Here is a 144179-nt window from a genome sequence, read left to right as displayed (position 1 = left end):
AGTTGTTTTCCCACAAATTTCCTGTTTTGTCTCACCACCCAAGATTCAATTCTGCAGCATATGTGCACTGTAAGCTTGTCTAAAAACATTTGAGGTGTTTTTGTCATGCTATTCTCCTAAAACCTGCATTATTTACTTCAACTTTTTGTACATTATAAGGATTCAGAAAGCCTTAGCACCATAGGCAATAACATATTACTTCTTACAGAATATTATAACAGAAAATCTGGTCATCCCATAGCCCTGAATTTAAAAGGCTCCTGACCCAGATTTTAAAAACCACTGACTGGCTATTCACTCACAGCATCACATTGTATTATTGCTGACACCTGTGCTGACACCATACCTGTGCACAGAACTACAGTTCAGCTGTCATACTGTTCAGCTCTAACAGTACAGGATCATTTTTGCCTCACCATGCATTTGCTAGATAACAGTGACCATCTAATTACAGCTGAGACTTATGAATTAAACACAACAACAAAATGACCTTTCCACATCCTGTTTGAATGAGCTGAAGGCTGATCCCATCAAAAGCGGCCTCCCCCTATGACATCGAGCCAGCTATCCTGCCACCCCACCTCAGCCCTTAGACACCACAGAGTCGAGCGGAGCTCGGTCCAGCTTGGCTGCCATGGTGATAAGAAGAGGGTCGGAGAACCGAGACTGAAAATAGCCGGAGATCGGATGCCGACAGTGGGCAAGGAGATGGACTACAAAACACCACACAGCAAGAGAAGCACGGTGCCCTCAATACCTCGGGGAGCATTCTCGGGTCACAAGTGCTGACTAACAAAACAGACAGCTGAATCTTTCATGAACATTGATAGCACATTTCACAACAAGGAGGAAGGATTAGAGGTAACAGCAAATAAATAGAGGAAATGTTTATAACTATCCGGTTCATTCTCACATCACAGAAAGCTGTTTCCAGCTAAAAAAAAAAAAGGTCACATTACCTGCCCACCACCCACACACCACACAGACAAACATAGATAGATAGAAAGACACAGATATTACCTAGGCATATCAAAATAGAGAGTGAATATTGGACTCACATTCATTCTCGGCCAGAAACACGTCTAAATGAATGCAAAGTTTGCTCCATACCTGCTAGATGTGTAAATAAGCAACCGTTTGCTAACATGTTAGCCATATTAACTTTACAAGGTGATAATATATCAATGTTTTGGTTACAGCTTGCTGTGCTGCCCCCAGGCGGCCAAAAAAAGCTGCACGTTAGTTGCTAAAAAGTAGAATTGCAACATAAATTATTAATCTTGGGTGGTTAAATTATTACAAAAAACATTTAGTATTTAGTAATGGGTATATGCTGGCTAACACATAGATAATTAATGCTGTTCATTTCATTCAACTACAGCAGTCCATTAACTGTAATGCTGCCTTAAAGACTTAGGAAACAAATTTAATCTAAATCTAAAGATTTGGTTGGTTTATGTTTGTAAATAACATCATGCAAAATATGAGTGTCCAGTAAAGTGAGATGTCCTCAGGTTGAACAAGCATGGCTCACTGCACATAATGCCAGGTAGTGAGGTGTCGCACATTTCTCTAATGAGAGTCTGTTGGTTTTCTCCTGCAGGCTGTGTTGTTTTGATGTGTGCGTGTGTGTCCTCAGACAGGGGAAGAGGGCTCAGCACCGGCGTAGCGGCCTGTGGGTTTAATTTTAGACTCTTGCCTAATGAGAGGCAGAGTGTGTCTGCAGAGGATACCGCTCTCCCGATGAAGCATCATTACCGCCAAAGAGGGGAGAAATAATTAGAGCCGGAACATACTCTCCCCCCTATGGTGAATGTACACCATGAAACACAGCTCGAGATATGATATATACAGAGATATGCTCAAATGCTGTTACACTGAAGACAAGCTGACATACAGACTGTGTCTTATCTGTGTGAGGATATTTCTTGCAGTGTGGTATAATTTAATCAGCGCACACTTTTTGCAGTGAGATGTCCATAAGAGCTTGTTTCCTCTGACAATTAACATTTTCATAGATATTTTTTTTTTTTTTTTTTTTACTTTCCAGCACTTTTTCCAGCACTCCAACTCATTCTAACTGTTGAGTTGTTATTAAACATTTTGGGAATCATCTGCAAATGGCGATTATATTCCTTATCGTTTCATTGTTTGGTGTATAAAATGTCAACAAAATAGTGAAAAAAGGCTGTAATACTTGTCCTAGACCCAAGCTCACATCTTCAAAATGTCTTGTTTTGTCCAACCATGGATGTATCATAATATCACACCAACAGCTTATAACCCAAAGAGATTCAATGCACATCAGACAAAAAAAAGCAGAAAATACTATGGAACAGTATTTTTGTTTGAAAAATTACTGATTAATCAAGTATCAAATTAGTTGCTGAATAAATGTTCTGTCAATCAACTAATTGTTTCAGCTCTAATCAATGTATTGTGTAGCCCATGATGAACAGTGAAAAATAGTTTAAAAAAAATTCCCATCACAACTTCTGAAAGCTCAAGCTAACATTGTCAAATGTTTTGTTTTGTTTGACCAACAGTCAAAAACCCCCAAATGTTAATTTTACAATGATATAAAGGAAAGAAGAGCAGTAACTCCTCGCTTGAGAAACCTGCACCATTAAATATTAGTATGTTACCTTGATACATAACTTGTTGATGATTAGATTGGTTAATTGTTTCCTCACGATAATCATCATAGAGGTTTCATTAGTTCAGGAGTGCTGAAACATCTTCAAGACTTAAATAATAAATCCAGTTCATTTGGACTATCACTTGCCGAACAAGAGCATCATAAGCTGCACTTTCTAAATAAGTTAGGACTATATGGCATAAAATACCCATTAACAAAAGAAAGAATACATCACCTTTATCTCTGTATTTGTCAATAAGAATAAATCCCCTCAGTGTTTGCATCCGCTGTGTGAGAGCATCGTTCAGTTGTCATAATCCCAGTGGCTGTGTATTCCTCGATGTGTCTGCTATGACTGAGTGACAGTGAAGAGAGTTGAGCTGATTCCCTCACAAAAATCACCCACCTACCACTCCAACACACCGACTACCCCTTCTCCCCTCCTCCCATGTCCCTCCCCTGAGCCTCCCTCCCCCCTCCCTCCCCTCTCACAGTGGGATTAAAACGACCTTTTGTCTCTCTACAATAGAGGTTAAACATTTCCTGGTATCACATGAACAGCTACCAGAATCTACAAAGTTGCCGGGTGGGTTTTAAAAACACATTTGTACAGACACATTAAATATTCAACAAGTTATCTGTTTTGTATCAGACACAACTGTAAGCAGGATGAGGAGATGACAGAGCATAACATCCTGCGATATGAATTTGGCAGAGCATAAAAGCAACATTGACACTATAATTGCATGTTAAATCAAATAGCACCCGGTTAACACTGGAATAACTGTCAGCTGCACTGATTGTGCTTGAGTCAATGCAGCTTTTTGGATGTTCAATAGAGGGCGGAGGTGGAGTAGAACCAGCAAAGCTACGCAAAGAAAAGGAAAAAGCCTGTAGGCACATCCTCTGGACTTCCTTTCCCATGAAGTGAGAAGCCAGAGAAAGTGCTCACCTACACTCAACAGATGTCCCCATGCAATCTAATCTAGTTGACTCAGTGAGGGGAAGCTTATTTACTGCAGACTCCTCACCTGCAACCCGTTTTAAAATAATAGAAGGAATAGAAAGAAGTGAAAAGGGTCTTTTGACGTAAGTTAGCTATGGTTGCAGAGGGCAACAATGGTGGGAGCTATTCCTTTGAAAGAGTCACTATTCTCTGGGCCCGGCCCTAAATAGTGCTCCTCTCATTACAAAAGCACAGAAAATGTAACATTATCTGCCCAAAAGCACATTGTCCATCAACGTGAACAATGATTTAGACTAGTTTTTTTTTTTTATACTTTTTATTCCACTAGGCCTACTTTTATTTGAAAGATATAGCTACTAGTTACTTTTCAGATAAAGATTTTAAATACAAAAATATATGGAGGTTATAAAATACAATATATTGGTAAATATTAAATCAGTGGTCTGGCTAGTGTTTAGCTTGTGACAGTGTGCAGTTGGGGCTCTTTGTCACATTTCAGATGTCTATGAGTTGTTAGCAGTTCCAAAAAAAGAGTAATTTTCCATATAACAATAATATTATTCTCAGATGGTTTCGTTAAAAAAAAAAGAGAAAGACAAACAAAAAAAGCAAAAACGAGAGAAAAGTCTATACATGCAAATTTGTGCAGAACCTTTTGTTTTTTCTTCTTTCCTCTCCCATGCATCATTCAGATTTATCTGGTGACCCTTTGGAGGGGGCTGACCCTTACATTGGAAGCCACTGGACTAAACTAGCTAACTGTATATAAGGTAGTTCAAAGTAGCTCCACCTCGACCAGCTACAACGGTAAAATGCTGTTTAGATGTTTATGCAGTGTAAGCAGCAGTGATCAGTCACAGAGGACATTTTGAAATGATTCTGAATGCAGGACCTTTACTTGAGTATTTTTGCTTTTACTTAAAAGGTTCCCAGTGGGTTTTTTTTACCTTCAGTAGCGCTATGGAGCTGTTTTTTTTCTATGAATGGGTCCCCTGTTTTGTTTATCTCGCATGGCAAAACTAAACACATTTCTTCTTCTTTTTTTTTCTTTTTTTTAAATCGTTTTTCTTGGGCATTTTTAGGCTTTTATCTTTGATAGGACAGCCTTAGACATGAAAGGAGGGGGAATGACATGCAGTTTCACACTATTACACTGATCTACAGGTGGTAACACGCCAAGATATGCACCAATACGCCAGTTAAGGCAGGGACGAAGAACATTGCAAGCAAGTAAACATTGATGTGTTGGATTTTGCTAATGTTTAATGAGGAAAGAAATGCATTTACACATTTGTTGCTTAAGGATACATACATTGCCTTTTGTTGCGTGACAATGAATGTAAAACATAACTTTTATTTGTTTACAAGAAACCCCACAGGGCACCTTTAATTTAAAGATATGAGCATTTCCTAAACCACTGCTCAATTGTTTCCACTGGTGTCGTGTTCCTTTTTGGGAACAGCCACTTAATAATCCTACAAAGGCATATGAATTCTGTCTGCACCAGTGGGACATACACAATGGGTTCCCAACATGTTCATTGTTGCATGCCACTGCAAGTATATCATTTCCACCCACTTACCATGATGAAACCGTCAGCCTACAGACCATCAGAGCTTCATAGGTGGTCAAGAGACCTGAAACCTCTGTGCTGAAATTCCACCTTTAATTTACTAATGAACGGCTTCAGTTGTTTTCTATGTACACATAACTCATCACGTTAAGCTTTCTCAGCATCTAACGCCACTGTATGAGAAGCCATTCATTTAAAAAATGTATCATAAATAAAAGCATTCATAGTGCCAGACATCTTTCGTAGAGATGATGGATAGCGGTGAGGTGTATGCATTATGGTATGAAATGAGTGAAAGGGCCATATTTCATTGAGCGAGGGGCGTGATTGACCAAGTCTAATGGGCATTATTTCTGCACACTGACTCTGTTGAGCAGAGACACTGGGCGTACCCTGCCGGCCCATTGCTACTTCAGACACACACTGAGATAGGACCGGCGCCCTCCCTGCTCTTTGTCACAACACCAATGGAATAACAATATTTCAATGGCAAATGCATATTTCAATGGCAACTTTTAACAGAACAAAGTTCATGCTGCGGTCTAGACCAAGCCTTCCTAACTAGAGCTGCAGCCTAAGCAGACGTTTTTTGTGTGTGTGTGTGTGTGTATGTGTGTGTGTGTGTGTGTGTGTGTGTGTGTGTGTGTGTGTGTGTGTGTGTGTGTGTCAGTGGGTGTTCGTGGGGAGGACTTCTTTCAAATTTCCTATTCAGAAATGTGAATGGGAGTGAATTATGATTGGCTCAGGGAGAGAATGAGGGGCTGGGTTCACAAGGCTATCGAGGCAGGATGGGTGGGACACTTGTAAAATGCTTCAGACAAGTATAGATGATTTAGCTCTTTTAAGTTTGCTCCTAATGCATTCCTATTCCTACAAGTCATTTTCAACGCTTGGTTGTTTGAGCACTCCAAACACATTTTTTGGGTCACTTCGAATCAGCTATTGTTTAAATGTGATTCTCCATCAAGCAATAAACAGAAACAATAACCCTGATAACACAGAACAGCACTGTCCTCTGGCAATCGCTTTGTTTTGTCCCTGTCCATGTCTGTATCAATTTTGGCCTTGTTAACTCTGGCTGAACTCATTACAACACAATAACGCTGAGGACTGTGGTGTCAGAGGTATCACATAGCGAGACTATTACGATAACTTCAGGTATCTGGTTAACTACCAAAGGAGCTAGGCGAAGGAATTTTACATTTAGGAAAAAAAACCTTCAAGCTGCACTAATGACACAGGCATCTGATATGACAATGAGGAAAACAAAGCGACTGAGGTCTTAAGGGAATTTACATGAATTACAGCAAGAGGCCCGTAGGGATGGCCGCGACCTCTCCTCAGCTATTTGAAACTAAACAAGACCCCGATCCCGCCCATCATCACAAAACACACACACACACACACATAGTCAGTCTCTGCTACAAACACACAGATGCACAAAGACCCACTGGTAGAGAATGGTGTGACTGGTTACCATGGAGCCATGAGGCTCACTGACAGGGCTGGAGTGTTAACATGCTCACAGACAACAGAGAGGATGATGGAGAGAAAAAAGAAAGCAACAGAGGGAGAGAGAGAGGCAGAGAGAGCGCAGTAAAAAAAACAAAGAAAGTGTAGAATAGGAGAGATTTACCACACACAGGCAGCAGACCGTCCCTGAGGTTAAGGACCTGTAGTGTTGTGTACCGTATTTCTTTTTAACCGAAAGGCCCTTACTGACACAACTCACAACTAAAGCCAGAGCAGTCTCTTTTTTCTTTCCCCTATTTACAGCATCAATTCTGTTTCTGTGATGTACATTATTGAGGGATTATTACATTTTATTTCAATTTGTGTCTGATTTTTGAAGTTTTGGCCATCATTCCTATCATTATTAATAACTCTGGAAATACAGCAACATTGGAAAGAAGAAGTCCGACAGGGGAACGACACAAGAGCAGTCAGACGATACAGGTCTGACGAAACAAACCCTCAGGTTAGCCAAACATATTTGTAAGACAAAACAAAGGCACATGGGGAAGTTATAACCCTAATTTTGGCTACTGAGTACAGTAGTTTCTTGCAACTTTGGTTTTATTTTTGTACCTTGAGCCATTGGGTCTTACCCTGATAATCAGACTAAATTGCCATTAGTTTCACTTTATTGATTTAGCCTGACATTGTGTCCATGTAAGCAGATTTGTTGTTGGGAGAAAGGGGGGTATTTTATTTCGCCCTAAACAATCCATAGCAAGTGGCATCGGTCGAACGTAATATTTTTCACACTAACCAAAGAAATATGTCAATTTCTGTCCGTGCACTTACAGCACCTTGTACAGCTACATCGATCTAATCCACGTCACCATTTTCTGTTGCTTTTTTCATTGATATAGATAGGTAGCTAGCTAGCTAGCTATGAAGGAAGATGACGTCCCTAGTCTTAATACCTTCTGCTGATCTCTAAATGGTCCGCTGTTCTTCCAACACCAGACCTAATTGAATCGCTCAACAAACCTGAGATGTCAGAGGTAATTCAGAGGTCTGGAAAGAGGCTAATCAGTTTTATCAGTTACTCTATTATAGCAAAGTTGTTACTGAGATCTTGGAACAGGGCAACATCGTTTACAGTAGGTCCAACAAACACAAAGTAAGTGCTCTCTTAATGTCGCTAATAATCCATCATCCCTCATAAACCAGAAATCAATCTGTAAACTGTGATTATGTTGACAATGAATAGTTTGGCAAATAACTTCACTGTTTCCCTTCATTATCTCTTTCAAATAAGTTACTGGGGATTTGTTTACAACTTGTATGATCAACTGAATCGTGTTTCAGACGTTCGTGTTTGTTTCCAGGTTGTACGTATTTGTTGCTGTGTCTCAGTAATTACTATGGTGAGTACTTTACAATGATGTTATCTTAACAGGTAGAAACTAATGGCCTAAAATAAAAAAATAAAAAATAAAATAAATCTTATTCGACGACATCACAAACATTGTATCTCAGAAGAACTAAAAAGCAAATCCACTTGTTATCTACATTGTTTATGTTTAGCTGTACTGTTCCCAAAAGGCCTCTTTAGGTTTGTTTGTACTGTCTGCTGCCCTCGTTTGTTACGTCGCACAGCTTCCCTGTGCAATGAAGAATTATCACTGATATGTCCAGTTAAGTTTTAACTATGAAGGAATTTAGATCGTTTACAACCCATCTGATTATCAATGGTGTTCTATTTCCAGATTTCAACAATGAAGTTTGTGGAGGCTAAGCCCAAGCTTTAAGCCCCTGAGGTACTTTTCCACGGGTAGAGTAATTTTACCTTTTTGATCAATGAAAGTCAAAGTCATATTGGCAGTTAAAACCATTGGTTCCATTTATTTCCATCTCATCTTCTTTGGTTTTCCAGACAAATCACTGCATGTATGTGTGCCTGTGTAGTGGTGTGTGTGTGTGTGTGTGTGTGTGCGTGCGTGGTCAAAAACTGTATGTGCTTCCGGGTTGCACCTCAGGAACCAAAGATTGGTTCCTATTTATACCAAGGGCACTAATTGGCTCTTAGCTGTTAGCATTAATGATTAAAAAATAATGGCCAAAACTGAGAAAAAAGGTTTGCTTTAAGGATAGACCACCATTACTGCTTTGTTGCCAATGGAAACAGGAACCCTTCCTCCCTTAGCTATTGTTAGCTCACCATGTTTGAGCCAATGACTTTGAGTGACTTGCCAACAATAGCCATACAGTATATGGCAATATGGCAACCATTCATGTGGTAAGAAAGCTCTACAGCCTGGTTTGAAACACACAGCCAGGCTTTGTGTGTGTGTGTGTGTGTGTGTGTGTGTGTGTGTGTGTGTGTGTGTGTGTGTGTGTGTGTGTGTGTGTGTGTGTGTGAGAGAGCACCAGCTGAGGACAGGAGGCGAGGTGGAAGAGATCCAGGTTTTTTTATGCAGCCAAGAAAGAGAAAGGCCCGCTGAGCAGGTCTCTTCCTCTATATGCTCCATACTGTCACCAATAAGAAGATCATCCTCGGTCCAGTGAGCATTTACGGACGTCAATAAACACACACTACCCCACACACATGCACAACACACACTCTCTCAGTATGTACATGTGTGCTGATCTCTGCATCCATATGTGTCCACAGAAGGTGCAGGCATGTGTGCGCCTCCTTTGCTTCCCCACCAGGACCAATTTCCATCCGCCGTCTGTGCAAGAGTGTGCGATCGATGCTGCACGGGGCGCGTCATCCAGGCTGTTCATTACTGTAGGCAACACTGCAGCCATAAGCACAAACAACCTGCCCCACTGACGCATAACACACCAGCCATGGCCGGATGAATGGACATCAGTTTCATTTAACGCCATGTTAAAGCCCATACCCGTTACTAAAGAAAGAAGAAGAACTTGAGTTTGCTGCTTGACTGTCATTTCATTAGTTTTAATCAGTTTCATTAGCTGATAGAGCTTTCTTCCCTTTATTACAGAGTGACAGTGTATAGACAGGAAAGGTGGGAGAGAAATGGGGGGTGACATGCAGCAAAGAGCCACAGATCGGATTCGAACCGGCACCGCTGAAGGACTCAGCCAACATGGGGCGAATGCTCTTACTCAGTGAGCTAGAGGCCGCCCCCTGGTGTCACCTCTTCTTCCCTCCTTCTTCTCCTCTTGTTCATCCTCACCCACATTGGCCCTCATTTATGAAACGTGTGTACGACCAAAAAGAGGCGTAGGACGGGCGTACGCCGATTCCTACGCAAAGCAAGGGATTTATCAATTTGAACGTGAGCGTAGACTGCGATAAAATCTCACGTCTGGTCTGAACTCGTGTACGCAAGTTTTCGAGTCAGTGTGGACTTGCGGTGCAGCATATAAAAAGTTTAACAGGAGAAGGAGTCATCAGTTGATCACTTATCAACAATGGCAGATCTGGCTCTTTTAAAAGACCTCTATTCGCCGGTACAACAGTGCACACGTACGCGCACGGGCCACGGTGGAGCGCTCCATCGGATTGATTAAGGGCAGATGGCTCATGGTCTTGCATCAGCGGGGGGGACCTTACTATACACGGCAGAAAAATTCTGCAACATTGTTTTAGCCTGTGGGGTTCTGGAGCCAGATGACCCGATGCCCAGAGAGCAGTGTCCAGCACAGCCCTAACTGGGGCTATACGAATGAGACAGGATATTATTCCTCGCTTTTAAAAGGTATATTGCTATGTTTGGCAATGATATTCAATACAGGAAACATGACGGTGCACAACATTTGTATTTATTCTTCAGGTTTTCGTTTCTCTTTTAAAGTGTCGTTAATGGCCACAAGTGAACGATTTATTTCTTCCATTGACCGAGTTATTTCGGCTTGTTTTTCCAGCCCCTCTGCTGTCAGGAGACAGGGTTGGGGTGGTGGTCCAGCACGGGGGGCAGAGAACACGTGCTCTCCCTCACAGCTGTTGCCTGGCTCTGACTCATGAAAAAAACACGAGAAAAATAAAAGACGCTGCATAAACTCTGCTACTGTGTGTTTATTTAAATATACGTAAACCATGTAGGCCTAAGAGATTGCAATATAAGCCTGTATATTACTATGGGGACTATAGCATACATATGTCAAGGATGTATAAATTAAATAAACTTCAGCTGGAGTCCGATTTACCACGGCAACACTGTTCACTGCATCAGTGATCTCTTGCCATTCAACATTCTTTCTACAGCCTTTCATACCACTTTTCAGGCTGCCAAATCTACAAACGTAAGTACAAATGAACCTGAGATATCAGGGTTTCAATCTCCACCTCTGAAAAGTTCCGCTTCTCAGCCGGATTACGTCTCGCCATGTCATAAATTGTAGGGGCGAGGCCTCAAAACCCAGAATGATATATTGGGGCGTGATATTTAAATTAAAGTATCCACACAAACACAGTCTAACACAGTAGTGTTGTCAGGTATCCAGTGCAAAATAAGACTAAGAGCCTATAGCCATACAAGTAGCTCTGTAGGCACTTAAGCACAGCAATGTTTTGAGCTAAATGCTGACGTCACCATGCTAACATGCTCTAGCATGTGTACTAGCATGTTCATGTTTAGCAGGTACAATGTTCACCATCTTAGTTAAGCGTGTTTTCATTAAACACAAAGTACAGCTGAAGCTGATGGAAATGCCATTTTTTGCAGAAATAAACTAATGAACTGAAGTGTTAGAGAAACAGAAATGTAGACCTGATAGATGAACATTTCACTCTAAGGGCAATTGATCCAATAGTTTTCAGGACATTTCCCTTAAAAGCCACAAATGTCAACCTCATGGTTGGGCTAGATGAAAAGTCAGGGGATCCCCAATGCCAGCAGGAGTAATTCTCTGGGAACCATGAATGTCTGTAAAAACATTCATAATAATCCATATGATAGAAGCAGAGATATTTCAGTCTGGAAGTGGTGGACCAACCAACAACAGTCTGGAAACCAAGCATCTGAGAAAGAAAACCAATAGGTACAAAAGGAGACAAAGAATGTGTATGAAATATGCAGCCTTTGGCCTTGGGATTGCATCAGCAGCATTTCAACCTGCAGTGTTGACAAGGTGACAAAGACTACACATCTACACAAGCTAGAACTACTGAAAAAAAAACAGATGGCAAAGCAAAAGCAAGGAGAAACACCTTGAAGCACCTGCATCACAGCACATGCTTGCATTTCCCTTTTTTCAGAGGCAAAATTATTTGCTTTTCAGTGAGTCCAAAAACTGACGATCTGATCTTTTGCTCTGATGTGAAATCCATATTGTGCTCAATGAGTCAAGAGCACACAAAAAACCAAAGGCTGAGTAAAAATAATTTCTGTTCACTCCTTTAACACACATATTAATATTGACAAATATTCAGGGCACCCTGGTAGCTCACCTGGTTGAGCGTGCGCCCCATGTACTAAAGGCTCAGTCCTTACTGCAGCGTCCCAGGTTCTATTCCGACCCGCGGCCCTTTGCTGCATGTCATCCCCCTCTCTCTCCCCCCTTTCCTGTCTTCAGCTGTCCTGTCCAATAAAGGCCAAAAAAAAGCCAAAAAAATAATCTGTAAAACAAATTACTGACAGATTTTCTTATAAAAATACATAACTGTGATAGAAGTGAAACAAGCCGCAGACAGCTGGCGTGGTGGGAGTGTCAGTGACGTTGATGTGTGCTAAACCAGTGGTGAAGGAGACAGCGCTGAAGGGTTTAATCAGCCCGTCTACTGCAAACTGATGCGTACACACTAACAAACACACACACACACACACACACACACACACACACACACACACGTTTCTGCAGGTGCTGAGATAAAAATGCAGAGGCAGGGAGACATGATGAAATATAGGAAAGAAAGAAGGTATGCCAAAGGCAGGAGCAGACCAGAAGTGAAGGCCAGTGAAGGCTTTGGCTCATTAGTTGCAATGTGTGCGGACTGAAATATATATATATATATACACACAGATATACACACACACACACATACACACAAACTATATAAAAATAGCCTATAACCATTTTTTTTTACAATTAACACTTGAAATGATAAAGGCACTTGCAGATTACAAAGTACTACATAACGTAAGTCATACCATTGGGGTTTCATTTTTACCTCTGTTTCTTAATAAAATAAACCAAAACACTGTAAAAATGTGTGTGTTTGTGTGTGTGTGTGTGTGTGTGTGTGTGTGTGTGTGTGTGTGTGTGTGTGTGTGTGTGTATGTGTGTGTTAATCTGCAAATGTTTGTGTTTGTACGCCTGCAAGAGTGAAATTTTGTGTTTGTTTGGCATACGAGTACATCACTGAAACATGAATCCCCTGTGTGAGTGTGTATTAGTGTGCATGTTTGTGTGTGCGCTCTGTAAATTCTCAAATAACAGCCAGGTAAATGACCGGGACATTTTTTACCACAGGATGGGTAAAAGACATTGAGGGGACAGGGGGAAAAGTTTTTTTTTTTTATTAGAAAATAGAAAAACAGGCCTATATCAATCAATCAAACTTTATTTATATAGCACTTTACAGCAACCAGCAGGTATCCAAAGTGCTTAACATCAGAAACCAAGAGTAAAAACACATATCATACAATAGAAAGAAAGAACATAGAAAACTGTAAAATCTGAAATAGTTACAAAGAAACAGAAGAATGAAATTGTCACGCCACTGCTACATATTAAAAGCCAGACTAAACAGATACGTTTTAAGTTTGGACCTAAAAAGAGCTACATCTGTAATAGTGCAAATATCAGGGGGTAACTTGTTCCAGAGTCTCAGGGCAGCAACTGCAAAAGCCTGATCACCCCACCGTTTATATATCTAGACCTTGGCACTTCGAAAACTCGCTGATTTGAATAACGCAATGACCGTATATATGTTTCAAATAAAGGTAAAAACAGACGGTGACCCTAATGTTACAGAAATGATTAGTGCTTGGCCTTCTCTTTTGCCCCAAAAGTCTTTGCAGTTTCTACTGGTGAAGTGGAGGAAGACCACACAGTCCTCCATCCCTCTCAAGACTCACCACCCTCCCTCACCCTATGCCTCTTTTCCCATACTGCCTTCTCTTTCCACCTATCTTTCCCTCCCTTCTTTTACCGGACTCCATGCTCTCTGGTGCAGGTGACAGCACAGGGACAATGGGATGATATCACTGGTTCAGCTCCTAGCAGCTTGTCTGCATGCTGCACAATAACAGACTGTTGCAGCTCGAGTCTGGCACATTGTGAAGTTTGTGGGAGAGAGAGCGAGAGAGACAGAGGGTAAGAGAAGGAGGGAGAGAAATGGAAAAACACACTGTACTGCACAACTGAGGCTGAAGGGAGGGGAAGGGAGGGACTCAGTTTTTTCTGTAGCATCAGTGTGTGTGTGTGTGTGTGTGTGTGTGTGTGTGTGTGTGTGTGTGTGTGTGTGTGTGTGTGTGTGTGTGTGTGTGTGTGTGTGTGTGTACACACTGGTGGTCATGTGTGTATGCAAACAACACTGAGCCTGTGTTCCTGTAGCTAAAACTGTGTGGACAGGACTGCAGATTGTGCTACCTTTTAATTACAGCACTGCTCCTTCCTCTGACAATGTCTCACACACATACATAAACACACACACACACACACACACACACACACACAGCAAACAGCACACGGCGCACCTGCCTTGAGGCAGATTGGATTTACACTGCATCAATAATTTACCCTCACATATATCCCCAAACACACACACACACACACACACACACACACACACACACGACGCAGGTTGTCTTTCAGTACCCGATAGCATTTAGAGGAGGCAGTTGTCACAAACACACGATACTGAGAGAAGCAGGGAATAACTGTGGTTAGAGGCTAACACATGTCCCACTGACTGATCCTGCATCATTACAGCATAAATTACCTCAGATATTAAGCCAATTATGAGCTGTGTAAACACAGACAGTGAAGAGACTTTTTTTGGAATCAAGCTGTCCTATTCTTAGAAACACCTGAAATAAAAACAACATCCCTGGGCTTCCTATTCTCCAGATCCGTCACTACACTTCAGCTGAGACAGGCTGAGTAGCAGACACCCTGCTGGAGAGAGGCTTTCATCTCCTCCACTATGTTGTGCATTAGGCAGAATTTCAGCTGCCCTTGTTTTTTTTAAGTGCAGGATGTAAATGAGCTTCTGTTACTGTTGTTAAGGTTTGTTGTTTTTTCCACAGTCAGCCAATACCTATCTCATATCTCGTTATATCTCAACTGTGTGCTTAGATGTGGCCAGGTGTCGTACCTGAAGCATCTGTCCTGAATTTAGATGGAGTTTCGATATGTTCTCTTTGACTATTAGGAATACTAACAACTATTTAATTATCTGTCAATTTTATCAAAATTTTTTAACACGATTTCTCAGGGCCTAAGCTGAAGTTTTCAAATAGCTTATTTTGTTCAGCTAACAGTCCAACACCCAAATATATCAATTTACATTAGTATAAAAGTAAAAGCAGCAAATTCTGAAATGTTTGCTCAAATTCTGAAATGACTAACCATTTACCTAAATAATTGCCTATTAACTTTCAGCTGATCAACTAATTAATTATTCAACTAAAGGTTTCGGCATTAGTATTTATTCAAGGTAAAAAGAATCACTCGGTGATAGTCTGAAGAAGTGAGCACTTTGATAACAACAATGGTTTTGGCGAGGTATTTTTACTAATGAAAGGTCAACATTTGTATGTTAAGAGAAACTGTGTTTCCTGAGATTAAATAAGTCTGCCAATGACTTGAGGGTGAAACCACAACTGCGTCCATTTTGGATGATAAAATATAAATATGATACAGAGAATTAGGTTGTTGTTTGTTGCCATCTCAATGGTATGGAAAATGAGTTTCATTTTCTTTCAATTGTTATTTTTACTGGGAACTATGCAGTTTTATCGTAACAGGATAAAAAACAGGAACACATTTTTTAAATGTGGGCGATGCATTAAGGTATCCTGAGGAATTTTTTAACCTCTAGTAGTGCAATTTTATAAGTGTAGCCCCGTTTTGTTTATAAAACCTGCAAAACATTATTCTCCTTGTTACCTCCGCCGAGGTGGTTATTATTTCGGCCTGATTTTCATGAAACATAGTCGAAGGTTGTAGCATGGGCCAAGGAAGAATCCAGTACATGTTGGAGTGGATCCGAATCACGGGACAGATACACAAATTACTTTTCTAACACTGCAAGATAGGGGCGTTTGTGCTGCGTCAATGTGGTGTTGGAATAATCTGAATAATTAGTTCATGCCTTGGCGAAGGTCTGCCCTCTCAGAGTGCCCTTCTAGTTTTCTTCTGTTATTTGGCGCACAATTTATTTGACATTTTGAAAAATAAACAAGTTACCTGAAATAACCTAGATATCTTGTTATATCTTGGACGTTTGATATACAACAATGCCTTGTAATTCCATATGGGATGGGAATGTTTGGCATGACACAGAGATAAAACTAACTATAAGAATAAAAAAGTAATTGTGATTTCACTGAACACTTAATGGATTATAATGCTCTCCTTTAAATGTGATCCACTAACTTTGGCATTTAAAGTGGAAAAGCTCATGTATTGATCAAATGACCCATTAGCACTTTATTGGAAACACTTAGAGTGGATTCCTTTAAAGTGTTTTGAGAAAATGGATCCCCTGCACTACAGGCAATGGGTTAATGCACTTACTGTGGATACATGGATTCCATTAGGCTGAGGTCTATGTGAAAATGATCAGTAATGCAAACATAAACAAGAATGGCTGACCTTGGAGAGTACAATCTAAATACTCTTACACAAATAGCGGTGCATTGTTGTTCCAAGTTGATTCTTAAGAGGGAAGTTTGAAGATTTTCTTGAGTCAAGTAATTTATTCACTTGTGTGTCAAGCACAGGAGGGGGCAGGAATTTTGAGGAGTGTGTAACAATTGGGCTTTTCTTTCCTCAAATCTGCATAATTATTGAGGTTAATTCAGCATAGAGCTTGTGCATCATTGTCTTTGAATGTGGCTGCCATTGCTTAAATGAATAAATTAGTAACAAAACAAAGCTGACAGGCAAGCTCTGCCTGAATGCACTATGTCAGAGAAACTGGCTCCAAAGATAAGAAGCTGCAAGAAAATGCCTTCACTTGATTTGCTGGAGACAACAGCCTTGTCATTTAAAGGCATTTGGGTCTGAGTTTTCTCAAGTGATATGATTTCTCTGCTATCTGTGCTGCATGCTCTATTCACAACAACAAATTAATTTTACACATCTTCCGCTATGTGTATTAGTCTCAGTGGTCTGTGTTCTCTCTGCTTCATTCTTGATAAGCAAAACTAACATTGCTGCAGTTGTGACAAGACACCTTGTACTCTTCAGGGAAATTATACAGTAAAATGGGACAGATGCTCACTGCTGAAATAACTGAGATGACAGCATACACATCTGCATGATAAGAAAAGTGATGAACTGTTTTTTGGGTGAATAGATCAACATTTTGTAATTCATAAATTGGCTGGCAGGGATTTTTGTGAGCTAAACATTTTTGACAGTATGCTTTAAAATGTTTTTCCTCTTATTATCCACAATAAATGTCTTTTATGGACAGATTGGATGGTAAAATAGTGTATTGGTATGCAGGAAACTGCTCTCAAAGACACTGTGTAGCATACAGAAAGGAATGGGATGTATTGCAACAGAGTGCTCAATGCAAATTGCTTCCTAAAACGGAAGTGCTCTTTAAAAGAAATAAGGAAATGTTAAGCTATAACCAAAGCTATTACAATTAATCCTGCGGGGAATATAAATGTTTGTACCAATTTTCATGGCAATTTATCCAATAGTCGAGATATTTCACCCAAAACCAAAAATGTGAGCCTCATGATGGCGCTAGATGAAAAGTGAGAGGATCACCAGATCAGACCATGAATGTCTGTACAAACCTTTATGCCAATCCATCCAATATATGTTGAGATGGTTTAGTCTGGACCAAAGTGGTAGACCAAGCAACCAATCAACTGACATTCATTGCCGCTCTGTTGCTACTTTGGCTAAAAAAAGTGCAATACATATTATATTTACTGAAAAAAGCACTGTTTTCTCAGTGAGTTCAGCTGCACATTCATCCAACTGCTGTGCTATCAACCCACCTCACAGGAAGAAATCTAATTATACAATTGGTTTATACACCCACAGTTACTTCCTTATTTCCCATAGTCACATCCTTCTTCTGCAGTGGGACTAGAGTTGGGTTAATGTACTTAAATGTGTCCCAGTCTGGGCTTTTATGTGTGTGGTGCTGCTCTTATTTCATCAGGCTATTGACATTATAGATGTGTGTCCTTGACATGACTGATGGCCAGTTGAGGACTGGGGACCTCGGAGAGCTCTTGTCAGGGAGGATAAACCCTCTGAGAGGTGATGGGGGGCAAGGGGACCTTAGCTTCAGGAGCAGGTCTGAGTGCTGCCTGTCTCCAGTAGGCCCTTCAAGGGCCTGAAATCACGTCTAGGGTGGGGAACAGTCTGGCTATGAAGAGTGACTGACCAACCAGCCTGTCTGGTCTGGTACCTCTGGCCTTTCAAGGTCCCTCTATGCTTGAGTGCACAATTAGTGACTAAGAGCCTTGCTGACAGACTACCAGTAAGTCAAACGGCAATGCTGGTCAAACACTGTTTTAGTTTTTTTTTTTTTTTTTTTTAAGGGCTGGGGGGGACTTCATCATACAAGGCCTGAGGGCAGACAACTCGGAACAAGGGCAGCCTCTTCAACTCACCAACAACAAACAGCAAGACAAGACAAGACAGACACTAGTCACACAAAGGAGGCTAATCATCTAACTGCAGGGTTTTTCAGTTCCGTCGGTTAAGCCTCTGTAATCAAACTGTTTTCACTTCACTTCTTAGTTCTTGATTTGTTGACTTTCAGTGAAAGAGGTCTTAAAAGATCAGTATCCTTATCCAGAGGACACCTGCCGCAGCTGTATCAAGCTTCAGAACTCAGGTCAGGGATGAGAAGTCCACTACAATTATTTTTATAGGACTAAATTATTTGGACGATAATCTTTTTTTTTTAGGTGGACAAACAATTCCTGCCTTTTTATCTAAGCTCATTTGAGGTCACAGTAATCTCTGTATATTAGTAAATATTAAAAGTCTCGGCTTTGGAAGAATAGCCTGGATCAGCACTTTATACCACATTTCCTCTCTCTATGCAGTGATCACAATGCCAGTTAAAGCTGCATGCTCCTTTTCCTTCCAATGTGTACTCATTATAGAGTGGCAAGTCAAAAAGCCCCACACAGTGGTAGGCATCCTGATCCCGGTGTGCCTTTCACATGGTAAACAGTTTCAGATGGGCCCAGTATTGTGCTGCTATAATACAGCATCTGCTTTATGGCATGGAAAAAATGCATTGTCACCAAGCGGCAGTGAAAGAACCATTGAAGGACAGCCAGGGCTTCTTCCCAATGCTGAGTCTGTGACCGTGACCCAGGCTGGTGGGTGGTGGTCAAATGACCTGCATACTACTCTGACACTGAGGTTGTGAAGACGACAGCCAGAAAATGAAATACAGGTGCAAGTGTCAAGTGACGGAGGAACTTTATAGTTAGACCAAGTTTGAGAACAGAAGCCTGTGCTGCAAAAACTAGTCAATATACCGCATAACTTCAGTGGAGCTAAAAAGTCTCCAATGAGGCTTTGTATCTGGTCTCAATGCAGTAGCATAATGGGCCAGAATGCTGCAGTGAGCACTGGAGCTTGGCCAGGTGGGAATAAGACACTATGCAGACAGAGACAGAGAGACAGAAGATGCCCCTTATTCCTTAACTCTCCATTAAACATTTAGAGCTGCACTCGGCACAGCTGAGAGCTGCTACTGTGTGAGTCTATGTGTGAAAACATCTCAGCATCACACAAGTGTTCATTTATGCCACAACTACCAACACTATCATAACTCATCCAGCACAATGCACTATTCTGTGTGATGTTTTGCTGCATTTGTTTTTTTTGTCTTTCTATAATAAAGCTTAGATCTGAGAATGAGATGCAGTGAAGGCATCAGAGGAGAAACTGCATAGTACCATGACAAAAACTATTTAAATTAGCTCATGGGGATTAAGAAGATGTTATCTTGTGTTATATTTAATCCTCACACTTCCATATCTGTAGCCAGAATGGTTAGGCTAATCATAGTGATCTATGGTTACATCTGAGCAAATATCCCACTTACAATTATTTGTTATTATCAGTTCAGTGATACAGCCAAGACAAAGACTGAATAAAGCCTTAACTTGATAACAGACCAAAATTAAACTTGACTGCTGTCGGGTTTGAGTGCTCTCTGTAGCAGCTGATCACACTCAGCCAAATCCAACAGAGTGATACGTCATCAGATACGTCTTCCCTCAAGTAGATCATGTCATGTCAATTCCAGAAAGTAAACTTTTATTCATCATTGTCCCTGTCACTTTAAAATTTACAATTATCAACATCACTGTAAACATGTAAGTGTTAGCCAAAAGGCTCATTTTCAGCTGTTGTTCCTTGTGGAAAATGCTGAATTAGCCATTAAAATAACAATAAAGCAAGCAACACGTAAAATCATAACAGGATAAAGCAGACAAAACATGAAGCAGCTAAACAGAGCATAAACAATGAAAGAAATATTACAGAACTAAAACATCTTAAGATGACAATCGACGCATTATCACATAACATGACAGTAGTATAAATGATAAGCGACACATTCTGACAGACGCCAAGCAAACAGACAAGGCATGCATGCTGCAACTAGGTATGGTGGTATGTTTGGTAGATTTTAAAGCAAGTTGTACGATTCTATGCAAAATAATGGTAGGAATGTGAAATGCCTTGATTTGTCAGGTATTTTACTCACTGAATTAACCAAAAACAAGACATTGAATTATGTTATCCACTACCATCTTGAATGAACCTTTAAGCTCAATTATATCAAATGATTTTCCAGAAAATGTACTATATCACAAAGCACTGATATAAAATGACATATGTCCAAATCGTCCATTCATATTTCCCATATTAAATGTCCATCCAACAACAACAAATTTCTAGTCTAATTTAAGAAGCCAATTCTGGCCATTGTAAAATAAAATAAAAACTAACACTCAAACACAGTTTTCCTGCCTTATTACCATATCAAGTACATGCCTCAGATTCTGCTAATTTTAGCATTACAAAACACAGATATGTTGAGGTTGCTCCAGTTTGAATTCCCAGAGGCCCAGTGGTGAATGAAGGAGGTTAGGCATGCAGTTGTCCAATGTTATGTAAAAGAGTCACTTTTATACCATTTTGCCATGTCTGATGTGGAAAAAGAAGTGCCTTGTCAATCAAACTGAAGTGGAGCTGTCCCGGGATAAAAATGGATGGTTTCACAAGACATTATGGATAAAAATGGACCTCCATCATAGCGGTGCATTAGATCCGTAGTAGGTTTTATTCAAACCTCCTCTTTTCATTCTTTAAACCAGCCATTTGGAAGTAATTAATTCAACAGGGCTGTCAAGGGTGCAGCCCTGCGACTGCACCCACTCGAAATTCATATCCATATATTCATATCAAGTCCCATTTTGATTAAATCACAGCTTAGATAAACAGAGCAGGTGAAACAAATTCAGGGACTTCTATTTTGAGGACAAAATAGTACATTCAGCTCTCACTCTGGCTGCATTTTGATGCAAGACTGAAAAAAACAACTGACAAACAATTAAAGACACAAAGAGGTGAAAAGCAACTTTTTTAACTTTTGTGGTGTTATTGTCCAAGTAAAGTCATTGATATAGTGGTAATAGAAAACCAGAACCCTTATTCACATGGGTACAGGTCAGTGATACCTTGGAGACATGTGAAAGGACACATGGGGAGAGGACATATCCTCAGGCCTCCAGCAGGTGCATTGTTTCCAGGATCAAAAGAAAGGAGCCATATTTCAGACTTGGCTGCATCCTGGTGAGAGGGAGAGCACATCCTGGTCACTGGCTCTTCCCTCGTCCCTCTTACCCCATCCAGACCCCCTCACCCTCCTCACCTCTTCCTCCCTTCATTCCTACCTCCTTTAGGCAAACACCTAATCAATAGTGGCCTCCTGTTGTGAGTCTCCTCACAAATGGACTCTTTTCACGGACTGTTAAAAAGCAATGACCACAGTAAACATGTACTTTCACTCAACGGACACTAAAACAAAAGAGTGAGTGAAGGGCAAACCCTAAAATTCAGAGCGTACATCAAACCCACATCCTAAAGTTGGGACAAAAGGAAAGCAACTTAGCGGGGAGGGCGGGTTAAATGCTCTCTTTAATCTGTCTGTCGTTTCCACCCCTACAGACACACTTCTAATTTGACTTCAAAGTGTGGGGGATTGTGAGCTATACGGCTGAAACTCTGCATGGAATCAGTTTTTCTATCACTATCTCCCAAAAACATGCTTATGTTACTGTAGCTATATGCACTACTATGTCCTGCTGTGGTGTTGCACATTAACACGGACTCCACTTTCTCAAACTGTGATGTTTGATTTGAACTTTATTTACCAAATATGTTTCACTGCTTCCAGGATGATGTGACTGACATACTACTGAGCCTGTGGTGACGACAGCCATCCCTGCAGTTGGGTTGGTAGGTTTGCAATGATTTCATCATCAAACCACCCCCCCCCCAATCAGCCCTAGCTTCAGATTATGGGAGTCTAGTTATCACTCTCTCCCAGGGTTGGGTTTTGGGTGCAGGGCCAGGGTAATCCTGAGGAGTTTGACTTGGGAAGCCTGAGGCTTAATTAGATTTTTTTCACTGCCGATGACCGTGGAGAATCCAATCAGTCCGACCTCCGTGTAGTTCCCCTATTCGGGTCTGATTAGGCACAACCTGAACAACGCCTACGTATAAAGGCAATGTTGGAAACAGGACAATCTATAAATTCATAAATATGCATGGTTATAATGCATGCTAGCAGTTTGCTGAAGGCTTTACCCTGGGATAAGACAGTGTAAACAAATAAGATCCCAGTACTGTAATAACATAACGTGGAACCAGATGATTGTATGTAATATGGACATTTTTGGGGTAACAACATCAGATAGTTTTGTCTCAAATTCCCAAATGAGTGAGTGACACTGAGTCATATGGTTAAATGTTTGTTTTTTTAAACCAAGTGAAAGGAAAGAAAGAAGGAAGGAAGGAAAATATGGTAACGCTTCCTTTTGTTGTGACCTGTTAATGCAGTACTTGAAGCTGTTGTCGTAATGTCGTGTTTACGGAGTGGAGATTTAAGCATCGCTGAATTAAAACGGGTGTCAAAACACAAACTAGTTCTTAGAGGTTAGCGCTTACTAAATATGTACAGTACACCCTGCAACTGCCAGGTGTAGCTGCTACGTAGCTAAATGACAAAGCTAACGTCAGCTTGTTAATACATTATCTGTTTGAAGAGTAAAATAGATATAGGATATAGTCGACACATTTGACTTAATTATTAGTTAGCATAATCGGATGTCCCACTCATTCTGAAACGCATGAATACTAGACTAACTGTGAAACACATTTATCTACACATGGACATATAAATAAAACAATGTCATACTCAAAACTGCAGTTTTTGGAAGATATGCTTCAGATTTGGATGCTACCCTGACTTCATGACTTCTAAAGGTCAGTGATAGATTTACAAGTAGCTGTGTTGAAAATGCAGATATGAAATATATTCTAAAAGTGATATACAGAAGGAAGAGGGTCAGAAAGGATAGGAAATACTACATAACAGAGAGAGTCAGAGAAGGCAGTGGTAGAGATCAGTATAATCTGCTCTCAGGGCACTGCTACTTTATTCAAATCACATGGCTAGAAACTAAGATTATAAAATAGGTTTTAATAATTCCATAAGCATTGTGAATATCAGGATCTCAAAGGCTGGCTTTGGAAATAAAACTACAATTTTAATCATTATCATTCAATCGAGGGGAACTGAGATTTTTACTGAGATAGCAGTTTTGACAATTAAGTAAAAGCCTTAGATGTGCACTTACGTTTAGCTCAGATATCTGCCAAAATGCATATAACCCAAGAGTGAGTACACCAGCACATTGCAGCCCCTCAGTACATTAACAATTTCAACTATTATTCCACACCAACCACATTTCATGAAAGCAGCACTGAACATCTAAAGAGTGCCCCTTGACTCTAAGCTGGGCCTTCTACATACCCTGAAATGTCAACTACAATCAAGATACTGACTTCAGAACCAAGAGCTATATGAATTCCACCTCAGTGACATATCACAAATGACCAGCGAGTGAGTGTCCTATTTTTCTCTCACAGGATCTGTGGAGGCGTGCTCTCTCTGTCACGCAGTTACCCCTTTGAGTAACATGTCCACCATGGCTCTGCTCATACAGAGATGTGGTCATTGTGACTTGAGCCCTGAGAGGCCCAAAACCAGCCAACCTTGAATACCCGAGCATTAGGTCTGACTCAGACCAGAGTCTTTTCAACCTCTGCCAGAACAATACCAACTAAAACCAATATAAGGAATGCCATTCATCGACAAAATCCAAATATACAATGGTGTAATTGTGTGATAGAATATACAGGAAATGGAGCACATGGAAAAGACAATTTCTGCTTCTGAAACTTCTAGCTTTTTAATGTCATTTCTGCTTTGAGAGACTTCAGGCTCTTAACACCACGGGGCTTTGGCTAAACCATGGCACACCGACAAAGACTCATTGATATTTCCACATAGACAGAGAGACAAACACAGTGATGAAAAAGCCCAGTGTTGGCCCAGACAGCTCTCAGCCACACTAGACGTTTGATTGGGTTATCAGGGCAGCCAGCCTCAGAGGAGATCCTGATAAATGAAGTTGCCATTTGTCCTTTCTCCCCTCCTTACAGCCGGGGTCAGCTAGCCCACAGCAAGGAATTATCTCAGTGACAATTACATTCTTCCAGCTCCTAAAGAAGCCCAGCACTGAGAAACCAGCAAAGGACTGACCGCAAGGAGATTATACTGATTGCTATTCCATTGCCCGCAATTGATCCTAAATTGCTTTGGTCCTGAGAACAGTCAACTCCATGGTGGATGTCTTCCGTTTTTTGTTAATAAATCAAATTCACAGGCAATTTTCTTCGAAAAAATTATGTCTGATATTACGGGAATCCTAAAAAATGCTTATATCTGTTTGGTGATCTGTGTTGTTACAAGAAAAAGAACATACATTCAACATGGCACACATACAGTATACAGTAATACATCAGTTAGGGCTATTTTTACTGTAGGTCTGTTTGATAATATATTATCTCCTAGCCTAACATTTCTATGGCTACATCATGTAATGATTATTTTTAGTGGTGTAACGGACCAACACTCACGATTTGGAATGCATGTGAATCACGGATTAATTGAAAAGTTTCCCCATAATAATAGTGTGAAATAAATGTTTACTGTCGCTGTCACTTAAAGTAGGCTGATAAAACTATATGGAGGGTTGCCGTGAAAAGATACAGACAACGCAATTTTCTGTTCATGTGAACGGGGCATGTTAAAATCAGTTGATAGAGACAGTCATGACTACTGGAGGAGCGGAAGAACTTGAAAAGCTGTGATGCCGGCTACAGAGCTCCATCGTATCAGCAGTAGTTGGTAAGGTAAGGCAAGGCAGCTTTATTTGTTTAGCACATTTCAGCAACAGGCAATTCAAAGTGTTTTAACAGATAAAATACAAGAATAAAAGTTACAGTGCAGTTGAGTAAGTTGGTAGTTGAGTTACCCGAAAATAGGGGGCTTTAAGTCGGGTACAGGGCACCAGGAGCTGCCGGTCGTTTCAGTGGACATTACGGTTAAGTTTAGGCGACAAAAAGTGAGTGATATGCGGCGACAACAGTTAAGTTTAGGCACCAAAACGACTAGTTAAGTTTAGGAAAAAGATGGTGGTTTGGATTAAAACACTCCCAATGAACACGCATTTCCGGGGTGAAAGTCCTTTGTTTTCCCCAGGAAAGGGTACTCCGCTCCCAGGCTTGAACGCGCTGTTCTATGACAGTTCTTTAAGTAATAAATGGAAATCATTTTTTTTTTGAAATATTGTCCCCCATTTTATGTGCTGATCCGAAAATTGATCCGAACCGCCAGTTTTGTAAACCATTGCACCCCTAATTATTTTCATCATCAATTCATCTGTTGATTTTTTTAACCAATTTGTTTAGTCTACAAGCAGTCAGAAATGATTACAAAATGTATATCCAGAGTCCAAGATGATTGATGATCTTTGTCTGACCAACAGTCAAAACGCCGAAAACATTCAATTTACATTTATATAAAACAACAAATCCTCACATTTAAGAAGCTGGAACAAGCAAATGTTTGATCAGCCTGGAAAAGGAGAATGCTGCCTGGGAAAGTCTCCTGGCAAACATGGCTGATGCTCATTGTTGTATCGATACTAACTATTGGCCCGCCTGGACCTCTTTCCACGTGATCTCTGGACAGCTCCCCTGATTGGTGTAAAGGAAGGTTCGACAAGTGGCACCACATTTTATGATTCTAATTAGAGATGCACCGATTTTCTAGGCCAATTCCGATTTCCGATTTTCTTTGAGTTAGGCCAGCCGATACCGATTTTAGCCGATTCCGATTTCATTTTTTCTAACCACTTTACAGCACACACAAATATTTAATTTCTATCTTTTCTTTAATAGAACATTTTGCACAGAACATAGAACATTTTTTGAACAGATAATGGATCACTATAAAATAGAACTATATAAATTACTCCTGGTGTGGGAAATTCACACACATCTAAAGTGCAATGTTAGAACCATTTCCTTCTTTTCACATCCAATATCCAACTAAAAAAATGTGATTTTGGTTTTTGGTGTCGTCCCTCCACGCCCTACTTTTTCCTTGCAGGTGTTGCATACTGCAAACTTGTTATCTTCTGCACACACGCTGAAGAATTTCCAAACAGCTGACATGTTGCAGGTTAATTCACGAGGTTCCCTACATGTGCGAGAATAGCGCGGACACAGCGGAAAAGTTGAGAGAAAGGAAAAAGAGACTGTGCTGTGCGTCCGTGTGTGCGTGCGTCCTTGAAAACTGTAACACGTATAACTTATGTTGTCAGTTAATTGTAGCATTGACCGGCATGAAATCGGCATATGTCAGACTAACCTGCTGGTCGCCGGTCATGGCCGAGCATGTGAAAACCGGCCAATTCCAGTCACCGGCCGGTCTATCGGTGCATCTCTAATTCTAATGGTTTTCTGACCTCAATCTTTCCTAATCATTTCGAAGCCTGGACAAAGATTATCTGGGTATAGATTATGTTTTTTGAACAACTAGTGGCACCAGGACAATAATAAAAATCAACAACAAAGCAATCCCAAGCCAGCATTGTATTTTCTGCTTTTGATATCTCAAAGGAAATGCCCATTTATGTTCTGCTGAATGAGGAATGTCATATCTACACTTGGAACTGTTTACCATCCCATTCCTTTGTCTTCCTCAGGAGAATTTATTTTCCCAGGATTCATGTGGCTGTGTTTGGGGGGTTTAAGAGATGAAAAAGAGGGAAAGAAAAGCCCATTGGTCTCAGCACCACAGAAACAGCATCTAGAGCCAAGCTGTCATCCCACTTGGATTAAGGGCCCTTCAGTGGTGGCTGCTGAGCTGCTAACATGGTGTCTTACCCTCGGCCAGGGTGTGGGAGGGGGTAGAGTGTGGAGCAGAGGGTAAGGGCATTAGAAGGCCTGGCCTAAATAAGACCTCGAGGTCAGCGAGCCTCCTGAACCATGGAAAAGCCACTTTGTGTTTCCATGTCAACTTTATTCATGAGCTGACAGTTAAGTGTCCCCTTCTTTCCTGTTGATTCAATCAATGTTGCATCATGTGCTGGGGCGACAAAGATAATCTACGCCTTCGCTCCGCTTATCTGCAGACCCCACTTCTACAAGTTTATAGGATGTAACGTGCAACAACAGCCTGGTGAGCGTGTGGAGGATGTGGGGGATTTCTTGGCCGGGCCCACTCTTTAAATATCCAAAGTTATAAACAGAATAAGAGCTGTGGTGATGTATTTGCTTAGCCATTAAACAACACAAGTGGGCTCCATCACTGTGCCAACAGAGAGTGGGATGTGCGGCTGAGTTACTCTTAAGCTCTATGCAAATAGTAGGAAGATGGAGGCTTGAGAACAGACTACAAAGCATTCAAGTGTGCACTCTTCCTGAATTCTGTCATTTTGGCGAGCCTACACCCTGCCAGTGGAGCAATGCCCACCTCCTGTTGTTTTCAGGACAGCAACGGGAAGCAGTGGTCCTTGTTATGTGATGCCACTGGCCCACCAACTACCTCTCCAACATCTGCTGCCCATCCAAAGTTGGCCATAGCTTCAACTGGGCCCGAAGCTGTCGATAGAAAGGACTGCCTCTCTGGTCCTCTTCAGCAGTAACAACTATATGTTCAAACAGAGGCTCCAACACCCGAGTTTCTATTGTGGATCTCTTCAGGCATAACCCCGCATCACCCCCCTATACTGCAAGAAAGAGGCGAGGACAGCCGCCCCGCCAGTACAGACAGAGAAAACAGACCCCTTTTGTTCCCCCGTCCCCTTCTCAGCATCGACTGAAGTACATGATTCACCCCTCCTCCCTCCTGCAACCCTGAAAGCTTAAAAAACACTCCCACTTTTCCTTTCCCTCCCTCCACTTGTTCTAGTGGGTGGCAAGACAGCATATCATCTCAGGAGCATTCAGAAAATATACTTTGAACGCACATATCAAGTCTCATCTTCATTTGTTTACATCAAGTTCCTAAAGTCAACACTGACTGGGAGTCGGATCTGGTGGTACGTGCAGCTAGTTAACCTGTCAGGAGCTCTACTGGGGGCAGAGAGGGAACATAAAAACCACAACATTACGTTCCATTACCCCAACCTCCCATTTCAAAAGGAGGCTCTGTTGCTGTCACTCCCTGGCAGTTGGTTTGGACAGAAAAGAACATCTCTAAATGCTTTGTTCTCACTAAGGGGTGTAATAACCTGACACAGGCGATAATAGTGTTGCTGGGCAACCTTGAGTGATTGGGCTCAATGACTGTCATGGTGTAAAGCTCTGGTGTAATGATTCCGTCACAGTGGGCCGTCCAGGGACATCCGCACTGACCGCTACCCATCCACCATCTGTCCACATTACCTGCTGCCCAAAAGATACGACCTAATGTAACAGTTCAGCTCCCCAATTTATAAAGACTGTATCTGTGATTAATACAGCTTGAGATTAGGGCTGCAACTAACATTTCTTATTACTGATTATTGTGTTGATTATTTATTTGAAGAGCCCAAGTTGGCATATTCAAGTTTCTTGTTTTGTCCAAAACTCAAAAGATATTCTGTTTAATAAAATACAAAAATTAACAACTATTCACATTTGAAAAGCTAGAAACAGAGAATCTTTTTAATCCATTAATCAACTAATTGTTTCAGCTCTACTTGAGATATAATGCACCTTAAGATACCAAATAATTTCACCATAAGGCTGCAATTTAGCACTATTTTCATTCGTTTTTTTATTGATTATGTTTTTGATGAATCAGTCTATAAAATGCCAGAAATAAATAATGCCAATGACAAGTTCCCAGAACCCAAGGTGACGTCTTCAAACTACAGGATGGTCAATTTATATGATATGATATTGATACAAAACAGGAAAAAGAAGCAAATCCCCATATTTAAGAAGGTGGAACTAGAGATGTTTTCTCAACGACTATTCGATTGATGCTGTTGATTAATTTTCTGTTTCAATTTACCCACTAATCATTTAAGCAATAACTCAGTATAATACATGGGAGCTGAGTTGTTGCAGGACTAAAGATAAAACAGAAAATAGCAAAGTATCTCCACATCTTTTAATCTAATTACTCTGAAAACCTTGCTACATATGAGCAACACATAAATCATCTAAAATCCACTTTCCTTAGTCATCTGTCACCATCCACTCCAAATACAGGTCTAGTATGCAAACATCAACAGTTGCAGCTGTGTGGAGTGGATTCACAGGAACGTGTCAATCCCCATTAGAGACTGCTGCCTAACTGAGTGTGAAAGTCTAATTGCACTCACCAGCTTGCAACCATACAGGCCCCACACACAGAGAGGTGTGTGTGTGTGTGTGTGTGTGTGTGTGTGTGTGTGTGTGTGTGTGTGTGTGTGTGTGTGCGTGTGTGTGTGTGTGTGCGTGCGTGATGAACATGTATATGTCCTTCTTTGCATGTACTCATCTGCCCCTGCGTACATTTGTCCAAAGTGTTCAAGCAGCCGTGAAACTGGGGTGGGGGGACAGCATTCCCACTGTGGTCTTCTAATGAGGCAGTCATCAGTCCCAAAATGAGACGAACATGCTAGTGACAAGAATGTCCAGGCGATGTCAGTGTGCTGTGCTGCTGTGTATGACTGGCCCACTGGGAAGAAACACCCACACTGCAGTGACACTAATGGATAGGCATGGGCCTCCATCAGTCCCCAGAGATTTAGCCTCATCACAGCTGAGCAGCACAGCTCTTCTATTCACAACGGCTGGATCATCTCCGCTCAGGGCGAGCACACACGTGTCTCTAGAACACAGTCAATCATTCAGTCAATCAGCTGGAGTGACCTATGATCGTGTCTTATTTAACTATGTCTGTGCCACTCAACAAAAGAGAAATTATCACAGCCCTTTTTAAAAGGATAATTACAGTTTTCTTTAACTTAGGCATACATTTTGGTAATAACTGCTACCAGTAGTGATAGCACTGCACTGAGATCTAAGAACATGGCAACAGCAGTGTTGTAGTCAAGACTACCATAGTCTACAGTATATCCTTGACGTTCTACTTCCGGGATTGCTCCGTTGCTGCAGATTTCACTCATTTAGGCCGAATATCGGTTGCCTAGGGCTTCCTTTGTGTTGGCATTTTAAACTCTGGTCGAATAATGAGGACTATGGTTAACCTTTTCTCAGATCTCTGCAGGGTAAATCCAGACAGCTAGCTAGACTATCTGTCCAATCTGAGTTTTCTGTTGCACGACTAAAACAACTTTTAAAACGTACACAACAACAAGTTCAACAAGTTCCTTCCCAAGAGGTTCCCAACAGCCTATTTTGCAGCGGCACCACAGCTTTTCTCTGGTGCTTAGCACCGCCCAAGACGATTGTGATTGGTTTAAAGAAATGCCAATAAACCAGAGCATGTTTTCCTCCCATCCCCAAATGCTATGTGGAGTCATAGACAGTAAAAGAATGGACAAAGCAATGCCGTAGACTTCCACGGAGACCAGTGAAGTCAATTAGAAGCACTTTTCCGGTGAGGGCTGAGCGTTGCTGCGCAGTCTCAAACTGAGCTTGACGACGTGGATGTGACGTGAGCAACCTGTCTGAAAGTTGTAAGTCTTCTGGTAGCTGTGCCAAGAGACAAATAAAATCTATTATTATTATTATTATTATTATTATTATTATTATTATTATTATAAACCGAGACCAAGTCATTACCAAGACCAAAGTGTATCAAGACACAGACAAGACCAAGACTTTGAGGGGTTGATACCGAGTAAAGACCAAGACCAGACCAGTGCTAAAAAGAAGCCAGACAGGGCAGGAAACAGAAGTAGTTGAGCATACAGGTTGTAAACTAACCACAAGGTTAGACAAACCTTTATGTAAGAGAAAACAAAGGCGAACTGTAAAGCTATTAATCAAACTGTCTGTTGTAAACATCCATCACAGTTAACAGCACAATACACTGGTTGAACTTTGACTTACTGTACTTATTGTAGTTGTACACAGTTTTCCTGTGCAGTAAAGGATTATAACCAATATCTCAGTTGGGCTCACTTGCAGTTTTACCTCTAAAAAAAGCTAATCATCCAAAAGTCTGATTGTTTGATCCAGGGCTGAAACTAATGATAATGTTTCCATTATTAATCTGTTGACTATTTTTTCAATTTATCAATCCTTTTGTCTATGAAATGTCAGGAAATAGTGAAAAATGGCTGACACAATTTCCCACAGCTCAAGCTGATGTCTTCAAATTGCTTGATTTATTCGACCTTCAGTCTAACAACTAAAAATATGCAGTTTACAATCAGAAAGTAGAAGAAGAACATCAAATTGTTACATTTGAGAAGTTGGAACCAGAGAATTGTTGGCATTTTTGCTTGAAAAATGACTAAAATGATTACTTGATTATCGAAATAGTTGCCGATTAATTTTCTGTCGACTAATCAACTGATTGATGGAACAAATCAATTCAGCTCTAGTCTGTTCGCTCATTTCTTGCCCTGATGTCTTTTGGTGAGTACAAGTCATAGAAATGATGATCAAAACTACAAGAGTAAGCCCCAAGTTGTAATTATCCAGTACTATCCTTTAAAATGTCTTTCAAAGCCTTACAATAGAGGACTTTCAGTTTCTTCCTTGTCTACTGTACTGCTGTCTACTGACTTTAACTGCCTCATACTCTGACTTTATATCTGAATACACGAAACAGACATTTCTACAACAACTGAAGTGCGTCCTTGGTGAAATGAATCACCAAGTGAAAGCCTCTCAGGTTCCGATCAGTTCCTGAAAGAAATTATGTCATCATCATCATCATCACCACCACAAGTGACACAGAACAAGTCTTTCTATTTATGAGACACTTTGTCCCGGCCTGAGGTTGGCGGACTTCATAATGCCACAGACAGCCGCTTACAGAAGGAGCGTTGATCACTTCTTGCGAAATAGTCTGCGTGTTTCTGCGGCCCACAGAGTGAAATTAGTGGCATTTTCCCTTCAACACCCAAGCTTTTCCCATAGCCCCCGCAACAGAGCTGCCCGCCACTGGTTTTAGGTCAGTAGTGTGACTGACTGGTGCTCTCACAATAACTCCGGCCAACGTGTGTCCCGATAATCCCTTAGTTATGCAAATCTCCATGCCTAGTGCCGTTTGTGCTGAGGGTGAAAGTAAAGATGGCAGCACAATGTAGGTCAATATCTTGTCCCGATTTCTTCAAATTGGTCAAATGTGCCTGAAATGTTCTGTCAGTAGAGCTCCACAAGCTGTAGAGTAGTGGCTCTCATCCTGACTTACCATGGTCAAGATGTGACTGAAGAGACCACCAAAAGGCACACACACAATGGGGGATATGCATACGTAAAGTGGTGTATTACATTTTGCCGCCTGTTTGTGAATTAATGCAAACGAGACATAAGGCAGAGATAGGGGGATATTGTTATCTTCTTAGACAGATTAACAATAGTCTGCCTGCAGTGAATACACATTACTAGAAAGTGTGTCAGCCCTTTCAGAAAGAAAGTAAGAACAAGAGCGTTACACAATAAAGCAGGGGTCATTAGCATTGCATTAATATGGCTATCTGAGCAAGCAGCGAAAGTGTGCAGCTGAGGCATGTGTGTTTGGATGTGTCACAGTGAGTGTGTGTGTCTGGGGATGAGCAGAGGAAAGGGGGGTGGGTGTTGTTGCATGATGGTGAGTTCCCCCTTGACTGAACCTTTGACCAAGGGGAGACAGAGGGAGGGGGAGAAGGAGGAGGGGGAGGGGGGAGTAAGCAGAGGTTTTGGGTGGGAATTAGGTTTTTTTCCAGTAAAGCAATTGTTTGGCTTGTATAATAAATGGCATGGGATGTAAGTGGTGAATCTCCGGGGGCTATCATAACCAGACTGAGTCTGATGAAGGGAAATTAGACTAAACAAACTGACTGGTCAGTCAAAACAAAATAGAGTTGTGATGTGAATATGAATATGAAGGGAATTAAAAATGTGGGGAGCAAATCAGCGTAGGATATGAGGGATTTTGTGTAAGACAGCTATTTCACCAACACAGGACAACAAACAACTGTCAAATACAACAGATCTATCTATCTATATTTACTTACAACGTGCCAATTGAGAATTATGAAGCAAAGGACAGATCATATAAGGTTCAGAAGACAAGTGACAATGATTTCTCTCAGCATCTTAAAGCAGTGACATTTGACAGTTGCGCTCCGGAATATGCACATATGCACCTGCTCTCTCTGATGACTACAAGCTTGTAGGCTAACACGTAAAATGTGTCATGAAAATTATTTTTGAGGGACTGAGCTTTGAAAACAACCCCCGTGTCTTTGCGCTGATGAGGGAAAGCTGTAGAGAGGACAGTGCTCTCATTGGCAGCCTTAAAACATCCAACTCAATGTGCTGCTTCTCTGCCTACAAACTCCTGACAGTGAACTGTAAGCTACACGACACGTGTTTATATATGAATGGTATAATTTACCTCACCTTATCTCCTCTCTCTGCGGTGCGAAACACGAAGCCTGTTCTGTAGCTTCAGTCCCCTGCGACAGAGCGATACCGTCTGCTGTGTTTATTTATGTGGAGTCCCGTTCAGCGCCGAGCCTCTTTGCACTTGTCTCCTCTGCCTCAGTCACTGGTCCTCTCCTCTCCCACCAGTTCCCAACACACACACACACACACACACACACACACACACACACACACACACACACACACACACACACACACACACACACACACACACACACACACACACACACACACACACACACACACAGGCGGGGGCGCGCAGCAGCACTCCGGGGCGTACGCACGCCCATTGCGCGCACTGCAGCGCCGCTGCCGATGTATGGTGGCCTCAAGGCACTGAACCCTTCTAGCAAATTGTTGTATCCTAGCCTAGTACTTTAGCCCCCTACAGGCTCAAAACCACAGATGGACAACAGCTGGACGAGTTTTAGGATAAAACAAGCCAAAAGTTGTCTCTTAATGCTTAGCAATGTCATTTTCTGTTATTAAACAGCAGGGATCTGCTTTTTCATTTAGCTGCAGCATAATTATTATTATTATACAAGCAGGAATAATGTTCAACACTGAAATAATCCCTCTTAAAAATCATAATCTTGTACATTTTCATTAATCTGGCCTGCAAAATGAGAAAGAGGAAATAAAAACAAAACTCAAATAAAACAAATCCACTGCCATTAGTCCAATATGAGTACTTTCATTAGAGTGAACTTCATTCCAGCCGTTCTTGACCTTAATTGGTTAGAGCCATTTGCATGTCCTGATACACTCCACCAGTTTGCCCTGAGAGCAGGATTGCACTAGTAATCATACAGTGGCCTGTGGGATCAACCAAGACTCTGCTGGATGAACTCATGTGCCTTTAAAAGCAACATCTCCTCTTAGTTCAATCTGCTGCCAGCCAGCCAGCCATGCTCTCTTCTCTCAGTGCATGTTACACACATGCATTATCTCAGGCTTAGCAGTGGTAGCCATCTGCAGCCATAGAATCAAACACTGAGAGCAAGTGACACAGTTATTACTGTGATAAGCCTGGTTTGGCAAGAAGACAAGGTTTCTGGTTTGAGTTGGCATCCAGAGGCTGGTTGAGTGAGATTAGCTGAAATTAAGGTTTAGAGATATATAATCATTTGGAAATAAGACAAAATGCAGTTCATCATAAGGAGCCTAAAGAAATTATCTTTTTAAAGGGTAAAATCCCCACCCAATATTCATTTCTATTCACATCTTCTTTATTTAATTGTGAAGTGTTTTTCTGAGACATTTCAGCTTTGTTTAACAGTACATCTGAAAATGTGACTGAAAACTGAAAAAGAAAGAGGTTGACATGCAGTCACGGTCATTTGCTGGTCCTAATTCCCCAGTGTCGATGGAACTCTTACCCACATCTGTCAGTAGTGCCACACTGGAAAGTATTGTAATTGTCCTCGCCTCTCATTTTAGACCGCCTCTAGATATGTCTGGATACCACTTGAATCTCATTAAAATATTCTCTTAATTTCCCTCATGCATATTACCCATAAAATACTCTGAGGGATTTCCACAAGTTCAAGGATACAGCACCATGGAGACAAAGAACAGCACTTGCAAAGTTGCAAAGTGAATCTTGTCGGGTCTTTGTGTTGAAATGGAAAAACCCACCAGAGAAGACGTTGTGTCCATACCTTACTGGTGTCTCCAATTATTGTGCCTATTACTACAGTGGATCCTGGAAGTCCTCTGCTCACTGAGATGCAAAGCTTCACACATGGCATGGCTATTGTGTAGGAGAGACAGTCATCGTTCGGCCGGTTTTCTTCACTGATTCAGTGTTATTATTTTTGATTCTTTTCCGAGCAAACTTCACAGTAGATGCAGCACCAGCAAGACAACCATTAAATGACCTGCCTCCCATCAGAAGGGATGAATAATTAACACAGATTAAACACAGATCAGCAGGCTCGTAGTCACAACGTCTGTATTAACAAAGCTGTGTATCTGTTATGTGAAAGTTGGTGGTGTTGTCAAAGACCGTAATTCACAATATTATTTCTCCATTCAATCTGTCAGAATTTGATTTCTATCACTTGTTTTTTCTGTCACTTTTTTCAAAAGTGGCAATCAAAATTTGCAATTAAACATCTTATCTCAATATCTGCCGCTTGCTCCAAAACTAATTAGGTGCTAATGAGCTGGGTTGATATGCTGCAGCTAAATGCGAGGTGTAATTGAGTAGCAGTCACCTCGAGGATAAACACTTACATAACAACAAAGATGGGAGAAAACATTATCTGTCAAAACCTCCCTGAGATATGTTCCCGACATGGACTGGAGAGACATATTTATACTCAGAGTCTGCAGGTTTGGCCAAAGGTGCAAAAGAAATCAAATTACTGATGTGATTACTGCTGGGGGACAAGTTCATGAGTCAGATCTGTTTACATCGGAGAGGATGCTTTTCCTCTCTCAGTCCGCAGTTTAATTACATTATGACTTTTCTATATTGAGTGGGAGCAGCCTTTACTGGCTGCCTAACTGAATACAGCCCAGTGACCAGAATATGGAGAACCTTTGTTTGAGTCAGTCACATGGTGCAACCATTATTCTTGTGAATCCCAGGCAAAGTAGTTTTGTTCATTTCTTTGATTTTTATCGGCAATAAGGTTATTTTCCAGAATATTACACAAGTAATGTTTCATCAATCAATTAACAATGCTTGTATCACAAACTGATGACTTTTGCACCATTTCATCTCTCCTCACTAAAATGTATGAATCACTGTCAAATTGGTTGGGATTAAGACAGTTTCTTCTGTTGACAAGTTGGGCCACTGTTACCATGACGGTGTTTATATTACACCATTCATTCATAGCAGTTCTTCAATTAATCCTGAGTATGTGTCTTTATCACCACATCTTAGGGTTTAAGATCCTTATTTCTGTGTCAGAATATGAATTTGATCTGAAAGAAACTATTGGACCAAATGGTAAAGGAGAAAACATATAAGGCCAATTTTAAGGGCCAACATCGTCTACACTGGAACAACCTACTTTACTGGCTCTCAAATGGAAAATTAACATCAGTACACTTGATCAACACTTGATACTGAATGGATCCGGAGGAAATAAAGTAAATTGAATGGTTGCAGGGCAAAAGGGTACAGACAAAACCAGGGATTTCTCATTTGCTGCTTAGATGCACAGAGCTGTCATACCCATGACTGATTGGTGAGATTTATTTTAAACCTGCTAGATAAGAAGAATTTTACTGAGGAACAAAAGCACCTCTTGATGACTGTATGGAGATTATCCCACCATCAGTTCTTTGGTGTCAGAAAAATCAGCATCAAATCACCAGCTTCCTCTTTTTTCTGAGTGTTTCTGTGCTTTTATATGCTTACTACAGAACAGACTGATGACCATATAATAGTTTTCAAAGACCTTCGATAAATCTATCTGAAAAGAAGCTTTTCATCCAGCAATAATAGTGTTATTCTCAGTTATCTGATACTCCTGGCTGTAAATCAAATATCAAATCAAATATCTGAATGAACCAAATCAGGATCTATTGAGGTGTAGTTTTTTTACAGAGTGAAAAATCAAACTGATATCTTCAGATAACAGGGTTCAGTGTATGACCATGCATGTACCACACAGTATGACATTTTTTTTCAACAATTCAGCAAATTCACAAATGTTTGGTATTTTAATCTGCAAAGCAAGATTATGCGGTTTTATTACATATTTTGATCTCAATCATCTCACAAGTTCTCTTAGTACTTACAATATTTAGGATACACCCTTTTTTATTCTATATAAAGTCAAAGTCCACCTTGTGCACGTGTTGCTCTTGGCATTTGCTCTGTAATACTTTTAAATTCCAGGTAAAACAATATATGTGAATGACCTACATCCTGTATTATTTCCCCCCCTCAGACCACAGTTGATGCTGTTTGTTGTGTCCTCTGCCTTCTGTGGCCATGGTTGTGTTTTCATGCATGTAAGCAGTTGGTGAAGAGCTGTGTCAGTGCATGGTGTTTATGCTGGAGGGAAATGAAATCCATCACAGCCAGGGCTGTTGCCCAGGTGCCTGAGCACAGCCATCTCATCCCACCTTCCTCTTTTTTATGACAGGCAGCTCAGGGAAGGACTTTCCAATTACCGTCACTTGAAACATACACCCCTACCTCTATATAACTCGAGTTACAGAGAAAAAAAAATACACTTGTAGGAACCGCTGGTCTAGATACAGTGTGTGCCTGCAGTAGTTTTACAAATCAGAATTTGCCTCTAATCAAGCCAATCACCTTGGAAATTGAGCAGCGAAGATGCATATCAGTCCAGATCTCTGTTACCAACAAGTTACCAACTTAATATCCGCACGTCTCCTCTTCCTGAGATGATCTACAAGCTGCGAGCAAAACAGCAGGCTTCCTCAGATAACAATCAGCTAATCTTCATATAATTAGGAGGCAAGATGCAACGAGGTTCAGTGATGGGTTTTAATTACATATAATCTCAGTCTTTACACAGGATCAACAGAACAGTGGAATTATATGAATCTGGGTAATATCGGTGTCCACTGTGACTCAGGTCCGCTGGGAGTAACCGACACATCGCTGTATCAATTTTACAGTACTTGCTTGGATTTGGCATGAATATATGAAGTGCATTTGTTAGCTGTACATGTCATTAAAACAATTTCAAGCCATGACAAATCAATAAGCAGCAATCTTTCTTTTTTTAAATCTTCATTTTAAATCAGTCCCTCAGCTATGACCTGCATGTCTCTAACAAACCTTATAGTATAGCATAGTGGGGTCTAACACACAGCACTTCAAGGTAGAAAGGGTGAAAGAGGCTTTTGACAAGAGGCATTGAAGGGAAAGAGAGCACACTGAGGACAGAGCAGAAATGTGCATCGCCTGTGGGGAATCTATAAAACCAAACAATCAAGCACACAATAATAAAAGTGTTTGAAACAAGTGGATTTGAAATACTCCGGGTCTAAAATAACTAAAAAGGTGCATCCTTATGACAGCGAGCCTCCATTTGGATACTTGTATATCTCTTATTCATATTTATCCATTATATATCAATTTAGGTATTTTAGAATTAAATATTGAGGTAAATCTTTGCAACTTCTTTGCACTGTTTTACTAGATATTTACTTTTAAATATAACATGCATTTACAAACAACATACAATACTGTAGGGTTAAAAAAGGCCCTCATGTGTCAATGTTACTATGACCAGTATACAATTAAACCTTTGACCAGTAGATGCATTGTAAAAGGTGCAAATTTTAGTCATTATATCTGAGAAATTTCACTTGATTTAGTGTTTAAATTGACCTTGATTAGACGGTTTAAAAAAAAAAAAAAAAAAGGATTTTCTTCTGTCATTAATTGACATGGGTGTTTTACAGTGCTTATATTAACAAATATTGCATTTCAATTACACGTATATCCCATCTACATGTTTTCTCTGAAAGCACAAACAGGTTTGTGAGGATATATAGTTGTCATAACAAATCTTTAAAAAGGGAACTAAGTGCTCACTTCTTCGTCACAGTCTGTTACTGGCTACTGTAGAACTTTACAGTATTCTGCTTTTTAAAAAGGAATAGTTTGACATTTTAGGAAATATGTTTATTTGATTTCTTGACTGTTAGATGACATACCATTCTCTAATATCTGTATGGTAAAAACGTAGCTAGAGCCAGCAGCTGGTTAGCTTAGCTTAGCACAAAGTCTGGAAATGGTAAACAGCTAGGGAGCTGGATTTTGTTACTTTTGAACAGAGCCAGGCTGGCCATTTCCCCGTTTTCAGTCTTTGAGCTTATCTAAGCTAACTGCATGCTAACTATCTTCATATTTACCATACAGAATTACTTTTGATCTAACTTTTGTCAAGAAAGCAAATAAGCCTATTTCCCGAAATGCTTTTCTTTTAAGTATACAAGCTGCATTTGCTAGCAAGTGGACAGTGAATCCCTATTAAGGGAGTTCCCAAACCCACATGTCATTTGACACATATTTGAATGACAACCACAATGACAACCAGAGCTACAATACAGGTCAAGAAGGAAACAACTATGACACACAATCCCAGGCAATTTAGAATTAAGGAAGTGTTTCCATGTGAGGTAAAGGTGGCTTGTGTGTGATCTAGAGCTTATAGGACTTAAAGGACATGTTATACATGTCAGCTCTGAGCCTGGCCCAATCTACCATCCTCTGGACGGAGCTTTTCTCTCGGGTGAGGATGCGGGCGACCTTCTTCAGCTTCTCCTCGTTTCTCTCCAGGTAACGGATGCCCTCAGCCTGCAGCAAGTTGAGCTTCTCGTGCCGGTTCTCATCGATGGAGATATCTTCGCTCATGTAGGGGTTGAAGCGGAAATAAGTGCCGGGAGGGAGAAAGGCGTCAAGCATGGCGTGAACCTCTGGAGGGAGGAAGAGAGGTGAAAGTGAGGCCGCACAGAAAACAAACATGACATTTTACATACAGACTAAAATCATAAACACACAATTAACTTCCTAATAGTCTCAATATGTACAAACATTCACATATTGTGTTAAGAGTGAGAAAGGTTGTGCAAAATCAAAACTTATCTGTCAGTGCTGTGACAGCACTACATGTGTTACAGAGTAAATGTGTGAGAGTGTGAGGTAATACCAAGTGAAAATGTCTGGCTTGTTCTTTATGGTTGTTTTCAAATGCTACTTCTGAGAGGATTAAAATCAACAACATGCAAATGCATATACATATACAAACAGGCAGCGAGTAGCAATAACAGGGTAAATATGCCTGAAGGATCCAAAAAAGTGACAGGTTGTTTCTGTCTGTGTTCCTACAGTAGTTCAGCAGTGCAGGAGTCCAGACATGGGTTATATCAAAACTAGCTGCTTTTGAGAATGTGGAGCAAAACTGTACGAGGAGTATTTTATTTAAAGGTTAAATGGAAAGTTTTATTGACTTTTATTTTTTGCATTTTCCTAACCAGACCATGGGCCTGCTGTATTGCATTTTTTAAAGTTTTACACTGAAGAGTAAAGATAAGTTACAAAATTCCTAAAATGAGGCTTGCTCGTTGAATAGATGTGTGGTTTATTCTCTAGAGATTAAACAGGTTTTTCTATACCATTCCTTTTTTCATCCTCTTTTTCTTTTGCAGATACAAGCTTAATTCAGAGAGCATTCAGAGAGCCTATCACTGACCTGCAGCTGCTATGCCTATTTTGATTGACTTTCATTTTTTTTTTTACTGCGGTCAATGGCAGGCAGCTCCAAGCCTATCAGCAAAACATGTTTGGTACTAACTGTTTAAAATTCAGATTTTCTCCCCACACTATCACAGGGAGAACGTACAAACTCCACACAGAAGTGCACAAGCCAGCCAATGGGGCCCAACCCTCTTGCTGTGAGGAGTCAGTGCAAACAGCTGCACCACCGTGGTGCCCCTAAATCATAACATTAAAAGGCTTAATTATATAACCAATATGATAATTGTAATAATTACTAGCTGCTGCACAAGGCTAACATTGCTGAGAACTCAACATGTTTTTCTTTGGTTGTTTGGCAATAACAACATTTGAGACTTCTGGAAAGTCAACTAACCTACGCCGGCTACACACTGGATGCGTGGCGTGAGCGTGGTGTAAGCGTGGCGTTTCTGTTGCGTGTCAGTTGAGTGGCATTTTCTATGTCTTTGCACACCAGAAACGTGTCTGACGTGGCGCTGCTGCTGCTGCTAGCCTTGTCTGTACATGTGTATGTTTCCCATTGATAAACTGCACTCAAGCAGTAGTATACTTCATGTTAAACATAAATATACAGTATACTGATTTGATTACAGCAAAGACAACGTCGGCAGTATTGACGGCAAAATAGGCTACGGAATATTTTGTTCTGTATTGACAGGTGCAATATTTGAAAATCAATAATTATTTATTATTATTTTTTTAAATTACATTCATATCTGCATTTACGTCAAAACCTAGAGACTTTCAAACATCAAAATGTCATTTATTAAATGTATTTGTGTGAAAATGACATATAAACATCTTTTCCTATTCTATTTTGCCTGGAAACGCTTCCAACACGCTTGCGTGTGGCGTGAAAAATAGGCGTTGGTTCTATTTCTAGCATGTACGTGTTTTCGGCACGGCTCGAGCTGCGACTGAGATGTGCGTGTCACGCAGACAGTGTGCAAGCTCTAACCTGTTAACATAGGAGCTGGCCTAAAGGCATTTTTATGGTCCTGCGGAGGATCCACGCAGAGCTTTCGCCGTAGTCTACGTAAGTGGCCTGATGTTTATACTTCTGCGCTTGTGTGTGCGTCGAGTCGGCGTATGCGTGTGTGTGTGTGTGTGTGTGTGTGTGTGGGGAATAGGTGATAGAGTGAGGGAGAAGTGAGAGAGTGATGGTGATTAGCTTTGGAGCGAGTACCGACTCTAGAGTCAGATAAACAAAGTGTCTCCCCTGTGTTTTCTGACCAAGGTGGGAAATCTGTAGCAGGAAAAGTTAACCCTCTCCTGGATTTCATGTTGTTTACGGAGAAGGAGAAACAGGAAATGAGTCAGGGGAAATGCAACGCTACCAAGCCACGGCCGAGCGACGTGCGTTGCTGCGACATGTAGTTACATTTTGAGAGGTGCACGTCAGGCGACAGCGTAGGGTCCGGCTTAGACGCAGAGGGGTCTGCGGGGGTATGCCGTCGATTCGACGCACAACCATAAAAAGGCCTTAAGACGTCTACATCTACAGGTTTAAACTGCAGCTCCACCTCATGGAGAATCTTATTTGTGCACTGCTAAACATGACTGAGCGAGTTTGTGAGTGAGTACAAACATCAGCAGCTTTGTTTATATCTAATACCCCATTAGATCAGCCTTATCTGTCAACAACAACAAACCAAGCTTACTGATACACCTAACAAAGCCGGAGGCTTGTGCACACTGAGACAGGAGGGAAGCTTTTGAAAAAGAAAAAAATATGTGATAAACACTCTTGCTAATCTGCTGTTTCTAAATAACAAAGCCTGATGGAGAGCTGGGGAGGAAAGCTTAATCCCAAATACAGGAGGAACAAGTGCAGAGAAGCATCTAGGTCACCCACTGCACCACTGCAGCAGCAACAGGGAGGGGGCCGAGACAGATTTAGGCACAGCAGAGGTGCCCATGTCCAGAGGTGATAAGGAGACGGAAGAGGTTGCCACTACAGAGGGCCATAATGGGACGCATCCAGAACAAAGTCAACCTGCAGTGCAGTATTTTCTGCACTCGTGACATCAAAGCCCAATTCCTTTCCTCAGAAATGACAGAGAAACAAAGGGCATAATTCATTCAAGTCTTTGAACATTCTGATTATAGTGTGTATTCATTTAATCTTCGACAAAATTAATCTTAGACAAAATAAATAAAGGAACTAAATCAACATTGCAATTAGGTTGGCCTTAGCCCTGTTGGTGAGTTTAATGTTTTGACCAGTGTTCCTCTTTGTTGATGCAGTTTGTCTGCGTTCGGCATGTGATGTCATGATTTCTGGGTGTTTGGATGTGTTTCCACATTTTGGACAAAAAAATAATCAGATGTTTTTGACACTGTGTCAGTGGTCTTGTGTTGCTTTGAAAGCCCCCATATAGAGTGCCTGATCTCTTTTTACAGTTAATCAAATCAAACATTTATATAACCCATTTTTGCTGTAGTGTTTATAATTGTGTTTAAAAGGGAAACTATGTATATTAAGTATTGCACTTCCACCAAACAGCTATAAAAAGAAAGGTCAAAATGAAAGCAGCAGAGGCTGATATATCCTGACATTTAGTCCATAGTATGGGTCAAGCTTTGGAAATTGATGGATCCTACACTTCCCATAATGCAACCAACAGCCGCTTGGTAAACACCGACAAAACTCCTGTTTGTAACACAGGGTTTCTATTATATAAATTTGAGTTATCTTTAGGGTAATTTACGTTCAGCAATAATAATGTTATTTCAGACCAGAAGACAGTATATAACTTGGTGGAATGTCCATTTAAGTTACATTAAGTTAGTCATTTTTCCAACCAATCAAGATGCGTTTAGGTTGAATATGGTTGCACATTTACAGTTCAACCAATCGGTGGAACTCCACTCTAAATGACATAATGCGCCTTTAACCTTTAGCATAGTGATGGTCACTTACCCTCAGTGTCTGTGGCGCTGCTGATGACATTGGTGAGTTTGGTTTTGAGGCTCGTGTAGGTGGTGCTGTTCTTGCCAGGAGTTTCAAAGCGGCCCGTACCGAGTGAGACCACACACTCCAGGGGCGTGTTGGGCCACAAACACTTACACTCATGGATAGCCAGTGCTGTGGGGTTGTTAATCAGCAGACCCCCGTCCTGTGGACAAAACAGAAGAAATGCCATGTTAGAGAATTCATTTACACACTGTCAATGTTTTTTTTATGCTAAGACCACGGTCAGCTTTCATGGATTTTAACAGTCAAAAGATTACATTTTTGAAGAACATCTGAAAAAAAAAAAAAAAACAGATCTATGTGCAGTTCCATAGCTGCTTCTAAGTCTACAAAGCTAAAAAAAAATATGCTTTGATATCAAACAACCAGCCGAGAGTGCTTTTGCTTTGGATCCATAGTCTACCCAAGGCAATGGGAGGGGGGTAAATGGGAGAGGCTGTGGGGATTGTTGAATAGGCATGAGGCTGAGGGGCCGCGGGGCTGTGGGTTGGCAGCAGGATCAAACACACAGGGGCCAGTCCTCATTAAAGAGGCCAGGCTGGGGGGTGGGAGCTGCAGGGTCCCAAATGTCTTGGGACACACTAGGGGGAAGAATGCTTGTTTATGTGACTGTGTGTATGTGCATGTTTGATCGAAAGCTCATGCCTGCTTAGAGTCAATGCATATAATAATGTGGGTGCGTGTTTCTGACAGCATATGTCACATGGATACACACACACCCACACACACACACACACACACACACCCCCACACCCACACACACACACACACACACACACACACACACGAGGGGAGGGAACAGCCCATCTTTTCAGTTCACTAGTGTCGCAGCCTAACAACAATTTTGTACAAATCTGTTGGAGCACAAGTTGTGATGTGGACTATGAGGGCTGGCTACCAAGGCTAATGTCTGCCATCAGCCAGGGAGCTGGACTGAGAAATTGCATCAACAATCCAAAAACCAGGAAAATAGAATTGCAAAGGGAGTGGGCTATTGTAGTAGACTGGGGGCACTACATAAAGTAATAGCTCCCATAGCAGATCATTTGTGAATCAATTGCTGTGTCTTTATGAATATAGTATTTCTCTATGAAAACTTTGAGTTACATTGAGAAATAACAGAAATCTCAACAAAGCAGGCCACCAAAGAGAAATAATTCAGCATCAGATAAGAGTCAAAGAAGACTAAGAGTCTACAGACACATTTGAAGCTCTTTTAAGATCAGCTTAGGCATAGCAGTCTTTTGGCTAAGTGCTACAGTCAGCATGTTAACATGCTCACAATGACAATGGTAACATGCTGATGTTTAGCAGGTATAATGTGTACTATATTCACCGTCTTACACCGACACAAAGTACAGTTGGGGCTGACGGAAAGGTTTTGCAATAATGTTTTGCAGGAATTAGGTCATAAACCAAAGTAGTGGCACTACAGTAAAAGTTTTGGGGGGGGGGAGGGGGCGGGGAGAGAGAGAAATGTGGATGTGCAAAATAGTTGATATTTCAGTCCGGACGAAAGTGGTGAACATTGCTACAACATTTACAAAAGGCAAACGTTCCTCTGAGTGACACTGTCTAATAGATAGACTTTCTATGATTTCAAAGAAGTAATGTGTTATAATAAGTAACTGTATGAATCATTTAAAACCTTAAAACTAGTTCTTAAGAGAAATTCCTGTGCAAGCCAGAGACTCAGAGGGCACCCTTCTCACTGGCTGAGATGGATATCACACAAAGAGGGTTTCACTCTGCCACAAAGCATGGAGGAACTGCTGAGGCAGCCGTTCGTCCAAAGCACGTCATTATGCACCAGTAGGGTGTCTGGCAGACCAAGAAATGAATCACAGAAAAGGGAGGAAAAAATGCAGGGATGGGAGTTGCTCCTAATGGAGACTTAGAGGGACTTGCACTGTGGAGAGCACCAGACGAACCCAGTTGGAAATGCAACAACTAAGCAGTTTTCGTATCACTCCCACCACTGTGAGAGGCTCCATTTTCTGAACTCAGTGGCAATTATGGCAACAGTTTAGGTCCAGTCCTGGGTTCTTTGTGTGGATAGCTAGGGGCAAGTTTCACAAGCACAGTGGCCAGCCTTGCACGCAGAGTCAAAGCATGTAACATTAGACGCCAACTGCACAATGCTCCTGTGAGCTGCGAGTTGAATGTTATAACTTGCCTCTATTTCAGTGCACCTGCTTGGGCAATTCAGAGCCGGTGAGGCCTTTAGAGAACAAATTAAAAAAGTTGGCAGTGAATAAGCTTTGTGGTTCCAATGGAAGACGGTAGGTAGGTCTTCTTTGTGTGTGGCGTTCAGAACTTCAAAACGAGGAATCAATAATTTAGAAGATAATTTGCATCTGACATCTCCTTCCACAGCTGCCATACACAAACAAGCTTGTTTGAGGAAGATGGTGCCAGGCTTAACCTACACTGAGAACAGTTTGGCAGATGCTGAAGCTGCAGTGGTAGAACCGGGGCTCTTTAAAGCCACGTTTCTGTGAGATATCCATACTTGGCCCACTGCCACATTCTCGCACAAGGGATTCTTGAGGTCAGGGCACATTTGGAAGAAGAGTTAAGTTAGAAACAATGATCTACTTAGGACAAACTGCAAATGAGCTTTGAATACAAAAAAGCCAAACTCAAGCTGTCAAACAAGCAGCATGACAAAGGTCACTTCCATTTATGTGGATTTAGAGCTGTAATGCTGCTCATACTTACAACTTAATTTCACTGAAAAAAAACATGCCATGTGTCAACGGATGAATGTCCTCAGAGGGCACACCGCTGTCAGTCAAGACCATCTGATGAAGCTTAACTTCAGAGTCTGAACAAAAAATAATTTTCAATATGGCAAGTTTGAATTCTGCCTTCCAGGAAGGCAGAAGGATTTCCTTTGACAGCGTTCCTTGATTCGATTCGATTTGTTGATACTCTAGAGCAGTGGTTCCCAACCTTTTTTCCTTGGCGCCCCCCCCCCACTTATGTCTAAGAAAAGCTGAGCCCCCCCCTCCGAAACCGAAGTTGAGGTAACTCTCGAGATAGAGCCTTACTTTCTTTTTTGATACAGAGGAGTTATCAGCACTTTTACGTTTCTCCCCTATGTTTCATTCATAAAATAGTGATGCTGTGGCGGCAGGAAAAATGAGGATGATAGCAGCTAGCAGCTGACCTGATGACAGCCAGGGTCAGAGGTTAAGAGCTCCCGGAGGTTTGGCCTACTAAGTAGCCTGCCTATAATTTTAAGCGAGAACAAAAATATATATATTATATATTCTAGTGTATTTTCATATTTTGTTTAACATGTGCAAATATATTTTTTTTTTACCTCAACCTCAAACCAGATAAAGACTTGCGCACCCCCTCTGATCTTTGCCGCCCCCCTGAGGGGTCCCCGGACCCCAGGTTGGGAACCACTGCTCTAGAGGATCACAGCTTCTGGCCTTGCCTTTACCCTTCAGGGTCTAATGGCTGATTCACAAATCATCTTATTTTCCGGATAAAGCAACTTTTCAACTAATTAGGGCTCCTACACCTTTGGGAACATGTTTCAAGTCTTCCGATGGCCAATTAAAACTAAAATATGGCTTTTACTGTATTCTGAAGTAAAACTGAGATTATATGAGCTGTGATAAATAAACAAAGTTAAGTCATGCACAATTTATAGGTCCCTTGCATTGCTGTTTGAAATGTCTTCGCTGTCATTAACTTTTGGGAGCTTATCTTCATTGTGCCAGTTTAAGCTGTCTTGTAGGGGGAGTGCTGATATGAATAGGAAAGAGGTGCTATCGCCAGGATCAGTAAAAGTCATTTCACGCCCCAGTGTATGCCAGCTCCCATTAGCTGGGACAGCAAACTTCCTCCTCTTCATTTAGCTTGTACCTCTCTAACCCGTGGTTGAGCTTCAATGCTGTCTTGTGCGAGGGTCATTATGAGCGGCCACAATACAGAAGAGAACAGAGCGCTTGCTATAATCTAAATGAGGTGAGCCTTCGACCTACATCTGGTGTAGCATTCACATCACAGTCTCAATAAGCAGCTGTAGTCATTAAGATTTCTTCTTTGGCTTCTTTGACAGGGCTGGACTGAGGGGCGCTGAGCTCTGTCATGATTTATTATGAGGCTCTGCCAATGAGGCGTCCTTCGCTCAAATGAATAATTAGGGAAGAATTACATAAGTTGTGGACATCTGATTATGCCTGTAACAATAACCAGACTGACTGTTTTCCAGAGAGATGGGTTATTCAATCGATAAAGTAGATCATTAGGCTGCTATAAAAACAAATCTCTCGTCTACTCTTTATACTTTGCACAAATCTTTCAAATCAATCCACACTGTTAGCACATAAAACTGCTTCCTCAGTGTCTCTATGTAATCAGAAAAATTGATCTCAAAATGAATTGCCTAAATGGCATCCAAGCCACATAAAGGCCGTAATTGTCACCAGCGAGGATGAGAACGTGGGCAGTGGGGTGAGTGCCACTCTTAGGTCATGTCAGGGGTCTTCATGCCATATTAAGCGATTACAGCGACTAGTTCTCCTCTTTGCCTTTTTGCTTTATAGGCCCCAAAGGGTCACATTGAGGTTCAAGTCATCTTTCCAAGCTGTCAATAGAGGAAGAACCCATCTGTGTAACTGCCAACTTTGCCCCAGGCAGGCAAAGAAATTGAAATCTACTGTTCACGGTTACCTTTTCCCACACATTCGGTGAATACATGACCACACATGTACACCCACTATTGAAACAATAAATCTTTCCTGCCGGCTGTAGCCATTCAGATTAAATGTGACAACCTGTGTAGTGATATAAATGGGTGTAGAACACCATTGCTCATATTTACTCAGTCTAGATTCCTTTGACGCTTTATTAACATATTTGACAACTTCATATTTGAAAGCATAATTTTTCTGTCCATCATCTACTGAGCAATTTGAAGCTAATTTCCCTGCTGCGCTCAGGAGAGGTGACCACACACACACACACACACACACACACACACACACACACACACACACACACACACACACACACACACACACAAATACACAAATACACAAATACAAATACATTGTAATGCAGGGTTCAAAGCTGTGATTTATTCCAAGGAATCTCATCTGGAGCCACTGCAATGAGGAGCCTGAGGAATGTGGTGCACCGTTAGAAGACAAGGGGGTTAGAGACAGAGGAAGATTCAGAAAGGCTTTCACACAGCAGTCAGTCAACACATACTCAGTGGACTGGCCTAATCCCCAAACAAGTGTGGCAGTGCAATCAAGTGTTTGTTCATGAGTGAAAACATGTGAATACAACAGAACAAAAAGAGCAGTCAGTGGAGGAAACAGAGGTAATGTAACAATGGGACAATCCATGGGTGCACATTTATACTCAAGGGACAAAGATCCTGAGTCCATCTAGATGAGGAAACTGTCTGCAGAAGGGCTCAAAAGTCTGAGCTCCATCCTCCAACAGCCTCCAAGCAGAGCTCTCAGGGCTTAACACAGGAGGTTGAGGAAGTGGCTAAAAGCTCAGATTTATACTCTCTGTCGCCTCCCTGAATCCACCACCTCTCCTCCTCGCTGCCTCATCTGAGAAGCAAAGTGGTGCTGAGAATGTAATTTATGACCAATAACTTCACCTCCAGTGGCCTTTACAAGGAAAAAAAGGGAACAGAAAAAGATGATCCAAAAGGTTATGATTTCTTGAAGTGCACTTTTGGAATGGCACTTAATTATGTGAGACCTGAAGCCTCTTTCTCCTCTCTTCTCACACAGAATCAAAAATGTATTTCTTTAGTCAAAGCTGCCACATTTAATGACTTCTTAGATTCATTTTTGTCTCATTCATTAGCAACAAAAAATACGGGAGTGCTGATGTGAACTACTGCTTTTCAAGCTGTGAGAAGACTTTCTGCTGAGCCCTGTGCCATGTCGGGGCTCTCAAGAGTTTGCACCGAGGGTGGTAGCACACTGATCCCATGCCTCTCATCAAATGCTGGCAGAGGTGGGCACAAAACACGCTTCCATTCCTCCCCGTCGCCTCAGGAGACGTCATGGCAACTAGGCGGAAAACAATTGGGCCCTCCTCACCAGTCTATGCATGCCCTGGCATCCATTGTGAAACGTCTGAAGTCTTCTTCAGAGCAGAGATAACAGAGAAAGCTTCAATGTGGAACCACCCTTCCTTCATCTCCTCCATTTTTTTCTTTTGTTCCCCATCACTAAGGTATCCTCTCCATGGCTATGGTAACAAGTGTGAGGCTTTGATAACACCACGGCTGCTCTGCTTCAAAAGGTCTTGCTCCAAATTACAATTTCCCCTGAATCTAAAGTTCTGGCTTCGTCAGACTTCAATTTCCAGCCTGGAGAATCACAAAAACATCAACGTACAATCACAACTTTCTTGAAACGCTGCTGGAAAATTCCAGCATTCGTTCAGCACATGGCATGGCGACTCTCCTGCGCTCACCGTACAAAAGGGTGATTGTTTAGGGCTTGAATTAAGTGGAAAACACTGTGGGCGTGATGACTCTCTCTCTCTAGGGAATCCTTGACATCACACAGACAGCATGTTATGTTCATGACTGATTTCAGTGGCTCAAGCAGCCACCATATAAAGCCGTCATGGGCGGCATTTTGAAGCTGGCGAGGTTCACATGGAAAGTAAAGTGGCTGATAGCTGTGCGAAACTGTATTTTAGAAAGAATGCATTATAAATACTGTTCTTTTACTTTATCCTAGATTACACTGTCCAATCATTAAAAACTATATGTGAAGTATTTTCATCCTGGTTTAAATTAGTTTTAAGAAATTAGCGTTTGCTTTATCACTCAAAACTGAAACAAGTCAAGCATATAATTTTGAGAATTTCAGCATCTCTTTTTATAAATTACATTTCTTACAAACTGATACGAAGGACACAATGGATGCTTCTGTTAACTTTGATTAAAATTAAATTTGACAGTTTTGTCATTTGTTTCATTTCTTTTACGCCTCTATAGATTGTTTTCCATTGTGCTGATGTGGTTGTGAAATGTTTTTCACTAAAGAAGATCTTGAATCATGATATAAATACGTTTTTTGTTTTTCAGCTACAGCTGGTGGAAGCAAAGGTTGTAGAAGTTAAACAAGTTGCAAAGACATGTTGTTTTAGGAGGCACAAAGCAGGTGCCCTCTCCTAACTCCTTTCACCTCTTGTGGTAATTTGACATATGCATTAATATTAAACAACAAACTGAACCTTTTTCAATGTAGAGGTTTATAGCCTAATATGAATGTTCTGATGTTTAAATGTCTTTTGGAATAGCACAACAAAAACAAATGCTAGTAGAATATCTTCAGTCATGTAAAAGTGGTTCCAAAAATAAAAAAATAAAAAAAGGGACAGAAAGTGGAACAAATAAGCAAAAGTGAAAATCACACAGGAATTGCCAGTCAAGGCAAAACATTATTTGATGTATTTGCCTGAGGAAAACATGAGCAGAGCAAAAAAGTACTAAACCAGGACAGAAGCTCTCTTTTTCTGTCATTCAGAAGAAATGCATTGATAACTGATTTCACATCAAATGTATTAAATATATTTAACTCCTGATGGCGTCTCATCCTCTCACAGTATGAGGATTCCTGCTGGCGGCTAACAGAGTTTGATATAACCGTTCCATAATTAGATTGTCTGTCTTTTCATTCTATAACGAGGCGGATATGGCAGTCAAACAGTTGTGTGTGATGAAGGGAGCGCTGCATTGGGCTAATTTATGCATCTCAGAGTAGGGTGAGACCTGCTAGACAGCAAGCTGGAGAAATCTACCACCACAGGTGGGTTTTTGTCAACCAGTCTCTTTCATTCTCTCCCCCTGAATTCCCCCCACTCACCTACATAACTAACAGCTTCTAATTAAGAGTGTGGGAGCGTGCCGACACGGGATATTGCTTTTGATGCAAACACATGCTCATCCACGTGTTCTGTGTCTGCGTTGAGTTCCTCAGTCTTTACACCCCCATCTGTGTTTTGAATGTCGATTCAAGGATATTGAAATCTGGATGTAAGGTCAAACATAGGCTACATCGACTGAATACTCAAACAGAAGTGGAGCATAATGACCTGCATCTGTGTTTTCCTGTGTGCTTTTTTTTTTTAAATCTCTTTTTCTATAGAACTTTGTAACTTCTGTTTTCAACTAAATAAAATTAACACTTACTTGTTTTCTAAGATTCTACTATGCTACTCATGTGGTTTGTTATTTCTTCTGTGCTCTACTGACTGAGCTTTTACTGAAAAGGTAAAAGGCAAAAACAGAGTAGCCATACATATTGATTAGTAAAACGGTAGAGTGGACTGGTGGTTTGTTATGTCACTGATGGCTAATGCGTACCCGTTTTAGTGGAGGTGGATTTAAGTGTGTCTTAGTGAAACTCCCTCTCCTGTCAAGATGTAACTGACTGGAAATACAAACACTGACAGGACAGAAATGGACGTTCTCCCTCTCACTTGCTGTGCAGAGGATTTTTCTCATTAGGCTCCTCAAAATCCTTCAGACTCTTCACCGTCAACACTGACAGTACAGGGCATTTATTTCCAGCAACCCAACAATAAGCCGTGGATTACTGTAGCAGAGCACAGGACTGCAGTAGAATTGTCACTGTGTGTTTAAATAGTTGGTGTGAATGTGAAGTAGGGTGTGAAAGAGAGCATGAGTACAAAATAAACCTTCACAGGTACAATGCATATTAAATATCAAAATATTTCCCTGGCCAAGTCTTCAAGCTGTGTACTGTACATGGTGGTACATTGAGGACCTGCCTATGCATTCTTTTATTGCATCATAGCCAAACAGTTTGAAGTATTACAATTGTATAGAAAAGAAATATGTATAGTCTAACAACAGCTTTGTTAGAGTCACATATGTGTTTTTGCAAAAACGTAAGCTGGGCACTCAATTCATTTTCTGAAACTGACCAAATTATAGTAATTGGACCTTTGGACTGAGGGTATCCCTAGAAGACTTGTAAATATGAACACACAGGTACTTTAGTGACTTGACAAGTACTGAGTAATTAAGACCATGATCATGAAAAGCAATGCATAGACACGTCTTCACAAAATCAAATCGCAGTATCGTGTATCGCAGTGTTGAGTATCAGAAATTGTGCTAAATAATCATAAGAAGGACATCCCACTCTGACACATGTTCACTGGGAATTTAAGTTTATGTAACAGTTGTGGTCATGACAATCATCCTGAATAAAAACATCAACTAAAGGCTTAAAGGGCCTCGATATGGGATTGACTCCACATGGCTCTCACAGGCCGTTCCCCAACTTGTCAAATGTAGACCCTCGGCATCTGATACTGATGCACAAGGCAATCACATCACGTACTGTATATGCACTAACATGCACGCGCTGGCGGACCTGCTATCAAAACAAAGAACAGAGATGCTCAGATGCACACACAAAGAGTTGTTTACTGCTTTATTAATATTCTGAATATCGAGTACAGCCCCTTTTAAAATTTAAATGTGGAGTTTAATCCACTGCCATGAGTCCTATCACTTCCCTTTTTCTGTAACCAACAGTGACAGGAGATATTTCTGAGATAAATTCTATGATTTACCACTGCCACCCTGTTACTGTTGCGAGTAGGACTGACCTGGTGGAGATCATTTCCCAAGGTGAACTCCTGGAAATACCCAGGGGCTGCTGACGTGGCACGGATGGCCTGCCAAAGCTGGTGCTGGCAGCCCCCCAGGTAGTGAGAGCGCACCCCCGGCAGCAGGTTGTAGTTCCTGAACACATAGGCCTTAAGAGGAGTGCCCCGGTTCACAATGGTGCTCACTGCTGCCACCTACAGGTAAGGGACATGACATACAATTTTACTTTCTTTTTCAGCATGAGGAAGCATTTTTACATACAGATATAAAATGCAGGCATGATATCTAGACCGACATTCTGACAGATCAATTTAATATCATCTCTGCTCTGGGAGCCTCAGAGGAGTCTGCTGACATATGAAATCCTGTATACCTCTTTATCCACACTGTCTTATATGGTTTTAACGTGTATTTTTCTTCCACTTGTCATTGCAGATGTATGCCAGACAAAGACAATATCCCAGTAAATAAGGTGGGATGAAAGCTCACTGGTTAGTGCCAGAACAGAACAAGAGGGAAGAATGAGTCAGACAATCTTGTAAAGCTCACCTTGGGGCATTCAGGGTTTCTTGAAGTTTCCACCAGAAGGTGAGAGCCCATTTTCTCTCTGTGGAAGTGAAGATAGGATGATGTTATTTTCTGGCATAGTGAATTTTGGACAGTAGTATGGTTTGTTACAGATTTCTTTCTGCAAGCTTCAAAAATTCCTCTTGCAAATCAGTTAATGGAACTTGAAATGCTTTTGTGATCTGCATAATTATTTTCCAAAAGGACCATTCTACTGTTCTAAAAGATTTTAGGCCATTTACAACTATCTATGTATGCTTTGTATGACTGCTGACCATATTCAAGCATGCAGTGGTGGTTTTTATCCGTTTCACAATTTTTTCAAACCGTTTTTTCAACCAGCCACTGTTTTACAGTCATTTCCATATGTTATAATACTTAACTTATGTCTGCTTTTAAGGTTACCCAAGATACATTATTGTTGCATGGCAATGAAGTACAAACATTGTAAATAAATCTGCAGTTTAAATGCATTATCACACAATCTTAACATAACTCGGACAAAAATAAACCAGCGTGATGTTTACTTTGAGGGACTTTTACTTTCACTTTCACTTTCATGGCATTTTAACACAGCTCCAAATTCGCTAAGATCAAGCACCACTCTGCCATAAATGACAAAGGAACTGACCTGAGGATGTTCTCCCAGGCTTCACTGTCATAGAAAGCATGGCTCCAGCCCATCTTTACAGTGCCAACAATGAAGTTTTGCTTGAAGACATCTGAACCCAACTTCCGGTAAAGATCATCACACTCGTTCAGGGGGATTTGGAACGCACCTAGCATGAACCCTAAGATAGCACCTAAGAAGAAAAGCAAAAACACAAACACTGAAAGAGGGAAGGTGACTGTAGTACAACATAGTACTGTAGTAAAAGTACAAGAGCTTCAGTCACTTCTTTGGAAATGCAACAAGGTAATAAAATAGCAAACAGGTAACGTACAGCTTGTTATTGTTACTCTCAAGGTCGGAGTCGATGCAACGCTAATTGCCTGAAGGATTATCTGTTAAGAGTAACATTTCCCTCGGATGATCCGTTCATAGAAAGTGCATGAGATTAACATGGCTATTACTAGAGATGGTCCGATACCATTTTTTGCTTCCCGATACTGATTCCGATACCTGAACTTGTGTATCGGCCGATACCGAGTACCGATCCGATACTAGTGTGTCATATATTTTATTATGTTTTAAGAACTGTATACTATCCCTGTATGGATGTGATATGATTTCTATCTTTGTTGTCAGTCTGGCTCAGGTTAAACTCTTTGTGAAACATGAATGCCACAGAACATTCTTTTATTATCCAGTTTGACAGTCAGTTATAACGGAAAAAGAACATAAATAAACTACTTTAACGTATTTTTTCTTTAGGGCTTTATTACGTGGTATCGGATCGGTGCATAAACTCCAGTACTTCCCAATACCGATACCAGCGTTTTAGGCAGTATCGGAGCCGATACCGATATCGGAACATCTCTAGCTATTACACTACAGGCAAATACTTCAACTACTGTCTCTCCATGATTAAGGATCACTGACAAGATTACCAAGCCACAACAGTGCTATGAGGGCAGAGATGGTGTGTACCTGAAAAATGTGGGTGATCAAATTTGCCAGATATGGCCCAGATGGGTTTTAAATGTGTAAACATCATATAATCTAGCAGGTGGATCACATTATGCTTTGACAACATTCACTAAATGTGAAAGTGAAGTACCTCCAACTGGTGGAGATTAAGACTTAGAGAACCGATAGGAACTGGGGACAAACAGAAACTTCTGGTAGTAATTAAAGCTCTGCAAAGTAATTTTTTTAATTCTGCTGTGAAATGAAAACAACAAAGTGGCAGACGGAAAAGACAGTTTGAGGATGGTCCACAGCACCCCCTTGTGGTGGTTTTGCATATAGGGATTTTGGTGGCAATATTGAGGTCAAAACAAGACCAGAGGAACAAATGGGTCAGTGGTGCCAGTCCCACTTGCAATGTTGCACCCTGCTCACATAATCTGGACACATACAAACACATACAGAAGAAGGGCAGGAGGACAACGCACCTGTGCTGACACCACAAATATAATCAAACTGTTTGTAAATGGGTTTGCCGGTCAGGGCTTCCAGCTTGTGTAACGTCTGAATTGCAACAAGCCCCCTGAAAGTACAAAGTCAGACACAGACATACACAATGAGCCATACATTAACAGGATGACAATTACAGAACACAAACTTGCTACAAAGAGTGACAGCTGACTGATTTCCCACTAGCATAACAAAGACAAATAGGAAATAAATCCTTATGCATTTAACTGTTTCTCAAAAATACAGTACATTTACTTGGCAGATTGAAACTGCTAATAGAAGCAGTAAATAGTTTTTCAAAACATGGTGTGTAATGCAGTAAATGCTATATAGTTCCACTTTAAAAAGACTTGACATCAGTGAATCATATATTTTGTGATCATTTTTTTTAAATTTTATTGATATACATACACTATATAGGGTGAGATTACACATTTATGGATCGCTAATAAAGTATGTTCACAAATGTACATGCAAGCAAATGTATATGCATATCAAACTAGCGATCAACTACATGAGAAAGCATTAAAACAGAGGACATCAGTGATTCATATCGTACAAGAAAGAAAAGAAAGAAGAGATGAACTAGTACCTTAACCCTCCTCCATCTATGGACAGGATCCGTATGCCACGGCCTTTCACAGGATTATGGTAGCCCACCAGAGCGAGGGCTTCTCTAATGGCTGCCCTCAGGCCTGGGTCATTGGCCTGTTTCAGACGCAGGAGGCAAGGGATAACCTGCTCCTGAGGAACACATAAACATATTGGCAGTCAGAAGTGGAAATAATTAAAAACATGGTCAGTTCACCATAATATGGTCCGACCACAATTGGCAAGGCAGACAGGAGTACTGTAGTATATAACTAGTTGAAAATAGTACATCTGACATCTCGCTGTATTTACCTTCTATCCCTGTATTTGTTCTCATTAGCAGTCATACTGCATTGCTCCCAATATGCTACTTGTTTTCTTTCGGCCTGCAGTTACTCAAACAAGGGCACAAAGAATCAATGTTTTCTAAATGAGAGGTCGATCCCACGGTCTCTCTAAAATTGGCTGGCCATTAACAAGTTTTGTCATTTCGCAGGTCATAGTTGAATTAGAATGAAGGTGGGAATCATTTGAAATGGAAAAATAAATGCATATCAAACCCTCACTGAAATGAAAGCAGAGCAAAAATGTGTGCGACCGCAGCATTACAGTGTTTCAAGGGTGACCACTACGTAAAACCTTAGTTGTAGATAAAACATTATACCTTAAAGCTACTACCTACAGAATCAGAAACTGTCACGATAAACACTGAATCATAGAATTGGAACAGATGTTTGTGAAGAGTCGAAAGATATATTTTCGTCACAGCACGACTTCATTGAGACTAAATGTAGGTCAGTCAATCACCACAATTAACTCCTTTATTTCTGTTGCAAAAATTTTCAAAAGATATAAAAAAATATTCAGTCCAAAAATATGTTGGGCTAAACACAGTTTATTTTTTTATTAAACTTCCCCACACTAGTAAAAGTGGCATTGGTTTGAAATTAGCACTGAATAGGGCTGTCTAAAGGGCTGACTAAAGAAATTCTTAGTCAACTAATACTCATAATTTTGTCAACTAATCGATTACTTGATTTAATTTACAGATCTGTAAAACTGTGTTTCTCCACAAAGAATCATGCAAAAGCACCACTTTAAATCTTGTGTTTACCAAAGATGTGCTCATAACTTTCCTGGAAATAAGTCATTCAGCATGAAAAAGCCCTAGCATCGAATAAGTTCCTGACACACAGATAAGGCAGAGTGATAAATAAATGCTGCAGTATGTAGTCTGCATATACAGTAGTTGCCGAGCTCTGACATTAAACAGAGAGCAACATATAACTTGTTGCCACAGCTGATAGACTAACATTTGTCTGGCATGGAAAAATTCCCAAACACAAACAGAAGGCCATTATATCCATTATTTACATGCTACGACCGTTTAAAAGGTGCAGTAGGTAAGCCTTATAAAACAGTAGGTAAGCCTTAGAAAGCTAACTTTCTGTCATATTTGCTGAAACTGACCCTATGTTCCAGTAGAACTACATGAAGCAGGTAATTAAAAAAAAGAAAAGAAATCCAGCTCCTCTGTCACCACCTACAACCTGTAGTGCGATGTGTAAAAATCCACCGCTCCCTGTTCAGATGCACCAATCAGAGCCAGGGGGGATGTCTAACTGCATGTCAATCACTGCTCATGCACACACACATTCATTCTCCCTTGTGGGGGGAGGGGCTTAGGAGACCGTTTTGGGCTTTAGCGGAAAAGGGGGGAGGGACTGAGAAGTTGTCGATGTTAAATTTTTTTGGCCAAGTCCTGGATCTTCACAATCCTACCTACAGCACCTTTAACTATCCTGACAAATCCTTAGGCTGTGAAAAAGGAAAAAATGATAATGCTAGGCGGTTGAGTTTTCTCACCTTGACTGCAACACCACTAGTCTCTGGAAACTCCAGGAGATGGTAGCTGAGGTCCTCCACCCTGTTGATGTAAACCCTTACATCTGATGCTCTGTGCAGAGCCTGAACCAGACCCCGAGTTCGATTGTCCACACTCACCCTGGCAATGATCTAGGAGACAAAAAAAACCCAGTTAGGTCGAGCTATTAAGCATTAGCTGGGATCCAAGTTAAAACCTGACACGATGTATGGCTCATTTAAAAGTATTTTATTTACAATATGATAAGGTAACTAATGAATGTTGTCATTATTGTTTTCATTTTGTTCTCTACTCACGTCCTACAGTAGACCAGGATGAGAAGCAATCAGTGAGAATACACATAAATCACTAAACTGCAGTCTCCAATAGGACTGACATTAAGTTGATGACAAAGTTTGTTTCACTTCCATGGGCCAGATGCCAACATTTAACTTTTAAGCTCCACTTAAAGGTGGAATAATACAATATAATATTTTGAAATGCTATATGTATATAATATTTTGTACAATAGCTATTACTTGAGTAGCATATTTATATATTGTAATCAAAACATTCATTTATTCATCATCTAAAAATAAAATTGGGTAAAAGTAACTTCTTAATAAATGTCCTGAAATTGAGCCTAAAGGTAAAATCCATTTGACTGTGGAGGGTGGTTAAATCATGAACACATTAATGACAAAGCTGATACTCAGTAACTGTTATGATTTGTATTTTTTATTACTTTTTCAGTACCTTAAACTAGATTGTGTTACATTGATGGTAGAGATTTCATGTCTGCTCCTTTAATGTAACAACATGACCTGGACCATAACCCAGCTCCAGCTGTATATTACAGTACATTAATCTACTGTGTAACATTACCCACAGTCATGCAGGGTTTCTACTATTTCAAACAAAAACATATTATATTATTAGTTCCTGTTTCAAATGACTAAATCCAGCCTTGCCATTAACTGAATGTCAGTTGTGTTTTTATCTCCACAACATAATGCATGGCTGATGTACACACCTTCTGTGGCCCTCTAACTTCACAAGGGTTATTTTTGAAAATAGATTCCCAGAACTCAGGCAGCACGTCAGCACACTACACTACACTTAGACATATAGAGTAGCAAGACCTCCTGTCAATGTCTGGAGATAAGGCATCCTGCTATAATAAACCAGATACTCTAACAGATGTGGGGAATGTTTCACTCAAACATAGACACAGCTTTTTGTAGACCTACCTTCTCCCTTTGAAGCAGCAGTTTCTTGGCTTTTTCCTCTGCAGCCTTCTGCTCTTTACTAATTGTGGCCTCGGTTTGTTTGACTGGTGCATCCTCAGTCTTCTTTTCCTCCACTGCAGTACTTTTGGACTCTGCTGTCCTAAACTTTGGGACCAGGGGAGCAATGTAGCTTCCTACAAAGGCTTGTACAGTGGGAGCTGAGTAGGACAGGTAATGTCCTAAACCCTTCTTGGTGGAAGGTGCGGTAACTGGAGCAGCAGAGATGGTTTTATCAGACACTGGCATGAAGTCACTAGTTTGTTGACCCTGAGACGAAGCAGAAGAATGGTCAACATTGTCCACTTTCTTGTCCTGAGTCTTGGTACTGCTGCCAAAGTATGAGTTGATGTGATGGGCCAGGTAGTTGTAAGTCTCATCCAGGCTGACTGAAAAGGTGCTGGGATGGAAAAGAGCTGTGGTTTGTGGTGTTAAAGTTGTGCTCTTGCTCTCAGTATCACTCAGTGAAGGTTTAAACTCCTCTTGCTTCCTGGCACAACTGGCTTTGACAGCGGGAACAACACGCCTCTGCGTTTTCTCCTTAAGTTTGTGCACAGTCAGAATTGTGGCAGTGACAGTCGCTTTGGTAGAATTGTGAGGATGAGTGGAGGTAGTGGCACTTGCTTCACACGTAGCAGCAGAAGTAGAAATAGGACTGACAGAAGATGAGATACATATAGGTTTGGATGTAGTACATGTAGAAGAAGGAGCAGCATTAGTAGGAGCAGGAGTAGGCGTGACTGCACTCTCCTCTGCTTTTGGCGTTGACTCAACACTTGCCTCAGCCTTTTTCCCACCCTTTAAAGCATTAGGCTTGAGTCTGGCGATTTTAGAGAGAAGTTCTGTATGTGTCCCACTCACAGCTTTAGAAACTGTGTCCAGTGTGTTCCTGACCCGTGACATGTGTTGGCTCAGACCAGCAGACCAACGTGAAGCTGAAGTGTTCAAATACAGGGTGCTGGTGTGGAGTCCAAGCCTTTGTCTAACCTGGTTAGCTTTACAGAGCCATCCCTTACGCCCAGTGATCCTTAGGTGGTAGATGTGCCTCCAGCTGAGATAGCCTACCTTGTAGCAATAAGGTTGTTGTACATGAACCCTGCAGTGAGAGGTAGCAGACAAGGGAAATGATGCTGCTGACTGGCGGGCATGTGTCTGCCACGAATGAAATGTTCTGCTTACTTTCACCGAGGTATTTGAAACCCATTTGTGACTCATTCTTTCAGGTCACAAGAGTTTGTGCCATCCACAGCAATATTAGGTTTATGCTCTCCCTTAACCTGGTGATAAACAATAACAAAAGTGATGTATACATGAAAGAAAGAAAACAGTAAGAAAAAAATAAATAATGAAAATGTCATGACGTGGAATAAAACACTGCTCCTAAAACTGGCTTCTTAGAATTGTTCTGTTTTCGCCACATGTAAAATATCTTTGGTAAATGACACTAACTGAGAGGACAACAAGCAAACTTCTACTCAATAACACATTTCAACATCTGTTAGCTCCGCTAGCGCAGCTAGCTAACTTGCCATAATTCATAAATGCCACACTAAATATAACAAGCCATACCTTTTTATGTCGCCGTATCATAAAAGCAAGAACTCCTTTAATATTCTTATTGAGTCGCCATCCTTCGTTAACGTTAATCCAAAAGTATACCAATGTTTGACAAACAGACTAATATGGCAGCAACAACACTACTCGATTTCCAGAATGACTTAAGAGGTCAGTCAAAAGGAAAACAATGATCACGTGACAATATATGTGCTCTGCAATTGGCTATCTATCACTTGCTGTAGCAGAGGATCAAGGTACCGGCGTATGCCGGACTTCTACCCGATTGGCGGAATCAGCACATGAGTCAGCACAATACCTTTTTTAAATGGATCCCCGCCCTTCTACGTATCACGCGGAATTCACGAAAAATCAAATGGAGCGCTACGCAGGCACTTTGAAACGTGGTGACTACTCTTTCCCTTTCCCCAAACGTCACATAATTGTTGTATTGACCGACAGAGGGCAGAAGTCTCAAGCTCATCACTAGCTAGTTTACAGCACGGTCATTCAGACAGCAGACCATACATTTCGATAAAAATGCAACAAACATTATATTGAATATTTATACATTATATACAATTTAAATGATAGGTCTTACAGTAATATGTTTTATGGATACCGGCGCATATTGGTATCAAAGGAAATGAAAGTGCAGATAAGGTTGCAAAGGAGGCTACAAAATAATAGTTAGTCTCAGCGAAATAGAAGTTTAGACCATTATTAAACATAGATTGAAAGTAAGGTGGCAAAAGCAATGGGAGGGAGTGAGGAAACAGGTTCAAAGGAAAGTGTGAAAAATGAGGTGTGCAGACAGGAACAGAAGAGAATAATATCAAGACTCAAATGTGGACACACTGGACTAAACAGTACACTGACATGAGTTTAGTTATTTATTTATTTTTATTTATCATCACTATTATTATTTTTAATATTGTACGTAGCTACACCACACGCCATAGACATACAGTATGTGTCTATGCCACACTCCATACCAGTTAATGGCGGTAATGCACCAAATCGTTGTTTGCCAACCGCCAAAAAACGAAGAAGAAGAAGAAGAAGAAGGAAAAAGGAGGGCAGAACCAGAACAGAAGCAACTCCTGAGTGAAGGGGTCGAAGAATTTATGTGTAAAGTGATGCTGCTGCTTTTGACCGTTTGATATCACCCACTTTTAACAACTGAGCACTGTCATGTTAAGAGCGGATAAATAGTTTAATAGGCAGAACTGCAATACACCAGCTATACAGCACTCGTGTCCCCCAAAAAGGTAAGTGTGGGTCTAAGAGAAAGAAAAATACATGGCCAGTACCTTGTTTTAGCGACGTTAGCTAACGTTAGGAGTGACGTTTCATTGAAATAACGTTAGTCAAATATGACGTTTAACAAATGCACATGACATCTACTCTAGAGTTAATCTATCTGTCTGGAGAGCAGAATGTCTATTGTCGAAATTATTTAAATATAGGGCAATTGTTATTGTGGTGTGCAGTGTTGATTCATCAGTCCAAGCTAACGCAAAGGAAGAACAGATTAACGCTACTCGGACTCAGTCTCTTAACTAACATATTAGTCAGTTGAAAGTAGTTAATATGGCAGTGTTTCTATCTAAAAAAAATACTATAATATTGTAGCTACAAGCTAGCTATTAACTAAGGTTCCTTGTTCTCCAGATGTATTAACACTAACTTAACTAATTGGCACTAATTAACCTTCCTTTGCTTTACTGCATGTAACACATTTTACTCTTTACCAACTGATCATTTTCTCTCTCTCCAATGCAGGGGGCATCACAACCATGGCAACTGCACAGTCTGCTGTAACGTTTGCAGTGTGCATCCTCATGATAACAGAGATAATACTTGCCAAGAAGGACTATTATGATATACTGGGAGTGCCTAAAGATGCTACTGAGCGTCAGATAAAAAAAGCTTTCCACAAGCTTGCAATGAAACATCACCCAGATAAGAACAAGAGCCCTGACGCGGAAGTGGAATTCAGAGAAATTGCTGAAGGTACAGTTGATTCTTTCTTTCTCATTTGTGTGCGAAAAATAATTTGTTGTCGGACATACTGAATAATATTCTTTATTTCTAAATGTAACATTTTGTCCAGCGTGGAGATGAAAGTATTGTTTAGCCTGTCTGAATTTCAATTCAAGAACTCTGGAGGATAAATCTGTCTGAGCTTGTAAATTACCATATATTACACTTGCCATGCCTTTTTTTTTTAAATGTTAATACGATACAGTACCAAACTACTCCAGCCCTGACTGAATCTTTTCTTTCTTTGTGCAGCTTATGAAACTTTATCAGATGAAACCAGAAGAAGAGAATATGACCAGTTTGGTTACACCTCTGCATACTTTAGTGGGGAGACGCAAGGCAGACATAGACAGGGTGCCCACCAACCTTTCAGCTTCAACTTTGATGACATTTTCAAGGACTTTGACATTTACAGTCAGAACAGGCATGCTCGCCACCGAAGACACTTTGATGAACACTCAAGGTACCACAAGGAGTCCCACGGCAGACATAAGAGACACTTTGGAGCAGGTATCTTTGATGACATGTATGACGACATAGAGCGAATGTTTACCTTTGACAGACACACCAAACAGACTGACAACAGGTTTCGTGGTGCATCAAAACAACACTGTAGAACAGTGACACAGCGCAGAGGAAATATGGTAACCACATACACAGACTGTACTGCATCTTAAGATGCAATGTAAAATTACGTCTGACTCAAAATCGCCTTAACGGTATACAATACTGTTGTATTGATAAGGTAATGGAAAGCCACATGGTTCAAATGCTGTGAAATTTGAGCACTGACATTGATATATGACATTCAAGCACAGGATGGCGAACAGTGAACACTTAGGTGTGTGTGTGTGTGTGTGTGTGTGTGTGTGTGTGTGTGTGTGTGCGCGCTGACAGGGAGTATTTTGTCAGTCTTTTTTAAGCACCTTCTTTGATAGTGTAATGTTACTGTTTGGAAAAATAAAACAATCATATGGAATTTTTGGCACCGGAATACTCATGTGTCAGTTCACTACTTCCACCCTGTTATTTTGTACAGTTTTTTAGTTGTATAGTTTTTGCCATTGTGTGTCTCAAAAAAACAACAAAAGGTAAAAACAATAGCAGCCCGTGGAGTTTTGCTTATGTCAGCAAAAATCTGTGACCCTCCACGTGTGTGCTTGTTTAACTGCTGTTTGTACTACATCCTGGCGAAATATTCATGTACCCTACACTGCCAGTCACATGTTTTGAACACCATATATTTGAGCTTTTGTAGTTAAATCTGCATCGATGCAGTTGTAAAGTAATTTTAAATATCTGTATTGAGGCTATCTTTTAATACAAAAAATGTCAACCATTTCTGAATTCTGAATCGCACTCAATATTTTCTAGATGAAGAGTATTACATTTAAATTTCCAGTTACAATACTTGAAATGTAACCAAAAATCCTAAAATATGAATAAAAACTTTTGACTGGCATGGCAGACAAACTTCAAAGAAAGTTCTATTTGTAAACTAACTTGCAGAGGACCAATTTAACTGTAAGCTGACTACCGTACATACTATGTTTCATGACTTCTTATTGTACTAGTACACAGTTTTATTTTTTTATTTTATATAACAGTGTAAAATATTGTTTTTTTTATCAACAGTGTTAAGTGTAAGAATACTGCAGTGCTACAATGCTGAAGAAATACTGTAGAAGTACATATAAGCGTCAATGTTCAGCCCATTCTCTGACTCTGGTGATGGCTACTCACCAGTGTTAACTAGCTAGTTGATACAACCCCCAATATATTGTTTTCCTAACATATCATCTGTTACCTCATACTTTAAAACTGTACAGTTACATGCTTCTTTTACATTGTAGTGTGCAATATTTATTTTCTATAATGATAGTGTTGTTTGTACTAAATGGCACTTTCAATTGTGTTTTAAGAAATAAAAAGTAGAGACCAAACTGAGCGTCCTTCTCTTTACTTATTTTTGAGCGAGAGGAGAGTGAGAATGTTGTTTATTCATATTCTGAATAAGAGAACCCAAATCTGGCATATTCCATCTATAAACATTTTGGAGCATTGTAGTAAATTGTTTTGCTTTGAACACAGCTTTGGTGATGTTTACTTGTGAGTCAGAATCATAGACAGACCACAGCTTACCAAAGAAAAACAGATGACTAATTCAGTGTTAACGTTACATACTGCAAAGTTTCAATAAATGTCCATACTTTTGTCTGCCAGAAATTCGCCAGTTAGCTAAACTAAGCCCCCTGACTATTAAGTAAATAAAGCTATACCGTTATTAACTATGGTTTCAACATACGTATGTCGTTATGTACGTATGGCTTTCACATAAATATTTTGGTACTCACTATAGTTACGGTTGCGGAGAGGAAAATAATTGTCTTTCTTTTCATTGGTAGAACACGAGTATGATGTCACCCGTAGATAATGTAGTTCAGCTAAAGTCAAACCCCGATCACAGGCATATTGAGTGGGACTCTAGAAAACTACAACTCCCATGATTCAACTCTGAGCAACTGTGTGCGCAGTTGTTGGCAGATCCTCCAAAGAGACGCCAGTAGCTTTAGCCGTGAGACATTGAATGACTTTGTTGTACCCCTGTGCGGCAGAGTAAATAAAGTTTCCTATTTGACAGGTCGGGATTAGTATCGGAGCTCATGGAGGCCCTCATACCTGTCGTAAACAAACTGCAGGATGTATTTAACACGGTCGGCACAGACATAATTCAACTGCCGCAGATAGTTGTTGTGGGAACTCAGGTGAGAAACGTCACTTTGCTTTATGGCTAGCAAGTTAGTTAGCCTGCGCCAACTTATTGTTTTGGCTACCTCTGGTATGTTAACCTCAGTTTGTCTTTCAGTTTCATGCAGGTGTAGTATGCATAACTGTGTAGATTGGCCTGATATAAGCGTAACCTTTTTCAATCTAAGCTAACTTACTTAGCAGCTAAAATAGCATTAGCTACATGTGATTTTACTTGCAGTATAAACTTAACGTACATTCGCTAGCAATTTTTTTTCGCTGACAGTTAACAGTTAGGGAACGAGCATTTATCCGACCACATTCCCTTCAGATCACTATCACACAAATATTTCATTTCTATTTAGATACATACAGACATTCCTCTCCTCATATTCACACTATCTGGCTTCTGTCTCTGTGAAAACATGATTTGCTATGTTGGATATTAAAAAATATGTTCCATTATCTCACACACACACACACACACACACACACACACACACAGTCAATAGAATATACTGAGATAGAATATAGTGTTTATTAGATACACCTAGCTAAAACTAAAGCCTTGCAATAAGTCCTACCTTTTTAAAATACAGGTTTGTTAGTCTACCATCATTAATATAAATGGGGTGAAATACATATTACAAACACCTCGGTATTACACAGTACAATTCAACAGCAACACAAACTACTAATGACCATTAAGTTGAATCAACACCTTTCTTCTTCTCTTATACACTTATACACCCTGTCCCCCTAACTACGTTCGGTACACATTAAAGCCTAATTGGTCCGCTAATAGGATGTGGCTGTCTCAGACCTTTTGGCAAGTGTCTGATGGCGTTGCAGTGAGACGGAAAGCCAGGGGGTATTTAAATGCCTGATTTGTTATGTTTGTCCTTGCAAAGGCTTCACAAAAGCCCAGATCTGCAAATACCTTCAGTTAAGGACAGCTATAACTGAGACCTGATGCCAAGTAACTGGTTATCTCTGTCAGATCTATTAATAGGCCTGCCTTTTATCAGTCAAAACAACATTAGGTTTACTGTTACAGAGGAAGTAACTGATTACATTTTAGTCCTCATCTCCTACTGGGGAAATCGGCACCAGTCCAATTAAGATGAATCTGCTAGCTAAGTGAGGTATTTCAGATTTCATTAGGAGTTACTCGACCACACATATACCAATAAACCAGAAATATCTTCTTAGTTGCACCTGGTGCTTGTGTGAATGAAAACTGTACAGTTGAAGATGCTACAAGGTTTGTTCTCGATCAGTGAGTGATGTTCAGCACTGCCAACTTCACCCCAATACCCTGAGCCAGCTGAAAGTACTACCCCCTTAGCAGGAACATTTTTGGGGCCCGGAACTAAATGAGGTCTTCTAGACAAAATGTAGTTAAGGTTCCTGAAATGGTTCCTGTGCCTCCTGTAAAAAGTTCTTGTAGTGATAACTGGCTAAAAGCGTTGAAGTAACGCATAAAGAAGTACTGTCAACCTCAGCACAGTGTGTTTTGTCTGTATCTGCACGATAAGAAGACTGATTTATCTCGTCATTAATACTTTAGTCTCCCCACTAATGGTGTTGTTTATGATGATGACATTGTTGTTGTTGTTATTGTCTTCAGAGCAGCGGGAAGAGTTCGGTTTTAGAGAGCCTGGTTGGCAGGGACGTCCTGCCACGTGGCACTGGCATCGTCACACGCCGGCCCCTTATCCTACAGCTAGTGCACATCGATCCAGAGGACCGCCGAAAAACCAGTGAAGAGAATGGTAACATCACTGTCACTTCTGTTATTTCTGTACCTGTCGAGCTGTTGCGTATGACAGTGTTTTTCAACCTTTTTTTGAGCCACGGCACATTTTTTACATTAAAACCACCAACCACAAATGTTACAAAATGACACATTGTAGCCTAATAAGATCAGAATCTGCATTTTTCCTTTTTAAAAATGTTTCCATCGCTGTTGCAGGCTTACATCGACGATTTCGGCCCTACTGCTTACATCCTGTCACTGCCACCAGGTGGCAGTGATTCTATTGTCTTAAATCAACAAGGTCATTATTGCGCTATACTGACACAGAATAGTATTTCATTTCTCTGCCAGTCATCACATTGCAGGCACAGATGCGAAAAATTGGCAAATTATTTGCAGTAACTCAATAAAAAACATTTGTTGGACCAATTAAGTAAAATCGGATAATTTCCCACGGCACACAGGGCGATCTCTCACGGCACACTAGTGTGCCGCGGCAAAGTGGTTGAAAATCACTGGCATATGAATATCTATACTGTACATGCATTATGGCCAGACCGGTGCTGGATTCTTGAGGCAGATACAGATTTTTTTTTATTTGGGTGTTTAAAAAAACAGACAAATTACGTAAAGATGACGCTGTTTCTAAATGACCTCAAACCTAGTTTGACATTTCTGTACTGCAATTTCATGTTACTTATCAGCCACATTTACACTGATATGATATATCATCAATAAGCTATCTGCCGATATATTGCCCTGGTCAAATTTGGTAAAACCTTATAAGGAAATGTAGCAGACTAGGTGGTGTACCACTACAATCCACTTTCTCATGTCGATGTATGGGGATGTCTCAGTGAGGGCATGATTCAGATAGGAAGCTGTTAAGAGTCCCTTAAATGCAGCCATCTGACTTCTGTACTATGCTTCACTGGCCAAGATTTAAATCTAATTGAGATTTTCACTTTCTGTTGTCATGAGACGTCTCTGCTACAGTGCTATAAGAATTATTTATTCAACTATGGAATGTTTTTATATTGTGAAATAAGTTTAACTTAGCACTAATACCATCCACCGCTCATTGAAAAGAACAGCGGGAAAATTTGCCAAGATCCTGGCAGGTTTTTTTTCTAACACATTTCTTTTACTGGTCAGCTAATAGGATGTGGCTGTCTCAGACCTCTGGGCATGCGTCTGATGGTGTTACAGTGAGACTTGTCTTGTGCCAAGATTCTGCATCTATTCAATGCAGTCCTCTGGTAAAGGCTTCAGGGTCACGCTGCATTGCTGCAGTGTCACGCAGGAGCTGCAGATAGCCAGGCTAACCATTTTGTCTCCTGTCATTTCTCTTGCCACAGAATCCAAGAAAAATGGACGCCTTTACAGAGGTCTCCTTTTGCTTGTTCTTTTTCTCACTGTGTTGTATATTACATAACCTCCCAGTCTTTTTTGCCCATTCTACCCCATCCTGCTTGTATTTGTGTAGCTTTTCCAAAGCTGCCAAACCATGTGGCTTCACTTTATTCAGTTCAAGCTCTCCCCTCAATGTAGGCTGGTCTCTGTCAGTTGAACAGTTAGACAAATTGCAGATTCCTGTCGAAAATAATAATTTTGGGCTTAGTTTTACAGTTTCAAAATCCCCTTTCGATGTCCTCAGAAACCAGGTTCCTCTAAGATGACAGACTCCACCCATGTAATGTTTTTGTTGCAATGCTGATTATTTTTTAGAAGACTCTCCAGGTCCCTGCTTCCCCAAATGCACATGTTTTTTTTTGTTGCTTTAGGCTTTTATTTGCTTCCATGACTGTTGTGTGAAAACAACAGTTGTTCCACTGTGTTCTTTTTTTGACTCTTCAGCTATGGAGTTTTGCTCTGAGGAGTTTTTCCATCCCATTTTTGCTAACAGAGATATCCTCCTTTGAAACATAGCACTGGTACATACATGATGGCACTGATCTCAAGGCCACAGCTGTTATATTAGTAACTGAAACATCTGTCCTCAACGTTTTATTTCTGCAGGAATCGACGGAGAGGAATGGGGCAAATTTCTACACACTAAAAACAAGGTAGAGTTGTCACCCTCATGTCCTCACAGTCTTGTTTGCCGGATAACAATACTATCAATAGAGTCTCCCACTACTGCTGTACTGTATATAGAAACATCTGGATATTTGACATGGATTAGCTACTTGAAGACATTCTGTGGTATGTTTAGTGTATTGTGCCTAATCTGTAATGAGATCAGGCACACGTATGTGTTTAGCTGTTGGGCAAATGTCCTCCAATATTGAATTGTGTCTCTTGAGGTCCACATTCATTATGTTTTAACAAAGAATCCCTTTCTATGTGCGGATAGCCTCATGACACTAAACAGGAAGTGTTTTTGAAAACTAACCCTGTCATGTCCTATTTTTTGTCACTCTATGTTGTTATTATTGTTTGAATATCCAAAAATACTGCTTGCGTTGTTGTTGCTAACATATTGGGGTCTTTCATGGTTAAATTGCTCTTCCAGATCTACACAGATTTCGAGGAGATCAGGCAAGAAATTGAAGCAGAAACACAAAGAATTTCTGGCAATAACAAGGTATGCTTATTACGGCCATTAAGAGGAAATCAAAGGTTGCCAGACGAGAAATGATATCATGGAGAAACTGGGTGGTCTCTAAATATCAGCATCAAACTGAGATTTCAGTCAAAGCAAAATCAGCCTTTAAAAGTAACCGTTTTTTTTCTTCTTCAGGGTATTAGTAATGAACCCATTCACCTGAGAATCTTCTCACCACACGTCGTGAACCTCACATTAGTGGACCTTCCTGGCATTACAAAGGTGAGATAGGTTTCCCCTTTGCTTCCCCGTGTCCAGCGCTCTATGAACTCTAAATGATCCTGCTGACGAATTTCATGGTTTGAAGTCAACGTGTGTGTATTTGTTAAAACAGGTACCGGTGGGAGACCAGCCCAAAGACATAGAGCTCCAGATCAGAGAATTGATCTTCAAGTACATCTTCAACCCCAACTCCATCATCCTGGCTGTGACTGCTGCCAATACAGACATGGCAACCTCAGAGGCCCTCAAAGTAGCTCGCGAGGTTGACCCTGATGGTAAATGGCCTTCTTTTTTTTTTTTTATTCTTCACTTTCTTCTGTTGCTCTTCCCTAGATTTTTAGATTTTCCTTGTTAAAGGCTTCTTGGGGGGAGACTTTTCTTATCTGAATCAAAGACAGAGGGTGTTGTATGCTGTACAGATTTTAAAGCCCCTTGAAGCCATTTTGTGATATTGGGCTATAAAAAGAAATGTGACTTCATATCAGCATATGCCCTTATTTTTATTGTTATGTACTCTATGCATTTCCTGCCTCAGTGTTGTTTTTTGTAGACAGGTATGTATGATTTCTTTGTCTTCAGGCAGGAGGACGCTAGCAGTGGTGACCAAGCTGGATCTGATGGATGCTGGCACAGATGCCATGGATGTATTGATGGGCAGGGTCATTCCTGTCAAACTGGGCATAATTGGAGTCGTTAATAGGTAACACTGCACTTCTCTGCCATTTTACTGTAGGTAGTTAGTTCGAAAGGAAGGTAAGAAGGGACACACTTTATTGTTGGCTTCACTACAAAATTATAAAAGAAAAACAATACAAAGCTGAAAACAAATGGCAGGGACACAGTACCAACAAAGATGATTTAAAATGAATAAGTACAAGCCACCCCGAAGGTAAAAGAAGGTGGGAAGGATTGCTTATAATCTGGAAAGCTTCACTCTTTGTGTTTTCATTTTCATTTCTCACTTGGTTGCATCTGGAGCCTCCCTGCTTTTTAACTAGCTATATTTGCTATCTCTGCCATTTAAATGTATTCCTAACATTCAGATTTTTATGACCATGTAGAATAATTAAATACTTTCCACCAGATTCTTATACACCATTTCCTTTAATATCACCTTGATCTGAGTTGTTGTGTCAGTGGTTTGTGGTGGTGGTCATACACAACAAGCCATGTCTAAGAACAACTCACCTCCATGACTATTTCTTTTTTGTGTGTGCATTTTCTTAGGAGTCAGTTGGATATCAATCAGAAGAAGTTGGTGGCAGATGCCATCCGTGATGAATACGCCTTCCTACAAAAGAAATACCCCTCCCTTGCAAACAGAAATGGAACCAAATATCTGGCCAGAACACTGAACAGGTATGGAGTTGGAATTTATATTTTTAAATATTTATTTAGTGACTGTTTTTTGATTTAATAAACAATATGTTTGAGTAGCCTATTGACCATGTACATTTGAGGTTAAAACGTTATTGACAATAACTGTGATAAAGCTAATAATAAAAAAAATATATATAATTAATTATATAATCGTTAATAATACACACATGATAAAATCATATCAATAATCCAGTGGCTCTTAAAGCTATAGTGCGTAGTTTCTGCCGCCCCCATGAGGAATTCTAAGTAATGACAACAAAACTGTCGGTGCGTCCACATGATTCAAGCCTTCCATGAATCCAAAGATGAATGTCTTCTGTAACTATTCATTCATCCGTATTAAAAGGAGTTGTTGTTGCCGTGAGCTGAAGCCTACGGAGCGCAAGATGTATCCCATGATGCATAGTGTCAAGTCTGTCAACGAATCGGAGGCCGTATTTCTGACTAGGCATGTGTACATAAAAGTGCTGATCTCAGAGGCCACACACAATGAGATAACATGACATCCGCCCCATCCTAGTATTAGTAGATCTGTGCTCTTTGGGCAGCAACCTCTTTGTTTCCACTCAATGTGTGAACTGATTTCTTGATCGTATCATAGGTTACTCATGCACCACATCAGAGACTGTCTTCCTGATCTGAAGACGAGGATCAATGTGCTGGCATCGCAGTACCAGTCGTTACTCAACAGTTATGGTGAACCTGTGGAGGACAAGAGTTCCACGTTGCTGCAGCTCATCACCAAGTTTGCTGCGGAGTACTGCCACACCATAGAGGGCACGGCCAAATACATTGAGACAACTGAACTGTGAGTTACACAGTTCTCATAATACCTTCATACACCACGAAGGGGTGCTAGCATCAATACCATCCTAAATGCTCAAGTTAATTCTGCCTGTATGTTAATGTAGTTTCCTCTGCTTTCTCTCAGATGTGGTGGAGCAAGAATCTGTTACATATTTCATGAAACATTTGGTCGCACATTGGAGTCAGTAGATCCTCTGGGTGGTCTGACAACCATCGATGTGCTGACAGCAATCAGAAATGCAACGGTGGGTCTCTGCTTCCTCTTTAACTTGTAATCTGTGTTGTAAATGGCACCTTTTTGAAGACTTATAGTTTCATTGGGTTTGACAGGGCCCGAGGCCTGCTTTATTCGTGCCCGAGGTTTCTTTTGAGTTGCTGGTGAAGCGACAGGTCAAGCGCCTGGAGGATCCCAGTCTGCGCTGCGTGGAGCTGGTTCACGAGGAGATGCAGAGGATTATCCAGCACTGCAGCAACTACAGCACGCAGGTGAGAAACACGGTCACACATACACAGATACACATTAACAACAAAAGCACAGAGGCATGCTGTAAACCCACAAAACCGGTGTCACCTCTTTTCCCGCTCTGGACTAACCACGCCATTCTACTGGAGTATTCAATACGAACAAACACTAATTATGACAATGGTGACAATGGTTTATCTCTGCAGGAATTGCTGAGGTTTCCAAAGCTCCATGATGCCATAGTAGAAGTGGTCACCTCTTTACTCAGAAAGAGGCTCCCAGTCACCAATGAAATGGTCAGGACCTGCTCAAACTAAATACCTCTGAGTATTTTTAAGAGATGTATATGGACCCCCTAGTAGTGATTCATCAATATATGTTTTCAGGTTCACAACCTGGTTGCCATTGAGTTGGCCTATATCAACACAAAGCACCCTGACTTTGCCGATGCCTGTGGCCTCATGAACAATAACATAGAGGTAAGACAGCGTTACACTCCTTTGAATGGAAGCTTACTTCACATAATGCATCTAATAAATGCTGTGTTTTGGTGGAAACTAAAAACAGAGTTAAAAGAGAGTACATATTGGACTTACATTCACATTTCTTTCTGCTGCCCCCTTAAGTGGCCAGGGGATTTGCAGGGTTAACCAGGATCTCAGCCTGATCATGCTAACTGTGTCATTTCTCAGCTTTAATCATTTAACATTACAAATCTCATTGTGGAGAACAGCACAACTACAGTCTCCTAATCTATGATGCCCAGCAGCCAATAATGAAAATCTCAATTTCTCTGTACAGCTAGCAGGTGTGAATGCATGTAAAAGTGTGAAAACAAAGAAGGGCAGTGTTAAATTAAAACTTTTCCCAAAGAGAGCAAAAAGCTTGTTATCAAAAAAGATATGAATCTATGTAGCTATGTTTTTGAGACATGGGAAAACTGTTGAGTTGCATTTCTTTCTTTTTTTTAATAGGAGCAAAGACGCAACAGAATGAGAGACCTGCCCTCTGCTGTCCCCAGAGACAAGGTACAGTCAGTCTCCATGGTTTTTCAGTTGTTTGTAACAGACCTTAATAACAGATCTACCACTCGTGCAGATAAAGATTCAGTCCACTTTCACTAAAGAATGAACCAACTTCAAAATTCTTCCGTATTAAAGGCCCCTTCCAGCCAGTATTACTTCCTGTCCAACAGTTAAGGTTCTTTCTCAAACAGAGGATGGGGGTGTGGATAATAGTTGGACATAACCATGGCAACCATGTTGCAGCTACAGCATCTTGGAAAACCCCGATATGGCACTTAATGTGATGAAATCACTGTTTATCAAACCGCGACTGAGACAAGAATTGGCACAACACAGACTATCTCTCTCCCTCCCTTGTTTACCGTCTCCTCGTGGTGAGGCGGTTTTATGGCTGCTGCCGCACCGCTGCACGCCGGCAATAGAACACCGCAGGATAGATAGACATGTTGTCGACATTTGGAGGTGCACCGTGCACCGTGTACCAGCATTGTCCGCTCTCGCCTGAGGCCCCAGCACCAACACTGCACCGGGCTGCACTGTGATTCTTTTTATTGTTATCTTGTCGCTGCATGGAGATGTTCTCTGCAGATTCTACTATAGTCATGCGTCATAGTACGGTTTTTAGTTAAAATTAAGTTATTGGTCAAAACGTATTTGGTGAACAGTGTGGTTGGTCAACATGGTCAGGAAATGTCAAAATACACTGGAGGGGCCTTTAAATCTAACACAATTATTCCCTTCACATTAACTGACCTGCACACCTCTGTCCGTAGCGCCTGACAGTTTTCTATCCACTCTTTTCTTCTTGGTGTTGTCTTTTTCTAGTCCCTTAAAGGCCCAGGTGGGCACTCTCTCTCTCCCACTGAGCCTCATGCCCTCGAGGGCGAGGCCACCAAGGTGTGTCCCGTTCACTCACTGCCTGCCCACATTTTACCTCTGCCCACCACCAAGCCCTTATTGTCGTCCTTATTTCCCAAGTTTACACCGTACTCGGATCCCATTTGACTTTATGTATACATCTTGCGATGCGCCTGGACACATCATCAGTGTTGTACTTCACCCAAACCCCTGTTGCAGCAGGCGGTTGGGCTTTAAGTGTCCTGAGAATGCAGTGGGATTTGAGGGGCACTTTTTATCCAGATCTGAATGACCTTTAAACCTTCACTTTGTAACTATCTGTATCTAACCTCCCTTTTGCTGCATGCTGATTGCTCACAACTAACAACACACAACTAATATAATATTCTCTATTGTTAAAATATAGTCATACTCATGACTGAGCTGTTTTACTTGGAATTAAGACAAATTTGATTAGCCTTGGTAGGAGTTGGCGATATAGAAAAACACATTGGAATTGTATATTTAGTAGAAATGTTCCTTCTCGACACCGATTCCAAGACCTGAACTTACGTGTCGGCAGATACTGAGTACCAATCCGATACCAGCGTGTTTAAAAAATACATATATTTGATTATGTTTTAACAGCTGTGTATACTACTATCCCTGTATGGATGTGATATGATTTCTATATTTGTTGTTCGGCGTGGCTCAGGTTAAACTCTTTGTGAAACATTAACAAACACAAAGAATAAACACCATAGAACTTTCTTTTATTATCCAGTCATAACGGAAAACAACCGTAACGAAAGTACTTTAAAGTAGATTTTCTTCTGGGCTAAATTACGTGGTGTCGATCGGTGCATAAACTCCAGTACTCACCGATACAGATACCAGCATTTTAGGTGGTATCGGAGGCTTTTCCAATACTGGTATCAGAACATCTCTAATATTTAGATAGCAAAATATCTTATTTTGGGATATATATTTTCATATCATCCAGTCATTATTTAATCATTTATGTACTCTACCTGTCATGGTTTCCAACAGTCCTCCTACTTGTTCAGTTCTAAGTTAGAAGAATGAACAATACTCTAGATAAACTTCTTTAAAGTAACGTCAAAGAAGGCTTGGGCATGCTACTATTAATTATTAATAATTAATACATTTTCTTTACCTCTGTGCAATGTGTGTATAATGTATTAACCTGTATTGCACATGATGCATTTCCAGCTCTTGTGTGTGTGTGTGTGTAAGGGCCTGAACGTGTGCAGGATTCATCCCACGTCCTCACCTCATCTCTCTCCTCCCTTTAGGCAGCAGCCAGTGGCTCCCAGAGCGGCGCTGCCAGCGAGCAGACAGACAGCGGGACGGGGAACTGGAGGGGCATGTTGAAGAAGGGAGAGGACGGACCAGCTACTGACAGAGCCATGCTCCAGGCCCCACTCCCTGCAAACCCACATAAGGGCTACGCTGTCAACCTGCTAGATGTGGTGGGAAATTTGCATTTGTAGACACACATAAGGTCAAGACATCATCCATGTCTCGTTGTAGAATGGTGATTTCGTAACCGCTTCAAAGCATGGCATGTTATAAAATAATTTCAACAATTTAAAGCATGTGCACTTTCTGTATTGGAGTTTTAAAAGAACAGTCAAAACGTTATTTTAATTGTATTATTTTATTTATATTTATTTCACATTTCCCCATTATTAAAGTTATATTTTTCTGGTCACATCCATAGACTGTATATCATATAGACGTAGTCTCTGTGACGTCACCCATAGGTTTCTGAAGAGCCAATTTCTGATGTAAAGTTGGGCATTTTAAAATGGGGGTCTATGGGGATTGACTCCCTTTTGGAGCCAGCCTCAATTGGCCACTTGAACTGCAGTTTTTTCCACTTCTGCATTGGCCTCATTTTTCAGCACTGCTGAAGCTTGGCGCTTGGTCACATCCTACTTAATGCATAAAAGTCCAACTGAAATCACATTTAGAAGTCGTTTTTGTAGTAAAAAAATAATGTCAATGTGTTTTTTAAAATGTAATAATTTTTCCATTGCCAGCCTGTTCCAGTGTCCAGGAAGTTGTCGTCTCGGGAGCAGAGGGACTGCGAGGTCATTGAGAGACTCATCAAGTCATACTTCCTTATTGTACGGAAAAACATCCAGGACAGGTACACGTGTAATCAGTCTTCCTCTTTTTTTTTCTTTTTTTTCACCCACCGTGATACCATTTTTTTGAAATATTGGCATGATTGGTCCCTTCTTATGTGCTGTACTGTCTCTTCCCCCTCTGTTGTTGTTTGGCCTCAGTGTACCGAAGGCCGTGATGCACTTCCTGGTGAACCATGTGAAGGACTGCCTGCAGAGTGAGCTGGTGGGTCAGTTATACAAGACGGGCCTGCTGGATGACCTGCTGACAGAGTCCGAGGACATGGCTCAGAGACGCAACGAGGCCGCTGACATGCTCAAGGTAACCGATGCATTAAGTGTCACAGTGGACTGCCTGGATCAGTCATACGCTCATTAAAACATTTACTTGTCACTTTTATATTTTATAAACGTGAAAAAGGGTTCACTTTCTACACACTGTCTGCACTGAGTTTCAGTCATTGACCTAGGCATGTTTTTAAAAAAAAAAAATTCTTAAAAAAATAAAATAAAAATCTTTTAGTATCCCTAAAAAAGTAAATCCAGATAAAATCTTTTATTGATTCCCCAATTAAAACGATAAGATGTTGAGACAGTAAAAGATGGCTTTTATGGCCAATAAAAGATCCCTTCCTAAAGCGATTTCAATGTAAGTGATAGGGGACAACATCTGCAGTTTATCTGAAGTTTATTTGAGGCTTCAGCAGTTTGAGTTGAGACAAATCAAGTAGATATCTTCTTAATCTTACTGACTGTTTTTGCTCAGAAAGGGTACCCTGGATTTGTCCCCTATCACTTCTATTGTAAGCACATTAGGAAGGAATCGTTTAATGTGTTACAGCAAGCAAAACCTACTGTATTTCAATGTTCATATGGGCACCTGTTAGTCTGGCTATCACCAGACCAAGCTCAATCTTTTAAGATTGAACATTAGTCTGGGGGAGTCTGCTCTGTATTTTCTCTGCACAAGAGGCGTGATCAACGGGCATAGTTCAAATGACTCTGTTCACAATTGGAGAGTCCTTCAACCAATCAGACCAACGATCCGGATGACGTAGCAGCGACAGCGGCATCAACGGGTTGCTGCGCTTTGGTGGCCGCCATGTTGAATGTAAACAAAAAGCTGCTTGCTGCTTGGTCGCTTCTCTATCGTCATCGTGTTAAACACGCCAATAGCGCGCCAGGTGGATAAGCCAGTTTTGTGATTGGTTCCCGCAAATTTGTAACGGAAGCAGGATAGATAAACGTACAGGTTTCCAGCCTGAGCTGCAGGGTGAAATCAAATCGCCGGCAGATCGGGCTGGGTTTACCCAGTCTAGGCACCTGCCTTAAAAACACTTTAGAGGAGCTTAATATTGAGCATTCAGTATATAAGTACTAAAAATGGTGTACTCCAATATGTACCCAGAAGGTATGCGCTGAGGCTATAGGAATAATAGAGTTTTAGAATTCACAGTCTTCATCTCGATTTCCAGGCGTTGCAGAAAGCCAGCCAGGTGATTGCAGAAATCCGAGAAACCCATCTGTGGTGAGGGCGATCTCTCTTCATCCCTCATGAGCTATCCAGAAGCTCCTGCTGTGTCTGCCAGCTCCTCAGACGGAGAGGCGAATAACTTAAAAAATGCACTGTTGTGGATATGTGTATATCGAAACATAGTTTTAATGTAAAAAAAAAAAAAAAAGGACTTGGATTTAATGAAGGGCAGTACATATCAGCTCCTCATCATCAGCATCACACATACTCTTGTCGTAGTTATTATATTTTTTCTTATGTAATTGAAATAATAAATAAATAGATGTTATGCATCACCACTATGTGGAGCCTTGATGAGGAATGTCTGCTCTTAATGTAGACTTGAATTAAAGCTAGAAATTACAAACCTATGCTGCAACAGGTGGTTGCTCCCTTTATCATGTCAATTATTTTATTAGATGTTGACAAAATAATGTGTCTACTGCTGATTGTTCAATAAATGTACTTACTTTAGATTTTTGTTTTTGGCGAAAATGCCCCACCATTTCTTCTGTTTTGTGTTAACAGTTTTGTTTTTATGTAGACATGGAACTATTCTACATCACACCCATATCTGTCCCTTTGTTTACATGTTTCAACAAGATCTCTTACACATATTTATAGGTTTCAGTATATTTTATGAGCTGTTACTCACAAGCTGGCTGCTTAAAGTTTTGTAAAAATGTGTTATGGTACTGTATATTGGACTTAATTACACAGAAACAGACAATCTGCATAGTTTGTGGAGTGGATGTAATGATTTATTTATTGTTTTGATATGATAATTGACATGTAACCCAACACAACAGAACAATGAATACACATATAATAGACCCATGGGCCAATCAGTGGTGTTGTGGTCTGCTTCGTCCTGGTCTGGCTGCTCCTTTACCTCAGCCGGCCGCCCATCTTGCCCTTGCCACGTCCTTTGGCACTGAAAGGATGCAGAGAAACATGAATGCCAAATGCCAAGCACTGGGTTTAGGACAAGTGGAGGTCATTTAATTGCAGCACGCAGAAAATCAATACACAAAACAGTGAATGAACGGTGTATTTTGGTTTGTACAGTATTGATGGTAAATACAGGCATATTCTCTGTCTCAGACTTGTAAAGACATGAAATAAGTTTTGCTTAAATCAAAATTGTAAGAATACAGCAAATTATATCACTAAAGCTTGAGTATTTGTCACGCTAATGGCTGCAAATAAAATTACAGTTTATTTCCTTTGTAGTTTTTGAAAGAGACCTGTTCAGATATGTATCAAAAGTATGCAGTCATGACTAATTATGCAACTTCTGTAGGAAGGTTTTTGCATATGCTGCGCTGAAATTTCAGACCATATCGATTAGGCCACCATGCAGAACCTACCAATGCAACATTAAAACCATGCTGGCCATATGAAAAAAGTGAGCAAGGACGTTCCTAATGATATGCCAGTGTTTGAGATGGGTGCAGAATGATTGGCCTCACAGAGGGTTTTGGCTCATCTATATTTTGAGTGTTTGAGTTGTGTTTTAACATTCAAAGAATTCACATAAGTGATTGTACTCCGTGATCTCTGATCCTTCTGTGTCTATAATAATGGGGAAATGTGAAATGGCAGGGAGTAGAAATTGGCATAATGGAAAGAAGTAGCACATTTTGGAGATGGGGTTTGTGTATTTACCTCTGGTGGTCCTGGACTCGAGCAAGAAGCTGGTTAATCTGCAAGAACACATAAACCTTGCTAAGCCTTTTAAAGAACACTCATAATACCAGATAAATCCAGCTGAGGTTGTCAGAAGGAACTGGAAAGCCCTCTGATGACCCAACACGGACACCTGTCATTTGCCAGGCACTTATATCTTACTTCATGCACATATACAAGCATGGACTGTTTCTCTTGATTATATTTGCTACACTGGGAAATATGCTGACAACATAATTTATGAAATGTGAAGTTAAAAGATGGTTGTTTCGTGTCTCCGGAGCTGTTTGTTGAGATCTTAGTCTTTTGTTTCTCATAGAAGACCTCTTCACCAAGTCAATTATTTCCAATATTTTGTTGTGTGCTGGATGACTTACATCGTATTTCTGCTTTTTGAGTTTTTCACTGAGATCAAACTTCTCAGCCTCCAGCCCCATCAGCCACTGCCACAGCTCGTTGGCCTTCTCCCTAAACACAAACAACCAGAGGTCATATTAAGAGAATTTCATATCCAATGATACCAAAGATTTGCGTCATCAAAATCCGTTGTCAGGATTCATCATTTGCGACATGGTGTACTGTACAGTAATGCACGAGACCCTGCACGGCTTTGACATACTTCAGTTTCTCCTCGTTCAGATGATCCACGTTTAAAGCCTTCCTGCGGTCAGCCAGGATCTTCTTCTTCTTCTCTCTCTCAGTTTGTTTCTTGGCTCCTTTTCTGTTATCACTCTGTGTTGGTCATAAAGCAGAAATACACATAAGTCAATCTGAATGCAACAAAAAAGTAGATGATCTTTTTCCTACAAGTGATTGATAAACTTTTGTTAAAGCTATTAAATGGTATTTATATACTATGCTAAGAATTCTGATACTTTGCTTAAGTAAAAGTAGTGATGGTTGTATTAATATACACCATATTAGACTAATTACTGTATTATCTTTACTGTTGCGTTTACACCATGTGAAAGACGCATTTCAGTGTTGTAGTTGATCATGGTGATGTAACTTATTTTGTTGGGTAATTATCTGCAAAATAACAAATAACTAAACTGTCAGGTAAATGAAGTAAAAAGTACACTTCCTTTTCAATAGTAGTGGCGTAGAAGTACAAAGCAGCATCAAATGGAAATACTGTTATTAAAGTACATGTACCTCAAAATCACTATAATTACATAACTTTATACCTTTAGCCAGTTTATTTTAATCTACATTCTTGCACCATTAATTGTATTTTCATTTAAGGTCCCATATTTTCTTAAATTTCAGGTTACTACTAGAACATGTTTACATACTTTAATGTTCAAAAAACACATTATTTTTCTCATACTTTCTGTCTGAATATACCCGTATTCTCTTTAATTCCCCTCCTGAAATAGCCCACTCTGCTCTGATTGGCTTATTCTGCATCTGTACTCTCAAGGACTCTCAACGGCACTGTAATGGCACTTTCTAACTACATATTTGTATAGTTGTGACATCACCGTACGGAAGTCCTGTCACCACTTCTAGGTGACGTAATGCTGAATATCGCTGAATAGGAGAGACGTTGGTTTGCAGTTTTCATTGTTGACCCTCTCCAACAAAGTAAGTTATAAAGTAAAATACTTTCGTTTCCTTTTGTATTTCTATGTGTGTAGCTTTTACTTGAGTAGGATTGTTGAGTACTTTTTCATCCCTGTACATTATGTTTCACATTTAAACACTTATAGGTGACAGGAAGTTGAATGACCTTTTGTCCAGCACTGTACTGCGCAGTCATGTTTGACAGGGCCTTCTTCTTCTTGGCATCGTCATCATACTTCTTACGTTGCTCCTCCTGCTCCCTCCGCTCTTTTTCCTCCTGTATGCAGCACAGGAGGAAAGGAGGAGAAAATTGTGTCACTTCATGTTGTCTGGTATGATGTGCTATATGAGGATATTAAGGATATGAGTTTAATGTACACTGAGATCATACCGCAAGTCTGGCCTGCCTCTCCTTCTCTCTCTCTGCCCGGACCCTCTGCTGTTCTGCTCTCTCGGCACGACGTTTCTCCTATAAAATGAAACATGCACTTGTCATTGTGATTAGGAACAAAAGAAACACAATAATTCCTTTTTGATTGACAAACTCACAATTCTGTTAACGAGGGTGATGAGCTCCTCTTCCTCTTTCTTCCTCTGGATGAAGTGAGCCTCGATCAGAGACTGCAGCTCAGACAGATCCTTCTCCTGACGCTTCCTGTGGATGTCCTGCCATCAGAAACACAAATCAGGGAAATCAGAATGGATCTGTTGTTTGCCAAATCTTATCCAGATGGATGTTTATATCAAGAGGGAAGCATTTAATGAGGTTGACTCACATCAAAATCCACTTTTTCACCATCAGGGATCTTTGGGGCAGCAATATTTGTCATGAACCTGTTGAAGTGAACAGTTTATTATTATTGTTATTATTATTATTATTACTAAGTGGTGTTTTAACTGCTTAACTAAAGAAGAGCTTACTTTGGCTTGGGCTTTGACTCATCTGGCGTGAGGAAAAGGAAATAGAAGACATGAAAAAATTTACGAATGACGAGAAAGTGTATATTAAAGTGGTCATTAAGGTAGCTACGAGGAACTTTTAAATGTTTCTGAAACTATGCAATGTTCCGTGTGATGATCATAAATGACCTGTAACAGCAAACGAGACTCACAGTGAAAAGAATGCTAGTTTTATATAGTTTTCATTAATGCCTCTGCCTGCGTCCGATTTTTCTCTGCAAAGTTACAAAATAATTTACGGCACACATTTTGATGGGTCACACATGTTGGCATAACACCGGAAATGCCTGTGTTTGAGTATCCAGCCAGGTAAAAGGTAGCATCAGATTTCTTTATACAGGCCTGATTGTATTTTATTTTATTTTAGAAGTTATCTGCTGTAGTTATCTGAAATCCGTGTCAATCTCGGTCGGGCTTTCAACAGATGGAGACAATTACGGGATTGTAAATAATTCAAAACTGAACCTGAATTGGCCCTCTTCATCCTAGATAGGTATGTAATGTGTCAATTTTATTCATAAAATAACTTTACAATGCGAGACGTGGTCAGGTGCCTACATGAATTTACGCCCCCCTTCCATTTAGCACCCGGTTTTAATTTCTTTTCAGTCCGTATTTGTGTTGGCCTACTATTTTCTTTTTGTCCTCCTGTACTTGTGTAAAGCATCCTTGGGTTTCATGCAAGGCGCTATAATAATCTAAGTTATTATTACGTTGGTTGCTATAACAATCTCTTAATGCTTTGGCTCCTGACACAGTGACGGTGATACCCGGTTTAGCTCATGATACACCCAAAGTAGGCTAAGTTACCGTATGCAACACTTGAAATGCAACGATGCATCTGTACGTATTTTCTTATTGTAAATGAATGATTTTCTGTCTGAGCAAAACATTTATCGCAACCATATCACCTCCCGGTAATGCTAGCTCTAAAAGATCTTTACGACAGCTGGTGTGGTAACAACACTACCGCTTCTGTCCAAAGGGGCCGCTAGAATCAACACAAACTGAAAGTTCCTCGTAGCTGCTTTAACAAACTGTTGCATGAGAAGGAAAAAGGAAAAAAAAAACTACAGTTCTCTCACCTGTCACCTCCTCTTGCGCTGATGATCAGGAACATAAATGATTAGTAAAATGTTAAATCAAATGACGTACAGTACATAAAAACATGATGCAGATGCAACTTTCTTACCTTCTTCCTCCCTTCAGAAGATCAACAGTATTGACAAAAAGAATAAGAATAATACAAAAGTGAATAAATCATTTGGAAAATCCAAAACAATATTAACATATTGTATCACCATGTGAAAATACAAAAGTACAAAAATGTACTTACTGAACTTCCTCCTCAATGACTTCTTCTGTGTCAGACATTTTGTTATGGATGAGCTCTGCAAAATGGATCCCTATTAGTCTATTTTTAGACTGGCAAATATTTCCAATCATTAAACAACATAGCAGAGCATGAGATGGCAACAGTTTACGCCATTTACAATGACTGCCAGTACTGACCTTAATATCTGTGGTCCCTTTGGCAGTAGTGGAAAAAGTATTTTAATCTTTTACTGGAGCAATACTAGCGATGTCGCAATAAAATACCCTGCTAAAAGTAAAAGTCCTGGTAAGTCCCTTACATTATTAGCAGCAACATGTAGTTAAGAATCAAAAATGTTGCAAGCTGTAAAGAGTATTTCAATGTTGTAGCTGAGATGCTGCTGTAATTACTTTTTTAATAAACTCATATGTTTTGCATTTAAACTCATAATATGAAAGGTAACGCTAACCCTGGCAGTTACTACAGCTGGAAAGTAATGTAAGTGATAGAATTATATTATATAATAATAGAAATGTAGTGAAGTAGAAAGTAGAAACAAAAATTAGCAAAAACATAAGGAACCTCAACTTTTTACCCAAGTATTCATGTAAATGTACTGTAATGTTCTATTTTGTGTGAGCGGTGTTTAGTGTCTGAAAATCTTCCCCTAAAATGTGGTGAAGTAGTAAAGTAACACCAAATAGAAATACTCCAGTAAGACACAACCTCAAACTTACTTAAGTACAGTGTTCGTGCAAATTGACTTTACTTATTTACTTATTTTCCATGAAAGGTTATTACTTTACAAATATTTAGTTTATTTTGAGTGAGGTAATTGTAAATACCAATGTATGCATTAACAGCAGTACCACTAGTGAGAAGTAAGTCATCTTGACCTTTGTGTGAGTGGTTATGGATGCAAGTTCAGCCACATTTGGTGAGAATTTTTTTTTTAAATGTAAGTAATACTTTAAGATCTTAGCAGGCAGTGAAGATGATTTATGACTAAACAAGGTTTTAATTTAAAGTATCAGGGCTGAAATAAGAGAGTCCTTACCTGTGACCCAGACAGAGAGAGCTCAGAGGCGAGCGACAGATTTCATCTCCTTGAAGTTCACAAACTTGTTGAGCATCAAGGATACATAGTCCGGCCCTTCTTACTCATGTGACTGCAGCACCCTATGGCTGGTCAGTCTATTGTTAGATAGGGCTCTGTCTCTCACACACACACAGACAGACAGACAGACAGACAGACAGACAGACAGACACACAAACATGTTTACACACATTCTGCAGGTACATTCTTGCCATGGTAAAATATCATTCATCCATTCAGGCTTTCACCAGTCACTCACATTTCAACACTCCATAATTTCACAAGTGGTTAGGAGGGATATGAAGCAACATTACCTCCCAATAGCTAAAAACAAAGCAACAGAACTATGAAATGTTTTTTTTATTCATTTATTTTTATTGCTAAAGCAAACATTCAAACAAAGCAATCTAGCTCTGAAAGACTTTCAATACATTTTTGCAGGATTCAACTCACGTGCACTGCTGACTGACAGAAATACCAGGGTACAATTTAAAGTTAATAACAGGCATTGATAAAACAGAGTGCATATTACCATTGTCTTATAAACCTTTTTCACTACTGCTGAAATGTAATGCAATACAATGCACATAAACTGCAAAGTTAGTGGCATGTAAACTGATGCAAGACTGCTACCTGCCCGTTGAATTGAATTGCATTGCTTACACACGTATTCATAGACTTTGTTGGTGCTTATATTACATAATGTGATTTTATAAACTGCCACAATGTAAAAAAGAAAGTTACAACCCCATGCATTGTTGATAGAAACGCTGAACTGCTTGCACACAGTGTTCCTCTGGCTGCAGTCCTGGGCAGAATGTGCCACTGGTATTATCTGGTCTGAGGTGGTGGATTTATGGGACCACTTTATACTAAGGCACACTTTATGAGGGGTTTATAAACTTTGTAACTAATGGTTCTCATTTTCTAGTACGCCATCAAGTCTGCATTAATAAATGCCAATAATTAATAAAAAGTTGTTTCTTTTTACAATAATCCATCCAAAACTTGTGAATGTTTCTGGTTTGTTAAAGAACAAACAGGACTAACAGTCTACAGCCATGCTAGCTGCTCAAGCTATTGCTAAAAGATTAATTAGATGGGGATGTTTTTTGAGAAAACTTTGAGCTAATGGTGGCACTAAATGAAAGGTTGGGGAATCACCAAAGATGTGATAATTCAACCTGAGGAAAACATTAATGTGTGTAACAAATTTCATAGCAATCCATTCCATAGCTGTCGAAGCTTTTCATTCAAAACCAGATGAACGCTAGATGAGAAGTCACAGGATCACTAAAGTTTGTGCCAATCCATACAGTAGATTTTGAGATATTTCACTGGATAAGTGAATGGTTTGACCTGCTGAGACTTAAAGACTTATTAAATGTCTCAATTATGTACAGGAACATTAAAAGAGTCTCGGTTATCACATGGAGTCAAAATAGTGACTATCATCTCAAAAAGCAGTGATAATGTATGACAATAACAACACAAATGCTTACTATTGGGTTTAAGCTATTAGACAAGACATGACAAGAAAAGCAGACATGTCAGTGTGGCTTGAAAGCAATATAACATTTAGGCACCCTGACAGCCATCGGAAATGTGTTACTTTGTTATCTGATTAAACAGATGGATACAATCCATTATACCTATTAAGCAATAAACATTTGGTACTTTGTCCTGAAAACCCTTACATAAATACTTTTTAAACTATTGAGGAAGAAACTGAGGAAAGCTCTCTGGAGACTTTGACGCTGGAGTCACTCATCCTGGTCCCTCGTTTTTTCCTCACTCCGGGTTTGAACATCATGCGAAATACAGGTACGTTGAAGGGAAATGGATGCACATACAGTAGCAGAGCCTAGTGTTTGGTCAGGTAAGACTTGATTTAAATGGGGAGGTCAATGGTTAGGGTCTCACGCCTGCTAATAGAGAGAGAGACAGACATTATAGATCTATTAGTCAATGCATCTGTCAATGTTGCATTTACTTCTCACGAGATTAGTCTCAGAGCTGTTAAACAATGCTCTTGCATTCATACTTCTCTATGTTTATGCTATATGTGCATGTGTTTGTACATCAGAATCAGTTCTACTCATAGATATAGTTCTACTTTTGCTGACACATACTCTGCAGTCAAAGCCAGGACACTTCTCTGTGTGATTTAAAGCTGTAACTTTGTCATTTGCCCTTCATTCCTCAGCAGTCTATTTCTGATAAAGAAGCGGGGAGGTTACAAACGAGGATCACTATTTAACACTTTTCCATTCCCATTCTTCCCGCTCTGGCTCAAGCTTCGGGGGCTTGATGTCAGAAGAAATGTGTTTTTTGCACACGAAGGAAAGTGAAAGCTTAACTATGCTAACATCAGCAGATGTTTAATGTATTTTTAATGATTTATGCACATTTAAACTGTAGGTATACGTAAGGAAAGGTAAGGTAAGTTCTTTATCATTAGCACTGAGTGAATAAGCCTAGTGATCAAGCCCGATTTGCTGTTTAAACGGTTGGTAATCCTCCCCAGCAGTCAGTTTCTAATGTGAAAATCAAGCAGCTGCACTCTGGTATGCCTAACAACTCCCCAGCACCACGCCATTGGACAGTCCAGGTGGCACCGAGTGAACTGTGCACTACAAAGACATGTCAGCCATCCCAAGAGTCTGGAAGGTTCTTTATACTGGGAAACAAGGTCAGGGTGAAGGTTTTTTTTTAAATATAGACCACAGTGCCACAGAGCTCAGCCTGTTCCCAAAACTCTCCATCAGCAGATTTGATTTACAGGGAGCAGCAACTCTGGCACAATGGAAGGTTGGTGGGTTGTAGTGGTTCTCCACAAGGGGCTATAAATCAGTCATGGCCGCCAACACTCGCAACACACTCGCTCTTCAACTCACTTGTGTGTGAAGCGACATACTGTTTGGATCTCAGTGAAGTGAAATCCGAAAACACCTGCAATTGCCACTTATCCCCAGAGAATAAAATGGAGATCTTTAAGATTGTAACTTTATCATATAGAACTGGATCAAGAGAAACTATAGCTGTGGTGCAGTGAAAAGTGCAATATTTTCTGCTGATATGTAAAGTATAAAGTTGAATAAAATTGACTGTTCTGAAGTACATAATCTCAGAAGTGTTTTAAAGTACAGTCCTTAAGTAAATGTAAATTCAACCACTATTATGAAACCTACCATTAGTGACAAACTTGCTCTTGACTCCAACAGCCACCTGTAAAAAAAGGAAGAACAAGGAAGAAATAAAGGAAAGAGGGAAAAAAATCAACCAAAAAATGGTAAACCGCATATTTAGTACTTGGTTTAGGTATTGAATCTAATAGGAATCCTTATTAATAAAAAATAAAGCTTTGTTTTATCAAGAGAGGTGGGAGTGAGAGTGGTGAATGTGATTAATAGCATACTTTATAAAACATGTGCTCACAAATATGGATGTACAGTACAACATTCCCACACATATCAGATGTGTTACTTTATATACAGTTTGAAACTCTCACATGAAAAAATGAAGTGGAATCAATCAAAGAGTCTTTTGTTTAAGTACTTAAATACACAGCACTCAAAACATAACCACATGCACTCCACTATAATATTCTCCTAAAGCTGTGCACAGTGCAGCCAACATGTCTTGTAATAACATATAGATCACATTCATGTATGGCAGTAATCCATGTTCCAAATAACCAACCACATCAGAGCCAAGGAATACTATTTATGTCCTCCAAGCCAGTGTGGGAACTAATGATAGCATACACATAATATAGTGTATATTACAGTGTGTGTGTGTGAGGCAGGGAAGGAATTGAAATACCGCAAATCCACACCAATGGCAGCAAACTCCCTTATCACATAAAAATCAGTAATTTCATTACAGTTCAGGCAACTCGAAGAGAGGCTTTTTATTCAAAATAAATCCTACTTTTAACTAGAGATAATGATTGTATAGAGACTAATGAGTTAGGGACTGTATGAAAAATGATTAGGGTAGGTTATGGAGCTGACATTATGTCACACCCCCATCACCCTTAATAATTTGTGTACAGTCCCTTGCTGAAATATCATGTATACAGATTGTAATTTAATTAAATGTGTTCAACTTTTGAATTGACTGAACTGAGAAAAAAAAAAAAAAAAACATTGTTGCCAGTTTGGACTAAAGAAAAAAACTGTCCAATCATCAAAAAAGTTGCCAAATCTTTATCTATTATACATTTATTTTAGTTATACTGATAAATAATAAGAGTCATAGATTTAAATAAATAAAGGTATTTTAGATAATGTTACATTAAAGGTTTTACAAGTCTTTTATCACAGAATTATGATAGGATAATAATTGGAACAGTTTCAACTTAGTTGTAATAAACTAAAATGTAGTTTTGTCGGTCATTGAGCGTCAAGTTTAGCTGACTGAACTCAACGTTTTGTTGGCGTTTAATCGCCCCAAATGATGCAAAAATTAGCAGAAATGATCACAACCCCCAAAACGTTTTTACTTGCAAAATTAGAGAAAAATTTAAGAAAAATTTGTCCGAAGGCGAAATACAGGCCAATCTGGCAACAAAGACCCAAATCATATGTGTGTTGAGACAGCATGAAAACAGTGTAAACAGCACAAAGATCAATCACTCTGTGTCGGTGGAACGTGCATTGAGTGTTGTTGCCACATAGCTGCAAATTACCTCTTTCACCCTTCTAATAGGTAGACTGAATGAATGAAACAAACAAACGGCCATGTCACTATAAAGCCTTTAAAACATTAACATCTCCCCTCCTTCACAGTACAGGTGTGTGTGTGTGTGTGTGTGTGTGTATGTGTGTGTGTGTGTGTGTGTGTGTGTTACCTTGGCAGGCGCAGAGCTCTTCTTGGTTTCCCACATGCCGCGCTTGTTACCGATATCGCCTGGTTTCACATCCTGACAAAAATAAGACCAACCATGACTCTATTAGTCTGATGCAGTCATGGAAGAAGTGCTCGGATGTTGTACTGAAGGACAAGTACCAACACAACAGTGCATATATACTACGTAAAAAGTCTTACATTCAAAAATCTTTCTTGAGTAAAAATTCAAGCATATCCCGCAAAATATAAAGTGTCAAAAGTAAAAGTACTCATTATGCAGAATGGCCCATTTCAGAATTATATTTATACGTGTGTATATATGTGTGTGTGTGTGTGTGTATACACACACATATACCACGTATAAATATAATAACACAATAATAACACAAACACATAAAGATAAAGATAAATATAATAACACAATAATAACTACAAACACATAAAGATATATAAATAATTGGATTGCCATTATTGATGCATTAATGTGTAAGCATAATTTTAATATTGTCGCTGTTAAAGATGGGGTTAATTTTAGCTACTATACACTACTGGGTACCATAATCTATAATAATACATCTATTTGTTTATTATTTGGATTAATAATCTGAATCTTCAAAGTAATTAAAGTTTTCAAACAAATGCAGTGGAGTAAAAAGTATCATTAGATGGAAATACTAAAGTTTAGTACCTCAAAATTATACTAGTGCAGTACTTAAGTATATGAGCCTAATTACTTTCCACCACAGGCTGTAGGCAAACGTTTTGTACTTAGTATCCTTCTAACTATAAGCCGTAGTTATAGAGAAATGTATGCAAAAGGTACCTTTACCAGTTTGAAGAGTAGGCAAAGAACAGCAGGATAAGTTTGAGTGAGGAAAGCTGAGAAAAGGAGTGCAGTTGGAAGGAGGAAAGAAAGGCAGGAGTGAATTAAACAACACAGTAAACATACAAAAGAGAATGCAGACATTAGACATTGGTCTGCTGTACAGCTTCATCCCATCAGAGGGAGGTGTTGCCGCATTAGTAAAGGCAAGGTTACAACCACTCGTCTGATGGCCAAGACGTTTGACACTAAAGATATCTCGCTCATAAATTTCATGTCAGGACAATGTCACACGTCATCAAGCAATGCTACTGCATGTGGACATAGTGTAATGTCTCCAGAAGACCTATTCAGATTAGCAGCTGGTGTCCTACTTTAAGAAAGGGACACAGTGTCTACCAAGTACACAGTTACAAGTGTCCACATTTATTTATATATGATAATACATAAACCAAATTAACCATTCAACTACTTACTTGTTTGTTGTTTTGTTGGTGTGTAATTGGATAATAATGTCTCTGTGTGTGACAAATGTGAAGGGACATGACCTTTATCCTTGTCTGATATGGAGTCACGGTGAGACTGAAATATATTGTTTTTTTGGCTTAAAGTGAGTCCAACACAACAACAAAAAAATGAGATAACTGTTGTAAAAGTATTGTATGGTTTATTGGTTTTATGGACTGTAATATAATCTTTAAATAACCTACAGAGGCCAAAGTGATTGATGTATAGAGGGGTGTAGAAACAGCTGTGCATAGAGGCACGTTGGAATTTAGCCACCTGCCACATAAACTACTGCTGCTCAGTGCTTTGGGGTTGGACTGTTCAACAACAACGAGAGTAATATTCTTCTTCCATCCAATGATTTCCCACAGGTTTAGGCTTAGATACATATATTAAAAACATTCCCATCATGTAAAGAATAATACACAAAGTGCTGTTGGAGCTTTGGTTGCAGGTGTTGTGAAGTAAACTATCCATGTGGTGTCACTAGACTCCAGACAGCAACAGCTTCCAGCCTCAGAGTTTAGATATATGGTGGCTGCAGCCATTAAAAGACTGGCATGTTAATGTGCAAATGATCACATTAGCGTGTGCAGAATATCAAAGGATTACTCTATTGAAGTAACACTGGTGTCTAATTTACAATTCTGTGTATGTGTGAGATCAAGACAAGGGTTTATCAGGCCTTACTGCTGGCTTTGCTGCTGCTGCTGCTGCAGGGGCTGCTGCAGGGGCTGCTGTCTTCTCCGCCTCTGGAGGCTTTGTCATCCAACTGTTGACACGTCCGGCTATACCTCCTTTGATACCAGCCAACTCCTGGTAAATGAGACATCTCAAATACTCAGATCACATTTTGCTTCATCTCTCCATCCTCCCCTCTTGCTCTCCTTCTCTCACCTTGTTGGCAGGAGCTGGACTTTCAGAGGAGCTGCCAACGTTTCCTTTCTCCCACATGCTCTTGATGCTGCGTGCGCCTCCTGTAGGAATATCTGCCATCGGAGACTTTGGGGATTTAACATCTTTGTTTCCCTGTGGAGATAGAGGATTAATTTAACTACATGGGCAAAAAAAGCACTACATTGACTGATGATCGGTGGTGGAAAGTGACTTTTAATCAAGTACTGAGTACCTAGGTACAATTGTGACATATTTGTACTGGAGGTTTTGAATAAGTGTTTAGAGGCACAAAGAGGTGAAATTATTCAATGTCTAAAAAAGAAATAAAAGATTTAGTACAAAGTCCAAAAAAGTGACAAGAAATGCTAGTTTTTTCTTCTTTCCAATGTCATTAATCATCTCACGGCTATCTCAGATTTGTCTTACTAAACTATAGTTAAAACTGACTCTACTTTGTGGCCGGGTTAGCTCAGTTGGTAGAGCAGGCGCGCATATATAGAGATTTACTTCTTGACGCAGCGGCTGTGGGCTCGACTCCGACCTGCAGCACTTTGCTGCATGTCATTCCCCCTCTCTCTCCCCTTTCATGTCTTCATCTGTCCTAAAATAATCTTTAAAAAAAAACTGACTCCACTTTGACCAGCTACAGGAGCAAAATGTTACTTCCACATTGATGCATCAACAGTCTGAAATGTTATATAGAAAACCATGTTTGCTTGTTTTGCAAAAATAACTACTTCTACTTTTCTGTACTTGTTGTATCTGTACTTTATTTACTTAATTAAAGGGTTTGAGTATGTCTTCTTCCAGATGAGGATGGTGCATATCGAATCTCACCTGGATGGCAGAGGTGTACTGCTCCATTCGGTTGCCTATCTTAGAGACAATTGGAGTGTGAGACACTCTGGCTGCGGGGCTGTGTTGATGAACAACACATGGGACATTAGTGCGGCTCAACAGTGTAAGTGTCTTGTTTATTCATTTATTTTAATTTAACTGTAAAATACCTTTTATGGCTCACCTTTTCTGGGCTGATTTGCTCAAGAATTCTGCCTTCGCCCCGATCTGTATGAAACAGCATAGTTTAAAGTTATAAACCAGTCTGCGGTTCACATGCACAAATAAATACTGACATGGTCAAGCTGTCCTGGCTTCCTTCCTGTCTCCAAGACGACCTCACTGAGAGACAGACCAGTCTGTCCCTGGTAAGGTTTCTCTGTACTTGGTGCCTGAGTGATTGAACTGGAGTGTTTGGCTGTCAGGGAGCCAGGATACACACATCTCTCTTTCTCTATGTCTCACACACACACACACACACACACACACACACACACACACACACACACACACACACACACACACAATTCTCAACATTCCTCCAAAAATACTCTGGCATGGTCTTAGCTCAAAAACAGCCATATTTGACTACAGCGCAGATGCCAATTCACATTTTTAGTTTATTCTTGTCAACTAACAATATATAGATAATTTCAGATAAGCTGAAATAGAAACAGAAAAACAAACAACCACAGGGTTGAGGAGCATGCTTCTTGTTTGAAAAACATTTCCCTGTTACATTAGGGTAGCTTAGCTGTTTTGTTTTTTTGTTTGGAATCATTTTAACTTGGACTAATAATACTAACACTATCTGCATGGCTAGCTACCTCTACAGGTAAGTAAGACCATGTTTTAAGATAGCCATCTCTGTGATTCCTGCCTTCACCCCAATACACTGGAGGTAAATGGAATGTTGGTTGTGATGCTCACAGCATTGAAAAATTACATTTAGGAAATTCAGCAAGGGCATCTCTTTTCAAAAAGAGATGCTCTTGCATCTCACTACTACTCTGTATAATCCACAGAACATGCTGTCAACAATATATATATATATATATATATATATATATATATATATATATATATATATATATATATATATATTGTTTGTATATTTGTATATAGTTTGTACATATATTATTTAGTTATCGAAAATATAGTGAAATGACGTTATTGTGCTGGACTCTCTGGAACAACTGCAAGATGTCTGAATCTCTGCTCTAAAGTTCACCTTTGAGGAGCCTTTGGGACTGATAGCAAAGACAGGCTTTGCAGACTCTTCCTCCTTCTGTTTCTTCTTCTCTGCAGCCTCAGCCCTCCTCTTCTCTATCTCCTCCTTCATCCTCTTCCTTTCCTCCTGTTATGAAAACCACAATTTGCTGTCCACTTTTGTCACAACAAAAGAAATTCTTTCTATCATTCCGTCTGATCCTTGATAAAAAGCCACATGGCCAAATCAAACCAAAGTAAAATGATGCTTAACACCTATATCACAATGTGGAATATTTCACGGATATAGTTAATCCCTGAATGTAAAATGATTTACCTGTTCTTTGGCTTTCTTGTCCTCCAGCTCCTGTTTCTTCTGCTTCTCCTCCTCCTCCATGACCTTCTTCCTCTCCTCTCTCTTTCTCTTCAGCTCCTCCAGCTCGGCCTCTGCGTCCTGCTGCTTCTGCTTCATCTTCTCAAAATCCTCGCTTTCTGCATCATTCCGCCGACGCTTCAGCTCCTGCAGTTTACGCTCGGCCTCCTGTCGCTCCACGTCGTCTGCCTTGGAGGAGGGAACATTGTCCCTGCACACAAACACACACAATTGATTAAATGATCAAAACACACGTATACAAACTCACGCAATCCTCAGAATATACTAATGAGTTAAAATGATAACTTTACCTTGATGTCTTCTCTGTTTTCTTGAGTTTATTCTCAAAGAGCCCTACGTTCTGTTTGGCTGGTTCATTCTAGCAAAAGGGGGAAAAGTTAAACTACCAAATACTCTTTCTACTCAAATCTTTGAAACGAATATATATATATATACACAGTCATGTGAAAAAATTAGGTCACCCATGCTAAAGTGGACTAAAAAGAGGAATACAAAAATCATCTTTTGCAAATTGATCTTAATGCCTTAATTAAAAAAATGAGGAAAAATCCAATCTTTAAGGACACCAATTTTCTTTGAATAATAAATGAATAATGTATCGTAAATAAATAAATGTTCTTCCTTAAAATACAGGGGGCATAAGTAAGTACACCCCTTTGTTAAATTCCCATAGAGGCAAGCAGATTTTTATTTTTAAAGGCCAGTTATTTCATGGATCTAGGATACTATGCATCCTGATAAAGTTCCCTTGGCCTTTGGAATTAAAATAGCCCCCCCACATCATCACATACCCTTCACCATACCTAGAGATTGGCATGGGGTACTTTCCATAAAATCATCTCTCAGTGCAAATCAAACCAGCTATTAGGCTAACTGAAATAAAACCATGATGATTTTTTTATTCCTCTTTTTAGTCAACTTTAGCATGGGTGTCCTAATTTTTTCACATGACTGTATATATATATATACTGTATAGAGAGCGAGGGAGAGAGAGAGAGAGAGAGAGAGAGAGAAAGAGAGAACATACTTTACCTTTTCCTTAAAGCCAAATCTCTTTGGCTTCTCCTCCTTTACACGAAAGACAGAAATGGAAGAAAATAATTTTAAAAGAAAATAGCAGGCTTAGTCAAAACACATAATGTGGAAAACCCCACAAAACATCCATCAAACAATCTGTGCAATCACAGGCCGGGTAGTGAATGCAACGCAAATGTAAACTGAAGACACACACATCATACTGTGTCATCCTCGATAACACCGCCTCTTTCATCCATGTGGCAAACAAAATGCTGTGCCTGCTCAGTGATCTGTGACCACACCGCAAAACCATATATCATACAGTAAATATCTGAAAAGCGAACACAGCCTGGATAAATCAGATGTGGTCTCCCAGAGTGACTTATTCTGAATTCTAATTTGTGTTTTCTGTAGTCTGTAGTTACTTTACAAATGGGGACATTGCAGGACATTAATACTTTTCATTTGACTTTTCCAAGTTTTTAAAGTGTCAGTTACAGTATAAAAGAAATCTCATCAATACCTCCTCTTTTTTCTTCTTCTCTTCCATCTCTCTCTTTTTGCGCTTGTCCTCTTCCTCTTTTTTCTTCTTCTCTTCAGCCTCCTTTTTCTGTTTTTCCTCCTCTTCTTTCTTCCTCTTCTCTTCCAACTCTTTCTTCGTCTGCTTTTCTTCCTCCTCCTTCTTCTTTTTCTCCTCCTGCTCTTTTCTGCGTTTTTCTTCCTCTTCTTTCTTCTTCTTTAGCTCCAGCTCCTTTTTTCGTTTGTCCTCCTCCTCTTTCTTTTGTCTCTCTTCCATCTCCCTTTTCTGTTTATCCTCCTCTTGTTTTTTCATTTTTTCCTCCTTCTCCTTTTTCTGTTTTTCTTCTTCCTCTTTTCTCAGCCTCTCTTCAATTTCCTTTTGTTGTTTTTCCTCCTCTGCCCTATTCTTCCTTTCCTCCTCCTCCTTTAGCTGCCTTTCTTCTTCCTCTTTCTTGAGCTTTTCCTCCATTTCCCTTTTTTGCCTTTCTTCCTCTTCTATCCTCAGCTTTCTTTCCATTTCTTTCTGCTGCCTTGCCTCTTCCTCTTTCCTTTTCTTTTCATCTTCCTCCTTGTCAGCATCAGGAACAACTTCCTCTTCAGCATCTTTCTTTCCTAAATCAGACTGCTCAACCTCTTCTTCTTTAGCTGCAGCCTTGTCCTCAATCTCCTCCTATTGAATAAAGTTTTGTGTCAATTCATGCACGCATATCAATAAACTTAAGTTACCAGAAAGCTAAGATAAGAGACCATACCTCATTTCTTGTGCTCAAGGCTCTTGATTCCTCAACAGATTCCTGTCAAGAGATGAAAAACCTGAGCTACTACAGAATAATCTCACTCCAAACACTCTAAAATCTTCAGACATCTTTCATTTTACCTTGTCCTCTTCCTCTTTTCTCCAGGAGCTGGTACCATTGTCCGCCACCTCCTCTTCAGCTGGTTTCTCCTCCTTTTCCTCTGTATGTCGCTGTCTGCCGCTGCTGTTGGATGACTGCTCTTCAAGTGTTCTGTCTGTGCCGTTGGTTATGCTGACGGTGGGGTCAAACTCCTTTTGTCTCTCCATTGCTTCCATCATTCTCCTCTGCCGGCGCTCCTCCCTCTTGGCCAGGCGCTCCAGCAGAGCCTGGTCGTCATCTGCACCTTCAGCACCGGTCGTAGTGGACGACTCAGTCCCACTGTGAGCACATGGAATTCACTTGTTCATGAGAGCAGTGGAGCGTGAAAGTCAAGTCTAATCCAATTTGAATCTCCAAATCCCCATTAAAAATTAATTTAATGGGGATATAATAATTTAAAGATTTTTTTTTAGGACTTTATTTGCATAGGACAGTTCAGACTTGAAAGGGGAGAGAGAGGGGGAATGACATGCAGCAAAGGGCCGCAGGTCGAAGTTGAATCCGCGGCCGCTGCGTCGAGGAGTAAACCTCTATATATTGGCGGCCGCTCTACCAGGTGAACTAACCAGGCACCTCCAAATCCCCCTTTTAATTAAATGTTTTGTTTTGTTCAAAAGTGTGATGGACCCACATCGAGTGAATGGCCCATTTCAGAATAATGTATATTATTGGATTATAATTATTAATGTGTTCATCCCTGTAATGTTGCAGCTGCTAAAGGTGGAGCTAATTTTAATTACTTTATAAACAGCTGGGTAGTTTAATCTATAATAATATATCTTCATTCATTAGTTGATTATATTCTGTAATCTAAATATGCAAAGTAACTAAAGTTATTTAATAAATGTAGTGGAGTAGTATAATATTTTTCATCTGAGATGTAGTGGAGAAGTATAAAATAACATAAAATTGAAATATTCAAGTAAAGTGCAAGTGCCTCAAAAGTGTGCCTAGTACAATACTTGAGTAAATGTACTTTGTATATAATACTTTGTATTTTCCACCACTGCCGATAAGCAGCAAAAAATATTTTTTATGGATTGATTGGTGCTTGTATAGCCTTGCTAACTAGCAACACTGTTGCTAATGTAACTGCAGCAGATCTGTTGTCAGTTGCTGACCTTTAATTGACAGCAAAATATCAATGGCATGGTTTACATTTAATGTTTGACAAGACAGCAGCCACAGTAGCCACACTAAACTTTTTGGATCTTACTCTGTACTGTAAATCCTACAGACAACAGGCTCTTGGTCCTGAACATACCTGAGGATAATGAAGTACTGGGAGCAGCAATCCACCCAGCTCAGTGGCAACACATCTCTACTGTCCAACAAATGACATCAACTCTTTTTTATTTTGCTTTGTCCTACAGCTGTTTAGAAGGAACAAAATCCCAGGTGGGAGGTTTCCGTTTCTCTGTAAATCTTGCCTCTTGTTTTCCTGGTTTGTCCCACTACACAGTTTTATACACTTTGTCCCTCGTCTGCTTTCTACCCAGAGACCTCGTCTACATTGCACCTGTTAGTGTCGATCACATCAGTGGTTCCAGACTCGTCTGAGTCCCTCATCTTCTTCCTCTCCTCCCTCGCTCGTCTCCTCTGCTCCCGAGCTTCCTCATCCTCATCATCGTTGGTGTAACCCATCCTGAAATATCCCACATACAGATGCATAGTACATTTACTATGTTTGTGTTTTTACCCCAAAATGAGAAATTCCACTATGGGTTACTGAAGTTAAGCCATCACTTATTGTTTTGTTATAGTTATATATTTATTGTGTTTTTGAGGGCATAACAATTAGTGGTAGTTAATACTGACTAATGCATTTCAAGTAGCAATATGGATATCTCATAGAATAAACGGCAAATGTAACTCTCCAGTATTTGCATTCATGACACATGATTTAATTTCATTAGAGAATCAGCCACATTAGTATTTGAGCATGACCTTAGTGTGGGCATGAGATGTGATTAGTTAATTCATTTTAAGGATTTGTAGAGGCCTGAAGAGCTGAAAGTATCTATGATTTCACAAGAAAAAACTAATAAATAGAGAAAAATCTAAACATATACACATTATTTTGAGTAAGGGAAGTATCTGATGACCCCTCACATTTAGATTGTGAACCACTGATATAAACCGCACTGTCTCAAGATGACCTCATAAGACATGGTGGAGTTGGGGTATGACACAACGGGAGAAGGCTAAGAAATGTCATATTGAAGAAATGGAGAGCTTTCCAAAAGAATGATCCCTCTTTGCCTTTATTAATGTAAGAAACACATTTAATCAGAGACGGAGACAATGCTGGCAAGAAAAAGGATGAAAAAAGAAGAAGATAAAGAGAAAAAGATGAGGACAAAATCACCAACATGAGCCATACAAATCTTTACCCTCCTGTCCTTCTCTTTCAATCCTCCTCATCTCGGTCACATCCTGCCATTGACCTTCATCCAGCTGTGAGTACACGCACAGTGAGACTTCTGAGCATCTTCCCAAGCATTACCAGGCTTTATGAGGCACGAAGAGTACTTGAAATGGCCCATTGATAGAGCATGGGTATTATTTCCCTTTGCTCTTCCTGAATCCGCAACATAATGATTTACAGATGTTGAGAACAGATGAAGAGGAAGACGTGATGGTAACAAAAAGAGTCCTTTCTGTCTTTAAAACCGAAACAAAGCAGGCAAAAATCCAACAAATCCTGAGGCAAAGGTCTTTGGCATGGCAATCACTGAGGAGTAATTCAATTACATATTACTCCACCCACAGCTAGGCCTGCTGTGAGAGTGCTGTCAAAATGTTGCTGTTACATTTCCATACGAGCAACCCAAGGCCATGAAACATAATAAATGAAGGGACATATGATGAGAGCTTCTTGGCTAACAAGATACTAAAAACTACTGTCAGTCTGAAGTGTTCAGAGTGGGCTATCTCTTGCTGAAATCAAAATGGCAGTCGAAACATGCCAGTGTCTGCAGCATTTCCTCAGGCTGCAGAGAGGAGCTGAGGGCAGGCTGGGTTGGCATTGCTGGCAGAGCATGGCTGCAGGACTGTGAGAAAAATAGCTAGGAACCACTTTTTTCCACTGGGGCTCTGATAGGACATCTGATTTGACAGCACCTGACTTCTGAATTTAGCAAAAAAAAGCAAAACTGAGGAGGTTCTTTTTATGGATTTTTAACAAATCCAATGAAAAGACCAAAACCAATAATGTTAGGCCCGCTGCCTCTAGGTAGCTTCTCTGTTCTCTCCCCGGAATCAGGTGTCCAGTTGCCTCTCATCTGCCACAATCAACCCCTGCTTCATATATGTTTATATATGCTTCACTCTGCGTCAGATTGTAGATGATACTGCCACAGTTAGTCTCGCTCCAGACAAAACCGTTGCCTGCTAGTTTAGCCTACTTGTATGTTTGCCAATTCTGATTCTGTTTTTTGTGCCTCCAGCTGCCATTGTAATCTGATTACTGCTAACGCTCCACTCCTGCCAGACACCCAACCGGAACCACCACCACTGGACGCTGCCACAAGCCTGTTAACCTGCCTCTCTCTGACGGACCCGCCACTTCTCGGAATTCCCCTGACCGGCTTCCCCCCCTTGGAAACCTGGACTTACTGTTACTTGAGTACTTTCAATAAAACCTGTTTAATTCACACTCCTGGTTCTGCGTCTGTCTGCATTTGGGTTCTGATTATCATTCACACGTAATAAATAATGTGTTAGTCCGTCTCTCAATACTTTCCGAGATCCCAAAAACTTTCTGACATCCCAACCCTGTCTGTGTCAGCCACAAGCCCCCAAAAAGGTCATGCATATATAGTCTTGTTTTAAAAAAAAGGCTAAATGATTTGCTAAAACTGCTTTTAGCAAACAAACAGAAAAACATCCATGTGTTGGGGACTATTTTCAGCTGTAGATTAGTACACATTTGGTGCTCTAGTGAAGGAACATCTCAACCAGTGCAAGGATGTGGCTCATTAATGTGGTTTACAATGGAGGTCTATGGCACAGAGGAAGAAGATATATCAGGCTTTGGTTACACAGACAATACTCTGGACAAAAAGCAAGTTAATGAATGAGGGTTGGTAAATAGAAATGACACTTTCATATCAACATGATCCAACTTTATATTTTCCAAATGGTTTCCATGTCTCTTTTCTGAAGTGTAAAAACCAATGAATTGGTTGCTAAGTGGTTCAGACCTAAAACAATCTAATAAAATGAATGCTTGCTTTTGATTAATCTTGAGAGTTTAGTTTCTGTAGGCTCTGATAATCAAAATTCATCCCAATGTTTGTCCGTATTTTAAGGCTTAGCCCACACAAACAGGTATTTTTTCTATTGCCCTTTCAGCCACATGCAAACTGCATTTTAAGTCACTGAAAACTCCAAGGTGATTTTCAGTAACTTAATTTACTAAGGCACGGAGGCATTCAAATGCGTTACGGAGCAATCGATGCGCCATTGCAGCCAGGTAGACTTCTGTTAATCACTTTTTTCAGGCTTGGCCAACATTGCTTTAGGATTAGGGTTATATTGCTGCCTGTAAGCATGAGCAGAGATTTCTTGTGTGGACGGGATTTTTTTAGAAGGAAGAAAGGAAAAACCCCATTTTCAAAAATACCCGTGTACATGTGGACTTGGCCTAAGTCGCTCTGTAATCAAGCAGCAGCTGGCGGCTACAGGTGTCAGCAATTGTGTTGATTACTCAGTTTGTTTCCACTTTACCTGGGGTCATGACATTACATGAGGTCTCCATGTATTTCCTGTCCTGTGCAAAAATAGCTTAAGCTTAAGTTATATGGGCAACTTTGAAAGATGTTCCAGTTTGAGTTTCCCCCATGTACCTGCGTTCTTATGGTGTTATGAGATACTATCCACAGATTCAAACCTGCAACTTTACGACCACCGGAGTGGATGGCAGAAATAAATCTTTAACGGTATTGTAATATTTTTTAGGAGCACAAAGAGAGAGGGATGAAGATGACCTAGAGACTAATCAGACTAATCCAAACAGCAGCACAGCCGACGGGATGAGTGAAAAAGGCGGTGGAGATCATTAAGCTATCATCGCCTGAGCACCGTCCAAGTCCTGTCTGCTTTAGGCCACATCCACACGTACCAAAACGATCTTTCCCCCCCTCGTCTTCCCTGGCATCGTGTCAAGAATATTTGCGTCCAAACGGATCCATTTGTAAATGACTCAACACGCTACTTCATATTCCAGGCCTACAGGTGGCGCTGTTTCTGCTACAGAAATTCACCAAAAACGGAGAAGAAGAGGTGGAACATAAAGCTTGCACGCTGTATACAAACAGACAGTAGAAGAAGAAACCAAACACGAGAAAAAGACAACAAAAATGGCTCAATATCTTCTCCAGCAGGAACACAAGCATGTAGTCCGCCATTGTTGTTGTTATGAGACGTCGTCGCGGGATAAGAGGTCGAAGGCTAGAGGTTTGCTAGAGGGGTGTGGCGATGACATCATCGATACGCAAGTATGCGGCTTCGCTGTCCAAACAAAGCCACAAGGGCGGCGTTTTCGAATTTTTTCACCTTGGGAACAGGTTTCAAAAAATGCGTCTTCAGGCAGTGCGTCTACATCAAAAAGCGTTTCCGTGTGGATGGCCCCTTACTCTGCTGCTCCATGTGGAGACACTCGGGCACTCACAAATCCTTCATACAGAAATGCAAACACCCAAAGACAAACAGTAAACTTTTATCACTGAGCATCTGTCTTCAAGAGTTTGCATGATAAGAGGAGAAACATCTTGAGTATTCTGAAACATGAAACACCTCTAAAATGGTTAATTGCCCTACAGTTTGTTTAAAACCAGATAACTGTTTTTTTCTACTAGATTAAACCACACAGCAATGTATAAATGGAATTTCCCTGTGAGCATGTGGTGTCTGTCATGTGGGGGGGGTTGTTAGCTCCTGCTTATCAAATATGGTGTATACTGAAAATGTATCAGATTTGAGTTGTGACTCAGACAGTCAAACACTGAAAAAACTAACGAGGCTTCAATTTAAGATGGTGTGGTGTATGATGTCCTTAAATAGCATTCGTACAATTGCCTTCACTTTTGTTTCCCACTAGATTTTGTTTGCGTGTTAAGGCCCATAAATGCGTGCTTGTGTATGTGTTCTTTTGCACATTTGTTTATATATTCTTAGATGGTTCACTCACTTGTCAGCGTCGAGGCGCATCTGCTCTCTCCTCTGCCTCCTCAGCTCCATGCGGCGGTCAAAGTCATCGTCCATGATGCCCAAAAGATTCTCCTCACTTTCTAAAGACACAATTGTGATATCAAATCATGAGTGCTAAATTCAGTACACCCCAGTCAATCACTCAGTTGGTTTATCTTGGATTGCATACAATTTCACAGGGCGAAACACATGTTTGGAAAAAAATTCCGATTGCTGCAGTATATGGGGAATTTTTTAGTACAATGGGATCTTTCAACCAGACAAATCTCATTTCATCATCATGGTAATTTCACAGCTATGTGAAGTTACAAACCCTCACAGCGACAAACAAAAACATGCTAAAAAAAGCAATTCAAAAATGAGCTCCAAATCAGTAACACATCAAAGTTTAGGGGACCACCCAAGACAGCTTCATAACATAAAAACTACAGTGCCAGTTGGTTTACAATACCTTAGCAGTAGCTCAAGTTTAGTCCATGGACAGCGGTGTCTCCCCTCTCTTCGTATATCAACCTCTACAGTCTGGTTTATATCTCAGCCCTTCTGCAGCACAAAGAATTCCTGTTTGTTCTCTCAGCGACTTTAACTACCAGAAAAGGCAAAGCCTGCCTCTCTGCTCTCCTCTCTCTCTCTTTCTCAGCCTCTCTCCTCCTCCTCAACCTGACTCCTGCTCTCTCCCTCTGTTTCACTTTCCCCTCCCTGATCTCTGACTTCGGACTCCGTTTTGTTTGGTTTGTCTTGTTTAATCCTGCTTTCTGTCTGACGTGCTGCCGCTTTGTTAGCCACCAAATGTGAAATCCATCCTGACTGATCTTAAATCAACCGATAAACCAATTAACCTGTCAATACAGTCTTTGCTCGAAACCACTGGGCAATGAAGTAAAAATCTTTTGATTTTATTTGGCTTTACTAATAATACATATATGCATATATTCCTCTTGTTTTGAATTGTGCCAGTAAACCAGTCTAACTGAAGATTTAGATATCTTTTAGGCGGCATCTCTAGCATTGAGCATTTTTACTCAAACCCATTGGCCAGATTCCCATGCACATCTTACCAAGATTTTTACATTTTAGTAAGCAGGAGCAGATTTATGCCCTGACCTCGCTTTTTACTCAATGTTATTCTATTTTTACTGTAGCACAAACATGCTCCATATAAGGAAATCAGAATAAAAGCCTGATTGTATCTGTGTTTTCCACCAAACATTTATAAAACTGAATGCTCAATAATAATATAATTAACAATAATCTACAGTCTGTTTAATTGGCAGAATTTCAGACAACAGAGGGAATCTGTGTATAAGTCTTAGTCTTAGAAATATACCAAAACTGGTTATTATTTGTTCTCTCTTGCAAACATGTTTTCTTGATCAATAAGTACTTCCTGTTCAAACTAAGCATAAACAAACTATCTAACCTCCTTTCCTGAATGGAGATGGAGGCCCATATATTCACTGGGCTACCCAATTTACAAGACAGCTTTATTTGAATTGTAGATGCTGGGCAGACAAGATAGCACCAGTCATTAATCATAATAATCAGTGAACCCTTAACTCCCTCTACTCTTGTTTAGTGGAGGACTAAACTCCATGACAACCCTCTGACATCAGACATGATGAAGTGTGCATGTGAAATTCAGAAATAGATAAAACGTTAATTCTAGTATAAGGCTGCCAAAGTACAAGTCTGTTTCTACTACGAGTCTACAATTCAGTGTGCGTCTACACTAATCAATGTACAACCTAAAGCCTCTAATTAGGGTATAGTAAATCTATATTTTTGCCTGCACTGGTAGGAGGTCATTACCGCAAAGCGTAGTCACTGATGACCATAACATACTGTGTCAAATGACTATCTGTAAAACTCCTTTTGGCTATATAGCAAGAAATAAGATGCATAATCTTAAGTGTTCATAGATCAAATATTAAATAAGTTGAGCGTATAGATGTACAGTAGATGCCATATCAACTTCTTGGGCTGAAGAATTAACCAGATGATTCAACTTAAAGGTTTGAGAAGTGTTGTGTTAACACCTTTAGCCTTGACAATTCCAAACCATTAAAACCTTTTATCAAATGATCTTTTTTCTTGACCACCTTCTTTAAGGTAAGAAAGTCTACCAGTAACTCCAGCCAACATATACAGTGCATAGGAACTCTGAAGTGTGGTTTCAGAAAGTTAAGCAATTCTGTCCCACTCAGAGGAGGAAGGAAAATGAAACATTTTAGTAAATCTGATGAAAATCAATCTCAAGTATTCCTTTTTTTACACTCTTAATTATAATATCCCAAATGGTAACAGTTTAGGAGAGGATATCAGTTTTGGATTGTGAAAAACAAATACCTGCTGCAATGCAGTCCATCAAACACAAACAGTACATACAATGGATGCATTTCTTCTATTTTATCTCTGCATGCAGTGATGACTTAAGATCATTTGCATAGTTTAATTATTTCACTGGATGTGTATTATGTTTTTTGAAGAACAATTGCTGATCAAACTAAACTACATTTTCTTTTACATACTGTATAAAGAAATCAAATGTCCAACCAACTTCCGCTTAACATATGCCAACAGCCATTATGGTTGTAATTGATAATGTTTCAAAGTTACAGAATGTAGCTTTGCCCAACTATTACAAATAGAAAACTAGCAATTCAATTGAATTTCAATTTTATTTGTAAGGGACAATGTGCAATTAAAACATAAATGTAACCATTTGATGCATTGCACCATAGTTAGCCTTAGGCTAATTTACATCTGTAGTCCCACAGGAAGCACAAATACAACATTTTAAAAATCAAACATTGCTCAATAAGTAAAAAACAAGTAACAAATAGCAGTATATTACATTTCGTATCACAGGTACACACACACACGCTTGCACCACATGATCAAGGGGTGCAGCGGTATGCACAGCACACAACACAACTCCCCCATTCACACACACACACACACACACACACACACACACACACGCACACGCACACGCACACACCATCAGGCCCGCTGGAGAGAAGAGTGAGACTAAAAGTTGTGAGGAGTGATTAACTAACTCTTTGTACAACTTCAGATTTCCATGTGAAATATGAACTCAAATGTGTTTTAAGGCCTAAACTACAGTATATCCGCTACTGTAAATCTACTGCATCCATACTGAACCAAGCTTGGCTGGCTATCAATTTCACATCTACTGTTTTGCCATCTGGGTGAACAGGAGGAGCTGTTGTTTTTAAGAGCCATCTGCTGCAGGGCAACACAATTAATGGATGGGTCATCCTGATCCATAAAACATTAGCCCAGCTTTTAGTCAGGCTTTGATATTTTATGTTGGTGGTGAAGGAAAAACACCTACATTCAACACACACACACACACACACACACACACACACACACACACACACACACACACACACACACACACACACACACACACACACACACACACACACACACACACACGAACCCAGGCAAGCACACACACACACACACACACACACACACACACACCTTTGACATTTGAGAACATGCTAAAAGAAAATGATACAGGGAAAATGTCTGGCCTGCTTCACGAGCAAACCACACATCCATCTTCTTCTATAACAACATACTAAAGAATGCTGGGAATTGAGATTAAGTTAATTCACAGAGCCAAACTTTATTCCCTTTTTTTATCATCTGTGTTTTCTCTTCTCACTCTGATTCGACATGCGTGCAATACGTTTATGTCCCAAGCACTTTAGCACAGCTAGTGTTATTATTCATGATCCTATGAGGTTATGGAACACTTTACATTGTCATGAAAAGGGTCACTTCAGTATCATCCCTTTATTTAGTTATCTGTATCTTCAGATCTGAAGTGGAGCCCACCAAAAGTGAGCAGTCGGTCATCAGATTATTTTTTACAATGGCCGACACCATATACAGGCACAAAGACTTACAAACAGAATGGGCCAAAAGAAGCCCTTTTCTAAAACATCCACTACATGGGTTACAAGACAGTTCGGAGCTTGCCTGGAAGAGGAGGACACTGTTGTAGAAATCACTTCCCTGGAAAACAGGAAAATGATTAATTAAAACCCAAATATCTTACTTTTGTAAAAAACATTTGAAGAGGTGGTTGTTGCTAGTCTATAAAACACAATAACCTACAGAGTCCAGAAATGAAGAGCTTAAAAAAACTAGGAGAAAGAAAATGGACTGTTCATTTGTCTGTTCACCGTTTCGGTCCAGACTGATTCATCTCAACAACTAGGCTATTAGTTGCCTGGCATTGCCAGACTGATTTGCAAATGCAGAGCAAATGAAACATGAGCTTGCAGATTCATCTGGTTTCCAGGCATGGCTATTAGATGGATTGCTGTGAAAGTTGGTGCAGATATTCATGTTGCCCAGAGGATCAATCATAATACTGTTGGTGATCCCCTGACTTTTTATCTAGCACCACCACAATTTTCACTTATCCAGTGAAATATCTTAACATAATACTGTATATTAGATTGATTGGGACAAATCATTGTTAATGGACATTTATGATTAGCTAATGATATTCCCATCAGCCTCAGCTATACTTTGTGTCAAGTGCTGATTAGGAACATGCTAACATGTTAAACTAAGATGGTGCACATGGTAAACATACCTGCTAAACATCAGCACGTTAGCATTGTCATTATGAGCGTGTCAGCATGCTGAAGTTAGCATTTAGCTCCAGCGTTCACATAAAGACATATGCATATCATAATGACCACAGCAGTTGATTTTGTTACTGTTTTTAGCATTGTCATCATCACCATCGTCTTCATGAGCAACTTCAGTTGTGTAGTCAGGTGTTTCATCACCACCCACATTTCTTATGAAAGCATTTCACATTTAAGGTTCTGCTTTTCATCTCTAATCTATGGAATATAATTCCTCACACGGTCAAACACCAGACAAACTGTTATCCACCACTCCCTCACAGCTCTTCTTATATGGGACCAATTAAGCTTCTGGGGATGACAAAGGCTGTTCTGTTTCAGTGCATTATGGACTCCATGGAGCAGTAGACAAGGACTGACTGACCTGCAGGCTAACACAGACCTGTCAGAGTCGAGATCCAGGCCTGTTTGGAGTTCTGCATTTCTAAAGTTGAATAACTCAACGCTCTGGCAGCTATATGAATGCCTTTCTATCCCCCACTTGGTTAAAAAATGTGCGCGCACGCACACACACACACACACACACACACACACACACACACACACACACACACACACACACACACACACACACACACACACTTAGTACAGATACTCACTTTAATATAACTTGTCCCATCAGTCACCAGACAGGTTATTTGTATTGATTAGAGGTGTGTTGTTGGCGGTAAATTAGTCATGCTCTATCAATGAAATAATACAAATGTGAAAACATAGTCCCCATTAGATGAAAGCATTAATCATATTATATTATATGTGGACAGCATCTTATAGGTTGTTATATTATTTCTGTCATGAATTGGAATCAAGTTCACAAATCATTTCCACATGACGGATGCCCCAGGACAATTTCTAAGAATATATCTGTAACTGATTTGTCTCATCTGGGTAAGCTCTCCCTTCTGATGCGATCAGCTGGTGCAGCACCTTTTTTCTTTATACCTCTGCAGGGTCACTCTGCTCTCATGCAACTGGAAACTCGTCATTGGCTTACCAATGGCCAAGTGCTGCCCCTAACACTCACCAGACACTGCTCATGAATATTCATATAGATGTTTGCAACAAATCAACTGTCACAAGACGAGAACGGACGTGACAACTAAACAAGTCTGGCTTTCTGCTGGCTGCATCTGACCGCCTGGCACGGATGTGAAATGTAGACTGTGTCATTCTGTCAAATGTCACACAACATTTCAGTAATTCACAGCTAGATATCCAGAGCAAGATTTAGCTAGAGGTTCACATGAAACTATGACACATAATGGCTTTTAAATGAATAGATTGACCACTGGGAAATGCACTTGTTCATTTTTTTGAAAAGAGTCAGATTAGAGGCAACTAGCCTACTCTCCGGTGTGTGAGTTAGCTGTGGAGCTAGAGCCATGAGTCAATAAACTTAGCTTAGCTTAATTTAGCTTAGTTTAGCTTAGCATAAAGACTGGATGCAAGGGTAACAGCTAGCCTGGTTCTGCCCAAAGTTTAACAAATGTGCCTTCCAATACAATACAATATGTAGTCTAGGCTAACACGTAAAACACATACACATGGTTTACATTTTTGTTAGTTTACAAATTAAGCAAAATATAAAATGAATTGTTGATTAGTGTAGTAGTTTATGAGTGTGGCTAGTTGTTTGCCCCACCAAATCTTTATGCACACTCACAGACATGGGACATGGGAGTGGTATCAATCCGGAAAGAAAGCCAAGAGTTAAATAACTTATTTCCCAAAATGTTCAACTGTTCCTTCAATAGACACAATTGCTGGCATTAAAGTAGCCGTTATGTTACATGACTGTCTCTCTTACCCCATCCAGGCAATGCTGTTATCTTCATAGTTCCTATATATACACGCATAAGCAAGATATAGCACATATAAAACCTGATAACTGCAATAAAGCTACAGCAAGTAGACAGAGAGTATTCCGAGCCAGCAAGAGGACACTTTAACATCCACAAATCAGCTGTAGCTGTTAAAAAGAAAATGTTTTCTAAACCTGACATTCTCCTTGATCTGTGTGTATTTCATCTACAAACACTTCTTGCTTAAGTCATTTCACATGGAGATTAGACTGTAATTATGTTCAGGAGCAATAATGCAGAGCTGGCCACAGCTGCAAAGTGGAAAAAAAGCAGGTTTAAGGGAGTCTACTAAAAGCATGCAGTTTTCTGGCATAATTAGGGAAAAAACACTTAATATATGATGTGTTATATGATGTGATATCTATAATTTGAAAGAATAAATACAGTTCATACTTAATACTGGAGGCATGGATTTATGAACCAGACTTTCAGTATACTGATTGAAGTTAACTAGGTGACCTATCAAATGTGATTAATGGATACGGCTCTAAGAAAGAAACAGTTTTCTTTTGGAAGTATTTAATGCCAAAAGAAAATCACAGTAAGCCCACATTTAAGTCCTTTGTTTCTGAAGCCAACTAGGATTTAGCCTGAGAATTCCTCAAGTGGTCCACTGAAGGTTATAATAAGTAAATAAAACATTAGTGCTCGGTATGCAATACAAAAATTAAAAGCCTTTCACTAAAAGCCCCATAATTACATCAATTGCATGGTACTTCGTTGTGTCTTTATTCATCTTAGCATTATGTACACACCATGTGCTATTTGTATATTGTCTGGCTTTGAAATTACTGGCTTGATGATGGTGTCTTTACAGAGTGTTTTTCATTGTATTAATCAGACAACAAAAGGAGGCAGAGGAACGTGTTCTGTTAAAGACTAATTGTAAAAAGTTTCTAATGCATGATTTACATTTGGTCACAGTAAAGTCACAGTAGGCCTCTTAAATCAGGAAATGTTCAGGAAAGACATGCAGGCAGCTGGATCTTAGTAACTGTAAAGCTCTCTCTCTTTCTCTCTCTCTCTCTCTCTCTCTTGAAATAATTCCAATGGAATTTGCGGATGTAACAATAAGGAAACCAGAAAATCTAAAATGTGCTGCTGGCTCACCAGTTTAACTGACATTGTTACGTCCACCATTTGTGGCATCTTTTATCTACTGTGCTTCCCAATACCCATGTTGTAGCCTTATCTGTCTTTTACTAAAGCTAACTATAAAATATTTCTGTGCTCAGTTTACTGCTAACCAAGCTAGCTATTTAACTAGCTGTATAAGGCTAAAGCTACTTAAGTCAATTCACTGTTGGGCTAACTGTCATGTATTTTACTCGTATTACTTTTTACTCTTGTGGACTTTATGTGTAGCTTAACCATATTAATTGTATAACGTACTTTCTTGCTGAGGGTTAGCTAGATAAGAAGATTGATACCACTCTAATGTTTGTATGCTAAATATGAAACTACTGCCAGCAGCCTGCTAATTTAGTTAGGCAACAATGACTGGAAATGAGTGGAAATAGCCTGGCTCTGTTAAATGGTTTAAAAAAAACACCTACCAACACGTCAAAATACATTGTATCTTGTTTGTTGAATCAGTAGAAAAATCAAAGTGTAAAAAACACATATTGCAATATTACAGGAGGTTATGTGCCAGACTATAACGTTTCAGTGCAGTAACTTCCTGGAGCCTCTACTTGTTGCAGGCAAACAGATCCTGACCAAGAAATAGTCTGGCACATAATCCCCTGTAACAGTAACAGTCAATATGTTGTTTTTTTACACTTTTTGACAATACAACTAATTTTGACAGTTTATACTTGGAGATCCATCATCATCAATCACTATCATTGAATTTGTTTCACTATCAATTGCTTCCAGTAAAGACTTTCAAAGGCCAACAGCTGTATTGGGATTGTCTAGCTGGCTAAATAGCCGTGCACCTACATAGTAGGTACATAGTGAGAGTAAACATGGCATATAATACTTGTTTCATCAAGTACATCCTTTGACATTTTAAGTTATTATACTAGTTAGTTGTAAGGTTGGTAATACAATTATGAATCTAATAAAGAGATTCAGCTGTTGCTCTCATTGTTTTTTCTCATTTGCACAGAATAACAGCATCATCTAAATATACAAAATATACATGTAGGTCCTCCTCAGACAACTCTACAGCCTAAAATCAGACACGGTTCTTGTTAAAAGATAAACAAAGTGCTTCAATACACTTATAGATAAACAGTTGCCTGAGAGGCGTTTGCAATCAATCAAGAAGCTGCAGCAGCTTAGTCCACATGACCAAACATGGTATGAAAAAGTCCCAGACCAGGATACAAATTCCACACTGTTTACAAGTCACAACATACTGTAGTGGTGACCTTCTCTGCTGCTCATTAAAATATTTGTGTGCAGTTTGGTTAAAAAGGAGAGTGAGTTGTTTTGTGGTCAATAACCACTGACTGGTAAAGTGAAGATTTGGAAGCATCTTATCATCTCTACGCAAAGAGGCTAAACAGCTAATCTTCAGCTCTCCACTCAGTGCTCTGCAGCTCAGCTTTGTTTTATTAAGCAAAAAGACACAATACATCCATCATTAGCTGACAGGTATACCTTAAAAAAGTGGAAGGTTGCTTGCTTGCTATATTTTGTTCATGATAACAACTTAAGAGTCTGAGTCAATGTTGAAACTGGAATAAAATATGTCTGGTGACACAAGAGGCTAAATTCATTCAAATTCAAAACTGAGATTGAGTTTCCTCCTCAACCGGGGAGTCAATGGAAATAGATGCAGCTATGTGCACTCCCTGTTCTGCATCCCATAAACTGAGATGGTGTACTCTACCTCCTTTTAAGGAAGTACACAGGCAGTGTTAGTTGTAGTGTCCCAGCTTGACAAGGTGCTAGGCCATGTACAGTGAGCATGGTTTACTCTAGAAAATACCTGCTGCTATACAAACTGGCAATCCAAGAATAACTTATTTCCATTGTGATTACTAATAATTACCTTTCCATAATGCTGCTGGGAGACAGAAAGTATGACTAGAAGGCAGATTGCCATTGTTACTGTCAATAAAAGGAAACTCACTATTGCTGTTAGAAACTTTGTTACATTTTATATTAGTTGTTTTTAGTTTAACACAGAGAATAGGAACAGCTGGACAATTAAACAAAATAATCCGACTTCTAAATCATTCTAGTTTTGAGGTGAGGAATGTTATTTCTCCTTACAACTGCATAGACTGCATAGACTTGACGCCATTAATGTCAGAGCCACTAAACACTCACCTCTACCCCTCCTGTAATTTGCTCATGTGGAAAACCATTTCCTCTCCTATTTAGAGTGACCCACCTGTACAACTAGAGAGCAGACAGCATTCCCTCTCTGTTAAATCTCAACAGTTTTAAGCTACAGTACAAAGACTCATTTGTGCTCATACAAAAACATTAGCAGCTGAATCTCCCATGTATCCGTTTCTCTTTTGGCAAATTGAATTCACAAACTTTTAACGACGCCTTTTATAGTCTAACCGTTTAAAAAGGCCTCGGTGCTCTTGTTCACAGGACAGCTCACATTTACAGGCACCATGCAGATAAGGGTGTTTTGATCAAGTTCATTTAATAAAAGGGAACATTTAAACATGCCATTACATACAAATCTGTGGACTCTTCTTCTTTGTCTTGTATTGTAAGGATGTGTTACATGTATGCTTGAAATCAAATCTGTCATAAATAACTTTTACACATCATGCACAAATGTTTCACTGTACGAATACAGCTGTTTTCACTCTCATGATGCAAAACTGAAATCGGATTTCAAATAACCAAGAAGGGGAGAGGATTCTCTCGGAACCCAAACCTACTTCCAGTCCCCAAAGAGTCTGTGGTCATAAACTCACACACTCCAACACCATGTAGTTGTAGCCTTTATCTTCAATACCATCTAAGGAATAGGAGTCTGACTTGGCATGTCCACCACGGCAAACAGCTTTTCCACAACCAGACGTCTGCACAATGTATGAGTGACAGAAACCTTAGTCAAATTATAGTATTCGCTGCTGTGTTGGACACAACAGATACAAGCCTCAAGGACACAGATTTGCAGAGGCATAAGCCAACAAAATGCACGTTTCAGCTTACAATTACTTTACCCAGGTCCAACCTGCCTAATATAATTTTGTGTATGCAACTTGGATGCAGTGCCTACCAATTCTAATCCTTCTGCAGAAAAATACTAACTGATACAAGCTTTATTTTTTTCATCTTCCCAAGAATTTCTTGAGGAGTTAACTGGAATCCACTGAAAGGAATTCATTATTGCATTAAATCAAGTCCAGTAACATGTTATGTATATTCAAATGTTTTGATAAAAGAGTTATATCCAAAGTACAATTAAATTTCCCTCATGGGACAGTATTTTTGGTAAAACATACAACGTCTACAGTAAAGAAGTGATTGCTGAGTTGTCAGTATTTATAGATTTTGTTCAGAGAATTAACATTTTCATGTCATTTTTCCAGCTGTTACTGTGCCTGAGGATGACCCTTCTCAAGCCAGAGCACACATTTGTACAAAAAAGGGGGGAGACATTTCAAGATCCTCTCCAGTCCTTTTAACATCTGTTCTTTTTGCTTATTCTCTGCTTCTTCGCCAATATTTTCTAAAGTGAGAGTCATGGTACATATATGAATAATTCACTTGCAATTTTTCAAAAGCATAGGTCTAATTTGAGGCAGGTGTATCCAGATGTAAAATATGTTTTACTAGGAGGATTAGAGGAGTGTGGAATCTATTTAACCTAAATTGTGTCAACAAGTAAGTTATAGTCTGTTAAATTAAGAGCATGTGTTCCTAATCTAAACCAGCTGGTTAGGTTTAAGACTTGTTAACGAGCCGTACACCTGCAGTACCTCGGCATGACATCAAGTGATGTATGGAGACCAACACAACTTTAGCAGTCATACAGTAAGTGCCAGTAATTATCTGCTCAACTCTGATTACAAATCTCTAATTGTTCTATAGAGGTCACTCTAAATACAAAAAATAGCATCCCTCTTTATCTGCATTAACTTAAGTTATGAGATAGCATCCACATCATCATCATCATCATCATCATCATCATCAAACTTACCAGACCGACAGACCAAAGTGACTGTTCCTGCAGGAATCAGCAGAGGAGAGCAACCAGAGGTTTATAAGCACAGCATGCAGTGTACATGCTCCGCCTGCTCAAGCTGCAACTCAGTGATGCTCACACAGGGCTGTGTGTGTGTGTGTGTGTGTGTGTGTGTGTGTGTGTGCGCGTGTGCGTGCACAGTTTAACTTTAGGGTTGTATTTAGATTGCAATGCTAGTTCATACACTGTTAATTATTTCTGAGATGAATAAACTCTTGGTAAGATCAAACTAATGTAGGTTATATTAGGATATGGAAAGTATGTCTGAGAAAATTACAAACTTTGTTAGGATGGTTTCTTTTCTACATGATTTGGCACTAATAAATCCCTATGTGTAATGCATGTGTGAGTTTTCTGAATGATTAATAAAATGTCCTAAAAATATATATATTTTATAATTTTCAAAGTAATTCATGAACAAGCTAAAGTCATCTTACATTCATTCTTTTGCTGGTTGTGAATGCAGATTTGGTAAGAAATGTAAAATGACAAGTTTTCTTCAGATGCCTGACTGAAATGACATGCCTGGAATGATGCACATCTGCAGTACAAAATGCATTGCCCACTGTGACCCACACAGTATGATGTCTACCAGGATACATAGTATCATTGCTGGGAATAAGAATCATGTTAATCATCGTGTCCATTTTAGAGTGTTTCCATCCAATTAGAGGGTTTCTTCCTGGCTCAGCCCCACTGGTTTGGCCAAATTACAGCAATGGTTGGGAAATGAGGAGCCACCCCTCTGGATCCATCTGTGGTAGCCAAACAGACTCAGTTGTTTATTGTTTCCAGTGGGTTTAAAGCGACCAGAATCAAAATTGCAGGCATATCTGTACTTCCCAAACAGCATTGTTGTTTGTTTTCTAATTTGTTTCTGTTGCTCCATCACACAGTTTATAACTGTCAGTGTGACATCTGACTCTCCTCCCTGTTGCGAAATGATCTACTGTCTGATAAATTGAAGCTTAAAATTGACACAAAACACAGAGATAGAAAAGAATATTTTAGGAAAATTGTAATTCCCTTTTATTTCATCATGCAGACTCATTATGTAAAGGTGTGAACAGCAGGGAAGACATTAAATCACTTACATAAAATTACAAATATATCATTGTTTTCTCCTCTTTAGCATCTACAAATGCATTTTCTTATCTCTTTCCCCCTGTTGACCTAACAGAGCAGCGTACAAAATAATAGTGGCAGAGAAACATAAGACAAAAATGATGCACAGTACAGTACACCTACAAACAAGAGACACAATACAACATACAGTACAATGAAGTAGCCTGTGCCACACACAGTAGTAACACATATGAAGTAAGATAGTGCTGGTATAAGACATAATGTGCAGACTCAAGAGTGGTTTGTAACATTTTTACACACGTTATTAACATTACATAAGCAACATGAAATTACACGCATGTATGATAATTTAGAATTTAAAATGAAAAACAATAGCGCTTGTTTTAACTTTTTCATATTTACCCAAAAAAAAAAATAGTATTTACCACTCACAGTTGTTACATTTAATTAGGAAGGGGGTTAATTAAAAAGAATCCTCATAAAATCCCCCAAAAAGTGCAAAGCATAAACCAGTTATAATATCAAATAGCCACAGTGTTTTCAACTCAAACATTTGTCAGAGTAAATGTGCTGTTTAACCTCATAAAAAACTTCAGCTGTCTTGCTTACTCTTACTGAGTAGGCAATAAGTATGAGTAACTCATATGCGTGGGACAGTAGAGGATTTCAGTGGTTTTGCATATTTACAGCATTTCTGTGGCTCACAATTATCCCATTCTTGGAATGAGTTAAGATTTGTTAACGGAGTGCTTTTATTCTTAAATAAAATCAACACAAGACCTGTAGCTGAATTTGAGCACTACGTTAATAATGAAGGCACATGTTTAGATGCAAGGTAATATTCCTAAAGCTTATCAATGTAACAGAAAAGCATCTTTTAGATAGGAGTGATTTTTTTCCTTCTGTCTAGATATAATGCACTTCAAGATTTTTCAGCTTCACCACATTACTATTAATCTGCAAGGTAGAGTCAATTAGTGAATAAATAACCACTTTAGGGTCACCATACAGGCATAAGTAGGGACAGTTAGCTTAAAAATCAGTGCTTACACATAATACAACCACATAGCGCCAAAATATTTTATATATATATAATATTTCGAGTACAGTACTTCCTCCTGCTCAGACCAGTCTGACCTGTGACACTCTGTATCCAGGTCAGGCCACTATTACACATACAGCAACTTCAAACCCATCCTTTAAATCTTATTAACAACAATTTGTTATTGTTATTGTCTGATGTTATATATTATTCTTTTCAAGTCTTCTCAAGAGTTTTCACTGTACATGTACCTAATAAAAGTACGCACAGGCAACCAGAACAGAGTTATGTTAAGTCTTACAGCCATTTTAGTGGATTCAAGTTGATGGTTTGGCTTTTCCCTGGTCCTCCACCTTTCTAATTGCTGCCTGAATCTTCGCCTGGTCTCCCAAGAGCTTTCGAGGTTTCACAGGCTTGAGGTTTTCATCCAGCTCAAGCAGCACAGGTATACCTGTGGGTAAAGTCACACTGGCAATATCCTTATCAGATATACCTGTTGAAATAAGGACAGTAATATTAAGATCACACTAGACAAATGTGCCACAATCAGGCTTTAAAACTAACATGCATGAACGCTGTAATGAAATCCTGTTTAATATTAAGTAACAGTCAATACGTGTTAAGTTAAGGAGAGTGTCCTGTGGCACAAGAAGCCTCCAAAGGTTATGAATGTGATAAAATGTCAGCATGGACTTAATAGCCACAGCCGAATGTAACATAAACTCACTGGCCTTTTTACACAAGTTCAACTTTCCATTTGTGGAACTGAAACATGTCCTTCCTAATTCAATGACTGACAACTAGAAACTGCAGCCTGTAGAGTCCAGAAACTGTTGCTGAATTCAACTAAATGCATTCACTGCACAATCACAAATGCTGAGAGAGCACTGTTTATATAGCTTGGGTCAGTTCAGTTGCATACCTTCCAGGTATTTCAGCAGAGCCCTGCAGCTGTTTCCATGAGCACTAATCAGCACAGTCCTGCCTTTCCTTATCTCTGGCACCACAGTGCTCCCCCAGTATGGCAGCAGTCTGTCCAACACCTCCTTTAGGCTTTCTGCTCGGGGAAGGTTCTCCTTTGGCACGTCACAAGTGGTGTATCTGCGGTCGTTGTAGATTTCCAGGAAGTATGGGTGGGATTCATCAATCGGAGGTGGAGTGATATCATAGCTCCTTCTCCACAACTTCACCTTTTCCTCTCCATGTTGTAGAGCCATCTCCGCCCGGTTAAGGCCAATCAGGGAACCATAGTGGCGCTCGTTCAGTCTCCAGGACTTGACCACGGGGACCCACTCCTGACCCATAGCCTCCAGCACCAGCCACGCTGTCTGGATGGAGCGGCTGAGTATGGAGGTGAATACTAAATCGAACTTGTAGCCCTGCTCCTTCAGGAGCCTACCACAGTCCTGGGCCTCCTTCACCCCATCATCACTTAGCTTCTGGTCAACCCAGCTACAGAAACGGTTCTCTTTGTTCCAGGCCCCCTCCCCATGCCTCAGTAGAAAGAGTTTGTACTTGGACATCCGAAGCACCAGCAGCAGAAACCTGCACACGTTCAGCAGAAATGAATAATAAAGTTATGCAGTTAGTTAAAACTAAAGTGAAACTATATTATTTTAATACCATTAATCTTCAGCTTACAGTGTATTGCCTCACTTAGTCACAGGTCTGTGTGTCTGATTTGAGATCAGGAGCAGTTAACGTTAGAGGCAGTGCCAGTTAAAGGTTAGAGGTTGTCTTAAAAGAGTGACAGGCAGACAGCTACAGCAATTGCCCTTTTTAAACTAGCTTTATTCATAGGCTAGACACAAGAAAATGATAGATTACGTTAGCTAACTACTATGCCAATATTTAATTGGAAGCTGCTGCAGAGCTTATTAGCAAGCCTGAGAGGATGGATAAACGTGTTGCTATGCAAATGGGCATTAGTACAGTATATATCATGGCCGCTCAAACCGAGGTAGACAAGACCAACGTATAAAAAAAAGAGTAACGTCATTCCAAAATGATCAAAATAGTGTGAACATTTCGTCTTACCTTGTTTGTGTTTTAAATCCGGCCTAAGAGTGGCTAGTTCAGTCGTAAACGTTAACAGTATTAGTGCCCGGATGGTAGGGGAAGACTCATGAATATTCATTAGGGAACCCATCCCTGAATGGCTAGTACTCGTTGCCTGCTCTGGTTGGGTTGGTTAGGTTTAGGCAAGAGGAGGGTTATGTTTAGGCAAGTGGAGTGGGATTGGTTATGGTTACAGGGCGAGCCAATCAGGGATGAGTCTTCCCCTATCATCCTGCAAAAAAAAAAAAAAAAACTCGCTGGCCGGCCATATACAGCAGTTGTTCCTGTGAACGTTGATGATTGGCATTCCGTATCTCAAATCATAATGTCGCATATCACAAGTGGGCGGTATCTTCGTCAAATTGTATGCCCATATTAGAAGTGGTAGTAACTGCCAGGCACGTTCACCGTAGAGGACGAGGGGGAAGAAGGGGAGTGACCGTCATCTCTCAACCATGGATGTATCGAAGAGGTACAGTCCGTTAGCTAGCTAACTGTTGTGGTTCACAGTTTGGAAAGGATTTATGGTGTTTGTAGGAGAAGGACCGCAGTTTAAGAGAACTGAATTGTAGGCAGAGGGAAGGGACAGTTTATGTTAGCTTGACGTTGACGTTACCCACCTAAAACATGCAGGTGGTGAGAATGTGACTAAATCAAACTTATGTCAGTGTTTAAGTTCTAAAGAACAAAAATGATCGTTTAACCACCAGTTTGGGTAAATGCTGCCACATTATTGTTCACGCCAACATAATGTACATTAAAACTACTTAAAAAATGAACAGTTTTTGAATGTTTCATTTAAGTCAGGTTTTATTGTTTAAACCTGACTTCAATACATTTCATTGCTGCATTACTTCACACACTTGCCTTTGTCATTTAGAAGGACAAATTGGTTCATTGATTTAATTCCACATGAGATTGGATTTAACTTAACCCAACTAAATCTCAACCCAAAAACATAACGGTTCACCTTGAGGTTAGGGTTAGGGAATAACTTTTTGGCTCCAAGTGGCATGTACGTTTCTGTAATGTGACTCTACAACTGACCATATAGGATTGGGCTATATAGCTGTGTTTTATATATCAATAAAAAATGATTATATAGGCTAATACATTTTGGAAAACCAATTGAGAAATTGTAAATGGGTAAAAAAAAAAAAAAAACAGATGGAAAAAATGACAAGCAAGGTTGCTAAATCAAAATATGTAATATTGTTATAAAACAGCCCTAATATTAGATTTGCAACATTTACGCACAATAATGTAATTCACCAGATGTTAAAGGGAAAGCTATGACAAAAATCTCTGACAGTGGACAAATTTATGATGATACAGTATATCAGACGATAACGTGATTCATATTAGTATATGAATACATCGTGCTGTAAAGAGATGAACAGCATTCCAGTTTAAGACACAGAGGACCATTATTCTCTGAGCAATGTCATTAACATTTTATTATTTGATACACAATTTATAACACTGCTTCTCATCATCATTTCTTAGTTTAATGCCACATTCATTTTCCAGGATGCTCACTTTATTTGACTCCATGAACAGCTGACTGCCAACCTTAGCTGCTCCTGGAATGTGTATGCCCTCAATCTAACAGAAACATAGTTTTTCTTGGGAAAGCACACAGATACACAGAAATGTTCATGTTTTATGTTGTCATCTTACTGTAGGCCATGCTTCAAAATACACATTTGTTGGCAATACAGGCAAAGTATAAATTGTATAAATGTTGATAATTGTAGACAAATCTGCCTTTTATTTGAGTCTTGTCTGTTGTATATTATTGTAGCTATATAGCAGAGGTCAAAAAGTAAGATTGTAACATTACTAGAGGTGAGCCAAAAGTGACATTGTGTTCATTAATTCATATGGAAGCTAAAAACTACAAAAGCAATACAGTGCTATAATATATACGTACAGTATGTTTTATCATAATCCATCAGACATTATGTAAAAAAAACTATATGTATTATATGAATTATCATAAAGGTAAACACCTTAACTTTTATCATTTTCACAACCTACTTGTTAACCTAGTCTTAATGTCATTCACTGTCATTATAAAGTGAAAAACAGTCTTATGATCCACTGCTTCCACCTGTTTTAGAGCAGCAAATCTTTACAAAGTAATTCAACACAAACTCTACTGCCCACTATTAAACAGCTTCTTCCTGCCCTCCATACCAGACATGGCGTCCACGTTCTTACGCCAGTCAGTCACTTCCTCTTTCTGTGGGGTGAATAGATGATGATTTTGAATCAGCTCAGTCTAATTAAAACATGAGTACTTGTAGTCATTTTGTACACCACAAATAGGCATACAACATAGGGGAATATAGGTATTCATGCTTGTTAATATTAAAAGAAGAATGATATTCCTGCACTAAACATTGTACCCTCAGAACTGTACTACTGCATTCTTACTTCCTCTTTTTTGAAACAAATGAAACCCTTCTTAGGTTGTGTCAGTCTACGTTTTAGTTAATTTAAAAGCATTTTAGCTTTAGCATCCTAGAGTCAATCTGCTACTAGGTAAGCAATTTGATTTTTGTCAAATGTGGGGTCAAAGAGTTCAAATGAAACCTGCACTCTTGATGCAACCAATGTGTAATAATGGTGCAGAGGTAGTCTCTTTAATCAAAACTTCCAAAGCTTCCTTACCAAAACTTGGACTCTCGAAATCAGCCCTAATACTACAGTAAGTGGACTATCCTCATTGAAAAAAGTGAATTGAGTTAAAGTGACACCACATAATATGATGTGTGAGTTGCAGCCAGCAGCCCTTACCTTCTCCTCCTCTTTCTTCACAGTCTTCAGGTTGGCCTTGAAGTCCACAGACTCTTTGACCTTAGAGCCCAGCAGAGCTCCCAGCATGGCGTCAGCTGAGACCCTCACCCTCTTCAGAGCCGGTCTCTTCATCTTGCCCTTCAACTCAAAGATCTTCTGAGACAGGTCTTGTATCTTTTTCCAACACAAATGACAAACCAACCCTCAACATTACCTTAAAATCTTCCAAATCCCAATGAATATTGTTTACATACAGTATGCATCCCTTCAATTTGTGTAAAAAATGTATAGAACTCAAATGGTCATTCACATATGTTACATACCTCCTTACTATTTTTCGTCACTTTAGAATCAATGTCGTACCGCTCTTCATCAACCACATCAATTTTCTGGTGTAGCTCTTTGCAAAGATTCTGTGGACAGAACCCTTTAGTGTATTAGGCGTTTAAGGACCAATTCCTGAAATTTGTTTGACTGCAACTGGTCTGGATAACGTCATTGACACACAGTAAGAAACCATGCACGGAGACAGTGCAAAATGTGTACAGGCAGTGTACCATATATAATAATACCACAATATTGATTAATATAAATACATGCCACATTTGTTAGAATTTGCATGATCCGTAGATTAATCCAAGGACTTTGCTGTGGATAGTTTTCATTGGAAGTATTTTCTAATGGTTCCTATTAAAACTGACATTGAGGTCTGCAGATTATTCTGACTAACTGAGACATTGTTCTTGGCAGGAGACATTGCTGTTGAGGTTTTTTTTTTATGTAATTTTTTAAAGCTTTAAGCACCGCAAACTCAATTTCATTCACCTTGATTGTGTATAGGTGACAGCAGAAGTCTCAGTGACAGATATCTCAGAAACCAAAAGTAATTGCTTGTGGCCAGTACCACAAGGAGGAGGTGGGGAAAAGTAATTTGCATAAAGTGTTTGGACAGTTATATGATGTAATGTTGACTTCCTTTAGAGCCAAAACCAACAAAAAAAATCCGTATGTGGATTAAAATGCTTTAATGATAAATTATGAATCTACCTGTAGATCCTGCAAAGACAGGCCTGACATTTGCAGTCCTGGGACTCTCTCAGCGAGGGTTCTCTCTCGTTCATCTTTTCTGACTTGATTTTCATTGTCCAGCAAAGTCATGGCCTTCTTTAGCAGTTTGGTCTGGTGCAGATACATGTACAGAATTAGACCTCAGTGAACCAGACAATTTATGGTTTACATCACTTAAATAATGTAAATTCTTGAACAAGATTTTTACAGTACTACCCAAGACTAACACACAGTTGCACATAAAATACCTTCAGGAACAGTCTGCGCGATGCAGTGATCTTTGGCTTTGGTTTCTGGAAAAGAAGACATTATACGTGTCAGAATACTGGCAAAACATTTCACATATCCAACATTAATTTTTCTTTTTCTGACTTAATCCTTTGTTTTTAACTTTTTTTTTCTTGTGATTATATTGTGTAAAAATAAAAAATAAAAAAATAAAAAACAATATATATATATATATATATATTAGGGCTGTCAATCGATTTAAAAAATGTAATCTAATTAATTACATACTCTGTGATTAATTAATCGAAATTAATCGCATACATAATTAACGGTGCCTGAACCGATACTTTTTAAGAAAGTAAAAAAAGAAAAAAAAGGGTACTAAACAACAGTTGGTGACATTAAAGAACGGCTTGTTTATTGCTAAGGCCATATGGTCAAAATTAAATGATTTAATAATAATGTATAACAATAACAATAACTTATTTCACTAGTAAATTGCTGTTGAACGACAAAAACAACCACCAGATGATAAAGGACATTTACAATAACTTCAAATGCACCACGACGCTGTAGTTTACCAGTTTCGTTGAACGCACCGTCTGTGTTGTTTCTCCAACGGCAGCTGCAGATTGTTACATACCGGTGTTGAATCCTCTACAGTGAAACACAGTCAAAACTTTACACCGTTTAGCGTTAGCTGTCAGCATTGTAACCGTGTTTAATCCAGCTACTAGCTAGCGGTAGGCTAACGTTAGCTGCTGTCGAGTATAGTGTTAACTAGCTAGCGGTAGGCTAACATTAGCTGCTGTCGAGTATAGTGTTAACTAGCGTCACGTGCAGCGGTGTTTGTGTTGCCTGTATCGTCTTCAGAGCATCAGAGAGAAGCGCAGACATATCAGTGGCACCAGATTTCGGTAGCCAGGGTTGGCAGGAAGAAGATTTTTACAAGTAAATGTTCCAATTAATAATCCAGGCAGCACATTCTCGTCTCCCTCCTTAATTTTACAGTCGAATGGTGGCTAGAACGGCTCTGGGTCAAACGTCAATATGGAATGGATTAATCTGCGTTATTTTTTTTAACGCGTTATTTTGACAGCCCTAATATATATATATATATATATATATATATATATATATATATATATATATATATATATATATATTGTGTAAAATAAGTGTTAAATCAATCAATTCCACATAAAGTCAAGGCACATATTTGTGGATTTGGAGTGCAGAATATGTAGAACAATTCTAATAATCCAACTCAAGTGCAGTTTTTAGTCCTACAACTGATGCAATGAATTCATAACTGAAATTATGTTTCAGATGTTTTAGTCTTGTCTGTCACAGTAGAATCAACTCACCGAGGACCTAGCCAGTTAGGAAAGCGGTGTCCATATTTCAAGAAGAGAAACAGAAAAGGTGCAATTACATTTCTCGAATTTCACATACTAACATTTGAATCACCGTGCGGTGAAAGTAAATGAAACATGAGTACTTACCCTTCAGACATGGTTGCAGTTGTATGTCTCCCCCTGTTAAATCTGTCTTAAAAGGAAGAAGACAATTTTCTTTACATAACAATACAAAAAAAAAAATCTAAATTCATCACATCTGATTGAGAAATCGTACAGTATATACTATAGGTTGCTGCTCCATACAGGGGACACAAACAGTCTATGACATTGTCTAAAGGTCATTGGTTTAAAAATACTTTCTCAAACAAAGACAAAAATACTTGTTTTAAATTAGCACACACGTAATCAATCAAGACCAAAAAGGACAGGATTCATGTTGTTTTTTTTTTAATCATAAATATTGTTAAATATAAAAAATATAACTTTTCATTTAATAAGCACAAACAATTTCAATTCCAGATCATTACATTGATATGACACTACAACATTATAAGCAATGGGAATAGGCTGCAAAGAATAAGAAGAAATCAATTCCACATTGTGATGTTATTTCTAACTTGAGCCAGCTGAAAAGAAACCTCTCCTCCCTGACTCGCATGTAAAGAGGTTCCTTTCTAAAATGAGATAGCTTTAATTTGATTTTAAAAATGACAGTCAGTTGTAAGAAATGATAACTACGTTAAGATAAATGCTGTTTTAGTGTACAAAACTCAGCCATGTTTTTTAATGCTGATAAATGTATTATGTTTTCTCAATTTTTAGCACGAGTATTGTAATACAAAGCCTTCATTTGTTATTTCATCCCTTCGTGTTCTGTAATATTTCAAAATAATACTCCTTACCTTATGGTGACAAATACTCACAGGCGTCTTTTTCTGAGACGAGAAGGGCAGAATCAGGGTAGATATATAGATTCCAGCGCTCATGTGAGTGGCTCACTAAAATAGACCCCCTGTCCTCACCATTCTTGTACTGTGCCTCTTATATCCAGTATGTATGAGGTGTGAAATCTTACTGGCACTGTCCACCTGTGATGCTTTCTTAGTTTATCCGTCTCCTCAAGAAGGACAGGGGCAAAGTTTGAAGGAGCTTTACTCCAACATTATGTGTGTGAAATTAATGTTGATCCACGTACAATCCAAGGCGATTAATGAATTACATTGGGGCGCTCTGGGAGCTCACCTGGTTGAGCGTGCGCCCATGTACCAAGGCTCAGTCCTTACCGCAGTGGCTCGGGTTTGAGTCCAACCCGTGGCCCTTTTCTGCTTGTCATCCCCCCTCTCCCCCCCTCTCCTTTGTCCATCTGTCCTCTCAAATAAAGGCTAAAAAAAGTCCAAAAAATAATCTTTGAAATTACACAGTGGAGGAAAACAATGGCAAGATTGGGATTTTTTTATTGAGAGAACACTCGTGGTTTCATGTTTGGATCACGTCCATGAACCAAATATGAAGATAACATGCTTTCACTGCAATAACCTTAGCAAAAACTACAAGAATAGCCAACACATTTTGAATGTCTGACAAACTGGATGGCAATACATTATAGCACATAACACACTAGCAGTTGTTATTTTACGAGGGACAAATAAGTATGTTTCTCCACAGTCACCATGTTAGACTGTAGGTCTGAGTATCCTGTGATGGTTTGAAATAGTTATGCTGCCATCACAAGGCTGCAGAGGAGAACTTCTGCAAACAGTCACTGCATCACTAATACAAAGCAGTTAATGACAAAAAACGGACGTATATTGATTCAATATATATAATAATTAAAATGTTCTGAAAAATAATAAAGAGCACTTAAAGCCTATAGTCATATAGTCAATATATGTTGTCTTCCCTTTATTTCTATAAGATTACAAAAAGCAAGACTATCCTGGTTTTAAGGGCGTTTGTCCTACCTGCAATTCATAAATTGATTTAGTATAGGTAGGATTAAGGTTAAGAATTTATTATAGGAAGCTCTCTTAAACAAAAGTAAACGTTTCTTTAGTTGCCGGAGGCGTCAAACAGCTTCTTCCTGCCCTCCATACCAGACATTGCCTCCACATTCTTACGCCAGTCAGTCACCTCCTCCTTCTGTTGAAAACATAGCATATCACAGACAAACAGTCAAGATAAAACAGGTCATTTGACCAAAAACAGTGGTTACCTGAAGGTTTCCGAGACCCTACAGCAAAAGCCAGTCTTACCTTTTCCTCTTCCTTCTTGACCGTTTTGAGGTTGGCCTTGAAGTCGATGGACTGTGAGTGTTTGGAGCCCAGCAGAACGCTCAGCATGGCTTCAGCCGAGATCTTCACTCTCTTCAGGGTCGGCTTCTTGAACTTACTCTGAATCTCAATAATCTTCAGGTTCATGTTTTCAATCTGTCCGGGGTATCAATTGAAAGAAAGGATTGTGCTGTTGCCATTCTACCATTGTGAGTCAAGTACACCATATTACCCTCACTGCTATTTATTTATTTATTTTTGTGTTCATTTATAGGAACACAATGTAAAGGAAAAATCCTAAGATTCCTAAATACTTCCCCCCACTTTTTCAAATCCATATATGGATTTATGACACTGGAATTTATCAATAACACGTGTAAATAATCCAAAACTGTGAGCAAATATTATGTAATGTCCATTTTTCTGGAGCTTTTAACCGAAGCTTGCAGTCTTCCTCAGCTGATGTGGTTTTACTCAGATGAAGATGTGGTTAAAAGCTAATAAGTAGACTTTGTGTTAGGATTTTTTGTCAAACTCCTAAATTCTTTAGATTTTTTTGTGGATAACTGTAGACTATACTTTTCTAAAATGTTTAGGTGTAGGGAACAACTGTATGTTTGTTCTAGTAATTCCTCAAAAGATAGCAGTTCTTTAAAGATTGTACCAACCATACAAACACTCTACTTTACAAAACAAAACAAAAAAGTAAAGCATATTTTAACAATTACTGGAGAAAAATCAATACAATATGCAAAGAAAACAATTGTTAAAATTTCCTTTAACCCATGTTTGATAATCTGTGGTTAGGAAGTACTATGCAGGGCTTAAAGTATTCCGGCACCGTGCCGGATCTCCGGCGTGCGGCTGTGAGAAAAAATAAATAAAATTGGGAACTTTCATGACGTTTATTATTTTCGAGTCTATTGATTTCACCTACCAATCATATGAGAGGAACGCAGCTCTAACTAACGCAGGGCTGAAGTACTCGGGCCTGGTGCCCGATTTCTGGCGTTTGACTATTTTAGAAAAATAAATCAATTTAAAAAGTCCACATGGGATTTGTTTTGATGCGCTGGATTTAACCAATCATCGAACTTCCACCTACCAATGAAATGAGTTCTAGCCAATCAGATGCAAAGTAGGGCGGGTCTTTGCCAAAAAGCGAGAGTGCGGTGTGGTCTCCGTGGTAACGCGGCTAAAAAAAATATGGATGCAAAATTTGTCAAACTTGGAGCATGTAGATACAGCTTTAGTTGAGAAAGGAGTTAAAAACAAATGGCGTTGGGCATGAATAGAGGACAAGAGGAAAAGGGTGGAGACGGGTAGCCGTTTAGCACTTGGTGCCTCAAATTAAGGGAGCCGGGTGCTTGCTTCTACAGCGCGTGTTCAAGGAAGACACTATACGGCAGCAGCATTAGATGCTAGTCACAAAGCTTCGGTCCGTGCACTCTGTCATACGAGTAAGTTACCGGCAACGACGGCTACCGCTACCGCTGCGACTGCTCCTTCACTGACCGACCGTGTTTGTGATACAAACAATACGTGTGTGCACGTTCATAGCGGAACACATTTGTCATTAATGAAAAGCTATCTGAAGCCCAAACTGCCTTGACAAAGCTGTCTGTTTAGAATCAGCATGGCAGTTATTTAAACATAACTGCCTTGCCCCAGAGTTTAGACGTCTAGCTATATGAAAAGCTATACAATGCGACGTTTTTAATAAATGTACATGAAGCAACTAATATCAACATGGACAAAATCATGAATGTACTAATACAAAAAGTTCAAAAAAAAGTTTCAGGCTCAGGATTTTTTTTCACTTTAAGCCCTGACTATGTGATTGCTCAATACCCCATACATATATAGCCAAACTTGCCAAAATGTATTATTGGTCTAACCCTAATATAGAATATAAATGTCGCTGTATCTGTTTTTGTGTTTCATTATATCAGTGCAATTATCAGCTCCAAACTAATTAGCAGTTCATATTTCACTGCCGTGTTTAAGCCAGTTGAATAATGTGACTCTTGACTTATTATGGAGCCTGCTTGTGTGCTTAAGACAAATCTAAAATTTTCAAGTCCCTCCAAGCTTACTGTTGCTGTAAAACAAAAATGTGAACTGTGTTGAGTCACTGTTTGGTGCTATAACAAAGCCACAGAGTGCATCAGGCTTTATGCATAAGATTCTCTTATGTCTTTGTGCTGCCACTGGGAGGAAGTGTTTGTTCACTTTCCGCTCTTTCATGTTGTGACCTCGTCTTCATAGTAAAGACATGGGATGCAGTAACTTTACAAACATTTCCACATGCATTGATGAGCAGCTCACCTCCTTGTCATTTTTGGTCACCTTGAGGCCGATATCATACCACTCCTCATCTACGACATCAATCTTGTGGTGCAAGTCTTTGCAAAGATCCTGTGAAAAAAGAACAGACATCCCCTAGTGGTATCAGAATAAAATAATAAACTAAAATAGAAAAAATATATATTAGTTAGAGAGGGTGTACTGGAAGATTTGAATAAGGTTAAATACCTGAAGCTCTTGCAAAGACAGACCAGACAGATTTAGAGGAGGAACTCGTTCTGCTAGAGCAGCTTCTCTTTCCTTCATCTTCTGCTCCTTCTCCTCCTGCAGCATCTGAGCAGCGACTGCCAACAGTCTAATCTAAGGGAAACAATCAAAATAATAGATGAAAAGGTTTTTTTTTTTTTTTTCAATGTATTGGAATCTCTAGACCAAATAGAGCAAAAGTCTACATACATACCAAACAATTTAATTAATTGACATGGTAACCATGAGTAAGATACATCCTTTAATACAAATATGTATACATAAATAACACACATATAAATGCATAATGCAATTCTAAATAGACATCAACCAGTTTTCTGTGGTTTATACAAAGAGCATACAAAGTTATGCACTCTAACATCTTAAGTCAAATTCTTCATAATAAATAGATTCATAAAACATCTCAGACAAAGAAGAATTTACCTTCAACCCCAGCCTTCGAGAGGAGGAGATCTTTGATTTTGATTTGATTGATTTCTATAATTTTACACATAAAAACAATACAAAAATCATTTAATACCACCCATATATACAATATATGGACAGCACATTTGCAAACATGATTTTTTAAATTGCATTATTGGACAAATAATGGACTGAGAAAGGGGCGTTAAGATTATGTATGATAGATACTCACAGGTCTGTTGGAGCGTTAACAAAAGAAAGAAATTACATATTAACATAATGAATACCAATACATAGTTTTACAGTATACAGTACCTTGAAGCTAGCAATGAACACATTAACCTTGTGTTGACTTTGGGTCACTTCAGACAACACAAGGGTTAAAACAAACTGATAATACTCACTGATCAGCCATGATTGTCTCAAATTCCCGCTCTACAATTGGAAAAGTAAAAGAAAATGAAACGTCTCTTTGCAGAAAATGGAAACAGAAATTTGTCACCTTTTAACACATTTTCAATTGAGCTGTAGAGCTGAAGACTGATTATCTTTTTAACCTCTCTGGTCAAAGTATTTCATCCACTCTTGGCCCATTAAAGCAGCACAGTTATTTATGTTCACTGATTGTTCCCCTGGTGCAGTTGGATTGGAAAGCACATTGGAATATTATATGAACCAAACTGTTGTAGTTCACATTTTGCTTTCATCGTCAAAGAATAATATAGATGGACTTTTTTTTTTCTCCTCATTTAAATGACAAATCTGAAGAATTCACTGTAATGCTATTACAAATACAAATTACGTTTGCACAACTACATTAAATAATAGGTTAAGTTCAGACTTTGATTTGCTGTTTCATATACATGCATTAGTACAGGATACAAACAATAATAACAAAAATTACTATAACTTTAAAAACATTTGTGTCATATGCAAAGTTTCAAAGTGCTGGGTCAGTGGTCATGTTAACATAACTCACAAGAGTCTCTGCATAGGTGACAAAAAAGGTGAATGGCCAGATAATCCACAGGCATGTAAACTGACAATGTTCAACTTGATCACGATATCCAAATAAAACCACAAAGACAAGACACTAATCTGAATTAGAGGTTTTAGTCAACTGTTAGTCATTGTTTTAAACTTGTAGCATGCTGAGAAGTTATTCCTTATTTACACATCTCAGCTCAACGCCTCAACATGCCTACCACACCAAGTTTACTCTAATCCACGAGTACCATAATATAAGCAACTCTGTACCTTCTTGAAGCCGAACAGCTCCTTGAGCCTCCAAACGTGTGAGGGAGGCAGCAATCGACTTTCTGAGGGAGAAAATACTATCAGATTTATAGTGTCAGTGCAGAGTGTGAATGGCTCACTAAAATAGACTCCTGTCTGTCCACCAAGAGTGACATTTACTGTTGCACATAGCATCTCCACAATATCAGACAGGAAAGGAGGTAATAAAACTTCATTTATGGGCTTAAACATTTGCGTATCTTGTGTACTTTTGACAACACCTGTTGTTGTTGTTGGAGGTGACACTGACAATTTAAAGAGACATTACCCACTGACCGACGTTAATGCTGGGTCAGTGTCACACATTCACATTTGACGGGGGCCAACTTGTTAGAGTTTGGATCAAGTTAAGGAGTCAAACTGAAGGAAGAAATCAACCTAGCATGTCAGCACGCACTTGTTCTGCATCTTTATTTTTAGAACAAACAGCACAGTCCAAATGTGAATCTGGACCATCTAAAGATGTCCATCTATAGGCATCTAAGAGTTTGACCAACTGAGACTGAAGAGGTTTTTAACAGCCATATCACATATCTGCGTTTCTAGCGACCACATGCTATTGCTTTGTTTGTGTCAATTTGAAAATTCACTAACAAAATACATTGAAAACATTGAAATTATTTTTTTGAGAACTTGAGAGTTTTAAAAATGATTAGTTCATACCCTTGCATCAGTTTGAATGGAGTACTTTTCTTACTTTCACCACATTATCAGAAAGGTATGAAGCATTTTCATGTTCAGTGCACATCTTCTATCCACCTTGCTTGCATGTGTGTGATGGCAGACTATAATAGCCTGATAACATTGCAGGACCACCTTTGAGGTAAGAACAAAGCCAAAAGTTTGTCATGTTTTATTTAGGGGAGCAGAGGAACAAGGACAGGTGCTGGTCAGGACTTGATGGTTTGTAAACTGAGCCAGCCAGAGTTCAATCTGCGTCATTGTTGTAACAGGGAGTCAAATGGCTCAAAGTGCTGCGACTTATGCCCTCACGTAAGGATATTTGGGCAGCGAACGATTAAACAAGAATAATGAAGTACAATACAATGGGGTCAAATACTATTTTCAGATCACTTCTTGTAGTACCCTGAAGAAGGCCATTTTGTGCCGATTTGCGTGGGTTGCTGCCCAGTTCTATTTTCAATGTAAGATTTCGATATTAACTATCCATTTAAAGAAAGGCTTTTTAATTTTTTCACAAGAAGAGTGGCTTGGACCTTTTTTCTCTTTTGAAGTTTTGTGTTCCCTTTCCAAAGAGCACCTTCATGATTTGTTTTTAACTTTTGAGCACCCCAGACTTTTTTTCTTCTTCACTTCTTGTATTAGTTGCTTTAAAGGAGTATTTAAACAATTTAATATTGCACTTCTACACCAGAGACTAATTAGAATGGACTAGAATGGTCAAAACTGATGCAGAAGAGGCCAAAATATCCTGTTAGTCCCTATAATGGGTCAAGCTCCAAGAACACTGGAAGCCTACATTTCCTATCTACTTATTATGTTGCATTCGCACAATATCAGCAAAACTTTGGGAGTGTTCATGCTTGATTACCTCCACTGCTAGCCTTGTATTCACATCAATCAGATACTTTTGTGGTCTTATGTATTCAACTCAGTTCTTCAACAAGTGAAAACGGATTCGATGAATTGATTGTTTAAGGGCAGAAATTCCCGAAATCTTCCTCTCCAAGGCTGACAAATGATGTGTGAACGTGTCCACAGCATTAGATCCCTGTCACGTAAACGTCCTTATCTTTGAAACCACCAGTTTGTAACGCAGACTTTCTGTCACCAAACCCAAGCCGAGTAACCCTGATGACATCACTATGACATCGTCATGGGTTAATTTATCACACTTGACAAACTCTTGGCGGTATGTAACTTTTTAAATAGGCCAAGTAGTTCTCGCTTTGACTAGTTAACTAACTTTTATGTGTAAATCAGTGGAGTTTGCCCCATATTACTGTCATCATCATGTAGTGTATGATTTACCACATTAGAAGGGTTGAGAGAGTTACTTATACTTTGGGGTCAAGACTGAAAGGGCAGCAGTTAAAAGCATTTACTAAATGGCAATTATCTTTTTAACTTACTGGATAGAGTTTATTGTTATGCCTTGGGATGCAAGTATTTTACTGAATAATCTGCTGATTAATTTCTGGTTTAATTGATTGATTAATGGTTTCCAGAGACTCAAGGTCTTCAAATAGCATGTTTTTGATTAGTCCTAAATATAAAGATATTAAGTTAGACATTTATTTTTTTGGGGGGGGTATTTTTGCTTTAAAAATGTTTAAACAATTAGTTGATAGTTTCTGATTAATGAATCAACTAATTGTTTCATTTCTAATCATTGTTTCTAGCAGTAGTGTTGATTGGTACTTTGTGCTCCGACAGCTCCCTTGTTGCTTTACTGAGGTGTTTACTGCAGCCCTGAACCTGCGACCTCTCTTATTTTTGGACGTTCACAGTTTTTAATATGAAAGTTACGTCTGCTTTGATTTACAGATGATGATATAACAACTTCTCAGCTGCTGCTGTCGACAACCTGGAACTATGAATACCACCTGGCTGATGTTGTGTCCCAGTCTAGTGCATAATAAAGTAGATGAAAAGAAAAGTGTAGCATCAGTTTTTTGTGTTGATCAGAAGTATTTATTATGAGGACATAAACCAGGCATTTTAAGACACACAGCAAATCTCACTATATGCTTATCTGTAATGTCAGTGTAGACAATTTAAAAAGTGCCAACACCACAAAACAACAGAATGCAACTGGTTTATGTGCAAAATATACACAATTCCTTTGAATTCAAATATTTTGCATATTGCAAATGGTATATACAAGCACTATATATACTTATGCACACTTATGCATACACTGTTGACTATTGTAAGCAGTGAGAGTAACTTTATTTCCCTCTCTATTCTTGTAAAAATTTAAAATGTCCATCACTATAAACTCTACTGCCCGGCATTAAACAGCTTCTTCCTGCCCTCCATACCAGACATGGCCTCCACGTTTTTACGCCAGTCAGTCACCTCCTCTTTCTGTTCATAAGAAGAAAATAATTCTCAGTGTTACTGTACTTAACACCCGAAAATAACATGAGTAATACCACAGCGTTGTGCCATAATTCAAACTGAATCTGAGTTTAAAACCAAGGAGTCAACTGAGCCGGACATAATAATAAAACCTTTAAAAACAATCTGCTGTTACAGTTGCCACACTTACCTTCTCCTCCTCTTTCTTCACAGTCTTCAGGTTGGCCTTGAAGTCCACAGACTCTTTGACTCTAGCGCCCAGCAGAGCTCCCAGCATGGCGTCAGCTGAGATCTTCACCCTCTTGAGAGCAGGTCGCTTCATTTTACCCTTCAGCTCAAAGATCTTCTGAGACAGATTTTCAATCTGCAGGAAACAATGACAAATGTAAGTACAAAGTACACAACATAGCCTTTTAAAATTCCAATAAAAAATAGTTTTAAAAATGATTTAAAAAAAAAAACACTCAGTAAGGCAATTCATTCGAAATGTTGCTGGTAAATTATAATGAAACTGAATGTGAACAATTAATGCTGCATCTTCTCAATGTTATCAAGAAAAAACAATTAGTAAATCCATAAAGTGAAAACAGAGTTAAATCCACATGTAAGTCAAATGAATATGAATAAACCTGTACCTCCTTGTAATTTTTAGTCACTTTGGCATCAATATCATAGCGCTCTTCATCTACGACATCGATCTTGTGATGCATATCTTTGCACAGAGCCTGCAGACAGAGAGATATATCATATGTTTTGAACATTTAATGATAACTCTGCAATCCTCTGGGGTGTTGCACATGTCTGTGTTTTTCTGTGTGTTGATGCAACACACTCATAATAAACGTTGAAGCCCGATTGTCTTTTATTACTACTGTGTAGATTGTTACACTCATATTAGTGGTTACTTGTTATGTATTGAATGTGAAACAATATTAATAATAGTATGCTTTATTACCGCAAGCCCTTCATTCCAGCAGCAGTCAGACTCTTTAAGCCTTGCGTTTTCCTCGGGTCAAATTTGACCCATTTTCAAAGTTTTTTTACATCAGAAATATGGGTTTCTTTCAACCAAATTGCCCAAAAATAATTGTTTTAAATGGTTTCAAAACAGTATCCTGACTAAACTTTGACATATACCCGTCTGTGATCCACTCAACATCCTCTGATCTTAACTATTAGTCAAAATAATTCATAATTTTCTGGGGGGGGGGTTTAAACTCAAAAATTAGGTATAACGTCATATAAATTAGGTTTATTGACTATGAATTAAAAAATGTTTTGAAAGAGTCAAAAGAATCGAAAAAACCAACTAACCATATCCTAACCATAGCTTGTCATGACAAAAACCGAATGACGTACTAAAAGAAGAGTTTATGACTTGTTATGTTTATGACACGTTCATGACAGTGTCATGTCACTCTTATGTCGATACCTTCAAGTAAAGTGCAACCAAAAAAAGTTAATTTTCAATTTTGACCCAGAAGGACAACAAGTTCATGGTCGACGGGATGACAACACAAGGGTTGAGCCAACATGAGCCATCACTTGACAATATTCTGCACAATGCATATTTATTTATTTATTACTCTGTGTCACCTCCTACTGTGCATTATGCCATTTCTATTCATCAGCACCTTATCTCATCTGTGTATGTATTTTTTACCTGTCTGTTTTTATAAGGGTGTTTATAGTGTACATACTATTACTATTATTACTCTTATTCTATTTTTTCAATTTCTTGTAAAACTTTTTTGTATATTTTCCCTATGTCTATTTAATGTGTATTTGTCTTTTTCTGATGTGTGTGAATTTTTTTGAGCTGCTGTAACAAGGGAATATCCCCAGTGTGGGATTACTAAATTTGGTCTTATCTTATCTTAAAGTTTGCTCTAAATGAATGTCAGCTAAATTCCCAAAATGTAGCACCTCTCATCTAATGCACCAACCTATGATTGACCTGCACATACCTGAAGGTCCTGCATGGACAAACCAGATAGCTGAAGTAGAGGGACTCTCTCACCCAAAGTGGCTTCTCTCTCCAGCTTCTTTTCCTCATTCTCCTTCTCCAACATCACAGCTGCAATTTTCAGCAGCTTGGTCTAAATTGAGAAAGAATGATTACCTTTTTGGCACAGATCACCGTTGTTTTGTGACTTAAGTAGTAAAGACAAAGAAGACAATACCTTGAGAGCCAGTCTGCGAGATGCAGAGATCTTTGACTTTTTCTACACAAAATCAGTAGAGAAGTTTTACAGTTATACAAAAATACATACAATCAAAATTAAGATTTGTTTTATATAAGCTACACTAATTATATGGATAACTTACCTGTCTATGGTGGATATGATGATGTGGGTAGGAAAAGGAAAAAGATAAGAGTTAGTATCAACATGATAAAGATCCAAAGAATGACTCTAATTTTACAAATACTGATTTACATGAAAAATCACAACTTACCCTTCAGACATGATTGGTTTTTGTCTGTACAAGTGAAATAATAAAAGTCAGAAAAAGGACATTACTTAGAGTATTAGTTGCAGTAGTAGCAGTACATATATGCTGTATAGTAGTATTTTTCCTGTTTAACATGTACACGATGTGCTATAAACACTCAGCTTTTATAAATGAAGTAATATTTAATTATTTTGTGAACCAGTATTCATTAATACTACTGTTCATATGTTTATTCACCTATTGTTGGGACTGGGCCAGAGTCATCCAGACTTCGGTATGGCAACATACCAACACTAAGCCTTTTAAATTAGGAACACTGCATGTGTCAGTGCTGCAGATTGTTGGAATGATATTCCTTTTTTATTACCAGTTGGAGTTGATCCAATTTTTAAGGCAGCCAGAAACAGAACCAAAATCAGAATTAGCTTTTGCCAAATAAGACAAATATACATAGCAAAATGTAAGTGGATCATCTTTGAAATAACAACTATTTCCTAGTATTAGAAAAGCAACATGTACACCACTTGTTTTATCTCCTTTGTTGTGCCAGGAATTAATTCCCCTGAAGATCCTTGTCACCTCTCTATTGATTTATTGCATCCACGTTTCGTTGGCATTTGTTAAAATTAGTAAAACGTATTGGGTTTGCCAAAGTGCACATAACCATTTGAATTACTTGATGAGTGAATTGAAACATATGGATGAACTGAATGTGCCTTTACATTAAATGCATACAATGTACAACAAACTAAGTAGATATAACTGTCTTGTTTTGTACGGTAAATGTCCATGATTATGTTTTTCCATCGGCCTAATAAGTTCCCTGCTGTTCTTTAAATTATTCCAGATACATGCAACAAGTGAAATTGTATAAGCCACATATCATCATCATTATAAAAATCAACATACCTTTCGTATCTCTGCAGAAAACCTGTGAAGTTGAGCAGTAGCTCTCCTTAAATAACGAGGAAAACGCAAGTCAAATTGAATGGCTCCTATTGCCTTCTGTGAGTGGCCAACTAAAATAGCCTCCTCTATCCTGACAGCTAGCATACTGTGTATAAGTACACTTCTACATGGTATCCCCCAGCACCAGGTTAACCACCACTATCCCATTGCTCAACACCAAGGGCAGCCAGTGATTAACATGTATGAATACATCATCATGATTATCTCTGTTATTGAATAGATGGAAAATAAAAGATTAATCTGGGAATTTAAACAAACCAAAGAAGCCAAGCAGTAAAGTTGTTATGGTCATTTAATCAATCATCACATGTATTACAGACTACCTGGACAGCGCCATCATCTGTGTAACACAAATACTGCACTTTAAAAGACAAACGCATAAAGCTGATCAGCCTTTTCTTTAGCACAATTTATGCAAATAGTACTGTATACTATACAATTTACAGTGTATGATTACATCTATGACATACAGTGGCATTTTATACATACGTTTACATTAAAGCAAGATTAAACTATGTAATACTGTATAATCTAATTAGTGCATTTATTGATTCTTTTACAAGTGCCTGTGGTTGATATCATTCTTTACAAAAAAACGAGTTTTATTTAATCTTGCAATGGAAACTTCTTCTTGAACCTGGACAATAATTCTTTTAAACTTGAACATTGCAAGATGATAACTCTATATTAACTTTAGGAAATATGATGTTACTGATATAGTAGCACCTTTTTATTTTCCTGCATTAAACAGCTTCTTCCTGCCCTCCATACCAGACATGGCCTCCACGTTCTTACGCCAGTCAGTCACTTCTTCCTTCTGCAAAAATAAAAGATAGATTGTGATCTACTTTGTCATGCAGTTTCTTTTTTTTGTGGGTGATTGTCTCAGCCACCAGGTTTACCTTTTCTTCCTCTTTCTTCACTGTCTTAAGTTTGGCCTTGAAGTCAGCTTTCATGAGTTTGGAGTTGTCGGAGCATGCACCCAGCATGTCGTCTGTAGTTTTCTTCACCCTCTTCAAGTTGGGCCTCTTTGCCCCCTTCAGCCCAATGATCTTCTGAGACAGCATCTGGATCTGTGATACAAACATCACAAATTTCGTTGTATCTGTTACAATGACAATAAAGATATTCTATCACACAGGTCAGTAAATGTATGATCTTTTATTTGTGACTTCCTGATTTAGTTTGACTGTACCTCTGTGTCATTTTTGACTACCTTAACCTCCATATCATAACGAGCTTCATCTACAACATCAATCTTACGATGTAGGTCTTTGCAAAGATTCTGTAAAGAAAAAGTAAACCAACAGTCAAGATGATGTAGAATAATAATGGCTGAATTGGCATGATTTGCTTTGCTAGTACCTGGAGCTCCTCGACTGACAGACCTGACAGCTTTAGTGGAGGGTAGCTCTCATTCACAACTCTCTCCTTCTCGTGTTTCTTCTCTTCACTTTCAGCCACCAGCATAGAAGCTGCTTTCTTCAATAGTTTGGACTGTAAGATAGTAAGGGGATAATAAGCCTCGATAAAAACTAAAGCGGTCTTAGAGCATGTGGCATACCGTTAAATACTGTTCACACATGGCCTGAAGGTCTACAAGACCTACCTTTAAATGCAGCCGGCGTGTTGCTGAATATTTTGGCTTTCTCTAAGAGAAAGACAAGAATAGTTTATACATCAAATAGACTAATTAATACAGGCTTTCAAATATATGTTTAAGATAGGTAGGTAGGTAGGTAGATAGATAGATAGATGGGTAGATAGAATGATTAATTGATTGTGAAAGAAATTGACTCACCGGTCTTTATCAACATGTGAAAGAGGTATAAAGATATGTTATTATTTAATATACAAATTATGTACATAATTGTGGCTCCATTTGTAGGTTATGACTCACCCTTCAGACATGTCTGCAGCTTACAGTACCTTAGGAGCAGAAACAAAGTTTATTTACTAGTGACCTAGTATAGATAATCATAATGAGTATTATTAAGGTCTCAGTAGTGTTTTCTCCAGATCATGTGAGTGATTAATCCAACTACAGTAGGTCACAGTTTCATATATTAAATTGTCCTCAGGGGCTCTTATATACATGTCGGTATTCAGCAGAATTCCTCCAGGACCAGACAATCCTTCCTATTATTATAAGAGCTGATGAGGAGCCTGTTGCACGGCTATATTTAGCCACATTGCCTTTGTGCTTTGCTGTGTTCTAGCAGCTGCTGTGGCCTTGATGGTGCCAGAGAAATGTTTGGAAGCCAAGAGACAAAGAAAAACTGTTCTCCATCTGAATCCTTTAGGAACCACAACAATGCTCATTTTCTATTTTCCTAGATATTATCTCTTATCATATCTCTTCCCCTGTCTTCTCACTTTCTTTGGCATTCTCTTTGTAGCATTATACTTCGTGTTTTCAATTTATTTAAAAACAGCATTAATATTAATAAATAGATACCACTGCCACAACACAGTAATAAATCCAATTTAGAATAAGCCAGCCTGACAGGGTGCGAAAGTCAAGGTAAATAAGACAAGCAGCAGACAATTCCAGGAAGCCTGCAGCCTTGCCCGTCCACCCAGCAGGTTTCCAGTTTATACGAGTGAGCCATCATCACTTATCACACCAGCTTTTCGGCCACAACGATGGGTCAAGTGTGCTGTTACCAACCACCAACACATTGGCAGGCGGTTCAAGCTTCAGGTTACATTTCTTCACTTTGAGGATCAAGAGATCATCAAGAAGCTTGAGGTGTCGTAGAAGTCAAAGCTGGAAAGCCATGTTCGGAAAGTTACTTTAAGACCTTGACAAAAGTAGCGTCATAGCAGAGATTCCCTCACATAAATACCAGCCACAGTAAATGTGTCAGGGCATGCTCATATGTGGTCTTTATTATTTCCTACCTTAAAGCAGGACTCCACTTTACCTAAACAAACACATGGCTGTAGAGACTTAGATAGCTGGGCTGCTGTAACAGCAAGACAAGAAGTTACTCTTGCAATGTCAGGTTAAAGAGCCCCTTTCAATGTCTAGAATAAATATGATTGACTTTTATTTTCTTGTGATAAATATCATAGGTTGATTATTTGATTTGAAACTTACCTTAAAGGTGAGAGGAAATCAGAGAGGGCAGCGACAGTGGTGAGTCAGGAAAAGAAAAAGCACTTCATGATTATTAGTGAAAGATTTATGTATTCAAAGTCTCATGTGAATGGCTCGCTAAAATAGACTCCCTGTCCACCTGACAATTGCTGCAGTCACAGTGCAACCCTTTTTGATTTGCCCTCAACCCGTGACCCATTTCTCTCATGTGATGTGAAGGGCACACCTCACACATCCCTCACCTAACTGGCAGCTGACTTATCCTCACTGCAGTTATCAGGCGCCCTGAGTGGGTTTGCTTTTGAAGATGTGTCATGGGGTATACTGGCAGAGGCTAACATCAAATACCAATTGTTTGAAATATGCCTTTTAAAAGTTGACAATTGAAAGTTTATTAAGTTATAATTGCATTTATATGCACTAATACACACCTAATACACGGTTTCTAACATTATAACACACTATAAGACATGCATGTCAGTCTCTCCTGGTTGAAAGTGGAGGGGAGACTATCAGCATCACTCCTGGCTTTTGATAGAAACATTAATGAATTGAAAATTCCTAATTGTTTGTATAGTCAACTCACATTTAGCTCTAACACACATAAATACCCCACCAGACATGCCACCAGAGGTCTTTTCACAGTTCTTAGATCCCGAACACAATCAATGCAACGTATTGTATTGAGCTATGGTTGCATGGAACTCACTTCCAGCTGAGATTCCTAAAGCACACAATAAAGCGAGCTTTAAAAAACAAGTAGGCTAAAGCAACATCTAAGGGCCCTACGCCTGTAACCATATTTTGTAACTACATGTTGTACTTTTTATGTATAGGAATATTTTTATGGATACAGTAAATAATAATAATAATAATAATATTAGGTGCTTATGCATATAGTTTAATATTTATAAGAGCATAAGAGGAATATGTATAGTTGTGTTTGCAAGAAAGAATAATGCTAGTTATACTGTTCTTACTTTTCTATCATGTGGCTGTTTTGTCTGAAAACGTCTTATCTGTGGTAATGTTTTATGTTTTGTGTGGACCCCAGGAAGAGTAGCAGATGTTCTGCATCAGCTAATGGGGATCCTAATAAAATCAACTCAAGGTAGTATTATTAACTTTATATAACATTAATATGAGTTCCCCTAGTCTGCCTATGGTCCCCCAAGTGGCTAGAAATGGCGATAGGTGTAAACCGAGCCCTGTCCTGCTCTGCCTTTGAGAAAATGAAAGCTCAGATGGGCCGATCTGGAATCTTGCTCCTTATGAGCTCATAAGGAGCAAGGTTACCTCCCCTTTCTCTGCTTTGCCCGCTCAGAGAATTTGGCCCACCCATGAGAGAGAGGCATCATGGCTTTCAAACGAGCAAAGTGGCAGTTGGTCACACCCCCCCTCCACCTTGCCCACCCCTCTCTCCTCCTCAATAGCTTTTTAAGCTACAGACACAGAAATGGCACATACTAAGTAAAGCTCATTGTGGGACTGGCTCTAGTGGCTGTAATTCTGCACCAAGGCTGAATTTCGGGAAAGAGACTTCAGATACAGTATTAGGGGACCACTAGCATATATAAAAGCATCCAAAGAGCAGCATGTCATGGGACCTTTAAGGATGCTTCAGTAGTAGGAGTTATATTTGTTGACAAATACTCAAACACCAAAAATGTGTTATAATTTGTTATAAACCATTTATTAGTTGTTTATCTACTGTTAAATCTTCAACACATCACATCACAACTGACTGTACTGAATAAAAGTGTATTTCTATTTTTATATTTGGATCAAGGACTTGGCAACTGAATAACAATTGCCATGACACCACTCTCACACAGAGCACAGATCAAATACAACCTCTGCAGTCTATTCTGGTCAGATTTCAGTGGCACAGGAATTAACACATAACCATGGCCACATTTAGTCCTGTAGTAGACTATAATCCCTGGTAACCAAGCAGTGAATAGCTGAAGGTTCAGAGGTCATAATCCTGGGCCTTCATGTGTTGATCCTCTGGGCCGAGAAGTTCTGGTATCTGTATATGTAAGTGATGTTGCCTGGGGGTTATGTGAGGTCAGGCTGGATGTTAAAAGGTGTCCTGGTGGTCTCTGGAAGTTTACAGTAAAGACTAAAGCCCAATCGCTGGAATGAGCTGGAATGAAAATAGACCTTTTCTATGTGGATTGTGCACTGAGTTTGCGACTATGTAAAAGTACTCAGAAGGCTGCTTTCTAAAACAAATTACTTTATACTTTATTACTTTATATGTGTATTAGTTGACAAGGTATGCCATTGTACAATGTATAACATTGTCAACCAATTCTGGAAATGAACACTGAGGAAAAAAAAGAATAAAACATGTAAAATAAATAGCTAAATAAACATCAGTACTGTATGTTCAGTATCAGTCAATTGCTCTCTGCTGGACAAACTACGAAATGAGACCATTTCTAAATCATCCAAAAGCGTTGTTTTCTGTATTATATGTTCTGTAAGAAAGTTTTCAT

At 39.5% G+C, this 144179-nt stretch overlaps 10 protein-coding genes, 1 long non-coding RNA gene and 1 pseudogene across 20 annotated transcripts in view; 3 read left to right on the top strand and 9 right to left on the bottom strand.

Moving 5' to 3' along the window:
- The window catches only part of LOC144522356 (neuronal cell adhesion molecule-like), a 76363-nt gene extending 42100 nt beyond the window's left edge, over positions 1-34263 (bottom strand). For both annotated transcript variants that reach the window (XM_078257363.1, XM_078257364.1), the window contains exon 1: positions 33974-34263. The gene's annotated coding sequence lies outside the window, so the exon portion shown is untranslated. The remainder of the gene's footprint in view (positions 1-33973) is intronic.
- Positions 34264-39892: 5629 nt separating this feature from the next.
- LOC144522355 (calcium-independent phospholipase A2-gamma-like) lies at positions 39893-61991 on the bottom strand. Its single transcript, XM_078257362.1, has 10 exons — positions 61842-61991; positions 60237-61549; positions 58989-59138; positions 57124-57275; positions 56510-56604; positions 55083-55254; positions 54434-54491; positions 53884-54078; positions 44182-44377; positions 39893-40438 (listed from the first exon to the last, which is right to left on the bottom strand). The coding sequence occupies exons 2-10, from the start codon at positions 61485-61487 to the stop codon at positions 40164-40166; spliced, it is 2544 nt and encodes an 847-aa protein (XP_078113488.1). The 5' UTR covers positions 61488-61549; positions 61842-61991; the 3' UTR covers positions 39893-40163.
- An 883-nt stretch (positions 61992-62874) lies between these two features.
- dnajb9a (DnaJ heat shock protein family (Hsp40) member B9a) lies at positions 62875-64911 on the top strand. The gene is made up of 3 exons (XM_078257360.1): positions 62875-63097; positions 63612-63842; positions 64125-64911. The coding sequence occupies exons 2-3, from the start codon at positions 63626-63628 to the stop codon at positions 64547-64549; spliced, it is 642 nt and encodes a 213-aa protein (XP_078113486.1). The 5' UTR covers positions 62875-63097; positions 63612-63625; the 3' UTR covers positions 64550-64911.
- Positions 64912-66401: 1490 nt separating this feature from the next.
- Positions 66402-79861, top strand: dnm1l (dynamin 1-like). Of its 2 annotated transcripts, XM_078257357.1 has the most exons (19): positions 66402-66637; positions 68251-68395; positions 69738-69767; positions 70399-70445; positions 70895-70966; positions 71123-71209; positions 71322-71484; positions 71789-71909; positions 72437-72568; positions 73191-73397; positions 73521-73641; positions 73727-73882; positions 74066-74155; positions 74246-74338; positions 74834-74887; positions 77038-77214; positions 77788-77897; positions 78037-78196; positions 79350-79861. In XM_078257357.1, exons 1-19 carry the CDS (start codon positions 66536-66538, stop codon positions 79404-79406), a joined length of 2124 nt encoding a protein of 707 aa, XP_078113483.1. In that variant the 5' UTR covers positions 66402-66535; the 3' UTR covers positions 79407-79861. The 2 variants fall into 2 exon arrangements, with proteins under 2 accessions (XP_078113483.1, XP_078113484.1); XM_078257358.1 differs by lacking the exon at positions 69738-69767 and having other exon boundaries at positions 66403-66637.
- On the bottom strand, positions 79513-84701 carry tnnt2d (troponin T2d, cardiac). The gene is made up of 10 exons (XM_078257359.1): positions 84688-84701; positions 83564-83585; positions 83419-83476; positions 83192-83308; positions 83034-83111; positions 82809-82919; positions 81696-81808; positions 81454-81544; positions 81056-81093; positions 79513-80321 (listed from the first exon to the last, which is right to left on the bottom strand). Exons 3-10 carry the CDS (start codon positions 83470-83472, stop codon positions 80276-80278), a joined length of 648 nt encoding a protein of 215 aa, XP_078113485.1. The 5' UTR covers positions 83473-83476; positions 83564-83585; positions 84688-84701; the 3' UTR covers positions 79513-80275.
- A 1664-nt stretch (positions 84702-86365) lies between these two features.
- On the bottom strand, positions 86366-115935 carry cald1b (caldesmon 1b). 8 transcript variants are annotated; one of them, XR_013502397.1, is made up of 18 exons: positions 104631-104818; positions 104160-104259; positions 99486-99611; positions 97948-98245; positions 97823-97864; positions 97075-97740; positions 96567-96602; positions 95825-95892; positions 95478-95724; positions 95163-95288; positions 94116-94159; positions 93932-94010; positions 93095-93226; positions 92888-93013; positions 90869-90940; positions 90707-90731; positions 89205-89241; positions 86366-87941 (listed from the first exon to the last, which is right to left on the bottom strand). XR_013502397.1 is itself a non-coding variant. In XM_078257354.1 (17 exons), the coding sequence occupies exons 2-17, from the start codon at positions 104231-104233 to the stop codon at positions 87925-87927; spliced, it is 2190 nt and encodes a 729-aa protein (XP_078113480.1). In that variant the 5' UTR covers positions 104234-104255; positions 115870-115935; the 3' UTR covers positions 86366-87924. The 8 variants fall into 8 exon arrangements, 6 of the variants coding, with proteins under 6 accessions (XP_078113480.1, XP_078113479.1, XP_078113477.1 ...); XR_013502398.1 differs by having other exon boundaries at positions 86366-87938; XM_078257354.1 differs by lacking the exons at positions 90707-90731; positions 104631-104818 and adding an exon at positions 115870-115935 and having other exon boundaries at positions 104160-104255.
- A 1978-nt stretch (positions 115936-117913) lies between these two features.
- bpgm (2,3-bisphosphoglycerate mutase) lies at positions 117914-120168 on the bottom strand. Its single transcript, XM_078257350.1, has 3 exons — positions 120080-120168; positions 118965-119587; positions 117914-118535 (listed from the first exon to the last, which is right to left on the bottom strand). The coding sequence occupies exons 2-3, from the start codon at positions 119563-119565 to the stop codon at positions 118360-118362; spliced, it is 777 nt and encodes a 258-aa protein (XP_078113476.1). The 5' UTR covers positions 119566-119587; positions 120080-120168; the 3' UTR covers positions 117914-118359.
- Positions 120169-120486: 318 nt separating this feature from the next.
- Positions 120487-134698, top strand: LOC144522348 (uncharacterized). Its single transcript, XR_013502396.1, has 3 exons — positions 120487-120572; positions 122926-123067; positions 134613-134698. It is a non-coding gene; the product is annotated as an uncharacterized LOC144522348 (long non-coding RNA).
- LOC144522347 (troponin I, cardiac muscle-like) lies at positions 122259-124044 on the bottom strand. Its single transcript, XM_078257348.1, has 4 exons — positions 123950-124044; positions 123226-123315; positions 122903-123076; positions 122259-122345 (listed from the first exon to the last, which is right to left on the bottom strand). Exons 1-4 carry the CDS (start codon positions 123977-123979, stop codon positions 122259-122261), a joined length of 381 nt encoding a protein of 126 aa, XP_078113474.1. The 5' UTR covers positions 123980-124044.
- On the bottom strand, positions 127609-131223 carry LOC144521635 (troponin I, slow skeletal muscle-like). The gene is made up of 7 exons (XM_078256194.1): positions 131213-131223; positions 131041-131044; positions 130827-130880; positions 130365-130496; positions 130158-130247; positions 127812-127985; positions 127609-127698 (listed from the first exon to the last, which is right to left on the bottom strand). The coding sequence occupies exons 1-7, from the start codon at positions 131221-131223 to the stop codon at positions 127609-127611; spliced, it is 555 nt and encodes a 184-aa protein (XP_078112320.1).
- Positions 134699-135068: 370 nt separating the features above from the next.
- Positions 135069-137617, bottom strand: LOC144521693 (troponin I, cardiac muscle-like). Its single transcript, XM_078256245.1, has 7 exons — positions 137607-137617; positions 137478-137481; positions 137333-137374; positions 137117-137248; positions 135785-135874; positions 135334-135513; positions 135069-135155 (listed from the first exon to the last, which is right to left on the bottom strand). The coding sequence occupies exons 1-7, from the start codon at positions 137615-137617 to the stop codon at positions 135069-135071; spliced, it is 546 nt and encodes a 181-aa protein (XP_078112371.1).
- A 1685-nt stretch (positions 137618-139302) lies between these two features.
- Positions 139303-140483, bottom strand: LOC144522346 (troponin I, slow skeletal muscle-like; annotated as a pseudogene).
- Positions 140484-144179: the final 3696 nt, after the last annotated feature.

This window comes from Sander vitreus, chromosome 8, assembly GCF_031162955.1.
Source record: "Sander vitreus isolate 19-12246 chromosome 8, sanVit1, whole genome shotgun sequence".
NCBI lineage: Eukaryota > Metazoa > Chordata > Actinopteri > Perciformes > Percidae > Sander > Sander vitreus.
The sequence above is the reverse complement of the archived record's forward strand: the minus strand, read 5'-3'. Positions and strand labels throughout refer to the sequence as shown.

Excerpts from the sequence above, each read along its gene's own strand:
- tnnt2d (XM_078257359.1), bottom strand. The coding sequence starts at position 83,472 with ATGACAAATATTGCTGCCCCAAAGATCCCTGATGGTGAAAAAGTGGAT. Across the intron at positions 81,545-81,695 it reads CTGAACGAGGAGAAACTGAA|GGAGAAGGCCAACGAGCTGT; the intron begins GTATGTCAAAGC and ends GTTTGTGTTTAG. Across the intron at positions 80,322-81,055 it reads CGAGTCCAGGACCACCAGAG|TGCCAAAGGACGTGGCAAGG; the intron begins GTAAATACACAA and ends GCATCCTTTCAG.
- LOC144522355 (XM_078257362.1), bottom strand. The coding sequence starts at position 61,487 with ATGAGTCACAAATGGGTTTCAAATACCTCGGTGAAAGTAAGCAGAACA. Across the intron at positions 44,378-53,883 it reads TGGGAAATGATCTCCACCAG|GACGGGGGTCTGCTGATTAA; the intron begins GTCAGTCCTACT and ends TTTTGTCCACAG. Across the intron at positions 40,439-44,181 it reads CAGCGCCACAGACACTGAGG|AGGTTCACGCCATGCTTGAC; the intron begins GTAAGTGACCAT and ends TCCTCCCTCCAG.
- dnajb9a (XM_078257360.1), top strand. The coding sequence starts at position 63,626 with ATGGCAACTGCACAGTCTGCTGTAACGTTTGCAGTGTGCATCCTCATG. Across the intron at positions 63,843-64,124 it reads ATTCAGAGAAATTGCTGAAG|CTTATGAAACTTTATCAGAT; the intron begins GTACAGTTGATT and ends TTCTTTGTGCAG.
- LOC144521693 (XM_078256245.1), bottom strand. Across the intron at positions 137,249-137,332 it reads CTCGCAGACTGGCTCTCAAG|ACCAAGCTGCTGAAAATTGC; the intron begins GTATTGTCTTCT and ends TTCTCAATTTAG. Across the intron at positions 135,514-135,784 it reads TGACTAAAAATTACAAGGAG|ATTGAAAATCTGTCTCAGAA; the intron begins GTACAGGTTTAT and ends TGTTTCCTGCAG.
- LOC144521635 (XM_078256194.1), bottom strand. Across the intron at positions 130,497-130,826 it reads CTCGAAGGCTGGGGTTGAAG|ATTAGACTGTTGGCAGTCGC; the intron begins GTAAATTCTTCT and ends TGTTTCCCTTAG. Across the intron at positions 127,986-130,157 it reads TGACCAAAAATGACAAGGAG|ATTGAAAACATGAACCTGAA; the intron begins GTGAGCTGCTCA and ends TACCCCGGACAG.
- dnm1l (XM_078257357.1), top strand. The coding sequence starts at position 66,536 with ATGGAGGCCCTCATACCTGTCGTAAACAAACTGCAGGATGTATTTAAC. Across the intron at positions 71,485-71,788 it reads TCGCGAGGTTGACCCTGATG|GCAGGAGGACGCTAGCAGTG; the intron begins GTAAATGGCCTT and ends CTTTGTCTTCAG. Across the intron at positions 72,569-73,190 it reads CTGGCCAGAACACTGAACAG|GTTACTCATGCACCACATCA; the intron begins GTATGGAGTTGG and ends ATCGTATCATAG.
- cald1b (XM_078257354.1), bottom strand. The coding sequence starts at position 104,233 with ATGGACGATGACTTTGACCGCCGCATGGAGCTGAGGAGGCAGAGGAGA. Across the intron at positions 96,603-97,074 it reads AGAAGAAGAAAAAAGAGGAG|GAGGAGAAGCCAAAGAGATT; the intron begins GTATTGATGAGA and ends TTTCGTGTAAAG. Across the intron at positions 90,941-92,887 it reads CAGCAGCAGCAAAGCCAGCA|GATGTGAAACCAGGCGATAT; the intron begins GTAAGGCCTGAT and ends TATTTTTGTCAG.
- LOC144522347 (XM_078257348.1), bottom strand. The coding sequence starts at position 123,979 with ATGTCAGGCCTGTCTTTGCAGGATCTACAG. Across the intron at positions 123,077-123,225 it reads TGACGAAAAATAGTAAGGAG|ATACAAGACCTGTCTCAGAA; the intron begins GTATGTAACATA and ends TGTTGGAAAAAG. Across the intron at positions 122,346-122,902 it reads TGAAGAAAGAGGAGGAGAAG|AAAGAGGAAGTGACTGACTG; the intron begins GTAAGGGCTGCT and ends TTCACCCCACAG.
- bpgm (XM_078257350.1), bottom strand. The coding sequence starts at position 119,565 with ATGTCCAAGTACAAACTCTTTCTACTGAGGCATGGGGAGGGGGCCTGG. Across the intron at positions 118,536-118,964 it reads TCTGCTGAAATACCTGGAAG|GTATATCTGATAAGGATATT; the intron begins GTATGCAACTGA and ends TTATTTCAACAG.